Source organism: Gossypium hirsutum, chromosome D12 (genome assembly GCF_007990345.1).
Source record: "Gossypium hirsutum isolate 1008001.06 chromosome D12, Gossypium_hirsutum_v2.1, whole genome shotgun sequence".
In the NCBI taxonomy this organism is placed as follows: domain Eukaryota; kingdom Viridiplantae; phylum Streptophyta; class Magnoliopsida; order Malvales; family Malvaceae; genus Gossypium; species Gossypium hirsutum.
The window spans coordinates 28,056,725-28,200,903 of record NC_053448.1 but is presented as its reverse complement, the minus strand read 5'-3'; the positions used below and the strand labels follow the sequence as shown (position 1 = coordinate 28,200,903).

General features: G+C 32.3%; 4 protein-coding genes and 1 pseudogene across 4 annotated transcripts; 4 read left to right on the top strand and 1 right to left on the bottom strand.

The window, feature by feature from the left end:
* The first annotated feature begins 57,789 nt into the window (after positions 1-57,789).
* LOC107945706 (cyclin-D5-1) lies at positions 57,790-60,383 on the top strand. The gene is made up of 5 exons (XM_016879797.2): positions 57,790-58,188; positions 58,276-58,362; positions 58,453-58,741; positions 58,827-58,963; positions 59,051-60,383. The coding sequence occupies exons 1-5, from the start codon at positions 57,937-57,939 to the stop codon at positions 59,228-59,230; spliced, it is 945 nt and encodes a 314-aa protein (XP_016735286.1). The 5' UTR covers positions 57,790-57,936; the 3' UTR covers positions 59,231-60,383.
* Positions 60,384-62,247: 1,864 nt separating this feature from the next.
* Positions 62,248-86,108, bottom strand: LOC121224525 (calcium-transporting ATPase 2, plasma membrane-type-like; annotated as a pseudogene).
* An 18,104-nt stretch (positions 86,109-104,212) lies between these two features.
* On the top strand, positions 104,213-106,717 carry LOC107945707 (mitochondrial outer membrane protein porin 2). Its single transcript, XM_016879798.1, has 6 exons — positions 104,213-104,599; positions 104,707-104,774; positions 105,464-105,574; positions 105,669-105,755; positions 105,843-106,051; positions 106,158-106,717. Exons 1-6 carry the CDS (start codon positions 104,551-104,553, stop codon positions 106,462-106,464), a joined length of 831 nt encoding a protein of 276 aa, XP_016735287.1. The 5' UTR covers positions 104,213-104,550; the 3' UTR covers positions 106,465-106,717.
* Positions 106,718-109,852: 3,135 nt separating this feature from the next.
* Positions 109,853-113,355, top strand: LOC107945708 (BTB/POZ domain-containing protein At3g49900). The gene is made up of 4 exons (XM_016879800.2): positions 109,853-110,141; positions 110,239-110,308; positions 110,645-111,160; positions 112,468-113,355. The coding sequence occupies exons 1-4, from the start codon at positions 109,993-109,995 to the stop codon at positions 113,143-113,145; spliced, it is 1,413 nt and encodes a 470-aa protein (XP_016735289.1). The 5' UTR covers positions 109,853-109,992; the 3' UTR covers positions 113,146-113,355.
* A 27,259-nt stretch (positions 113,356-140,614) lies between these two features.
* On the top strand, positions 140,615-144,046 carry LOC121203619 (peptidyl-prolyl cis-trans isomerase FKBP13, chloroplastic). The gene is made up of 5 exons (XM_041107904.1): positions 140,615-141,144; positions 142,223-142,315; positions 142,496-142,556; positions 142,665-142,733; positions 143,755-144,046. The coding sequence occupies exons 1-5, from the start codon at positions 140,773-140,775 to the stop codon at positions 143,817-143,819; spliced, it is 660 nt and encodes a 219-aa protein (XP_040963838.1). The 5' UTR covers positions 140,615-140,772; the 3' UTR covers positions 143,820-144,046.
* Positions 144,047-144,179: the final 133 nt, after the last annotated feature.

Genomic DNA, 144,179 nt, shown 5'->3' with positions numbered 1-144,179 from the left:
GCCATTTTTTCAAAGTATTGGTTGCAAAATACCCAAAAGATGATGATAGTGAGGATGATGTTCTGACTCCGTCCACTTCCCGAGTTGATTAATATCACTATAAAACAAAGGAAAAACAAAGAGGAGTAAGCTTACAGCTTAGTAAGTATGTATGTAATCAATAAATAAATTTCTAAGGTAATATCGTATATTATATAATCTCTATCACACATAAATCTATCACCTAGTCAACTTCCAGCAAACTGTTTTTCTGCGTCACAGTCGGTAAATTATTTTTATCTGGAGATACAGAACTCCAAATTAAGATCCGTAAATTTTCCCTGAAACTAGACTCATATATTCTTACCATAAAATTTTCATAATTTTTGGTTAAGCCAATTAGTACAGTTTATTCTCTAAAGGTTCCCCTGTTTCACTGCTTGACATTCTGACCTCTCTTCACTAAAAATGAATTATCTCACTGTACAGAATTTGGATGATAATTTTATTTATTTCATTTGAAAATAGACTCTTCAAGGATTCTAAGAATATAAATTATAACTCATAATTATTCTTTTAAAGTTTTTAGTGATTTTCCAAAGTCAGAACAGGGGATTCCAAAATCATTCCAACTCTGTCTCACTAAAGTTCAAATATCTCAAAATATACAACTCTTTTGCTTGCTCTGTTTCTTTTATATGAAAGTAGACTCAATAATATTTAATTTCATATCTCATTCAACCACTAACTCAATTTCTACAATTTTTTTTTCAAACTAACGTCACCATTATTGTCCAAATCCATTCTATTCCAACATCTCTTGTTCACATAGCACTATAACCATTTATTTTATAACACAACACAAATTTCATCACTTTAATCACTTTTCACAACTTATTACATTTCGATCACTTCCTCGTATTTCATCATCATGACGGTATATATAAAATAATATTCAGAGCTTTTTACATAGTACTACTCATATTATTTTTTTATCATTCGATACACGTAGTAGCCTTCACATAGTACTACACACGTGATCAGTTTTACAATTCACGTAGTAGCCTTCACTTAGTACTACACACGTGAACAAGTTTTACGACTCACGTAGTAGCCTTCACTCAATACTACACACGTGCTCAAGCTTCTTAGTTCACATAGTAGCCTTCACTTAGTACTACACATATAACCGTAGTTTACCGAGACACGTGGTAGCATTCACACAGTACTACACACGTGCTCAAAGCTTCTTGGTGCACATAGTAGCCTTCACTTAGTACCACACATGTGACCATTACTTATCGATACACGTAGTAGCCTTCACACAGTACTACACACGTGTTCATCGATACTTACCCAAATCTTTAGCATTACAACATTTTCACAAAGATTCTTACTTTCCAAAGATATTTGTAATTCGTTCAAAACACATTATAATATCAACCTTTTTACGTATATTGTCACAAAGTATAACGAAAATAATTATAATAATATATTAATTACATACAACTTACCTCGATGCAAAATGTAAAGATTTTGCAATTTAATCCTCAATCTTCTCTTTTCCCCGATTAAGGTTGATTTCTCGTCTTTCTTGATCTATAACAGCAAATTGAGGTTATTTAATATTCACATTTATTAAAACAAGCTTCGTCTCAACTTTTATAAAATTACGATTTTGCCCCTAAACTTTTACATAATTACATTTTTGTCCCAAGCTCGAAAATTAAATTTCACACTTTATTCTTATGTTTTACAACATGATGAACATTTTTCCCTTCTATGGAAACATCAAATTCTCACTCTAACATACACTTATGAACAATAAATATTTTTACCGATTATGTCGATTTACTCGTTTTTGCTTAAAATCACTTAGCAGAAGTTGTTTAACATAATTTCTAGCTTTATATTCCACCATAAAACAGAGAAATAAACACATTTCACCAATGGGTATTTTTCCAAATATGAACCCTAACATGAATTATTGATAGAATAAGCTAAACTGAGCTACAAGGATTCTAAAAATGCGAAGAACATTAAAAACGGGGCTAGGATGCACTTACTATGAGCTTGAGAAAGTGAAGAAACCCTAGCTATGGTGACTCTTCAAATTTGACAGCAACTTATGGAGAAGATGATGATTTTTGTTATCTTTTTCCCATTTTATTCTTTTTATTACCAAATGACTAAAATGCCCCCATAAAAAATCTATTTCACCCATTTCTTATGTCTATTTTTGTCCATCAATTAACTAATGGTTTAATTACCATATAAGGACCCCCAATTTATAATTTCATAACAATTAGACACTTCTAACATGTAGAACTCAACTTTTATACTTTTTACAATTTAGTCCTTTTGACTAAATTGAGTGCCCAAACGTCGAAATTTTCGAACGAAATTTTTAAGAAATTTTTCCGTGAAATTGTAGATCATAAAAATATAATAATAATCATATTTTCCCTCATCAGATTTGTGGTCCCGAAACCATTGTTCCGACTAGGCCCAGAATCGGGCTGTTACACACCAACTCAATCAAGGGTTTAAATAATGGTAGGTATATAGATATACAATGGAGGTAATAAAATGTGCATGATAAATTTAAAAGGTAAAAAACATTTTAGGTCAATTTTTTTTCTATTAGACCATGTACTTTGTGTAATCTGTGAATTTAGTACATCTACTTTAATTTGATTAATTTTAGCCCGTATACTTTTTGAATTTTGAAATTTTAGTCCTTACCAAATGGTAACAGTTAAATATGTTTGGTTAAATTATGCTATTAGTCCTGTATTATGCATAAAATTATAGATTTAGTCTATTTTCTCCAACTGGATCATTATTAGCTACTATATTTTTTTAATTTCAAAATTTTAGTCTTAATACAAACGACAATCATTAAATCAATTGACTAATTTTTTTGTGAGCAATATATGGAAATAACAAGCTGACATGGCATTTAACATGCAATAATCATTATTTGTCAGTATTGTTCTTTCTACCATTCCGTATTGCTAGGCAATGATGGCTTCTAATCATTATACCGGTGACCCTTTGGCATGCCAATTATACCCGACTCTGCTCGAGGTAGTTAATAGGGTAATCAATTAACCAATAAACATCATAATCACATAAGAAAGTTCATGTTATGCTCGTTTTTAGCTATATTCAATTCAATTCTCGCCTTTGATATTATCATGTATAAAATGAGTCATGCGATAGTAATACGCTTACCTCAATAGGTAGTTCTGCAACAATCATATATGTATGTATGCATTTTTACATGTGTTAATGTATTGAACTTGAATAATAAATGTACAAATTTAATTTTTGTCACTCATCTACGACTCTCGTCTTTCCCTTCTTTCAAGACAACCCTTTAACTACGTTCAATAATTTAATTATGAAAAAAATATTAGTTCATATCACATCAAAAACAATATCAACATATTTTGCATTTTGTTCATTTTAGTCCCTATATCCAAGATACTTATATTTTTCAATAACTAACATAGAATTAAAATTTGATTTCATATAGTTTAATTAAGGACCTTATACTTTCTATCTATTACATAATTTTATCACATATTTCAATTTACTCAATTCAATCTCTAATGTCACAAAGTTATCTAACAAGTTTAACTTAATTTTTAATTCAGTCCTTATCAAAATATAAGCTTACTAACTACCAATTTCTTCAAATCAAGATCAAAAACATCATTTTCATTTTAATGATAACTTGTTAAATACTTAACAATCGAAGAAATTGATGTATGAGCTAGCTAAATCAAGCTCCCATGATCAAGAATCTATAAAAAATTACAAGAAAAGGATTATTTACCTTGATAAAATTAGTGGTTGAATGAACTAAGAATGCTTAAGTTGTTTCTTTTCTTTTATTTTCTTTAGCATGGACCGTGGAGGAAGAAGATGAATAAGTTAATTCATCTTTCCACTCATAATTATATATATTAGTTTAATGTGCAATTAAACTTAGTTAATCATGATTAGTTTAGTTAAACTTATTTATTTTCATCATCTATAACTATACCAATTAAATGACTATTAACATCATTTCCCACTATCTCATTGCCATTGGTGAAATTCTAATGAATGCATAGCGTGGAAAAGGTTGTATGGGAGCCAAAAGAGACAATAAGATCTCAATATCCTCACCTCTTTTCAAGTAAATTTCGAGGATATAACATTGGAATCAAATAATAGAATAGCCACACTTGTATAATCCAAACTCATATTTATTGATATTTCGATTAGACTACAATAAACAAATAAATGTGATATCCCATATCAACTTATTTGAGCATGTCCATGCATTTCTAGTCTCACTCCATCAAGTGGCCTAAGATATTGCTCCTATTATGTAGGAGGGACAAATACTTTCTTGATAAATCATATCTCAGTATATAGATTGTGGCATACCCAATATCAATCTTTATAGTACAACCTGTTACGGTAGACATTTGACTATCAAAATATACGACTCACGATGTTGGGACAATGATGATCTCAAGTCTGATGATCGTATACATAGTTATCAGTATGTGTAATGTTGTGACTATTACATAATAATCCAAGAAACATACTTATAGCAGGTCAGTCCAATATGTTGTTCTTTAAAACATACTCATGTATTGATTTTAGCATCCCTATGTCAATGACAACACTTTGTCATCAATCAACTACACATTAGTCTCAATGCATTATTATTTTCCAAGCCCACAATAATACTTGACTAAGGACATTTTAAGAATAATCATATTATTCTCAAAACTTTATTATTAATCAGTTTATTTATATTCACAGAAAAAGAAATTGAAATAACAATGTCAATGTCTTATATTAACAAATAAGATAAAATGAGTATGTGATTACAATCATCTCATGATTGGTCTTTGGACATACTCTAACAAAAGCTTCATATGGAACCATTTGAATGCTTGATTGGAAATTGTTATTATAAATAAATTTTACTAAAGGTAAATAACGCTCCTAACTAACTTCAAACTCGATGATATAGGCTGGAAGCTTATCTCCTAATACTTGAATAACACGCTTTGATTGCTCATCTGATTAGGGATGGAAAGTGGTGTTGAAATTCAGCCATGTGCCCAAAGATTCATGCAATTGCTTCCAGAATCTCAAACTGAAATAAGGATCTTGATCTAAGATAATAGACATAGGTACACCATAAAGTCTTATTATCCCGTGAATATACACCTCAACAAGCTTCTGAAGTGACCAATCCATTATCATTTCTAGAAAATAAACAGATTTCATCAGTCGATCAACTATTAGCCAGATAGCATTTCTTTTATTCGATGAGGTTGGTAAACCAACAAAAAATACATTGCAATTCGTTCCCATTTCCACCCCGAAATTGAAATAGGTTGAAGCAACCCAAAGGGAACTTGATGTTCAGCTTTTACTCATTAGCAAGTCAAGCATTTTGCAACATATCTCATGATTTCCTTTTACATACCTAGACACCAATATGATTGTTGCAATCATGATACATTTTTGCACCACTAAGACGCATAGCAAGAGGACCATCATGAGCTTCACGTAGAATCAATTGCTTCAATTTAGCATTGTCATGTACACAAATTCAATTATGAAATTGAAGACAATTATTCTTATCAGTGTTGAAATTCTCTTTATCACCTTGTTGAGCAAGCTTTCTTTTCTCCACTAGCTTAGTATTTGTGGATTAAATCTCTTTTATCCGATCAGTCAACACAGGATTTACTTTCAATTAAGCTAACAAGCTACCATCATCACATATACTCAGTTGAGTGAACATTCATCTCAGCTCAACCATTAACTTCTGACTCGAAGCATCAACCACTACATTCACTTTTCCAATGTGGTACTCAATTATAAAATCATAGTCTTTCAATAATTCAATCTAACGATGCTGTCTCAAATTTAATGCCTTTTAGGTGAGGAGATATTTGAGACTTTTATAATCCATGTAGATATACCACTTTTCACAATATAGATCGTGCCTCCACATCTTAAGAGAAAACATCATAGTGGCTAACTCTAAATCATGCTTTGGATAATTGCGTTCATACGAATTCAATTGTCGAGACGCATTAAATTGAATTATTGGTGGAATAAGTGAGGAAATGGAGAGAAATTTCACCAAGATCTAGTGGAGAAAGTTATCTATCTTTCTCTTCTCTTTCACGTTGCCACTATTGTTTGGGAGAAGAGAGTTTTCTTTTCTCTTCAATTTCATCCTCCATCATAATTACGACCATTCCAAGCTAAAAATTATCAAATTCCCATTGAAAACCTTATCTAAATCAAGTTACCCATATTTTTGAATAAAAGTGAAGTGCTTATACTTGAGGAAAGAGAAAATCTAGATAATGTGATGGACTAATGTTTTAAGCTAATATCTTCATGTTGTAGTGATAGTTTCATGTTTACTTTGATTATGAACTAATGTGATGAAGAATATTGATTTTTCATATTTTATGATATTTATGTGAAATGAAGAGAAAGAGAAGGAAAAAGATATAAGCTGTGTAAATAAGAGGAATGAAGTAGACAAAGCTTGTTGGAAGTTTAATTTAGCAACATTTGTCAGTACTTTAGAATTATTTCTTATTCAATTAGATTCTTTTAAAGTACTCAAATTAATGAACATGTTATATTGATGCAAATTAGTACTTGTAGCATAATAAATATGTGAGTCATTCAAGAAGTAGTAATTGAATGTGAATAATGTTGATGGGATTCAAATGTGAAGAAAAAGGACGAAATTGAAAAATACAAAAAAGTTATGTATTATCATGAATATCATGAATTTATTGTATTTGTGATGAAATTAACACTCTAGTTCCCCTGAATTAAGCACTCTGGTGCTTCTAAAATTAGCACTTCGGTGCTCCCGAACTTAGCACTTTGCTTCTCTTGATTTATCACTTATGTACTCTTGTATGTATGATTTCATTGCATTTATCTTTCTTATTCATTCGAATATAAGCTAAGCTAAATTGAGAATACATAAATGATATGTGATTGATGAAAGTATGGTTATTAGAAATGTGGAGATTAACCTTGTTATTATTATGTACTTTAGCTAAGGCTAATAATTGTGATCATGATATATATATTTTAATAATTTACTTGTTTAAATAGTTATTTAAACTCATTGATAAAGTTGAATTCTTTAGTACTTACTAAGCCTTTATAAGCTTAATGTGCTTAATGTGTGTTTTAAACGCTTATGTAAAGATCGGGTGAAGTCTCCTTTTGAAGTGGTCAACCTCATCCACATCACATCATCTAAGAAGCTTTTGAAGAGTATGAATTATAGATTTTAGTTATATAGTGGCATGTACATAGGATTGGAATCATATAAATTTTTTTTGTAAATTGTCATGTGGTTCCAAAACTATGCCATGGATGTTAATTATCATTTTGTGCTTTCAAATTTAACTTATTTAGATGGATATATTCATGTGCTAGGTGAAGTTTTTGAATGATAATCTAATATATTATGTGTTTCTAAAGTGTTTAGATGTGTTATAGGAAGGTTGATAGTTTAAAATTGTTTTTAGGTGATTCCAACATGTTCTAGGTAATCTATTTTCGATATTGTGACATCCAAAGCCTAGTGTCGTGGTATCTGACAATGTTGCAACACCCAACCTTCAGTCTAGTGACATTTGAGTCATTAGAGTAGTCTATTTCTAGCGGCGTGATATCCAAAGCCCAATGTCGCAACATCAGCTCAGCGTCATGACACCCACTTTCCTGTGTCGTGACATTGACCTTGTTTTGCCCCGGTTAAGCCCCGAACGACCCTAGATTGTAATCAAACATTAAAGTAAGCTTAGAACTAACTTAAATAACTTCAAATGAGTTTAATTATGTTAAAGTGAAGTCTTGAAATTGATGTTTGAATTAAATTGATATTAGTGTCCAAAAATGACATCTCTTGCTTGGAACTTATCCAATCGTTCAGGGTAAGGGGTGTTACATAGGAAGCTTCAGATTTCTAAGACATTTTTCCAGCGATATCCATTGTAAGATGGCTTTAATCTTTTTGGGAGCCTCACAAATTCCATCAGTTGATATAACATGTATTAGAAATACAACTTTTGGAAACCATAATTCATATTTACTGAGCTTCTCATATGGTTGTTTTTACCCGGAACACTTTCAACACAATTCCTAGATGCTTATCATGCTCCTCCTCTAATTTCGGATATATCAAGATATCATCAATGAATAATACCACAAACTGATCCAAATACGGTTGAAAAATACAGTTCATGAGATCTATGAACGCTGTAAGAGCATTCATCAGGCCGAATGACATCCCTAAAAATTTATAGTGACCATATTGTGTACAAACGTTGCTTTTGGCACGTCACTGTGTTTCACTTTTAGCTGATAATATCCCAATCACAATCAATTTTAAAAATTACTGATGCAACTTTCAATTGATCAAATGAATTGTCGATACACGGTAATGGATATATGTTCTTGACTTTCAACTTATTTAATTGCCAGCAATCAATACAGAGTCGCATCAACCCATACAAATATCCCTAGAGCTCACCAAGGCGATATACTGGGACGTATAAAGCCTCTACCTAGAGGATCTTATAATTGAATTTTTAGCTCTTTTAGCTCTATTGGAGCCATAAGGTACGACGCAATAGACACTAGAGTTGTAGTCAAGTAAACTTTAATTGTAATTTCAACATTACGATCAAGAGCTAATCCAAGCAATTCTTCTAGAAGTACATCCAAGAACTCGAATACTGTCTGGATATTATAAAATTTACTTTCATCCATATTCAACTTAATAACATAGGTTAAATATACCTCACAACCTTGTTAAAGAAGCTTATTAGCTCGAACCGATGAAATGATACGAGTAGAATCACTCGATCCCATGGCTTTGACTTCAATGGTCTCTCATTCATAACTCTAAATAGAGAACTTCTTTTTATGATAGTCTAACATCACATTTGTAACACCCTTACCCATCTCCGGCACCAAATTAGGGTTACGAGAGGTTAGATCAATTAACAGAAAAACATAGATTATTTTAATTCAAAAATTTACTTTTAAATCATTCATCAATAATATCATTTAATAAACATGTCATTCAAACTACAATGAGACTTAAATCGAGCCTACAAAGCATTAAAAGTGATTGAGAAATAACTTAGGATAAATATAAAAATAGGGTAAAAACTAAAAACAATGGTTCACATGTCCATGTGACTGAGCCCAACCCGTGTGCCCAAACCGTGTGATAACTTATGCCCGTGTAACTCAGGGTCACACGGCCGTGTCGCCAAGCCGTGTAACTCTCTAAGACCCTGTGGACTTAAAATCACCAAGATTAAACATAGCATATGACCATGTGACAGACCATGTCACAGGCCATGTGTACCCAAAAACACCTTCAAACACAAGACATTTCACACACCCTTTCTTAGGTTCCAAGCCATGCATTAACCAATATCCAAACCTAATCAAAATGTGCCAAAACATGTCAAAATATACCAATTCACAATCAACCTAAGTGCCTAACCATTATGCCATCATTGAAACCTCAATTCAAACATTAACATCAAACATTCAAACCAAAGATATAATTAACATATTAGTCTCATTCAATCATCAACTATGACTCGAATAATATATGCCAAAATCTGTCATTTATACCAACTTTCCAAAGGCAAACATAGTGAACCTAAAAACCATATGATCCCAAAACCAAAGTGACCATTTCCACATTTATTCACAAAATAAAACACCAAAACTAACTACTATTTCAATATATTAAAACAATAACAACTCATGCTTACCATTAAAATGGCACCTATCATCAACACACCACATAGGGTCAAGATAACATTTCAACTAGCTACTCCACATTCATCACAAGTTTAATATAAAACATAAACTTAACATTTTATAAAAACTTTAACCAAGCTTGCAAGTTCAACAACTTCAAAACCCTATATACATGCCACAAAACTGAAATAATGAACTAACATACTACTGAAGCAAAAGCTGAAAAATGTGAGCCTTGAAGTTGATTCGTCCAACCAGTTCTGCAAAACGTTAACTATAGAAAACAAAAATAAATAGAGTAAGCTTAAGAAGATTAGTAAGTCCATACATGAAATTCAAATTACTTACCTCAATTAACCAATTTGAAAGCTAAATAACTTAGATGAATTAAACCTGACCATCATTTACAAAAACACATAGATTAGTACAGAAAACGATTCATCATATGCTTCATGTGCCATAATGATTCAATCCAAGCCAATTCATATATGTGTATATATATCTACTTTTCATCACATAAATACCATAATGAAACATATTTACATGACCATTCTTAATACAAATGATTAAACAGTTATGCATCATAATTTTAACATTAGATATATATTTTCATAGCCCGATGAACTATAGTAACATGACTCAGATACTCGGGTTCCCCAAAAAACACCAGAGAGCATCGAATGCTAGCAGAGGCACCGAAGTGCAAACCAGTACAAGCGCATGTTCTAACCCTATTGGCATGGCAATCGTATCCTAATTGTTTACTTCATTCAAACGGGCATTTTTGTAACACCCCTAACCCATATCCATCGCCAAAATAGGGTTATGAAGCATTACAAATTTTCAGATCAAATAAACAAAAATTTCATATCATATAACATTCATGTCAGAAACCAATAATAGTCAAACATATTTTCCCTTATGCGAGCCCTTGAGGCCCAAAATACGCATTAAAAACAACTCGGGACTAAATCGGGTACTCAAAGAATATTTCAAAAAACATTAAATTTTTTCAAAGGTGCAGGGGTCACATGACCATGTGTCCAGATCGTGTGATTCACACGGCCAAGAGACACGCCCGTGTCATAAGCTGTGTGGGTATTCGAAATAGGGACACACGACCATGTTCCAGCCCGTGTCCGCCCGTGTAACTCTTTGATTTGGGTCACACGGCCAAGTCACACGCTCGTGTGCTAGGACGTGTGAGCATATTAACTTGCATTCTTAAGAAGGTACAGGGGACACACAGCCATGTCACCTAGCCATGTGTCACACACGGTTGAGACACATGTCTGTGTCTCTACATGTGTGGACGAAAATAGGTCATTTTCCAAGCCACATTTCTCACCCAATTTGGTACCAACCAAACTCAACATTTTTTCACATCAACAAGCCATAACAAGACATTCAAATCAATCTAAAATCAAGTCTTAAACATGTATTATCACAACATACAACCAATATGCCTTTAGGCACCTCAAATGATAACTTTAAAACATGTCAACCAAGTATCCAACTTACCTAAATGGCCAAATACATGTATGCATATTCAAACCACATTTTACTTTATTTCACTCTACCATATCAATCACAAATCAAACATGATAAGACCACTTATATACACATCAAAATATACCAAACACAAGCCATGTAAATGGTTAATCTCAACAAAACACTTATATGCCAAATTGGCCAAATTAACCTATACATGCCATTATAACTGGGATTAATTAACTAAAAGTACCAAAAGGGCCGATGGATAGTGTGAAATAGCTCCGACTAGCTTCCAATCTGAACGAGCTTCTGAATTACTATAAAACATGGAAAATAACACACAGTAAGCATTTAAGCTTAGTAAGTTCGTATAACACGGAATTTAACTTACCATATATCTATAAAATAGGTAAGTTGACATAGCATATCCCAACTAATTTGGCCAAAAGCCTAAACACATGATCACCAACATATTAGCCATGAAAATCACATATAAGATCCAACAAACATGGTTGAATTCATCAACTAATCATATTTCATGTATTTCATGTAAATACTTGGAACTCCTATAATCTCGTAACATAATTGTGTCCGTTGAACCATTTAAAATATCGTTGGATACACGGGTAGTACACACGAGGTGTACTGAACTGTAATCCGTCAATTCATATTCATGTATGCTCATACGAGCTATGAATCAGTATGCTCTCACGAGCTATGAATTGGGAAGCTTATACGAGTTGTAAATCAGGAATCTTATACGAGTTGTGGTGTGTCCGTAACACTTGTAGAAACCAAACCAAATCGGTAACCCTAATGACATGTCATTCGTATCGTACGAATTTCTAAGGTTCAAATGGGACTCGGTAATTGTCGGATATGTGATCGGTATTTATACATAGCAATTACACAAATCACATATGTATGATTCAATTAAAACATATAAATACTCAATTTAATTACGCAAACTTACCTCGACAAGTGTACTTAAACATGAAGGCGACTAATTCAATATTTTCTCTTTACCTCGATCTAACTCTGTACGAGGTCTGATAGGATCTATACGATTAAATTTAACTCATTTCAATATAATTCTCATCAAATTTAATCCAACATGGAATTTTGGAAAAATTACCATTTGCCCTACACTTTTAATTTCTTTGTAATTTAGTCCCTAGGCTCAAAAAATGAAATTCATACAATTTAATCCTTATTCAAGCCTAGCCAATTTTATACATATTAATAGCAGCCCATATATTTAACAAAATCCACAAATTTTACCATATATTCATCTAACAATAACCATTCATTTTCTATTATCAAACTTCTAAAATTCAAGCATATTCATCAATGGAAAAACCCTAATACTTTAATAGTTTTGCAAATTAATCCCCAAGCTAGCTAGATTAAGCTACTACGATCTCGGAAACGTATAAAGTATAAAAAAGGGACAAAAATACATACCTAATTGAGCAAAATAAGCTTGCCTAAATTTCAAGCTTCCATGGCTAGGTTTTTTTTTTTTGGTAGAAGATGATGAGAATGGATGTTAATATTTCTTTCAATTTCCAATGATGACTATTCATACTTATCCACTAACCACTTTAATGGCTTATTTACTATATAAGAACCTCCAATTTAAAATTCTATAGCTATTTAATACCTTTAGCTATTAGAACTCAACTTTTTAACTTTACGCAATTTAGTCCCTTTTATCAAATTAAGTACATAAACGGTAAAATTTCTTAATGAAATTTTTATACGGTATTTCTATCATACTGTAGATCATAAAATAATAGTAAAATACAAAATTTTCAGACTTCGAATTTGTGGTTCCAAAACTACTATTTTGATTTCACTGAAAACGGGCTGTTACAATTTTAACATAATTATCACATTTAAAATTTAGACGCACTTCTCGAAATATTCTTGTACACATGCTAATAATCAGCTAAATTCATTCCAATATCATATAACCACATTTCCCAAATATTCAATAACAACCAAATGTCACTTTCTTACACATACTTAATTATAAACATTTTGTAATTTCAATTTAATATCAAAATTCAACCTGAATACAATTTAACCGAATCATAATCTCACAAGGTGTAAATATATATACATATATACATATATTCATCTATACAATGAACTTACCTAGGATATGTTATCGCTTGACTTGTAGGGACTAATCCACGATTTTCCTTTTCCCCCGATTATCCTCCATATGATTCAATTCTTGAACTATATAATGATTAAATTCAAATAAACTATCAAACTCATTTCTATGCATGTGAGCTTTAAATTTAATTTTTACAATTTTTCCTAAACTTTTACACCTTATTCAATTTAGTCATTAAAATAAAAAATATTTAAATTTATATATTTAAACCCTAATACTCTCAACCGAATTTAATAATATCTCAAATCAGCCTATTACACAAGAAAATTTCACAAAACACATGCTGAATTTTTACATAATTACAAATTATTCCCCAGGTTCAAAACTATGAAAAATTCCTTTACAAAATAGTCCTAAACAACAATCAAGATTACAAATATTTCAACAACTTTAAGAACATCTAAAATTCATTAATGGAAAATCCAAAAATCTTTAATAGTTTTATAGAATAGTCCTTGGGTTAGCTAGTTTAAGCTACAACGATCTCAAAAATATAAAATTTACAAGAAACGAAATAAATATACACTCGCATGCATAAATCTAATGTTGGCCGAGCCTTAAGCTATCAAAAATGGCTTCTCAAGCCCTTGTTTCTCTTATTTCGATGGTAAAATGCTAAGTGGAAGATGATGATTTTCATTTTTATGTTTTTAATTACTTTATTTAAGTTAATTTATATTTTACTAATTTAATTTCAACTAAAAATCTCTACCAACTGTCCAACATACTTAATTATGGTCAAATTACATCATAAACCCTTGCACTTTTATTGATTGAGCCACATAAGTAATAGTGATTAAGTTTTATGTCTTTTACGTTTTAATCCTTTTTACTTAATTAACTAATCAAACAATAAAATTTCTGAACTGAACCTTCACAAACCAAAATAATAACTCTGTAAATATTTACAATCTCAGTTTACAGAAACGAGGTCCCAATACCTCATTTTCTAAAACCACTTGACTCTCAGGACAAACCACTTATGCTTAACTATTTGTTCAACTATAAAAAAATTTATCAAATCAAAATTCAATATAAACTATATTTGACTCGTATAAAATAACTAACAATAAATACGAAATCATTTTCAGAATTGTGGTCCTGAAACCATGATTTTCGACTCCACTGAAAATGAGTTGTTACAACATTATGCTCGGTCAACCAATCCATTCTAAGAATTACATCAAAATTGCCAAATGACATGATCAACAAATCAACTGGGAATGATTTATTCTGGATCTCTAATGGACAACACTTGCACACTTCGTTAATGAGAACAAATTGTCCTAAAAGACTTGGAACAACTATTACCACACTTGAAATTTCATATTTCAATTTTTCATATTTTAAGATGCCAGAATTAACATATGAGTACGTAAAGCCAAGGTAAATTAAAGTATCAGGTACAAAACATAAAAGAAATTATACCTGCTACAACATTGGTAACATCACTCGTAGCTAAGCCGAACTGGCTAATTCCACAACCTTTAGCTGCAGGAGCAGATCTTTGAGTCGCAACAGGAACATCATTGACATTTTTCGGGCAATCACGAGCTAAGTGCTCAAAGGATCAGCATCAGAGACATGCTCTTGACTATTTCCAGTATTCATTTCTATGTCTCTTCCCTCAATGCTCACAATTTACAATGCTTTCATCCCTCATTGGATCCTAGTACTGCCAACAGATTTTGATGGTTGTTTAGCCCAGTCTTTTTTACCCGATATTTAGTGGGTTTGTGCTAGAGTATGCCCAAAGATCAATCATGAGATGGTTGTAATAACATACTTGATTTATCATGTTTATTAATGTAAGGCGTTACCATTATTATTTCAGTTTCTTTTCTGTGTGTATAAATAAACTGTTTTATAATAATGTCCTGAGAGTAATATGATTATTATTAAAAGGTCCTTAGTCAAGTATTATTGTTGGATAGGACAACAATAATGCATTAAGACTAACATGTAGTTGATTGATGAAAAAGAGTTGTCATTGATATGGAATGTCAAAATCGATGCATGAATATGTGTGTTAGAGAACAATATATTGGATTGACCCGTTTTGAGTATGTTTCTTGGATTATTATGTAATTGTCACAACATTACTCATAGTGATTAATATGTATATGATCCTCAGACTTGAGATCATCATAATCCCAACATCGTGAGTTGTATATTTTGAACAGTCAAACGTACACCGTAACTGGTTGTTCTATAAAGGTTGATGTTGGATATACCATGATCTATGTAGAGGGATATGGTTGATCGATATAGGATAAGTCCCTCCTACATAATAGGAGTAATATATTAGACCACTTGATTGAGTGAGACTAGAAATGCATGGCCATGCTCAAATAAGCTGATATAAGATGTCATACTTATTTGTATATCATAGTCTACTTAATATATCAAGGAACATGGAATGGACTATGCAAGTGTGACTATTCCATGACTTGTGTCCAATCCAGAGATAAAGGACTTAAGGATTATTGCATGAAAGATTAATCATAAAAAAGTTATGTCGAATCATGATTTCTTGTGACTTAGGTAGCAATGATGAATTGCTAGGTGCTACTCATTGTTTGTAACATTAGAGTCGTTCTAGTATTACTGCTAACGTTACAAGAACCTACAGGGTCACACCCTATAGTTAAAATGAACGGAATAAAACATAGTTGGTATTGTGTTTGGTTGTCGCTTGAATTAAATTAATTATAGAATTAATTTAATTGGATAATCAAATATCGAACACATTATGTACAAGGTTGTTGTACGCATAATGAGAACATGAATTTGGTTAGTATATAAATTCAAATAAATATATAGTTTACCGAAATCATTATTATAATTAATGTAATTATAATTTTTAGTTTAAAACATAATTATATTTATTTAATTTCTAGAAACCCTAAAAATAGATATAAAAATCCCATTTTTCTTTGCTTGGGGTCTAGCAGCCGTCAAAGTAAAGTTTATTCAAAACAGTTTTGGGGATTCCTTCCGTTCATTGTCAACTGGGTGGATTACGTAGAGGCCGAAGTCACGATAGATTGCGGCTTGGTTCGATAGTAGATCAGATTACTCGTTGCTGAGGCATTGCTATCTACTTAGAATAAAGATTCGGTAATTTTGAAACCTTTATTTCACCCCGATTCGTTCCTCACACATGGATCCATGGTTAGGATCGCCGAATGTTTTAATTTTCCGCTGCGCCGTAGGGGTGCCGGTGTTTTAACAGTTTGATCTCCAAGAACCTCGAGACTCTCTAACTCACTTTGATAAAGGTTGCGAACTAGTAGTCTTGACTCTCTTTCTGAATGCTTGGGAATTCTCAACTTTCTTATCCAAGCCCATGGCTTACTCAACCATCTTTGCTTGTTCAGCTAGACCAGTGAATACTTTAAGCTTGTATGAAATTAGCTGAACTCAAAGCTCATCTCTCATCCCTTGGAGGAACCGACTACAACTTTTCTCATCAGTTGGCACTAACTCGAGTGCATAATTGTTGTTTAGCAAGAACTCAAATTCATAATCAACTACCATCATATCACATTGCTTCAACATCATAAATTCTTTTTTTCGATCTTACAAATATAGCTCCCCAACATATTTCTTTTAAAACTCAGACTGGAAGAATATCAAAGTAGCTTGATCCATAGGCACATGATAAGTAACAGTTAGCCACCATTGTATTCCTATTCTTTTAGAAGAGATACCGCACAAGTAACACACTTGGGCAACAAACATTCTAATTGTGCAAGACCGCTCGGTTGAATCTAGCCAATTTTCTATTGGAAAATACTCAGTTTGAAAATGATTTTATTACATAGCGAAAAATTAAAATTTTGAAAACCGATCCAATTTGTGATATTTATAGCAAAAAACCTTAACTATATTCGTACATTTTTTTTCGATAAGCAGATTCTATATTTTTTTAAATTTCAACCAAACTATTTTCTTCACTATCCTCATACCACAAATTGCTTGAAGTATGGGTTCGAACCAATTGAATCAGAAAACAAAACTACAAAAAAAATTCCTTTTGAGTGAAAACGAAAATTCTCTCTTCTTTAATAAAAACCGGTAAAATTGTTATTCTAAAAAATATGTTTGTAAGCTGAGAATAAATTCTCTCTATTTTTCGGAAGAATAATAATATATCAATTCTCTCAATTTTTCGGTAGAATAATAATATCTCAAAAGTCGTCGAAATAGATCTATCGGTGCCATCTATTTATATGAAGAGAAGGTATAAACCTTGTAGAGTTGTAAAAGTTTATTTTAAATAGACTTAGAGTAGAAGAGGGGTGTTTGACTCACCCTTATATTTCTACTGGGGTTGCTGCCCCCTTCATGTTATATGAGGGTTTTGGCCATCTCTCACATCGATTCTAATTACAAGTACTTCGTGGGCCTCTTTGACCCAGTACTTTGTAATGTAATCCAACGTGAATCAGTTTTTCTATTTCCCTCGAAAAACTAATATTTACATATTAATTAAATAATTTTCTCATCCTGATTTTACCCCCAATAAAATTTTGACGATTTTACCTCCGGTAAAATTTCGAGAAAATTCAGTCAATATGTCACAACTCAACATATTCTCTATGACCAGATTGTTTATTTTCATTTTTCGGCTTCAAAACAGTATAAAAACATAAACTCATTCTTCCATCATTTTTAAGTAATCCTATAGAGGACTGCAAGTTTCCATTTTCAATTTCATTTCCAAATGATTCCATTTCTCTATTTCGAATAAGACCATAATCATTCTTGAATGTTTCCCATTTCTCTTTTTATATTCAATCCATTCATTTCTATTCAAACATGCAATTTATTTTTTTGTTTCAACGAGCTAGTAGAGGGATCGATTAGACATAGGTAGTTGAGGCTCAAATAATTTATATATAAGTTCCAGCTTTTCTTCTATTAATTATAAACTCATTTACTCACGAAGGTATTCCACTATATTATCATGATTGAGATCTCCTCGACAACATACCAGTACGAAAGCAACTACTTAGTGCTTGTCCAATGACCTTGTAATAAGTTTGTTACCCTCATAAGATACCCTTGATCTTTCTGGGATAATATATGTTCTCCCAATATTATTCTATTTTATCTCATGGTAACCATTGCATCTTCCTTTATGAATGCCAATGAGAGGATATAATTTACCCATGTTTTGGGTTATGAATTCCTCTATTGTGAATGATGCTACATGCTACAGAAGTCGTACACCCAGCGCACCAGCTTTTGATTCCTTATCTATTTGAACTCAGGCTTTTACTTACATCAAAGTGTACAAGTCACGCATATATAGTTTGTCATCCACCCAGGATTTAGGAATACCACACTATGAACGTCACAAGTGAATAAATCCATAAAAATATTTAGGATCTATTCTACTTGGGTCCTGTTCGATGTATTTTCAGTCTATTCAGTCACATCTATATCTTTATCTTCAGGGAGTCATCTGCTCCAATGCCCAAGACAAGGCATCTCACCAATTGGACTTGATAGACGACATATTAGTTTTTTAATCGGTTTGCTCATTTCCAATTAGACTATGGACATGTTTAAGTTCGTCTACTAATATAAGTTGTCTTTTCGTACTACAATCTGACCACGTAATACTACTGAGTATTACTTAAACATTTAGACAACTAATAAGAAACATTTTCTTCCATTTTGCTTTGCATGCAAAAACCATGCGAGGAAAATTATACAAAGTATATTAATATAATTAACGAAATTGTTTTCTTAACCAATCTTTTCAAAAAAATTACAAGTGTATATTGACAAAAAATACTACACTTAGGGCACCAGATCCAATAGACTCCCACTTGTCTTAGTGAAGTAGATGAGTCATGTTTCGCATTCTTGTGCCCCTCCATATGTTTCCCAAAGAGATCTTTAGCTATAATAGTCTTGGCTAAACAAATCCCCGGGGTTTGTCCTCATATGTGATCTTTGACTATGTCTACCATTCCATCAAACATTATTTTCTCCCTTATGTGTTTTTGTCCTTATGTGATTAATTTGGGCTTAGCTATATCCACACTATTATCATGTCATAGCTTTTCCATACCTCATATTCGGCCCTCCATAGAATAGTTAGCAGTGTAACTTTTCTTGACACTTGTTCACACTATGGACCCATCATCTAGGAAAAGAACATAGCCTGATGTCAATTTCCTCGAATCTCGACACGTTCGAAAGTCAGAATTAGTATATTCGATAGGAGTGAGATCTCCTCCAAAATAAACAAGCATATAATTCCATATTATTTGTAAATACTTGAGTATATGCTTAATTGCTTGCCAGTGCCTTGGTCCTAGATTCGCTTGATATCGACTTATCAACCCCACTACAAAATAGATATCTTGGTATATGCATAACATAACATACATGAGACTTCCTACTGCTGAAGTATAAGGAGCCTTTCTCATGTTCTCTTTTTCTTTCGTTGTCTTAGAACAGTCCTCTAAAGAGTGAGGAAATCCTAATACAGAGGGTTGATTTCCCCTCTTCGAATCAGTCATTGTATAACGCTCAAATATCTTGTCTATGTATGTAGGCTGAGACAGTGCTATCATTTTGTTCTTTCGACCCCATAGGATTTGAATACTTAGAACAAAATTAGTTTCTCCTAAGTCCTTCATTCTAAACTGTTGGGTTAACCACAGTTTAATCGATGATAATGTCCCTACATAATTTCCAATGAGTAGAATGCAATCGACATATAGAATGAGAAAGACCACTTTTCCATCCCCTAAATGTTTGTAAACATAAGGTTCATTTACGTTTTACTCAAATCCAAAAGTTTTGATCACTTGATCAAATCTTTGATTCCATGAGCGGGATGTGTGCTTAGGTCCATATGTGGATCTAAGTAGTTTTCAAGCTTTATACTCGTTCTCTATGAGGTTACCCTAAGAAGTTATTAGATACATATTCCCCACCTCGATTAGACTAAAGTGTCTTTATGGGTAAACTTAGTTATTTCTCTATTTATGCATGCAACTCTTTGAATTTATCAAAGGTTTCAATCTTGCGGTGCATTAGGTATACATACCTATATTTGGAATAGTCATCAATAAATGTTACATAATACTCGTAACCAACTCTTGCACTAATGGTCATGGGACCACATACGTTAGTGTGCCCAAATTCTAGGGGTTTTTCGACCCTTATTCCATTTGCATTAAAAGATCACTTAGTCATCTTACCTTCCAAGAATGATTCACATTATGAAAGATCAAGTTCTTTAAGTGAACTTTAGATTTCGTCTTTCACAAGTCTAGCTATTCTTTCTCGATTAATATGACCAAGTCTCAAATGCCAAAGGTACACCTCAGTAAAGTGAGAAGTTTTAAGTCTTTGATTCAATATTTCAGTCTCAAGTAATGTGTAAATCTTTGGATTGATAAAATAAATATTATTTGACATCCATCTATTATAGATAATATTGTGATTTCTAAATATTGTAATTTTATTATTAAAAGTCTCGGTCAAGCCTTCTTTATATAAACATGCAACAAAAATTAAGTTTCTTTTGAAACTTGGTACATAGAAAACATCTTTTAAAATAATCTTCCTAAAATTATCAAAATAAAGATGAACATCTCCCACTGCTTTAGCTACCACACTTGTCATGTTCTCAATCCGCAATGATAAGATCTTATCTTTAAGATCTTTCGTCTTCTCAAACCCTTGTAGAGAAACATAAACATGATTAGTAGTTCTCGAATCGATGACCAATTGGTTTATTGAATCCTCCACTAAACAAGCTTCTATCAACAACAGCTACATACCTTTTCCTTTATTAGCTACCTATTCATTTCACTCTTTACTGTTTACCTTGAAGTGCCCTTTCTTGTTGCAGTAAAAGCATTTAAACTTAGAAAAGTCTTTAGGCTATTTGGTTTTCTTCCTTTCCACTTTTGGTGGCCCAAATACCTTAGCCTTGCCTTTCTTAGCACTATTTCCCTTCACTTTTAAGGAAAAACAATGGATATATTCACTTCTTCTCTTCGGACCGGCTGGCCGCCATTCAACATCAACTCATAGGATTGTAACTCATTCATGAGTTGTGCAAGCATCATGTTTTTCTTGCCAAGGTTATATGCGGCACGAAAACCAGTAAAATCTATTGATAAGATTTTGAACACCATATCAATTTTAGTGTTTTGGTCCAGATTGGCGTCATAGTCCGCAGCCTCAGCAAAGTAGCCAATAAGTGTAATCATATGGTCTTTGACCAGAGTGTCAGACTTTTGCTGGGCATTCGTCAAGATGGTTATGGCAAACTATCGAGCCAAGGTAGCTTAGTCTCCAAACATGTCTTCTAGCTTATCTAAAATTGTTTGAGCAATCTTACAGCTTTTCAGTTGCTTATACAAAGTACTGGTCACACTTGCCAGCATGTAGCAATGAGCTATCTCATTAGACTCTTCCCGGTGTTTTGTAGCCTTAGCTTGAGTGGCCAGTGGGAACTTATTATCAAGAATTTTTTTAAGTTTCTCATAGCTCAGGACAATTATCAAGTTCCTTTTCTATTCATTATAGTCATTTTCATTCAATTTGCTTGCAGTGAGTATGCTCAATAAGAGAGTTGGTGCCATTTTCGAATTGAAAATAAAATATTCATATATTAATATCTTTGTACGAAGCAAATGTTTAAATATGTTTTGCAACATTATGATATGCATTAAGATGATGCATGCGTCTTACATTAAACCTTGAAAACATTTGTAAGTTGTTGCAACTATAATTCCCACACCCATTGAATCAAGCCACCGTAGGGTGATCATGATCAACTAGCAAGAACATAGATTTTCATCCAATTAGTACATAAACCTAATTCTTTAGGCATTCATATGTAATAATATTCGTGTAACATTTGGTCATCATTCTAACTTAACTAGATCTCTGTAGGGAATTACTTAACTAGAAGATTTTGATTGTATAACCATCTACTCAACAGCTATTGCATCATACACCACAAATGAGTCATTGTGGGACAATATCACCAAGTAGCACGCTTTGACTGGTTGTCCTTTTTTGAAGATAGAATCTCTTAATGTATTGCATGATAATACCTACCACAAGGGTCGGTCCAACTATCATATGGTTATAAGAAAATTCTGCTTACTTTTAGGAAACCCACTAAGTGAAATCCACAAGAAATATCTACCTTGGGGTAGGTCCATTTCATGCCATGACAATAGACCAATGATGGAGTCGGTAGGCCTTGTTTAGGGACCTTCTCCCACTCAATATTTTAAAAACATGCAAGGTTTTTAATTTTCGGTTTCAATCATGTACGATCAATATATGCATGACAAGTACATGTGGCATTTTTCCTAAACTATATGGCATGCTTATCTTTTAAGAGACATGTAATGACAATTTTATAATATTCATATTCAATCATTCACAAGAGTCCATCAAAAAATTTTGATTCTCCACAGTTTTTCTTTTAAGAGAAAAACTGAATAAATGAATGTGAGCGGTGCACCAGGTAGGTTCTCAGGAAAGGGAGGTGAGTCGTATTTGACCACTTAAAAACCAAGTCTTTCCTTACCATATCCAATCCTAGACATCGACCTTCTCATTACCACATTTCTCACAGTAATCGAATAACATAAAGAAGTGAATAGAATAATACAACACATGTATTTTCCCATTACCACACTTCTTATCTTTGATATATCAACTATGATCATCTCATACATATATAACACAATTATATCATAAATAATTATTAAACATATATATAAAAAGATGGGTAATAAAATAAAATTATCAACCAAGATTTTCATTTTTCTATTCCTAGAAAATAAATGAAAAAAAAACTTACATATTTTTTCATCACAAGGCATTCCTTGTGTCTTCGACCGCCATCACTCCATCTTATCCCCGTCATGGACTCGTTTTGGAAAAATTACATTTATATTCTATGTCCAATTCTGAATCATAAGGATTCTATAAATAAAAAATAATCCTACGTGGAGGTGATAGTCCACGGTCTATTTTCTAAGAAGCACAACCTTGACAAAAAAATAATAAGTATATAACAAATATATATCATATTGCATTCATTCACATACATTCTCCTAAATATGTAAACAATTACAAGAATGTCACATCGTATCAAATACTAATCAAACAATATGAAGAGAGAGATTCGGTCTCGATTTACATAATAAACATAGCACAACTTGGCTCTTGACACCAATTGTTGGTAAAAAAACCTCGGTTTTAATCGGTTTTCCTGCACAGCGAAAAATTAAAATTTTAAAAATTGACCCGATTTGTGATATTTATAGTAATAAAATTTATGGAATTTTTACCTGTGCTTTTGGTTAAACAGATCCTTGATGTTTTACGGCTTTCAACCAAACGATCTTCTCCGCTATTCTTGTACCACAAATTGCTTCAAGTGTAGGCTCGAACCAATTGAATCAAAACACAAAACTAGATAAATTCCTCTTAGGGTGAAAACGAAAAATTCTCTCTTCTTTAATAAAAATCGATAAAATTTTTATTCTGAAAAATATGTTTATAATTTGAGAATAAATTCTCTCTATTTTTCAGCAGAATAACAATATCTCAAAAGTTTTCTAAATAACTCTATCGGTGTCATCTACTTATAGGAAGAGAAAGTAGAACCCTTATAGAGTTGTAGAGTTTTATTTTAAATAAAAAAAAACATCCTACTTAGAGTGGGAGATGGGTGAATGACTCACCCTTGTATTTCTACTAGGATTGTCACCCATTTCATGTTATATAAGGGGTTTTGGGCCTCTCTCACATCTGGTCCAATTGCGAGTATTTCTTGAGCCTTTTTGACCAAATACTCTATAATGTGATCCAACCCGATTCAGTTTTTCTATTTTCCAAAATAAAATTTAATATTTACATATTAAATAATTTTATCATCCCAATTTTACTCTAGTAAAATTTTGACGATTTTAAGCCCTCGGTAAAATTTTGACGATTTTAACTCTTGTAAAATTTTGAAAAAATTCGCTCAATATGTCACAACTCAACATGTTCACTATGACCAAATGGTTTATTTTCATTTTTTGGCTTCAAAATAGTCCAAAATCATAAACTTATTCTTCCATCATTTTTAAGTAATCTTATATAGGATTGCAAGTTTCCATTTTCATTTTCATTTCCATTTCCGTTTTAGTTTTCATTTCAATTTACATTTTTGGAAACTTACATTCATTTCCAAATGATTTCATTTCTCCATTTTGAAGAAAACCATAATCATTCCTGAATGTTTCTCATTTCTCTTTTTCTATTCATTAAGTTCATTTCTATTCAAACACATAATTCATTTTTTGTTTCAACTAGCTAGCGGAGGGACCGATTGGACATATGTAGTTGAGGCTCAGATGATTTATAATTCAGTTTCGTCTTTTCACTTATTAATTATAAACTCATTTAGTCATGAAGTCATTCCATTAAGTATCATGACTGAGCTTTCCCCAATGACATACCATTACAAAAACAACTACTCAATGCTCGTCTAGTGACCTTGTTATAAGTGTGTTACCCTCATAAGATATCCTTGATCTCTTTGGGATAATATCTATTATCCCAATATTATTCTATTTTATCTCATGGTAACCATTGCATCTTCCTTCATGAAAAGTCAATCACTATCAAATAGTGATCAAGTCATCCATCACAAAGACGGATGACCCGTGGTCACGTTTACTTTTCATCAACCATGAAATGCCAATGAGAAGATATCATTTACCTATGTTTTGGGCTACGAATTCCATTGTCATGAATGACACTACATACTACAGAAGTTGTACAACCAATGCACCAGCTTTCAGTTCCTTATCTATTTGAACTTAGGCTTTTACTTACATCAAAGTGTACGAGTCACACATACATAGTCCACCACCCAATTAGGATTTAGGTATGCCACACTATAAATGTCACAAGTGAATAAATCTATAAACAATTTTAGGATCTATTATGCTTGGGTCATGTTCAATGTATTATCAATCCCGTCAGCCACATCTCTATCTCTATCTTCTGGGAGTCATCCTCTACGATGCCCAAGACAAGGTATCTCCCCAATTGGACTTGATAAACAACATATTAGTCTTTTTATAGACAACATATTAGTTTTCTCATTTTCGATTAGACTAAGGACATGTTTAGGTTCATCTACTAATACAAGTTATCTTTCCGTATACTACACTTAGGGCACAAGATCCAACATTTTAAACTGAAAAAGGATCAACACCTTCCAATCCTTTGAATTTAGTTGCTCTATTTTTTCGTAACTCTTTTATCGGGGCTCATTCTAAACTCGAAATTATATAAGGTTTTTCTATATATTTTTACCACCTTTCTACTTAATAAACATGTTCATCTTGAGTAATTGTTATTAAAATAAGTGAATTTTACTTAATTAGTAATATTGGGCATGAATTTATAAAGTATGTGAAATTGAACTTAATTACGTAATTTATGTACATATTTTATATTATTTTGTGTTAATTTATTAATATATGATTTTTCACTATGTAAGAGGACATTGGGGATGTGATTAATGTGAATGAAACATGGACATGCATAAATCAATTTATGTGGACAGTAAGACCATGCAACTTGGGTCATGAGGTTGATAATTTGACCCAGTAAAAGATGTGCTAAAAAATGGAAATGTTGCTAAATTATTGGACTGAGAAACTGTCCAACAAGGTGTAATTAAAGCCCAGTTTCGGCACAAGTAGATGGGTGCCCAAAAGAAAGCTTTAGGGTATTTAATTGAAGGTCTTTACAGTTGGAAAATAATTAGAAATCAGCCCAACAACTTTCTGTTGAAATTGTCCACCCTATGGCTATTAATAGCATTGGTTTGAATTCAAAATAAGGAGACTAAGTCATCCCCTTCTCCTTGAAATGTGGTCGGCCATGTGTGATAGAAAAAGAAGGAATTCAAATTCTATTTTTAGCAAACTCTATCCCTTACCTTCACCTATAATTACCATGCACGTCTCACTTTTCAGATCATTCCTCATCCCTCGTAACTCATTTCACTTCTCTCATTAGCATTTTTTTTTACATTCCATTTCCCTTGTCCTTCCCCTTGCATAGCCGCCCATCTCTCTTTCCATTATTTAGCCAACAAAAACTTTTTCAAGGAAATTCTTTAGCCACCCACCTTAGGAACTCCTTAGCAAAAGAAGCATCGAGCAGAACAGAAGAGCGCATCAGTCAGAATAGATCTGAAAGGCTACTAAATTGAATAGAGTTTACTCTTTCCTCTTGTTATTTATTTTAATTATGTTTTCTTTCAGAGGAGCGCATCAGTCAGACTAGATCCAAAAGGCTGTTCAACTGAATAGATTTTACTCTTTCCTCTTGTTATTTATTTTAGTTATGTTTGCTTTGAGTTTATTATTTTTGACATCAACGATGATATTTTAAATCCTATTTGCTAGGATGCTTATGTTAATTCAATAAGATTTATTTTATTCATGTTTAATATGTTTTGTCCTCAGTCAATCATGTTTTCAATAAATATCATGATGCATTTCATTTATATGTGATTGGGTGCATTCATATTAGCTGAGTGATCCTAACCAGACGACAGCTAGTAGACACATAATTGAAAAGTGCAATGCTCAATTTAGATCCTTAAACCCGACTTCATTAAGGTTCATAATATCTTTAGTTAGCTCTATTATCATGCATAGTTTTTAGGTTTATGTGATTAAACTGTTGCAAACGTAAATGTCCATGTGACCTCGCATAAATACTAAGAAACCCTTAGTTAATATGATCAGTAAAATGCATATTTAACTAAGTAAAAGACTCCGAAAGGACTTAATTTGGTTTCCAAAGTCATGAAAGATCGATTTACCATGGAAGTATTTCCAAACATTGTTAAGCATGATAAAGTGAATTAAATTGATTAATATAGTTATCCTAGCCCATTTAATGTTGATTGTTTTTGTTGCTAAAGTCATTCAGCCATACATTTAGATTAAAATTGCATTAGGGATCACTCTTTGCATTTAGTTAATTTAATCATCACTATCCAAAATTATTGAGTTTTTATATCAAATTATTAATTACACTCGTCGGGTTGCAGCTATTGGTGAAGCTTGTGGAGTAGCACTTGCTTCTCTCTAGAGTACATTCTCAATTGTGCGAATTAAATCCTCATCACCTCGATCCTCTCAACGAGGTCTATCAGCTTTGTTTCTACATTGAGCACTGGCTTGATCAAAATCATGTGCATCTCTACTCAATTTTCACCCTTAATGGGGTGGTCGTTGCTATTAACTTCTTCTTCAACAACATATCTCGATTTTTCAAACATTTTCAACTATAAAAAAACAAAACAAAACATAATCAACATCCAAATCTCGACTCAGACTTGACTTAACCTTGGCACATACCTCTGGACTAAATTCTAAGCTCGATTTAGTCCGAGAATTAGCTAAACTTGTAGCTTTGATACCACTAAATGTAATATCTCATACCTAACTCGATCGTCGGGTCTGAGATACGAGATGTCACACTCACTGTCGGAGCAACTACAACTTTGTTTGCATAATATATAAATAAATTATACGAGTATTATAATCAATTCTTAATCTTAATATGATATTTAACCAAAAATTGGTTCTAAACGAGCTTATATAAGCTTTTATAATGCATTGTGGTTATTGAAGGAATAAAATGTAACATTTCTAAATTTATCGGATTGGCTTCACAACGTCAAGGGTATCACATTGCGACATTGGAGGTCTGTTGTTGCGATGCCATTCTCTGTTGATTTCATCGTTGCGACCTGACATATTATTTATGCAATATCCTTTAAAATTCAATTCACATCAACATAACACAATTGACCAATTACATATCTAATCCATTTAAGCATCCTACATATTTTCAACAATTCACGTGCCATCATTCAAACTAGCATTTACTAACCAAAATATCAATTTGACAATTAAGAACCTAAAACCAACTCAAAACATATGATAATTTGCATAACTCAAACATTTAAACCTTGTACTGTAATTCCCCTCACCCGACCCGATTGTCAAGTCTAAACTACAGGATGCTACATCCGTTGCTGGAGCAACTACTGTCAAATAAGTCGTAAATAAATCAATAAAACATTCAAACATGGCATAACACATTCTCATTATGATGCACAATTAAATATGAGCCTTAATTGAGCTTACGAAAGCTCTTTTGTTGACCCAAGCGCGAAATAGGACCAAATTGTAAAGTTTTGAAAATTCAGAGTCGATATTGTGATGTCGCCAAACAGTTGGTCATGTCATGACCTCAGGCCACTCATTGTCACGATGTGACACATTGTCAGTCGACATTGTGTCGAGGACGGTTGCTCGTCGAGACATAGACTCAGTTTTTGGTAAATTTTCAGCCATTTGGTACCTATTTCAATACAACCAAACCATTTACTTAGTTGGTGCATATTTGCACACTTGTGCTTGCATAAAACCAATCCAAACTCATACCAAACATTGCATTTAAACATTTCCCAATCAATCAATTCAATATGCCTCAACTTGGCACCATTTCATACAAATTCAACTTATTGAATCACAATTCATTCACATATGCATTTAGACATTCCATATCATTATTTTTCCATACCATTTCATGCTCAAATATGAAATTATAAGTACCGTACACACAACACAACATATTTCCGAACTTACATATACTAATTGGCATTAACCTTCGCAAGATCAAGCATTAACCAAAGTTCAAACACTATCATTTTAGGATAATGTGAGCTTCTAGACGATTCGATCGACACATTTCTCAAATTGGCAATCGACAAGAAAAAGGAAAACAACGAGGTAAGCATAACGAATGCTTAGAAAGTTCACAAGTGTTTAAACGAGAAACTTACCTCGATTTAAAATTAAACACATTAAACTATTTAACTTGACAGAGTTTGCCTAACATGTCAAATCACAACAACAAGGTGAGCTTTAGTATATAATCAATCATGTAATGTACCAAATTTATAACATACCAATTCATATCATATAAGTAATCATACAAGTATATCAAAGCTTTATATTCAAATCATTCATTAATACCATATTTGAACATCAAATACATTTTGTGTCATCTAGTTTTCTCATTTCATATTAACAATATTACTTGATGAAACTTAGTAAATGAACTTGAAGACACTGGTATTAAACACATCTATTGCTCATCTGAGGTGAACATATATTCATATCAAGTTACCCGTACGGGCTAGAACTTTACATCGACACATCAAATAGCTTAACCAATGCTGTAAATATACATATCAGGTTACCTATCTGGGCTAAACCTTTAAAATGACATCAGATTACTCATCCGAGCTAAACCTGTGTCACATGTATCTCTGACTCTGGAACAAATGTTGGATCTAGATAATCATCAGTAATCAATCCGTATCCATGTGTACAAGACCTTTACTAATTTTATCAGGGTAATTCCAACGTATAAGCTCATATTCATTTCTTTACAATTTAGTCCAAATCTCACCTTTTGTACCAAAGCATAAACAATCCAAATTTCAATTAAACATATATATATTCATAAATTTAAATACAAAACAATTTCAACACAACACACTATACAAACTTACCTGATTAAATTAGCAAAAAAGTTGAATTACAAGGACTAATCGATAATATTGCCATTTTCTCGGTTATCCTTGGTTTGGTTAAAATCTTGATTTATATAATAATTCAATCCAATTTATCAATTCCACATATCTTATATCATCCTATTTTATGCACGTATCAATTCAATTTCATCTTTTGAATGCCCCCTAACGTTTTGCATTTTATTCAATTTAGTTCCTAAAATCGAAATTACCATAACTTTCAATTTTGAGCTTCAATTTCGAAACCGATCTGAATTATATCCTTCTATAACCCTCTATTATAAAAAAATTACGGAAATATTACACCAATTTTGAAATTTATGAACTTTATTTCCTATGTTCAAAAACTAGTAATTAAACTTTACAAACTAGTCTCTTTTTTTTTCACTTCTAAGCTTAAAATCTTACAATTTAGTACAAATTTCTTCAAGAATTATACAATGGAAACTTTTGAAAACTTTAATAATTTTGAAAATTAGTAAATGGGCTAGCTAAATCAAGCTCTCGGGACCTCAAAAAATATAAATTACAAGAAAATGACTAAATTGAACATACCTATTTAGAACTAAAAGATTAAAACTCAACCCTAGCATTTTTCTTTTCTTTGCTTTGTGAGAAGAAGATGAAAAGGAAATGTCTTTCATTTCTTTTTAATTTTGCTTATATACTTTAATCAGTTTCTTAATTATAATTAACTTAATTAACCTATGTTTAATTAAACTTAAGTGTAATTAACAAATTTGGTGGGTTACAACTAGTTCCCACCACCGTTTGTCTATATAATTATGGTCTAATTGCACAATTTGTCCTTCGGTTAATTAAAAACCCATAGTGATTAAATTTTACGACATTTACAATTTAGTCATTGTACCTTAATTAACAATCCATTTGATTTTGGTAAAATTAACAAACTAAACTTTAATTAACCTTTATACAAACCTCGTAAATATTAAAAAATAATATTTATAATGAACTAAGAATGCTTAAGATTTTCTTTTATTTTCTTTAGTATGGATGGTAGAAAAAGATGAATAGGTCAATTCATCTTTGCTCTCAAAACTATATATATAGTTTAATGAGTAACTAAACTTAGTTAATCATGATTAGTCATTAATTAAACTTATTTATTTTCATATTTATAATTATACTAATTAAATGACTATGAACATCATTTCCCACTATCTCATAAAATAAAAATGCTTTAGTAACCTTTTTTCCCAATTGGATAATTGTTATCTAGGTTCTCAAGCATTTTCTAAAATAAAAATCAATAACGAATAAAATTTTATAATTTAGCCCCTAAGCTTTAATTAACGCTTTTTTCAGTTAAATTACATAATCAATATTTAATATATTTTCATACTAATTCCATATATCGTTCTATTTCATCCTTCTAGGCTTGGTTTATCAAAATGGGGCTTCAAAATTATATTTTCCAACACAATTTAGTAGACCATTTGTAACAGCCTAATTTTCAGTGGTGACAGAATAGTAGTTTCGAGACCACACATTTCCATCATATTAGCTCGTCAATATTATTTTTAGAATATTTATAGAGTCAATATAGTCGTATTAAAATTTGGTTTAGAAATATTAATGTTTATATAGTTAATTAAAGAAAAGGACTAAATTGAAAAAGTTGCAAAACTTGTTAATTAATGCATTTAGGTGATTAAATGGGTTAATTAATAATTAAGGGAGGACTTAAGTGATACTTAAACCCTAGTTATATTTTGGAAGGCAATTAGAAAGAAAATTGATAGAAAGATGGCATGGTTAATGGCAAAATGGTAAATAAGTTAAAATTAATTAAAATAAATTGAAACATTAAGTTATTTCTCTTCATTCTTCTTCAAATCTTGGGAAAAACCACCATTTTTGACCTAGGAAGTTTCGGTTGCTTCTTTGCTTTGCATGGTATGTAAATTTACTCGTTTTCTTGTAATTTTTATGTTTTTGAGATCGTTGCAACTAGGTCTAGCTAGCCCGTACCTTCATTTTTTATTCTGTTAAAAATTTTGGAAGTTTCCATTGATGAATATTGAATTTTTTTATGAATACCATGTATTTGGAATTTTGATTATGTTATTTGATGATTTTGTAAAGTGATTTTTGTTAAATTTTGATTTTAGGATTAAATTGTGAAAATGTCAAAATATTAGGGTTTGGTAGAAAATTTGAAATTTATTAGGGGATTTTGAGGGCCTAGTATATTTGGATAAATATTTTTTTAAGAAAAAAATGGTTAATTTGATGAATTTAGTGTTAAAGGACTAAATTACAAAAATTGTAAAAGTTTAGGGTAATTATGTAATTTTAGAAAATAAAAGGGTATTAATTGTAAAATGTATTCGAAATGAAATATATTTTGATAAATAAAAAATTTTACATTTTAGATCAAGATCCCGTAGATACTCGGAGAAAAGGAAAATTACGAAATAGTCCCTGCACTTCTGCAACTTCTATAATTTGGTCAGGTAAGTTCGTATGGTTTAGAATTAAATATAAAAATAAATTAATGAGTAGTCTAACATGTTACGATTTATATAATTAGTCTTAATTTCTGATGATGAATGGTAATTTGACGTTTAATATTGAACTTGATCCTCGACTTATTTAAACGTGGGATAGAGTACAGTTGGGATTCGGTGCGTTATGGTGGTTCAGAGTGGAGATGGTATTGGAGGGATATATTTTTATATTGCTCGAGTAAACCGAGGTTCAGCATTTTTTGGGAAATCTCATGTTATACTCTCTAGTTGGTGTGCTGGTTGGATTAGCTCTTATGAGCATTGTTGTGATGGTTGGTTTAGCTCTTATTAGCATTGGTGTGATGGTTGGATTAGCTATTATGAGCACCAGTGTGATGGATGGATTGGCTTGATTGAGCATCTGGTGTGTTTGGTTGGACTAATGATGTACTTCTATCCGTAAGTCGTTCTTTGAGTTGAAAATCTCGGTAAGTTAACTTGTTGGGTAACTCTGATGAATTTTCCATATATACTTGGGATTTGAATTGATTAATTATGAATTACCATTTGAGATTGTGGATGCCAGGAAACTTTCAGGGTTTTTATATTACTTTTTGAATTGTTGTATTTATTTTGATAAGATTTATCGATTTAATATGTCGAACTTACTGAGCTTCATTAAGCTTACTTGTGTTAAAATTTGTTCTTGTAGATACTCAGAAGGTTGGATGATTGGATCAACACTCAAGTCACACTATCCAGCTTAAATCGGTAGCTTTTGAACGTTTATTTCAGATTATATGGCATGTAATAGGTTGAATGATGATGCAAATGTTTGGATTTGTAATTAACTAAGTATGAATTTGGTTGTACAAGTTGCTTTGGTTGATCTTCTTTTGGTACTTTTGGTATTTTATTAATATGTGTTAGTATGTCCATTTGATACTTATTGGAGTGGATAAAAGTGTATGTAATGAATTGGTTGTTATGTAGCTAAGATATGGTATGTTTGAGTTGGTGATTATAGGTGATATCTTGAATGAATTAATAGGTTGAATTGATGTTATGTTTTGAAATAAATATATATATACTTGTGGTACCCAAGTTAGGCACTAAATTAGGTTGATTTTGGTATATTTTTGGCATGATTAAAGTCAATTTGGGTAGATATTTTGATTGGTAAATGGTTTGATTAGGTTCAAAGTAAGTTTGAAATGGTAAACTTGTTGATTAAGGCACATTTTAGGTTCACATGGCCTGAGACACGAGCGTGTGTCTCAGCTGTGTGTGACACATGGCCATACGACACGGTCGTGTGTCACTATAGGTTCAAGGCATGCAAGTTAGGCTGTTACACGGCCTAGCAAACGGCCTGGCACATGGATGTGTGGGGTCATTTCGAGGGGTACACGGCCAGGCACACGGGCGTCTGGCTTGGCCAAGTAACCCAAGTCAGTGTGTTACACAGGCATGGACATGGGCTGGGACACGACCGTGTGTCCCTATTTTGAATGTCCACACAACCTGGCCAAACTGCCGTGTGACCTCGGCAATTCAAAATTTTCAACTTTTTTCTTAAAATTTCCAAATGTTTTTGATTTAGTCTTGGATTCTTTTCAAAGTGTTTTTAGGGCCTCGAAGGCTCGATTAAGGGACATTATGAATGTATTGGAATGTAATTAGATTATGTTTGCATTGATGTATGAATTGAATGGTTTACTATTCTGTTAGTCCATTAATGCTCTGTAACCCTGTTCCGGCGATGGATACAGGTTAGGGGTGTTACAACATTAGCAAAAGTTAGGTCGTTACAATTCAGTAGACCATTGGGTCATTGATTTTGGAGCTACTAATAATGTTTTTGTTTTTATAAGGGTTGAAGGAAATGAAAGATCTTAAAGACAAGAATCTTTTATTGCGGATTAGGGACGGGACAACTGTGACAGCTAAAGTACTAGGAGAAGTACATATTTACTTTCATAGTTTTAGGATTATTATTTTAAGAGACGTTTTCTTTATCCCTAATTCTAAAAGAAATTTAATTTCAATTGCATGTTTATTTAAAGGCGGTTTTACCGTGACTTTGGATAATAGTATTGCAATTTATAATAATTGTTCTCTTATTTATAAATGATGGATGCAAAACTATCTATATTTTTATCAAACCAAAGATGTACTCACTACTAGAAACTAAACTCATGAATAAGTAGCTCAAAACTTTTCATTCAAAAGAGGCATACATATGAAATTTGAGGCTTGGTCATATCAACCATTAAAAAATCACTAGACTTATGAAAGATGGCACCTTAAGTACTCTTAATGAAGTGGGTCTTCCACAATATGAATCTTTCTTAGAAGGTAAGATCACCAAACGATCTTTTAATGCAAAAGGTACAAAGGTTATTTAACTATTTGAACTTGTGCACACTAATGTATATGGTCTCATGAATGTTAGTGTGCAATTACATATTATTATGTAACTTTTATAGATTATTATTCCCATTATGAAACCTAATGCATCACAAAAGTGAAACCTTTGACAAATTTCAAGAGTATCGTGTGGGAGTGGAGAAACAATAAGGTTTACCTATGTTGACCAAAGCGGTCCACAGCAGACGGACACACACCTTAAAAGTAAGGTATTGTTGTTAGGGCAGTTCACAAGGAAGTGACCTAAAAAATATTGGAACTCGGATATAGGGTGAAATGAGATCTAGTCTGCCAGAGTGACATGGATCCTCATTATCTAATCCCACTAATGGAGTGTTAGTAAGTCCTATAGGATTGAAGCAAGAACATAGAGTCCACTAAGGACAAATTGGGATTACTATGATCACCAAGGAAGGCAAATGAAAGGGTTATTAAGGTGGTAGGCAGGACGACTACCTTACAAGTCCAAGGTGGAAAAGGGAATATATACTGGCAACTGACCATCCTATTACGCGACTAAAGATTTAAAAGTATGGGTAAAAGGATATCTGAAAGAGAGATTAATGAAGGAAAGAATGTATATAAGGAAGGGCAGAGTCCGCGGTTATGGCGAGATACTTGAGAACTACCAAAACTTTTTGAATGGTTACATGATCAACCAGGGAATGATTAGGTTAGCTACCTAACCACTAATAGATAAGTTCAGAAAAAATTAGAGACTGCCATATCAAGTTGAGAGAAATCTCCCCAAGACAATCAATGAGTTAAATGTGTTTAGTTTCTTTTTTTTTACTATTACCTCGACAAGTTTAAGGTTATTTTGTCTAGTACAGTAAAGAAACTCACCAAGTTCTTTCAAACTTACAAAAATTTGGCTCATGCATACAATACTAAAAAAGTGATCGAGGACCTTGAGGAGGGACCAAACGAGACCGAGATAGGTCAATGAGTAATTATTGGTGTGGTGTCATGCACATAGGAGGGGGTACCTTTAGAGGCTTCACCTAAGGGTCAAACATGTTGTAATTAAATGGTTCATTTAGAGTTTGAGATTGGAGATAGTAAATATTTGTTTTAAAATTAATGTTTCTGATATAAGAGACATTGATTATTCAATGAAGCAGGCCTTGAATTTGTTAAGTTTAAAATTTTGGTAATTAGTCCAATCTAGTCAAATTGTGGCACACTACACCCAGATTCAACGATCGGGTCGGGTGAGGGTGTTACAAGAACGGCCTAAAGAAGGTTGTTAACAGTAAAAAGTCTGAAATTATGGAAAAATCAGAATGGGAAGAGCTTGATGGAAAAGTTATGTCTACAATTCAGCTGTTTCTCACAAATAATGTATTATAAGAAGTACTTATAGAGAAAACAACGGTTGCTTTATGGAAGAAATTAGAAACCCTTTATATGAAAAAATCTTTGGTCAATCGATTGGTATTGAAGCAACACTTGTACACATTTTGTATAGATCAAAGAATGTTCATTAGGGTTCACATTAGTAAGTTTATTACACTTATGAATGACCTGAAAAACGTCAAGGTTAACATAGATGAAGAAGATTGGGCTATGTTATTGTTGTGCTCTTCACCCCATTTGTATAAACTTTCAAGGAGACCCTGATTTATGGCAGAGATAAACTCTCATTTGAAGACATAAACGAAAATTTTTTAAGCCAAGAAAAACTTGACAATGAATTAGGCTCAAGCAGCATATCTGATTAAAGGAGCAACGGTTTTGGTTGCCAAAGGCAAGAAACAGTCTAGGTAAAGGTCGAAACCAAGGAACCGTGACAGAAGATGCAACTACTGCAAAAATTTTGGTCATATAAAGGCAAAATGTTATAGCTTGAAAAATAAAAATAGGAGGCTTGCTGAGAGTGACGAGGATGAAGAGTAAAAGGTTGAGGTAGCTAATGCTAGTGTGGCCGAAAAGAAGGATGATTGGTTGTTGGTATCTATGACAGAAAGTTCAGAGCTTTCGTCCGACTGGATTCTGGATTCAGGGTGTTCCTTTCACATGTGTCCAAACAAGGATGTGTATACAATTCAATTGAAGGTGGAGTTGTGCTTATAATGAATTCTTCACCCTGTAAGATAATCAAAATGGGCACTATTCAAATCAAAATGCACAATGGAATTATTAAATCTTTATCAGATGTCATGCATGTTCCTGATTTAGAAAAAAGCCTAATCTCTTTGGGAAATTTGGACTCGAAGGGTTGTAGAATTAACATCGAGTCAAATGACATTAAGGTGTCTCATGGCGCTCTAGTTGTGATGAGAGGTCGAAAGACTGGTAGTCTTTATGTTCTACAAGGATCAACGATAAAGAAAAAATTGCAAGTTCCTCATTTATTAAAGAGTCAAATTCGACTTAGTTGAGGCATAGGCCACTTGGTCATCCAAGCGAAAAATGTATGACCGTTTTGGACAAAAGAAGTCTTCTTCGTGTGCAAGAGTTGGAAAAAAATGCACTACATTCATTGAAAGAAAACTTGAGTCAGTTTCGATTTGGCAATGCACAAAACGAAGACTAGAAGTCTTTCGGTTTCAAAGTCTCGGTTAGAATCCTGCAAAGTTCGAGATATGCCCATAGCGGGCTTTGGCAAAGGAAGCATGATAACTATGAGTCAAGGTGGAGATTTGCGGGGTGTGTCTCACATTTATCAGATACATTGCAGGCACTGAACATGAGAATCAATGAGAAACCGACAGGGAGTAAAAAGTTGCAAGACATCGAGAAGAGGAGGTTCCGAACGTCGGGACGATGAGACATCTTTGGCAACCAAGCAAGGCTGTGACATCACGACGAGATGATGATTTCTACAAAAATACAACCAAATTTTTTACTTTCAACAAGACTTGTTCTCCCAGTTGAACTCTAATTCCTTCAGGGTTATTTTAGTCATATTAGAGCCACGTCCCTAGCTACCCTGTTTAGATTACATTAGATTTAGAGCATCAGATTTGCATTATATATCTTTTCTGTGAGATTTGTTAAAGAGTTTTTAGGAGATTTTTTGAGAGAGCTTTTATATTTGGGATATTTGTGTTCCTTTTAGGATTTGCTCTTTGTATTCGGGTTAGATACTCTCCACCGTTGTACTTTTTGTTTGTTTGTTTAATGAAAAGTTGAAGCCTCCTTTGCATGTGGTTTTTTATCCATCAGTGAGAGTTTTCAACGTAAAATATTTTTGTTTACTCTTCTCCACTTTTACTATCTCGTTGTTTATACGGGTCAATCCTCAACACATACATACATCCATATGATAATTGTAATAGGCCTATTTTGACCAGGCCCAAAGCATACCCAATTTTATAAATAAAAATAAAAACAAAAATAATTAAAAGTCTATCAGTCCATATTACAAGCCTAAAATCATACAGACCAAATACACCCCAGCCCAATCGCCTTACAAGCCCAAACCAACTAAATACCCTTGGCCCAAAACTGGAACATACAGAAACCCTAGGGTTTCTGAGACTTTCAGCGCTGCAGCCAGCAGGTTCATCCTCCGAGCCACTCCACGTCAGCCTCTGCCACGCACGTCTCCATGCCACGCACATCCGTACATTGTACCTGCAAAGGAAACGAAGACAACGCAGCACATAAAAGAACAAAAAGGAACAAAAGAAAATAGAAAAAAATAACAAAAAAGAGGACGATGTATTTTTTCTCTTTGATTTTTTATTTTGTATTTTCGGCTTTATAAAGCCATAAAACAAAATTTGTAGGGGGACACGCATACGTTCAGAGATATTGTATACAAAAAAAGAAGAAAAAGAAATCAAATTTGAAGGTGATTTCAAGTTTTATTTTCGGTTTTCTCTCGATCTTTTTTTTCTTTTCGATTCTTTGCTTTCTTTTTCTTTTATTCATGGTTGAGGAAAAAGAAAGAGAGGAAGAGTGAGAGTTTACCTTTCATCTGAGCGACGTTTACTCCGCTGCAATCGGAGCCAGACGATCGTTCGGAGAGCCCTTGGATGGCCAGTCTTCGAAGCGGCGCATGTGGAGTTTTTTTTCTTTCATTTACTTTAGGTTTTAACAAAATATAAGTTGGTTGTTAGATTTTAGGCTTTGTTTTAGCTTATAACTGTCGTAGGAAACATCGCCGTTTGATGCCAAGATGATGGTTTCAAAACGGCGTCGTTTGAAGGAAGATCCGCGCGGTGACCTGACTCGAGGGAAGGATCTGCGCGATTCATATCATTGGTTTATTTACGCGATGAGTCCCTATGTGTTCTATATAGCTTCAATTTGATTTTCTTCAATTTCTTTAATTTGTGCCGCATTTTTTATTCTGATTTCATTTTGGTCCAAGATCAAACGGTGGCGTTTTTGTTCTCTGGATTTGAATTCTAGAAGTTGTGCGCTTAATTGTTACTTTAGTCCTTAGTTTTGAATTGATTGTAAATTTAGTCTTTTGAATGTTGTAATTTTAATGCGATTACTTTTTATTATTCTTATTTTTTAGTATTTCATTTAATTTTGTAAATGTTTATTGTTTTTACGACAACTAAACTTATTATTATTATTATTATTATTATTGTACTTTAAATTAAGTTTCAATTCATATTTAGTTTTTAAAAGCATAATTAAATTGGATTGGTATCTATTTTAAATTTATTTATAGTATATTTTAACATCCGTTTGACATTGTTTTTTAAGTTTATTAATATAATTTTAAGATATATTATTATTTTTAATTATTATTTTTAATTTATCATACATTTTTAAAAAAATCTATTATATACTATTATTTTAAATTTATTTTCTATTATGCCTTGTTATATATTCAGTATCACTTAGATTAATCATTTTTTATGTAAATTCGTTATATCATATACATTCTTTAATATTTTTATTCTATAATATTTTTATTTAATTTCACTCATTATATATTTTTTATTTGTATAAAAGTTTTTTTTAAACGTAATATTATTATATATATGTACATAATTATTTTTAAATATATATATCTTCCTCCATATTTTGTATATTTCAACTTTTACATATTATTATATAGATCACTATTTACATTCAGTTTTCACCTTATGCGTACTACTTGTTAAATTAATAAATATATGTTACTTGTTTCAAATTTATTTTAAATATTATTATTCAATGTTATTATTTTAAGTTCACGTATAAATATCTTTTAAAAAAGAACTTTTGTACATAAGACTCATTAAGTATAATTCTTCCTTCTAGTATCCTGGTATATTTTTGGAAAATTGTTCATTGATTCATTTGATGTTTAATTATTAATATTGATGTATGTATAATATGATTAAAACCATTGCTTGTATTTGCCTACTAATTGCTTGATTCCTTCTAGTTTAAGTTCAGATTGTTAGTTATCTTTTACACTATATGTATTGTTATTCAATCATGTTCCAATCGTAAGAGTTGTATTTTATTAAAACACTACAATCATTTTATATCATAATTTCCAAAAAAAGCTTGGTGTTCATAGCTCTCGAGAGAATTGTGCCCTAACTCACTGGGCTTCAATTTCTCTCGACGAATTTAGGTATCCAAGTGTTTATTTTATTTAAACCATACAATTTTAAAATAAAGCATTTAAGATTTCAAGGTGTTGGATCCTAACTTACTGGATATGACATTTTGTTATCTCGATTTTAAAATAAAGGTAATATTTGGTGTTTAGGAATTTTAAGAAAATTGAACCCTAACTTACTGGCTTTTGATTTCTCGATTGACCCAAACAACCAAATATCCTTCTCAAAATGTATGAATTTTTAAAATTTAAAAGGACGAATCTAACTTCGAAGATTGGATCGTTGCACTCTAACTCACTGAGTGTAACGGTTTATTTCTTTAAAGTGGGTAGGTTTTATTTTCCAATTCGATTATTAAAATTTTCTTTTCAAAGGATCGTATTTTAAAATCTCTTCAAATTCTCGACACTAAGACATTAAACAATTGATTCGATACCAATTTTGGGCGTCACGAGGGTGCTAACCCTTCCTCGTGCATAACCGACTCCCGAACCTATTTTCTCAAAATTTGTAGACCTAAAATCATTTTCAAGGTAATCCGATCATACATTATTAAAAGATCGGTGGCGACTCCCATTTTATTTTCAAAGTCGATCCCTGTTTTTTAATAAAAATGGTTTCGACAGCTTGGCGACTCCGCTGGGGACTTTAGAGAGTCAGACCGTAAAATTGATTATCTTCTGTCTTATTATCGAGATTTGATTTGAAAAATTACGATCTTTTCTTTGCACTTGCTTGCATGATTATTGTAAATTGAGTCGTATATTTTGGCATCATATTGCATAAGACTTTCTAGTCTTGTCCTTTTAAGTGGGAGTGAGAAGCTACTCCTTCGTGAGGTTTTCACCTCTGTGTAGGATAGTGAATCACTTTCGGGATACATCCGTACCTATGTCTTCGTGAGATTTTTATCTCCGTGCAGCTATAGGGAAATGTATTCCCCTGAACCGAACTCGGTCTATATGAGCCTATAATGGGTGAAGATCGAGGAATCTGCTGGTTCGGGTACCTTGACTTAGAACCAAACCTCATATAGTGGACTTAGTAACTTAACCTAGGTAGAGCCACTCCAAATCCCTAGTGGTTACCTGATTAGGTACTTTCTATTTTCCTTGTTTACTTCTGTTTTGTACTAACCCCTTTTGTTGTGTTTTAATTGTGATTGCATTGCATTTTCATCTTAGGAAAGAAATATTGATTCAAGTCCAATTACTAAATTAGAAAGCTTGTCATGGAATACGGATTCTTTGATAAAGTGGAAAACAAAACGGCTACCTTAATATATTCTGAAAAACATATGGAAGAGTTCGCGATCTTGCTTCGTGGCCTGAGGATTCAAGGCGATCGTCTAAGAGCCTTCAACGTTCCAACCCCTTAAAGAAGCGGACGAGCCTTATGAAGATGGGTAGATGATGAATCGCGACCAAGATCGAGAAAAGGAGCTAACAATGGCATCTATTGGAGAGATTACCTCAAACGTGCGGATGAAGAAAAATATTGATATTGTCTCTTGGAATATAAGGGCGAAGCCGTACATGCCTCCGCTTTATGTAAGGGAATTTGCTTTCTATAAAAGTTTTCTAAATGTAATTGAATCAGATTCAACGTCTCTTTAGGCATTCATTTCATGCATTTGAATTACATGCATTAAAATCCATTGAAGGAGTCTAAACGAGTAAATTTGTTTCAGCTAATCTGGAAAACCAACCAACCAAACATCCTTACAGTACTCGTCGCAAAACTAAGGAAATGGATCAAAGATTAGAGAAATTGGAGCAAATGCAAAAGGATATGCAAGATCAGCTACAAAAACAAATGAATGAGCAATTGGAAAAATTCAACAGGACATGACAGAAAGGACGCGGGAGTCTCAAAAGGACATCATGACTGAGCTGACGCAATTACTAAAAGGAATTAATAAGAGGAAATGCCCTATGATAAATGATGAAGAAGAAGACAAGGATAGACCTATCTATCCTCTAGGCTTTACGCCTCTACATGCGCAGACTCGGACCGAGGTACCTCCGCGCAGATCCTCTATTTTCATTGGGCCTTAGAGCTTTCAAACCAATGTTTCATTACCGATGAACTTTCTAGCTGGATTAGGTCCTAACCCTGGTGATAATCTGGTTAATCTTACTGTCCCGGATTTTGACGAAGCAGCTGAGGAAGGAAAGGCGAACGCGGAATTGCCAAAACAGTGGGAAGATAGGTGTAAATGGTTGGAGGAAAAATTCAAAGCCTTGGAAAATGATGAAAGTCACCATGGAATCGATGCAAAAGATCTGAGCTTGGTTCCAGACTTAGTACTCCCTCACAAGTTCAAGATGCCTAAATTTGAGAAATATAGTGGGACCAGTTGCGCAGAAGCCCATATCACCATGTTCTGTAGGAGAATGACTGGGTATATTAACAATGATCAGCTATTAATACATTGCTTTTAGGATAGCCTCATTGGAGCAGCGTCAAAATGGTACAATTAGTTGAGCCGTACCGAGATTGGTTCATGGAGGGACCTAGCACAGGCATTCATGAAACAATACGATCATGTAACGAATATGGTTCCCGATAGAATCACCTAGCAAAATTTGGAAAAGAAATCGAGAGAAAGTTTTAGGCAGTATGCACAGAGGTGGAGGGAGGTTGCAGTCCAGGTTCAACCACCCCTCTTGGAGAAATAGACGACAACGCTCTTCATCAATACACTGAAGGCCTCGTTCATCACGCATATGTTAGGAACTGCAACAAAAATCATTTCTGACATAGTGATGAATGGTGAAATGATTGAAAATGCTATAAGGACCTGAAAAATTAAGGCGGAAGAGAGTAATAAAAGATCAGTCTCAAGGAGAAAAGAGGATGGGTGAATAACATAAGTTACTCAAGGTCAGTAAGTCATCCAGGTAAAGGGGTCGCTAGTCAACAAGGTTCATTGAGACAAGAATCTGGAGTGAAACCAAGCACTGAGAAGCTCCAGCTCACACCAATTCTGATGACGTATAAAGAACTGTATCAACGCTTATTTGATGCGCGCATTGTTGCCCCTTTTTACTCAAAGCCCCTGCAACCTCCATACCCCAAGTGGTATGATGCGAATACACAGTGTGATTATCATGCGGGAATTGGGGGACATTCGATAGAAAATTGCACCGTCTTTAAAAAGTTTGTTGAAAGGCTTATTAACATGGGTGTTGTCAAGTTTGATGACTCCAGTGTAGAAAATCCATTACTCAATCATAATTGATAATGGAGTGAATGCAATGCATGAAGAAGAGTGGGAAGTGTTCACATCGGTGAAAAGCAACTGAAGGAGGGACCTTGTTGGATATCCGCCCTTATAAATTTGGGAGTGCTCTAAGCAATTAGACTGCAGAAGAAATCCCTGTAGTTTTTTAAGCTTATTTAGAGTAATATTCAGAGCGTACTCATTGCTTTTAGCCTAGGAGCAATGAGAACTTTTTTGTGAAATAGGCTCATGTCTGAACGTTATTATTCTAATGAAATACATCTATGCAATCATTTTTGAGTCAATGTTCTTTCATTCTTTTTGAATAATTATCATTGATTACTTTATTCTTTTGGATTTTCTTCTTATTATTCATTCATTCATAATCATATAGTACAAATAATTATTCATGAATTTATACATTCTTTTGTATATTCTTCGGTACTTATTATGAGTCCCCAGATATCAATTATGTGAATGACTCTGCTATGGACCCAGATTTTCCTTTTGAGCGGGGCATGTGCTTAGAGGGATCTCATGACTTTGAAAATGACCAAGATTGCAGCTTATCTCCGGACTTGTTGAGGATGGTTGAACAAGAGAATGGACAGATCCTATCTCACAAGGAATCATTAGAAATTGTGAGCTTGGTGAAGATTAGAATGGACCAGACCGCAAAGATGAAGCAAGACCTTGTTGAGTTATCTCTAGAGTTCAAGATGTCTTTGTATGATCATACTAGGATATGCTCGGGTTAACCGCTGAATATGAAATCTGCACAACAGCGCGATGTCAAAATTTACAGTATGAACGATGCAATTCTTTGCCGGGGCAATGCCTTTCTCGTTGAGTCAGCATAACTTTTCCCATTTGAAGTCGAGCTTCCATCCCTTCAAGATGTTGTTGGATTTTATCCTGATTAGAGAGGAAGATCCAAAGTTTTCTGTCGTAGTTGTACCCCAAAAGGCTCTATGAAAGAAATCTGATACCAAAGAAGGTTTTTCGCATACAAGATGAAAGTGGAAGATCTTAGGTGGAGGACCTTATCTATAAAAACATTGATTCTGGTCAAAAGAGGATAACAAGGACTTGTCTAATCCTATGAGCTCGGATTCAAAAAAAAAATCAAAATCAAAATAAAAAACAAAAAGAAAAATCAAAGTCAAAAGTAAAAAGAAAAATCAATCAAAGTCAAGATAAAAGTATGAAAAAGAAAAAGAAACGAAAAGGAGAGGCCAAGGCGAAAACCCGCAAAGGGCGCTTTGTGACCAAAGGTGGTTTTGAGTTGAAAACCTGAAAAGGGCGACTCAAATTTTAGGCAAATGGGGCATGGACATCACCATTATCAAAGACTTCTAATGGGCATTACCTCATTTTTGAGATCATTCGAGGCTATTTCATAAGCCAACGTCATCATATGCTTATTCCAGAGAAGATGGTATTGGAAAATGCATTGAACTTGAATGACAGCACGATAGCTGAGGGCTGAAATCAATTCAAAATCAGACACCATGGTTGTCACTGTATTGCAAAATAATGAAATGCAAAAATGACTGAGACTTACAAGGGTTGGCATGTGAAGTTACCATCTGCCTTCTTTGTTTTTTAGAGCGTTTATCGGAGCTTTGGCTGGGGCAACACTGTTTTCTCTGGTTTACAAGATGGAAGTAGTTCTACCAATTGAAGTAGAAATCCCTTTTCTCTGGGTTTTAGTTGAGCAGAATGAATCCAATCTGATAAAAAAAAAAGGCTAAAAGCTATTCAGTACAGTCAGATGTACCAAAGGCAAATAATGTGAGCCTACAATCAAAAGGTTTGCCTCAGAGAATTCCATAAGGGGAACCTAATTTGGAAAAAGATTCTTCCTACACAAAAGGATTTTAGAGGAAAATGGATGCCAAAGGCCTTTTCCGGAGAAGCTCTAATCTTGAGTAGGATAGATGGTAAAACTCGCCAAATCCTGTAAACTCAGATTCAATCAAGAATTACCTCACCTGAAGAAGGAGAAATGACCAAGGTGAAAACCTGCAAAGGGTGCCTTGATTCCAAAAAAAAAGGTGAAAAATGAAAAATGAAAAATGAAAACGAAAAATGAAAATGAAAAAGTAAAAATGGAGAGGCTAAGTGGAAAACCCATAAATGGCACCTTAGGCAAAAGGGGATTTGAGTTGAAAACCCGAAAATGGCGGCTCAAATATTGATCAGAATGGGGCATGAAGCAATCAGAGCAACTCGTATCTTTATCAGATTGGGGCATGTGGTAATCTTGTTATACTTGAATCAACAGGAAAAAGTAGGCAACATCTTGGGGCATCGACAAAGCACTGCAGATCTCCTAAACACGAGTCAAACTCAGAATGGTCTTTAGAAAGTTTGTACAGAGAAGTTCAAGCTGCGATATCTGGGGCACCCAATTCTCATATTATCTATATTAAATTTGTTGTTCTTGGAATACCTTTTTCTTTTCCAAGATGTACATTCCCAATCAATTATTTTATTATCCTCTTTACTGTTTTTGATAATTTATTCATTTTGAGCTATGCTTAAAGCCAACTTTATTCTTATCCATTGTCATGACCCTTTTTGCAAGCATGTTGCATTGGAATAATGATTAATGGACTAATAAAATTTTCACAAAGAAAGTTTTGTATATTACTCTAGAAAGTTTCTAAATAACACAGGAACCTGAAACAGGACGATTATTTAGAACACACCAAATTTAAAGGTTGGAAATTTGAGAAGGAAGAGTCTAAATTTAGATTTTCTCTTTGGATTTTGTTGTCAAATGCATTGATTGACAAGATTCCATAAACGAGCAAGTAATGATCATCAGGCAATAGGAAGAGGTTACCTCGGAGAAGAGAAACTTCATTTGTGCATGAGTCTTTGGTACGACACCCTGAGAATGGTGTAAGAAACCAGAACGATTCAGATCCTATATCCTTGAATTGTGATAAGAGAGGATTGAGGGAAAGCCACCTATTTCTACCCTTGGATTGCAGTGGGAGAATGATGGCACAAATTGTGCGCCCTAATGGATTAAACTTTAAGGTTTACAGTGAGGGGCAACCTGGCTAAATGTTTTTCAGAAAAGCCAATCCAGCAAGAAGGCGTTGTAGCACGTCAGTCACAAAGCCTTAATAAATTTCGATTAATGACAACCTAAGCGGGATCATTCTCGAAAAAAATAAAACTCTGCATTCATGCAAACACTATTCACATGTCTAGTTAGGAGCATTTGATTCATTTTGATCATGCCATCCTAATAATTAGGCATAATTAGGTTCATTATACAGGTCATGTTCCCCAGAGAACAGATCTGGGAAATTACAGATCTTGTCTCCCTAAGCAATAGCGGAGCAGATCGAAGACGACAAATCTTATCTTCAAGTGTAAGAAAGCAGATTTAAGCCACAGGTCTTATCTCCCTGAGATTACAGTGGATTAGACCGAAGAATTCCTAATCGGAAATGGTGAATCTTATCTCCCTGATGTTACAGTAGAGAAAATTAAAGCTAGAAATCTTATCTCCCTGAGATTACAGCAGAGCAGATTGAAGCAAGTAATCTTATCTCCCTGAGATTACAGTGGAGCGGATTAAAATAAAGGATCTTATCTCTCTGAAGTTACAATAGAGTGGATCGCATCAGGTCTTATCTCCCTGAGATTACGGTGGAATAGACCGAAGAATTACAGATCTTACCTCCCAAGCGGTGCAGTGGAGCAGATTAAAGCCACATCAGTGAATCTTGCTTCCCCGACATTGCAGTTAAAAAGATTAAAGCCACAACGACGAATCTTACTTCTCTGGCGATGCAGTGGAGCAGATTAAGGCCACATCGGCGAATCTCGCTTCCCCGAGATTGCAGTTAAAAAAAATTAAAGCTAAAACAGTGAATCTTACCTCCCTGGCGATGCAATGGAGCAGATTAAAGCCACATCAGTGAATCTTGCTTCCCCAACATTGCAATTAAAAAGGTTAAAGCCACAGCGGCGAATCTTACTTCTCTGGCGATGCAGTAGAGCAGATTAAAGCCACATTGGTGAATCTCGCTTCCCCGACATTGCAGTTAAAAAGATTAATGCTACAACAGTGAATCTTACTCCCCAGGCGATGCAGCGGAACAGATTAAAGCCACAACGGTGAATCTTGCTTCCCCAACATTGCAGTTAAAAAGATTAAAGCTACAACAGCGAATCTTACTCCCCAGGCGATGCAGCAGAACAAATTAAAGCCACGACGGTGTATCTTGCTTCCTCGACATTGCAGTTAAAAAGATTGAAGCTACAAGCTACGAATCCTATCTCTTTGTCGTCACAATGGAGTGGATCAAAAGCATCAATTCCTATACCTCTGAAGATGCAGTAGGATGGAATGAGGCTACTTGAAGAAAACGAGCACCAAGAGGTCAATGTTTGATAGAGCCAAGCAAAATAGGTCATTTTTAAAGTCTTTGCTCCATTCTCGTTACACGACAACGAGCAAAGAGGGGCAGCTGTAATAGGCCTATTTTGACCAGGCCCAAAGCATACCCAATTTTATAAATAAAAATAAAAACAAAATTAATTAAAAGTCCATCAGTCCATATTACAAGCCTAAAATCATACAGACCAAATACACCCCAGCCTAATCGCCTTACAAGCCCAAACCAACTAAATACTCTTGGCCCAAAACTGGAACAAACAGAAACCCTAGGGTTACTGAGACTTTCAGCGCCGTAGCCAACAGGTTCAGCCTCCGAGCCGCTCCACGTTAGCCTCTTCCATGCACGCCTCCACGCCATGCGCCTCCGTACACTGTACCTGCAAAGGAAACTAAACAACGCAGCACACAAAAGAACAAAAAGGAAGAAAAGAAAACAGAAAAAAGAGAAAAAAGAAAGAAAGAAAAAAGAACAGAAAAGAGGACGATGTATTTTTTCTCTTTGATTTTTTATTTTGTATTTTCGGCTTTATAAAGCCATAAAACAGAATTTTTAGGGGGGCACGCACACGTTCAGAGATATTGTATACAAAAAAAGAAGAAAAAGAAATCGAATTTGAAGGTGATTTCGAGTTTTATTTTCGGTTTTCTCTCGATCTTTATTTTCTTTTCGATTCTTTGCTTTCTTTTTCTTTTATTCACGGTTGAGGAAAAAGAAAGAGAGGAAGAGTGAGAGTTTACCTTTCATCTGAGCGACGTTTACTCCGCTGCAATCGGAGCTAGACGATCGTTCGGAGAGCCCTTGGATGGCCAATCTTCGAAGCAGCGCATGTGGAGTTTTTTTTCTTTCATTTACTTTAGGTTTTAACAAATATAAGTTGGCTGTTAGATTTTAGGTTTTGTTTTAGCTTATAACTGTCGTAGGAAACGTCGCCGTTTGATGCCAAGACGATGGTTTCAAAACGGCGTCGTTTGAAGGCAGATCCGCGCGGTGACCCGACCAGAGGGAAGGATCCGCGCGTTTCATATCATTGGTTTATTTGCGCGATGAGTCCCTATGTGTTCTATATAGTTTCAATTTGATTTTCTTCAATTTCTTTAATTTGTGCCGCATTTTTTTATTCTGATTTCATTTTGGTCCAAGATCAAACGGTGGCGTTTTTGTTCTCTGAATTTGTATGCTTGAATTTGTGCGCTTAATTGTTACTTCAGTCCTTAGTTTTGAATTGATTGTAAATTTAGTCCTTTGAATGTTGTAATTTTAATGCGATTACTTTTTATTATTCTTATTTTTTAGTATTTCATTTAATTTTGTAAATGTTTATTGTTTTTACGACAACTAAACTTATTATTATTATTATTGTACTTTAAATTAAGTTTCAATTCAAATTTAGTTTTTAAAAGCATAATTAAATTGGATTGGTATCTATTTTAAATTTATTTATAGTATATTTTAACATCCGTTTGACATTGCTTTTTAAGTTTATTAATATAATTTTAAGATATATTATTATTTTTAATTTATCATACATTTTTAAAAAATCTATTATATACTATTATTTTAAATTTATTTTGTATTATGCCTTGTTATATATTCAGTATCACTTAGATTAATCATTTTTTATGTAAATTCGTTATATCATATACATTCTTTAATATTTTTATTCTATAATATTTTTATTTAATTTCACTCATTATATATTTTTTATTTGTATAAAAGTTTTTTTAAACGTAATATTATTATATATATGTACATAATTATTTTTAAAAATATATATATCTTCCTCCATATTTTGTATATTTCAACTTTTACATATTATTATATAGATCACTATTTACATTCAGTTTTCACCTTATGCGTACTACTTGTTAAATTAATAAATGTATGTTACTTGTTTCAAATTTATTTTAAATATTATTATTCAATGTTATTATTTTAAGTTCATGTATAAATATCTTTTAAAAAAGAACTTTTGTACATAAGACTCATTAAGTATAATTCTTCCTTCTAGTATCCTGGTATATTTTTGGAAAATTGTTCATTGATTCATTTGATGTTTAATTATTAATATTGATGTATGTATAATATGATTAAAACCATTGCTTGTATTTGCCTACTAATTGCTTGATTGCTTCTAGTTTAAGTTTAGATTGTTATTTATCTTTTACACTATATGTATTGTTATTCAATCATGTTCCAATCGTAAGAGTTGTATTTTATTAAAACACTACAATCATTTTATATCATAATTTCCAAAAAAGCTTGGTGTTCATAGCTCTCGAGAGAATTGTGCCCTAACTCACTGGGCTTCAATTTCTCTAGACGAATTTAGGTATCCAAGTGTTTATTTTATTTAAACCATACAATTTTAAAATAAAGCATTTAAGATTTCAAGGTGTTGGATCCTAACTTACTGGATATGACATTTTGTTATCTCGATTTTAAAATAAAGGTAATATTTGGTGTTTAGGAATTTTAAGAAAATTGAACCCTAACTTATTGGGTTTTGATTTCTCGATTGACCCAAACAACCAAATATCCTTCTCAAAATGTATGAATTTTTAAAATTTAAAAGGACGAATCTAACTTCGAAGATTGGATCGTTGCACTCTAACTCACTGAGTGTGACGGTTTATTTCTTTAAAGTGGGTGTAGGTCTTATTTTCTAATTCGATTATTAAAATTTTCTTTTCAAAGGATCGTATTTTAAAATCTCTTCAAGTTCTCGACACTAAGACATTAAACAATTGATTCGGTACCAATTTTGGGCGTCACGAGGGTGCTAACCCTTCCTCGTGCTTAACCGGCTCCCGAACCTATTTTCTTAAAGTTTGTAGACCTAAAATCATTTTCAAGGTAATCCGATCATACCTTATTAAAAGATCGGTGGCGACTCCCATTTTATTTTCAAAGTCGATCCCCGTTTTTTTAATAAAAATGGTTTCGACAATAACAAACAAAAAAAAGTATGATGTTTTTATAAATAATCTTTTAAAGTTATAAACAAAATTTTCCTTGAAATTATATGTACCATAGAGACCCTTATACTAGGAGTTATGATTCATTTTTCCCCCATTTACTCAAAAAAATGGATAAATTAGCCTTTGTACATTAAAAAAAAAAGGTGCAAATTGGTTATTCTGTCAAAAATTCATTGTTAAACGATAACATAGAACGTAATATCCAAGGTGGAGTTACATTTTAATTTGAACAAAAAAGTAAAAGTACCATGAAGGTCCTTGTACTAGGAGTTAGGTTGCATTTTGCCCCCTCTACTAAAAAATGGGTAAATTAGTCCATGTATGTTGGATTAAAGAACAAATTGGCCATTCTATTCAAAATTCCTTCCATTTTTAGGTAAAAGTACCGAGGAGGCTCATGTACTAGGAGACAAATTGGAATTTGGCCCTTTTACTCAAAATAGGAAAATTAGCCCCTGTGCGTTAGATTACAGAGCAAACTAGTCCTTTCTGTTAAAAATTTCATCCATTTCTATTGTTAAAAATAGGTTTAGCTGACAGACTAACCAAAAAAAAAATAGATGTGATGTGTCACATGTACAATGCACATCATGCTGACATACAGGGACCAATTTTTAACAATAAAAATGGATGAAATGTTTAACATAAGGATCAATCTGGTTTTTGATCTAATGTATACGGACTAATTTGTTCTTCTTTAAAATCGCGGGGGCAAAATGCAATTAGTTCCTAGTATAAGGGCCTCCATGGTACTTTTATTTCCATGTCTACTATTAAGTGTTGAAATGGTTGATGAAGCAACCAAGTATTAACACATGACGTGCCACATGTGCCTTATGTTGATGTGGTAATATTTAAAAAAAAATAAAAAATAAAACCCAAACAAATTCTGTAATTATTGAAAAACCACATCTAGGACGAACTTGAACAACATGGACAACCATGTATATATGTTGATCTTGGACAAGGTTTTTCAAATAATTAAAATTTTAAAAATTTTAAAAATTCTTTAAAAATTATTAAGAATTATAAATAATTATAAATAATCATTAAAAATTTTAAAAAATATTAAAACCATACATACACACATAACATATTTAAAGAATTCAAATACACATATACACAAATATCTTTTTTAATCAAGTTGATATTTTTAGTTAAACAAGTTGATGAGTACTATTTTATTAATTTCTTATAAGTAAAATGTATATATATAAATATATGCAATAGTAACCTTTCGTAATAACTTTTTATTATTAATTTTTAAAAATTTAGTAATTATTTATAATTTCTTATGTGTTTAATCATTTTAAATAAATTTCTATAATTTTGTATGATTTTTATAATTATTTAATATATCACTCCAAAATGAACCTAGACTAATTGTTGTCAAAAGTCATTTGAATCTAAACATCCATTTGTCCATATCCATTTTGAACGTTGTTTTTAATCATTTTTATACTTTTTTAATTATTTAAAAAACCATATCCAGGATGAACTGGGACAACCATTTGATCAAGTTCATCCTGGATATGGTTTTTAAATAATTATTAGAAATTTTATTTTTTTATTTATGGATTTTAATTTTTAAATACTTGTTGATATGAAAAGCATGAGGTACACGTGGTGTAACACCCCTTACCCGTATTCGATGCCGGAATAGGGTATGAGGCATTACTAAAACATATACACTTATATACGTATTAAACCGAGTTACAAAATTTCATCCGGATTAAAACTTTTTATATTATTAACGTGCTTTTATAATTCTTTACAACCTATCCTCGAAATATTGTATTCATAATAAATAGAGCCTATAAGACTCGATACAAACTTATTCATATACTTAATTTATCCATTAAATTATTTCAACCTTGAATAATCCACATTATCCCAAAATCAACACTAATAACAATCATAAATCTCTTCACATTAATTTGACATATTACTACATTACATATCTCGAGCATATGCCAAAATTTCGTATACGCAACCATCAACAAACTCATTTCTCCTTTAGCCAACTAGTAAATTAGCCTTAAAATTCATATCAACCATTAAATCTCACAATTTTATAACATCTCATAACCAAATTATTCTAATAACAAGATACTTTATAATCATCCTAATGACTACAAATATTTCACAAAGCATGATTATCATCCAGCATTATCTATGTACCAAAATGACTAATTCACAAGCAATAACAATTCAATGTTTTATTTCAATTCCATTCAATTCATAACTCTTCGTGTTCACAATTCAAATTAATTTCTCAATCCAATTTGCATTTCAATACCACAATAATTCTTTTAATTCAAATCATATCAATAATAATTCTCATTCAACTCACAAACAATTCAATATTGATATTTACTTTATTTTTTATTACTAACATATTATTCAAAATTTCAACAATTGCTATTAATAAATTCAATACCTATACGAATTTACTATTCAATTCGGCGTCTATCGATTATAAACGAGCATATAGCCAATTATACACGAATCATTCATATATTTTATTTTTTTTCCTCCTCCTCTCCATTCCACATCCTTAGTGTACATAACACTCTTAAAAATAACATTCTTTATAGTTTCACTATTCATTCAACTTCAAATAAGCTGTCTAGTTGGGTTACAGTCACTAAATTATTTTTATCCAGAGCTACGGAGTTCAAAATTAAGTTCTGTTAATTTTCCCATGAACTAGACTCACTTATCTTATTACCATAAAATTTTCAGAATTTTTTGCTTGGCCAATTAGTACAGTTTATTCATTAAATTCACCCCTATTTCACTGCTCAACATCTCTGACCTCTCTTCATTAAAAATGAATTATCTCATTGTACAGAATTCGAATGATATTTTCGTTTGTTTCCTTTGAAAATAGACTAATTAAGGATTACAATCATATAAATTATAACTCATAATTATGTTTATAAAATTTTAAATTATTTTACAAATTCAGAATAGGGGATTCCAAAATCAATCCGACCTTGCCTCACAAAAATTCAAATATCTAAAAATGTATAACTCTTTTGCTTGCTCTGTTTCTTTTATGTAAAAATAGACTCATTAATCTTTCATTTCATATCTTATTCACTCTCTAATTCAATTTCCACCATTTTTTTTTATTTTTCAAAGTTACACAACTGCTGCTGTCTAAACTGTTTTGTTGTAAAATGTATTCTTTCATAATTTCACTTTTTCACTATCTCAATTCCATTGAATTAATCACATCTCATTCCAATAGTTCATTTCAATTCATATATAATCCATTCAATTTATCACTATATTCAAAGCAATCCAATTTCTCATTTCCAATTTCAAGTCAATCTTCAATTCAAATCCACATATATATATTCATCATTCAATTACACTTAGTCAATTTTCCCGATGAACTTATCGGAATAAAAACAAATTTCTCGGTGGCCTACACACAGTCCGTACCACATTTGTGTAATAACAGACTCTCGGTGGCCTGCACATAGTCCGTGCCACCCTTATATCTTAACAGAATATTGGTGGCCTGCACACAATCCGTGCCACCCTTGTATCTTAAAAGAATATTGGTGGCCTACACACAGCCCGTGCCACATATGCGACCTATCAGTCTGGTACACGTAGTGGCCTGCACTTAGTCCATATCACACGTGACCCAATTACGATCATTCATATCTTTTCTATTCCGAGGTTCAATCGGGAAAGTTTTACTTTTCAATATTTTACCAGTTCTTCTCTAACCAATCTTAATTCATAATTTGCATCACATATTTGTTCTACGTATAGTACATTTCTTAAATAAAATAATAAAACACTTAAGCATTAATAAAAATATATATTATCTACTTACAAACTTACTATCATATTTTCAAGGTCAATTTCTCGCCATTCGCTGCTTTTAACAACACATTTAACCTATTTAGCACTCATATTAATCAATTTGATCCAAAAATCATACTTAAGAAAATTACATTTTTGCCCCTAAACTTTTTGCAAAATTATGATTTTGCCCCTAGGCTCGGAAATTAAACTTATTCCTTTTTCTTATGTTTTATAAAATACTGAACATTTTTCCCTTCTATAGTAACATCAAATTCTTGCTCTAACATGCACTTATGAACAATAATATTTTTTACCGATTATGTCGTTTCACTTGTTTTCACTGAAAATCGCTTAACAAAAATTGTTTAACACAATTTCAAGCTTCATATTCTACCATAAAATATAAAAATAAGCACATTTCACCTATGGGTATTTTTCCAAATATAAACCCTAGGTTAAATTATTACTAGAATAAGCTAAATTAAGCTATCGGGACTTCGAAAATGTAAATAACATTAAAAACGGGACTTGGAATCACTTACTATGGAGCTTGGAAGCTTGAAAACCCTAACCATGGTTTCCCCCTTGCTATTTTCGTTCATCATGGAGAAGATGGACAAATTTTTGGCTATTTTGGCCTTTTTAATTCTTTTAATTACTAAATGACCAAAATGCCCCCAACTTAAAAATTTCCTATTTCACTTATCTCTTGTCCATTTTTGTCCAAAAAGTTAACCAATGGTCTAATTACCATTTAAGGACCTCCAATTTAAAATTTCATAACAATTGGACACTTCTAACATGTAGAACTCAACTTTTGCACTTTTTTACAATTTAGTCCTTTTGGCTAAGGGTGGGTTTGGATGGGCGATTGGGTGCGGTGCGGTGCGTTTAGCTTACTTTTTGTCTCACGCTACAGTATCGCTACAGTATCTAATCTCACCGCCACCGCTGTTTTTACACTAACCGCAGGTAAACGCACCGCCCATCCAAACTCACACTAAATTGAGTGCCCAAACGTCGAAATTTTTGAACAAATTTTTTACGAAATCATTCCGTGAAATTTTAGACCATAAAAATATAATAAAAATAAAATTTTCCTCTTCGAATTTGTGGTCCCGAAACCATTGCTCCAACTTGGCCCAAAATCGGGCTGTTACACGTGGCACACCATGTATTAATGTATGGTTGCTCCGTTAGTCATGTCATCACTTAACAGTAGAAATGGATGAACTTTTTAACAAAAGAACCAATTTGCTCCTTAATCTAACATACATGGACTAATTTGCTCATTTTTTGAGTAGAGGGGGTAAAATGTAATCTATCTCCTACTATAAGGGCCTCCATGGTACTTTACATAATCCTACTCATCCTCTAATTCCATATCACTTACATTAAAAAAATTTGAAAAAGCCAAATAATTACTTAATAACACAACTGAATGGAATTTTTAACAGAATGATCAATTTGTACTTTTCTTCCTAACGTATAGGGGCTAATGTATCTATTTTTCTTTTTTGCAGAGGGGCAGAATGCAATTAGACTTTTAGTATAGGAGCTTCCATTGCACTTTTACCGGAATTATATGTTAAAATAATATTATTATACATTTTGGGTAAATATTCTATTCACCTATAATGGAGTAAAAATACTACACTCTAAGGGTGTTTGATAAACCATTGAAAATTTTTATTTTATTTTTGAATATTTTTATTTCATTGAAAATGAATTTTTTTAGCATTTATTGTTTCAAATGTGTTAAATAATCAATTTTAATCTTTTACATAATATAAAATTTTCAATAAAAAAAAGGTTGAATAAGATAAGTAGGTTGTACTTATCACTTAAGCTAGAAAAATATTAAATCGATTTTATTTTATTAAAAATTAAAATGAATTATCTCTTTAAAAATGAGATATTTAAATTACTATATTTATCTTTCATCTAAAACTATTTAAAATAATATAAATATTATATAAATAAAATTAATAATTAATAATTAACAATATTTTAAAAATTAATATTCATATTTATCAAACATCACAATTATATTCAATAGTTATATTTACTAATTTACCAAACAATTTTCTAATATAAATTCATCATTTATAAAATTTAAGATTTAAGAGTAAAACTTGAATACTTAAAATTTTAATTATGGCATCATTTAAACCTAGTAGGAGTTTCATTATTCCACTAACAATGGCCGTGTATAGGATACTTGGTAATAATTATACAATACCTTTGACCCGTATGCCACCATAATAAGCAGAATCTCCCAAAAGATGCAGAGAATTGAGGGAGAGAAGCGCGTAAGAGTGAGGTGCATGATTAGTTTCCTACGGTGCACACTCACCGTAACTGCCAAATAACGCCTATTTCTCTCTTATATCTCGTCCGCTGATTTTGGCGGCACTCTTATCATCACCTTCCCTTTTCCCGCTTATTCACTCCTCACAACTCAAATCTCTTTTGAGGTCATTTTGGTTTAGTTGGATTCTTTAGATTTTTTAAATTATTTATTATACTCAACTTGATTTTTAATATTTTATAGTATTTTTAGTTTTAAATTTCTATAATTATTCGACAAAATGAACGTCTTTTGAATATTATTTAAATATAAAATATTTATTTTTACGCCATAAAAATTAAAATGATTTATAAAGTAAATAAAAAAATATTAAATTGGGGACTCCCAATTCTCTAGGATTTTCCTTAATCTCCTCAGACGTGTATTCAACACTCTACATATATACTACTAGTTGTAGCCTTGTAGGAAATAAACGACCAAACCCATGTTTTGTTTTTCTTCTTTTGGTTGAGATTTGAGGTCCACAGACAAATGGGGGAGTTTGAGAGTTACTTTTCTTGCTCTAATCTCTTGTGTCAAGAAACTGAAGAAGAAGTTTCTTTTTTTGAAACAGAAGCTGAAGACGATGAAAATCTTTACTTGAATGATAAGGATGATGATGATGATGAATATATTGAGAAGTTGATTCAAAGAGAAACTTCTTGTATCTCTGATTATCCCATTACCATTCGAAACAAATGGCCGCAATGTGCTCGCTTGAATGCTATTGAATGGATGTTTAAAGTTTGTATTTTTTCTGATTTTTCTTTATTTATTCTTTTCCTTTTTAATAGGGATGGTTCGATGAAACTTTTTTTTCCTTTGATCTAGACAAGAATACTCTTTGGGTTTCAAATCCGTACAGCATATATGTCTGTAATGTACTTGGATCGATTTCTCTCAAAGAAATCCATTGATGTAAGCTTTTTCTTTTCTTTTATTGTTCAAGCAATGGTCAAATGAAAGGTTTCTCGTTTGTGTTTGTAACAATGTATTTTTGGATGTTAGGATGGGAAGTTGTGGGTTATCCGATTGTTGTCGGTGGCGTGTTTATCATTAGCAGCAAAAATGGAAGAGCGCAGAGTACCTGTTTTATCAGAATATCCTACACAAGATCACTTTGAAAACAAAGTGGTTCAAAGAATGGAGTTATTGGTAGTCAGTACTTTGGAATGGAAGATGAGTACAATCACGCCCTTTGCTTATTTATCTTACTTCATCCATAAATTTTATGGTGAATCTAAACCTGAAGGATTAGTCTCAAAAGCTCTGCATCTTATTGTGCTTATGATAAAAGGTAATTCTAAAAACCCAGCTTTGAATGTAGTTATGAACTTAGCTTTGTATGCTTATGTTTATGAATCGATCTTTTTGATGTGCAGAAATCAATTTGGTGGATCATCGATCATCGGTTATTGCTGCAGCTGCGGTGTTAGCCGCTTCTTCTGATAAAAGATTAACAAGAAAAGCAATGGAGCTCAAGATGAATTTCATTTCATTCTGGGGATCTCTAGAAATTGTGAGCGATTCTGTATTATATTTCCCTCTTATTTATATGACTTCAACACTATACTAATGTCAATCTTGCAATTGAATTTGATAACAGGAAAATGTATTTTGCTGCTATAATATGATGCATGAAATAGAGATGAGGATCTCTAAGACACCAAAATGTGTAGTTTCCTCAAATTATTCTTCAGTATATCATGCTCCTGAGAACTCTTGTGCTGTCAGTAATGGGGTTGGCACTAAGAGAAAACTTACATTCAACGACTCTGATCAATGAAAATCTGTTGGCCATCTTTTTGCAGATAAGATTTGGGTTTATTGATTGGATTATTTTGATTTTTAAAAAATACAAAAAAAAAATCGATTCTTGGAATTAGATTTTACTTATAGGTTTCATCAGCGTTTTTTCATTACGATTTTTGTTGATGATGATTGAGGGTTCCATTTTCCAATAAGATGAATGGTGATTGGATTTGCCTGGAATGTTGTGGTTTCCTTTTTGATGAGTGGGAAGTTTCTTTGTCACTGTTAGGTAGAAGCAGCACTAGGATTAGAGGGCCATTAAAAAACCCAAAAGTATTTCTTTTAAGGAATCAAAGGGGATCTTCTACCCTGATTATGAAGTAAACAGATTATTAAGATAGAGGATGCAAAAAGGCCAGTAAGATTTGTGAGTAAACACTTTATGCCACAATCCACACCAACCACATTATAAAATTGTTCATGTGAATCCTGTTGTTTGCTCCTTTTGGGTGATGGTGTAGGACCCAAAGTTGGAATAACTTTGTTTTGAGGTGGACTGGGGGAAAAACCGGGTTGAAAGGGGTGAATGCAGTTGGGAAATTGGGTGTCAGAGGCTCAGCCCTTCCACATGCTTTCATGGGGTTCTTAGGAGATCCAGTCTGGCATCGTACGGCATTGAATTTTAGTCTCCAGTGATTACTATATGTCTTGTGAATATACACATGGTTTCTCTCCCGACACATATTTATTCAGTGGTTCAATGTTCCATCAAAGTCGCACAATGTGGTTTTCATTGTTCTTTCAAATGACTCTGTAGACAGTAAAGACTGCAACGTTTGAAGAACTCTGTCAAATCATACATACAGATTTTCAATTTCATCTCCTGCATTTTTAGCCTTCCTAGAACTCCGATATGATTATTAGACATGAATATGACAAAATTTTTAAGTGTACTAAGCGTCAAATTAGTCAAATTATATTATGTTTATTTTACTCTTAAAATAAATAATTTAATGGATTCTAAATCCTTATATAAAGATTTGTATTCTACTTTTACTATCTAAAGTCTTTGAAAAGATTGTCTAAATAAGCGCCAAAGACGGGCGTTTTTGTTAGGGGAAGCAAATGTACCTACAAAATGTCTTTGATAATAATTTTAAATTTGTCCAAGTTGTTTTTATGGTAATTTAAGGATTGACATAACCATATCTTTATTTTTCAGCTGACACTCTTATCAGCAATCCGTAGCGAAAACCAGGCTTATGTTGATTGCAAACATGTGCTAATAGAGGAAATAATAACCCGCGAGATAAACGGACAGCTTACACATTTTGGGAATATATATTTGCAATGGAAAAATGAGAGGCTAAAAGATGATAAAAAGTAGTAAGACATTTGGATTGAGATATTCCTTCCCTCAAACAAGTGGAATTATCCAAGTTCAAACAGTGTTTTGCATACTTAGATGTATAAATTAGGGTATGAATTGATGATATTAATGTAGGCTTATTCATATGGTTTAAGGAAACAATCTAAGTTGATTAATTAATACTAGAAATTTTATGACATGTGTATGCGTGTAGGAATCACAAATATAAAATATAAATATATGTTTAAAAATAGCATAAAATAATTAATAAAATATGGGGTTTCAAACTAAATAATAATAACACAAAAGATATGTACGATATTAAATTTAATAAAATAAAATTAAATAGTTTATGAGTTGGTGTCACAAGTTAACTCAACACCAACTCAATCAAATTTCATCATAATGTGTGCTTAAGTAAATTTAAGGTTTTATTAACGCAATTGGTTCAGGTTCAAATCCCGTCATATGCATATTTTTATTGGTTTTTTTAAACAATAAGATTAAAATACCCTCAAATAATATAATTCATTTTAATTATAAAAGGGTATTTCCGTGATTTCTCTGATCAAGTTGGTGACTTGATTGAGGATAACACCAACTCATTTAGGAACTTAAATAATAATATAATAATTGAGTTGATGATTTTATAGTCAAGTTTTATTCTTCTTTGCATCTTTTTTTTTCTCAAAAATTAAAATTATTTCAAATTGATTAAAGATTATCGAGAATTCTTTCTTTAAAAGATAAAATCATTAATATTTTACTTTATAAAGCAAACAATACTCATAACTAGATTTGTCGATCTCCACCCGATTCTAAAATAAATTTTTTATGTGTAAGCTTGAATTTAACCATTTTTGACTCAATGATTCTTTTTAATTATTTATATAAAAGTTATCTAAATCAGATTAGATTGGTAGGATCAATAAATGATTAGGGCACTAATTTAAAGAAGGGATTTAAATTGATTGAATCACGAATTAATACAAACCAATTGAATTAGATTAAAACTAATGATTTAACTATTTTTAATATATATATTTATTTTTATTTTTTATAAAATTTTTAATGATTTATTTAACATCAAAATGCTTGTGAAATGCATACCTCTATGTTCATATTTTGGACATTCTGCATCTCATTCTCAGCAACAAAGGGACCATCCATGTTGGTTACGATGTAACTCATTAGCAGAACTAAAATTTTCATTATTTTTATTTGGATATTAAAAAGCAGGAGAAAAGCAATTTCGACATTAAAAAGCATTAACGTGGATTACTCCCATTTTCTTCAATATTTTTTGGATTCCCTAAACTTTATCCATTTTCATTTTTAAATTTCTAAATTATTTTTGTTTTTATACTTTTCAGGCTAAAAATTATGAAACATCAGTTTTATATAAATAAATAAATAAATTTCCACTTTAAATGTACTAATTTGTTTCCCTTTTGGTACATATTATATGGCACATCTTTTTTATTGAATTACTTCAATTTTGAGTAGAAACTAACGAAGATAATGGTGAAGGATGCATCGAAATTTTTGACCTTTGAAACTAAGAGAAATAGACTACCATTCTATCTATAAACTACACAATTATTGATTAGTATATATGTGTGTGTGATATTAGAACTTCAGAGACCAAGTAACAAAAATCTTGACGATTTTTTCATTTCCCTCTATGGTGGTTTCATACTGGGATCCATCGGCATGCCTAAGAATCCGATGAATACACATACCAACCACTGGTAGCATGTAAGCGGTGTTGTGCTCGTAAATGTACCTAAAAATTCGACGATAATGATATGGAAGACTGCAGTGCAACTAAGAACAGCCACGAAAACTGAGTTATCTAATATGCCCCTAAGAGCATCTATTTCTTCCATGTCCCGTCAACTGATCTCATTGAAGACCTGTTGAAAATACCAAGCATTCGGAGTTTTTCTTCATGCCTTGGTGGTGATAAACCATGTTACTAAAGCTAAACAATACATGATACTTTTGTCCTATGTTACTTAGACTAGGTATGTTAATTTTTCCTGTTTTATCAAATTTCCAATTGGCATCATATGAATCCTTGGAGGATCTATCTTTATACCCTTGTTTGAATCTGTCAAACATTAGTATTGGATATAGGTACTTTAAAAAATGAAGAGTCCGAATGACAGTTTTTTAGCTCACAATTATTTTCTAGCATGCCAAAAGTTAGCATTCCAGCAATTGCATATATAACAACTTGCACTAAGGAGTATCAAGGAATTCTTGATAAAAGGTACTTAACAGAAGACAAATGAATTGAAAATAATTATGTTCAGTATCATATCAGAATCAGGGCCATCGAGATTAAAACATTACTTTTCCTCTCTCCTGGGGATACCATAGTACAATAAATTGATATAGAGATTGCCCCTGGATATTGTTCCAGATGACATTACTGATAAAATTTCCTTTCCTTCCAACTGGTACTTGCTTCATTAGTTCATCAGTGTTAAGATACATATTATTTGTTAAGTCTGTTGTAAGTCAGTTGCTAGCAGTTAATGGGTTAGTGTTGTTATTATTGTTAGCAACAAAAGTATTCTTTGTTGTATAAATACCCTTACTCAAGTCTTCAGGTATGAAAAAGTTGAAGCGAAATGAAACTTTAAGCATTATGTTTCTGTCTTTGTTACTTTGTTTAACATGGTATCATACGTCTCTCTCATGGATTTTTTAGGACCTGTGGAGCATTCATGGTTCATGCCACTACACCAGCAATGGTTTCTAATTCAGTCTTTGACAGCCTCTTCTTCTTCACCAAGAAGATTAATATTCTTTTTAATGACTTCAATTATTTGTTATGGCGTCAACAGGTACTTTTTGCAATCAAAACTTACAAGCTGCAACATTTTCTTTATCCTCAAACTATTGTTCCTCCATCAATGATCCCTGATGGAAATGGTATGCTTTAAGAAAATCTTGTTTTTGTGCTGTACAAGCAATAGGACAATGTTCTTGCATCTTGGCTTCTTTCTTCTATTATCCAAAGTATGTTACCTCAACCTATTGGCATGGATTCCAGTGCATAGATAAGGAATACACTTGCTACTATATATGGTAGTAAGACCACCACATCTAGGTTAATGTTCTATAGACGTGCTTTCCATTCTCAACGCAAGGGAGATTTGTCAATGAAGGATTTCTTGATGAATGTTAAAGGCTACTGTGATAGTCTTGCTTGGTGAGGTTATTAGTGAGCATGAGCATGTTACTGCAATTCTCAATAGTCTCTCTCCTGAGTATGAATCAGTTATAACTGTCATAACAGCAAGTAAACTACCTTCTAGTGTTCAAAATATTACTACTTTGCTTCTTGATGCTGAAGCTTGAATGCAATCTACTGTAGTTGAGATTCCTAGTTCAGCAAACATGGTTACTCATCAACAGACTACTTCAGTGGTAGACAGTAATTCAACTCCTACTTATCGTCCTGCTTCGAGTTCCTCACGTGGCTGGGGACGTGGTCGCATGTCTAACTCTCGTATTCAGTGCCAACTTTGTGAAAAAACAAGGCATCTTGTTGATCGTTGCTATCATAGGTTTGATGCCACTTACAAGAGTACTAGTTATCGGCCTCCACAAGAAAATGTGTGTATGTTTGGTAAAGGATCATCAATGTCATCATGGGTGCCTTCATTTGGTTTACCAATGTCTTCTCCTACAATGGCTCCATATGGAAATTGGGTTTTCTTACCTTCTCAAACTCCTACAAATGCATGGTTCAACCTGTTTTGTGCAACTCCGCAGCCTGGAAGTGCTTTGATAGCACTAGAAAGAACATAGGTTTTCTTCCTTGCTTATTGGTTAAATTGTTCCCATTTAGTTATCCTTAGCATATATTTTAGCATTTTCAGTCTAGTAAATTGCATTTTATAACTCAGTGAATCCTAGCCTATTTTATCCTTAATTTTGCTATCTTTTTGCATTAATGTCGCTGCATCAGTTAATTCCAAATTGCATCCAAAATTGTCGCCACACCTGACAGTTGTCCGGATAAGAACTAAAAATGCGTGAGCTGTCCAGTTTGGTATAATCAACCGTACATACAAGGACAAAATAATTATAAGGAAATGACACATGTACTATTGGAGGAGGACATAAAAGGTTGATGTGAGAAGAAAAATAGGGGGGAGAGAGCTTTTTCTTGACCATCATCTTCTTCATCCTACATTGAAGCTTGCGGTTATGGCAGCTTAAGCCTCTCACGGGTGATCCAACGTGAAAATTGATACAGATTAGCTTTTGACGAGGAGACCTAAGTGCGAGACAAGAGGGAATAGAGAGATTCAGTTAAGTTGTCTAAGAATAGTATTCTTCACTCGATTCTTTCTTATTTCTTTCTAAATGATGGCGATTACTCTCTATTTTCTGTTTGTGTGGAAGTACACATGAATTATTGGTTAAATGTTATCTTATTCAATCTTGCTTTCATTGTTTAATCTTGGGGTTTGAATGTTTCTTAACACGGAAGTGTTATTGCAGTTACTGACACTGGAAAGTGCAGTGACAGTTCAAGCCAAAAAGCATTACAACGGAAGTTGAGTGATGATTAGAGGAATTTAGTCCACTTGTTCTTAATAGTGCCATATTTCCATCATCGGAAGGTGGGGTTAATGTGCATGTTTAAGTCTCAAATTAAATAGAGGAGTGACACTTGGTAAGATATACATTGAAATTTATTGCCTCGACAATCACTTATCCTTTTATAGCTTATGAGCACTTAGTATTCTGCTGAAGATTCATGTTAGGGATCCTAGTTTATTATTATCATATTTTATTTTATTGTTTTCAAGTTTTTGCTCCGACAACTATCCTCAAAATTTATCTTGTTTCTATTTAGTCATTGCACCGACATTAATAGACAAAAGAAAACAATCCCTGTGGGATCGATACCCGACAGACTCACATTTGTCTACTATACTTGCATCGACAGTGTACGCTTGCACATTATTGTTGTGACCTTAAATAGTTGATCAAGTTTTTGATGCCGTTTTCGAGGATGGTGTTTGTTTGATGTTTATTTTTGTTTTTGTGTGTTTTTGCACTTTATTTTCCTTATATAATATTTAGTATTCACTAACTAGTTTTTCTTGCTATTTATTCAACTTCATTTTATGTGTTTTATGACCCAAAGAAAATAGAATTTTCTTGCCGATTTTGATCCAAAAATTTAAAGGACTGTTCGGAGTAGAATTCGAGAATAAAGAAATACGACTCTACTAGGGGACAATGCAGCCATACCTCCGATGCAACAGAAAATGTAATAACCCATTGTTGTCGCAAGATGGTCACATACAAAATAGGACTATACGAGATTTTGTAGTACCTGTCTTGGATGATTTACAACCGGGAGTTGCTAGGCTAGCAATCTAAGCTGGGAATTTTGAACTCAAACCAGTAATGTTTCAAATGCTTAATTCTAATGGACAATATGCTGGACTGCCACATGAAGATGCGAGAGAACATCTCAAATCCTTTTTATTGATCTGTGCTTCCTTTAGTCAACAAGGGATTCCTGATGATGCCTTGAAGATGCAATTATTTTCTTATTCCTTACACGGAAGAGCCCGTACTTGGTTTTTTAGGCTACCTGCCAGATCAATTACTTCTTAAGATGCACTAGCAACACAGTTTGTTTTGCGATTTAACTTGCCAACAATGAATGCTCATCTTCAAAATGATATTACTGCTTATCATCAGCTGGATGATGAAAATCCTCACACCACATGGGAATGTTATAAATCTTTACTTCGACGTTGTCCCATGCACGACATTGAACCAGAAACACAAATTGAGATTTTTATAATGGGCTAAAATTACATACAAGGAATCTTGTCGACGCATCAGCCAATGTACCTCTACTGGATTGTACTTATAATGATGCTGTGAGAATTCTTGAGAGGATTGCTCAGAATGATTATCAATACCCTATCTCCAGAGCTGCACAAGCAGAAACTATTCCAGGAGTTATTGAATTGGATGCAATAACCGCACTAAGTGCTCAAGTTTCTTCTTTCACAAACATGATTAAAAATATGCAAGGGACTAGTGGCGTTGCACCTATACAAGCCGCTCAACTAGGTAGTGTTCCTACTTTTTGTTGTGAGATTTATAGTGACAACCATAGCTATGAAGATTGTCCACAACATGTAGAGAATGTCTGTTATATTAATTGTATCCGCAAAAATTCTTATGGTAACTCTTACAATAACTCTGCACGCAACCAACTGTTTTGGGGAACTCAAAATACTAGACAAAATGCTGCGACATTTAGATATAGGAATACATCTACTCAGGGAAATTATAATCCAAGACAAGGGAATTATAATCAACAACAGTAGAACTACAACCAACATACTCAGATGAATCCAAAACAAGGCCAGACACATCTACACCAAAATTTGATACAGCCATAACACTCTTCAATATCGAATCAGCATGTTCAAGGACATCGACAGCAACCGTACACTCAAGCTTCTACTTCTGACCCGTTAGCAACTCTTCAGCCGTTAATGCGGGAGTATATTACTCGCACGGAAGCTATCGTACAAGGGAATTCAAATTCCATTCAAGCATTGGAGGCACAATTAGGACAACTTGCTTTGAATTTGAATACTCAACCACTAGGCTCATTACCTAGTGACACGAAAAATCCCAGTCTGAGAGGGAAAGAACATTGTAAGGCTATCACTCTTAATAGTGGTATTCAAATTGGCGAACCATTTATAGACTCTACTGTAGCACCTCTAGATACGAATGGAGTGATCACTGGTGAAAATGTTGAATCTGAAGAGTTTGTCGATGCATCAGACAAAGAAGTTCCACAAATTATCACTCATATGCCTAATGTCCGACCTTCGAAACTTTTGGCACAATCAAAGGTGTCGGCACAAGCAGATGTATCTCTACCTTTACCTTTTTCACAAATATTCAGGAAGAACGAGCATGACAAGCAGTATCAGCAGTTCCGTGACACACTGAAGCAACTGTAGATCAACATTCCTTTAGTAGACGCTCTGGTACACATTCCGAGTTATGGGAAATTTATGAAAGACCTCTTGTCCAAGAAGAAAAAGCTCACTCATATTAAAACTATTTCACTCACAGAAGGCTGTAGTGTTGTTTTGACAAACAAGTTGCCCTCTAAATTGAAAGATCCTAGGAGCTTTACCATCCCATGTTCAATTGGCAATCATTATTTGGGCAAGACTTTATGCGACTTGGTAGCTAGTATTAACCTAATGCCACTATCTACTTTTAGAAAGTTGGGAATTGGTCACATGAAATCTACCGCAGTGACATTACAACTAGCCGATCGATCCTTGACTCAACCTGAAGGGCGAATCAAATATGTCTTAGTTCATATGAATAAATTCATTTTTACGACTGATTTTATCATACTTGACTACGAGGTAGACAATGAGGTTCTTATAATCTTAGGACGACCATTTTTAGCCACCGATCAAACTCTTATTAATGTTTACAAATGTGAACTAACCATACGACTTAATTACGAGCAAGCCACCTTTAGTGTTTTTAAATCTATTCAATGCAAAGACAAAGAAAAATTCCATACTGTTGATGTGCTAGATCATATAATTGAGGAAGAATTCAATGACCAAAGCATAGTACTTTCTGAAGAGTTTGCAGTGACATTTGATGCCGAGTCCTTAGAAGATTATGACAATATGGTTGAAGCTAATAATCTTGAACTCAAGCATGGATGGCAGATTGAATCCTTAGACCTAGCCAACATAACAACCCTAATTTTCAAACCATCTATTGAAGAAGCTCCTACTCTGGAATTGAAACCACTACCTCATCATCTTAAATATGTCTTTCTGGTTAATCATAATACTCTCCCAATTATTTTCTCTACAATGTTGGATGTAACTCAAGAAGAGAAATTGGTTCATATTTTCAAGCAACATAAATGAGATATTGCTTGGAGTATTGCCGATATTCAAGGTATTAGTCCTTTTTTGCATGTCGAAGATCAAATTAGAAGATGAAGGCAAGCAATCGATTGAACAGCAAAGAAGATTAAACAAGAAGATGAAGGAAGTTGTCAAGAATGAAATCATAAAATGGCTTGATGCTGTTAATATTTACCCGATTTCTGATAGCAATCGGGTAAGTCCAGTACAATGCGTACCTAAAAAGACTGGCATCATTGTGGTTCACAACAATAAGAATGAATTAATTCCTACATGCATTCTCACGGGATCGCGAGTTTGTATGGATTATCGCAAATTGAATGCGGCCACAAAGAAGGATCACTTCCCAGTTCCTTTCATTGACCAAATGCTGGATCGACTTGCTGGAAAGGTTATTATTGCTTTTTAGATGACTATTCTAGGTACAATCAAATTGCTATTGCACCAGTGGATCAAGAGAAAACAACCTTCATCTGCCACTTTGGTACTTTCATTTTTCGCCGTATGTCTTTTGGTCTTTGCAACGCACCAGCCACATTTCAAAGGTGCATGATGGCAATATTCTCATATGTGATTGAAGACTATTTAAAGGTTTTTATAGATGCTTTCTCAGTCTATGGGAATGATTTTGACCATTGCGCTGACAATTTGGATAAAGTATTAAAACGATGTGAGGACACATATCTTGTCTTGAATTGGGAAAAATGTCATTTCATGGCAACTGAAGGCATTGTGTTAGGCCATCGCATCTCTAGTCAAGGCATTCAAGTAGACAAAGAAAAGGTGGAAATCATTGAGAAATTTCCACCAAAAAACGTGAAAGGTATTCACAGTTTTCTTGGACATGCAGGGTTTTACCGAAGGTTTATTAGAGATTTTTAAAAAATTCTTCTTTGATGATGCATGTCTAGTTGCCTTTATTCAATTAAAAAAGCAGCTAGGGAATGCACCCATTGCTGTTGCACCAGATTGGTCTCAACTTTTTGAAGTTATATGCAATGCAAGAGACTTTGTTGTAGGTGCGGTTCTAGGACAACGAAAGGGAAAAATATTCCACGCCATCTATTATGCTAGAAAAACTCTTACAGAGGTTCAATTCAATTATACCACCACAAAGAAAGAATTGTTGTTTGTAGTCTTTGCTTTCGACGAATTTCATTCCTATTTTGTCGGTGCAAAGGTTACTGAATTCACTGATCACTCGACGTTGAGATATCTCTTTGCTACAAATAATACCAAACCAAGACTGATATGCTGGATATTACTGTTGTAAGGGTTCAGAGGATCAAGTTAGAAACCATCTATCTCGATTGGAAGTTGGAAATAAAGATGGAAACATACTTCAAATTGTCGATGCATTCCGAGATGAGAAGTTATTTGCTATAGATGCAACTCATTGGTATGCGAATTTTATTAATTATCTAGTGTGTGGAAAACTCCCATTTGGTGTCACAAGCCATAAAAAAAGATTTTTTTTGTGACTTAGTGAACTATATTGGAACGAGTCGTATTTATTCAAGGTATGCAATAAATTTGACGTTGTGTTCTGAAAAAGGAGATGCTTTCAATCTTGAAGCATTGTCCTGTTGCTCCTTATTAAGGTCATTTCGGTGGTATGAGAACTGCTGCTAAAGTTCTCCAATCAGGATTCTACTGGCCGTCATTATTCAAAGACGCCCACAATTTTGTGAATCAATATGATAGATGTCAGCACATCGGTTCTATATCTCGATGCAATGAAATGTTGTAACAGCCAATTATGGAGGTTGAATTATTCAATGTTTGGGGTATGGATTTTATAGGACTATTTTTAGTTTATTTGGAAATCTTTATATACTAGTAGCTATTGACTACGTCTTGAAATGGGTTGAAACTGTTGCAGTCCCAAAGGATGATGCAAAGACAGTGCTAAAATTTTTCACAAGCATATACTCACCCGCTTCGGCACACGAAAAGCATTGATTAGTGATCAGTGTACACACTTTCATTGCAACCAAGTGGCAACTGCACTGAAGAGATATGGAGTTAATCATAGAATGACTACTACTTATCATTCGCAAACCAATAAACAAGCCAAAGTATCGAACCAACAAATTAAGAACATTCTTGAGGAGGTTGTAAACCCTTTGAGGAAATATTGGTCTTTCCAATCGGATGACGCTTTATGGGCATTACGGACAACATACAAAACTCCATTAAGGATGTCGCTGTATCAATTAGTTTTTAGAAAAGCATGTCACTTGCCAGTTTAACTGGAACACAAAGCAATATGGGCAATTAAGCAAGTGAACATGGACTATGAAGTGGCTTGAAAGAAAAGGCTGTTGGATATCACTAAACTAGAGGAGACTAGGAGAAATGCCTATAAAAATGCTGTGATTTATAAGGAAAAGACCAAACAATAGCATGACAAGATTATTTTACAACGACAATTTATCGCGAGCCAACAGGTTTTATTATTCAATTCTCGACTTAAATTGCACTCAGGTAAATTGCGTTCACGTTTGTCTAAACCTTTTGAAGTTGTCGACATATTTTCTCATGGTGCAGTCACAATTTGAGATTTACGTGATGGACACTAGTTCAAAGTAAATGGACAGAGGCTGAAACACTATTTTGGCAAGAGTGATCAAAAGCAGGCAGAGACCATTAAATTGGTCGAAAAGTTTTAATTTTTAATTATTACTTCGTAATTTTAGTTTATTTAATTTATGTTTTATTAAAGTTTGTTTTCCTTCTTTTTTGAAAAATAATTAAGTACCATTGTCGACGTACTAAAATTTTTTTGTCAACACATTTCGTAATTCTGTACTACCATTTATAACTCACCAAAATTTAAGGAAATTCATATTCCACCATTGGATAAAAAACCACTCAGTCATTTGATAGAATGTGTCTGATACATTCCATCATCAAGGGTAGAAAGATCGATGTCAGCTAATACTCTACTAGGAAATTGCTGATTGCGCCGCAAGGCAAATTAGAATCTTGGTTTTCCTATCATTGGTGATGTTATTGTGCCAACAAAGAGGAATCGTTTCCCGTAATGGTGAGAAAGTCCTGGAAAATAAGGGCCAGATCAGTGAAGCCTATATAGAAAGAATGACTCGCGGAAAAGATACGCCGATACTGAAGGAGGCAAAAACAAGCAAGACAAGGAATGGAAAAACGAAAAACCTAAATGTAGAGACATCATTATGGAGCAAAATGAAAGATGTCGAAAAAATGGTTAATTCCATCAACAATAGGCAGATCAGGATTGTCACTACAATAAAATATCTGGAGAAATCCCAGAATTTGTTATGCTTATACCAAAGCTCGAAATAGTTCAATTATAGCCATATTAAGCCAATTGAGCCCATCCCCAGTACCAGAATTCCCAGTGTTTCCAGTAATCATTTGAAATTATGAACTCTCATTTGCAGAAGACGAATTGGAAGACCGAGATAGATCGGTGGCATCCCCTCCCATTGTGCAAGTCTCTGATAATGACAAAGAAGAGGAATCCAGGGACATTGAAGAATGCCTATGAAAGATTGATAGCTTGTTCGAGGATGGTATTTTTGCTGATCAAGAGGACACTGTTATTGAGAAGGAAGTTGTTTCTAAAGAAGAAGTTGTTGAAGATGAAATGAAAAAGAAGAGAGATTCTATTGTGAACATTTTCACTGCATCCGAGTCTGTGGGTGTAAATATTGATAATTTAGAGCGAGATAGAATAAGACCGTTGGAAGCTACTAAGGTGACTAGTGAGAAGCAATACAATTCATTGGCAATAGTGGTCTACAGTAGACCACTCTAGGTGGCCTCTCCTACATAGGAAGCAACCGATGATGCCGGGACAGAGCCAAAAACTGAGGAGTAATCTGAGGACTGTGCAAAGCCTAAATAAAAGAAGAGAAACCGCTCTAAGGATAAAAAATGAAAGGAGGAGGAGAAGAAAATAAGGAGGAAGAAACATCGTGCAGCCACATCGATGGCTGAGGATAACTGAATTTGTTTATTTTAAGCTTTTGCTATAGTATCCATGCATTGCTTGTAGCTGTAAGTTTTATTTTGATAACTAGACATTGTCATTGCATTTTTATTGTCATTAAATTTTCATGTTAGTGCATTGGGGACAATACAAACATTAAGTTCAGTAATGAAGCATGGAAGGTTTAATTATAGTTAATGAAAATTGTTCAAAAATTTTTGTTACATTTGATGCTTAATTCTTGAATCATGTGAATTATCAATGAATGAGTTGGATAAATTTGATAGAAAGTTGTAGCTTCAATTCTTTGATGAATGGATTAGGTTGCATTAGTAATGGATGACTGCCATCATTCCTTAAATCTTGAATGAATCTAATTTTTACAGTGGCTTATATATATAGTTATAAATTAGAGACACTCCAAAGTGGGTGTAGTATAGAATGTTAAAAATGGAACACTTCAATACAAGCGTTAGAAAAATCAATCTGGCCAAAGGTTGTCGCTGGATGAGTGTGTGTCGGTGCAATTACGTACTCCTTGGGGGTTTGTTGCACTCCAGCGTTACTTTTCAGGAACAAGGGTATAGTAATGCAATGATGTCTCTTATTTCGAATATATATAATATAAATACTTAGTATTGTACAATAAATATTGTATTGGTAGATAGAACTTGGGGTTTGAAGCATGATGCTAGCAGTGATGAAGTTGTAACATTATTCATTCATGCTTAGGTATTGTTGATGCAATATCCTTTCATCTGAATATGATTCATTCATTGGGAATTTAGAGGGTTCAAGTTGCTAGAATGATCATTTTCCTTAGTAAAATTATTGTAGCCTTGCTAGTTTATGTTTTACTTGAGGACAAGTAAAACCTCAAGTTTGGGGGTGTGATAACACTAGAAAGAACATAGGTTTTCCTCCTTACTTATTGGTTAAATTGTTCCCATTTAGTTAACCTTATCATATATTTTAGCATTTTCAGTTTAGTAAATTACATTTTATAAGTCAGTGTTTTATCCTTAATTTTCTATCTTTTTACATTAATGTCGTTGCATAAGTTAATTCCAGATTACGTCCAGAATCGTCACCGCACCTGACAATTGTCTGGATAAGAACTAAAAATACATGAGTTGTCCAGTTTGGTATAACCAACCTGTACATACAAGGACAGAATAATTCTGAGGAAAAGACACTTGTACTATTGGAAGATGACATTAAAGGTTGACGTGAGAAGAAAAATAGGGGGAGAGAGCTTTTTCTTGACCATCATCTTTTTCATCCTACCTTGAAGCTTGCAACTATGGCAGCTTAAGCCTCTCACGGGTGAATCAACGTGAAAATTAATGCATATTAGCTTTTGACGAGGAGACCTAAGTGCGAGACAAGAGGGAAAAGAAAGATTCAGTCGAGTTGTCTAGGAATAGTATTCTCCACTCGATTCTTTCTTATTTCTTTTTAAATGCTGGTGATTACTCTTTATTTTATGTTTGTGTGGAAGTACACATGAATTCTTGGTTAAATGTTATCTTATTCAATCTTGCTTTTATTGTTTAATCTTGAGGTTTGAATGTTTCTTAACACGGAAGTGTTATTGCAGGCACTGACACTGGAAAGTGCAGTGGTAGTTCGAGCCAACAAGTATTGCAATGAAAGTTGAGTGAGGATTAGAGGAATTTAGTCCACTTGTCCCTAATAGTTCCATATTACCATTATCGGAAGGTGGGTTTAATGTACATGTTTAAGTTTCAGATTAAATAGAGGAGTGATGTTTGGTAAGATATACATTAAATTTATTACCTTGACAATCACCTATCCTTTTATACCTTGTGAACACTTAGTGTTCTGCTGAAGATTCATGTTGGGATCCCAGTTTATCATTATCATATTTTATTTTATTTTTTTCAAGTTGTTGCTCCGACAACTATCCTCACAATATATTTCGTTTCTATCTAGTTATTGCACCGGCATTAATAGACAAAAGACAGCCATCTCTATGAGATTGATATCTAACAAACTCACATCTGTCTACTATTCTTACATCGATAGTGTGCACTTGTACATTATTGATGTGACGTTAAATATTCGATCATGCTTCAACAACTACTCCTATCTTGAGTTCTAATCTTCAAACTTATGTTGCTACGCCTGACACTGTTGGAGATAATGCTTGGTATCTAGACTCTGGTGACACATCATCTCACTCACTCTGCTTCAACAAAGGAAAATCACTCTATACAATGGCCCAAAGAAAGTGTATTTGGGTAATGGATCTGCCTTACTTGTTCTTCATACTGGTCAGACATCTTTACTTACTCATTCTCGTTTATTGTAAATGAGGTCCCTCTTGTTTGTGCCTGGTATTGCTAAAAATCTAATGTTTGTGTCTGAATTTGCAAAGGACAACTAGGTGGTGTTTGAGGTTTTTTCCTACTAGATGTCAAGTGTGTGATTTGCAGAGTCGAGATGTTTTTCTTCAAGGATCAGTTCATGATGGTCTCTACAAATTGCATCTAAGCACTAGTATCAAATCTACTATATCTACTACTTCAACACATTGTCTTGCTATTGTCAAATCCATTCCTTTAGTTGTATGGCATAGTAAACTAGGGCATCCCTATTTAGCTACACTTAAGAAAGCTTTGACTTATTGTAATGTACTTGTGTATGATAATAAAATTTTGGTTGACTGTGTTACTTGTCATCTAGGCAAAAAAAATAAATTGCCTTTTTCTGCTTCTACATCCAAATATACTACTCCTCTTTAGATGGTAATTGCAGATGTTTAGGGGTCAGCTCCAGTATGTTCAAATGGTTTCTCTTATTATGTGGCGTTTACAGATGCTTATACCAAATACACATGGCTCTATTTTTTAAAGAAAAAGTCAAATGTTGCTACAGTCTTTCCTCAATTTCACTAACAAGCTAAAATAATAATTGGGGTAAAATTAAAAGTGCTTCAAACAGATAGAGGGGGTGAGTTTCAAGTGTTGAAATGGTATCTATCACAAAGAGGTATCTCTCACAGGCTCACATGTCCTTACACATCTGAGCAAATGGTATTGTTGGCTCATTTGGAATCCAGTCTCTCCATGTTGGCTCATGTGTGCATGCCCTTCACTTATTGGTGTGAAGCTTTCAATAGTGTAATTTATCTGATAAACAGGTTACCCTCTCTATGCTAGGCAATATCTCTCCTTATGAAAAACTATTTTGTGTTAAACCTGATTATCTGTCGCTTATAGTACTTGGTTACTTATGTTTCCCTAACCTTAGACCTTATAATACTAACAAACTTCAATTTCAATCAGCTCCATGTATATTCTTAAGCTATTCTCCTCAACACAAAGGTTAAAGGTGTCGAAATTCTTTAGGTAAGGTGTTTCTATCTCGTCATGTCACGTTTCATGAAAGTGTTTTTCCATTTAAAAATATTATACATACATCCAAATTGTCCAGTAGTCCGTCAACTGTACCATCTAGTTCAAAATTAGTTATATTTCTATCCGCCTAAGTTACAAATCATGGGTCACCTCGCGAGTCCAAAATATTATCTCTATCATCTAATACACTAATGAATCCAGCTTTTGTATCAGCTTCTCTTAGTGTGTCAATATCTTCACCTTCAAATAATGTGGTAGTCATTTCCCATCCACCAACTCAGTGTCCAACTCTAAGTTAGTCATCTTAGGCCACTAATTCTCATCCTATGGTTACTAGCAACAAAGTAGGAACCTTTAAACCAAAAACATATGTCACCAGGGTAACTAGTTCATTTGATACTGTGCTTACTGATAGTTTCTCTGCTATTATACCTATTGATATTCGTGAAGCAATGAGTTAATCTTACTACAAGAAGTGGTGAACAGTGAGTTACAAGCTCTTCTAAAAAATAATACTTGAAGCCTTTGTCCTCTCCCACCTTCTAAGAGATCAATTGGTTGTAAGTGGTTGTTCAGATTGAAGAAGAAGCCTGATGGATTTGTGGACAAGTATAAAAGAAGGAGTAGTAGCTAATGGGTTCTCTCAACATGCTGGTTCTGATTTTTATGATACTTTTAGCCTATTGTTCGAGCTGTAACAATATGGACAATTCTAGCAATTGTTGTTATTAATGGATGGGTGTTAAGGCAAGTTGAAGTGAATAATGTTTTCCTTAATGGCACCTTGACTGAGGAAATTTATATGGATCAGCCACTAGGTTTTGAGATGCACGGAGCAAATGAAGGACAGCTTGTGCGTAAACTAAATAAGGTACTACATGGTTTAAAACAGGCCCTTCGAGCTTGGTTTCATACATTGAGGCAACATTTGGTAGAGCAACTTGGTTTTCAAGCTTCTAAAGTTGATCAATCATTGTTTTCTCGAACAACTGATGCCTCAACAATTTTTCTAATGGTATAAGTAGATGATATATGTAACACCCCTAACTCGTATCCGACGCTGGAACAGGGTTACAGAGTATTACCGGACTTATAGGTCAAACAATCATACATCTCAAATTCATTTCTCATTCAAATTAACAACCATTCAAATTCATTCATATAGTCCCTAATACGAGCCCTTGAGGCCCCAAATAGACATTAAAAGTGGTTTGGGGCTAAACCGAGTACTCAATGAATTTTTAGAAAAAAATTGAAAATTTTCAAAGTGTAGGGGACAGGCACCCGTGTCTCAGGCCATGTGGGCATTCAAAATGGAGGCACATGACCGTTTCCCAACTCGTGCCCAACCCCGTGTAATTCACTGACTTGGGTCACACGGCCAACCCACATGCCCGTGTGTCAAGCCGTGTACCTTTCGAAATGGCCTCATACGCCCGTGTGCTAGGCCGTGTGTTAGGCCATATGAAAACTAGAGGGTATACTGACTTGAGCCAAACAGCCAAGCCCCACGCTCATGTGCTAGGCCATGTGAAACTACTAACTTGATTTCTAAAGAAGTATCAGAGGACACACGACCGTGTCACCTGGCCGTGTGTCACACACGGTTGAGATAGACGCTCATGTCGATAAAAATAGGCTATTTCCAAGTCAAATTTCTCACCCAATGTGGTACCAACCTAATCTCAACAATGCACATACAACCATGGCATAAATAGGCATTCAAAACCAACCAATATCAAGTTCCTAACATGTTATAATATCACACAAAATCATGATTCTCATAGGTACCTCAAAAGACTATTTATAACATGCCAAAATATACTTCCAAAATATACCTAAATGGTCAAACACATATATGAGACATTGTGCCTAAAACTTAGCATGCATACCGCATCTTAATTTCAACCATTTGGTACCCTAAATACCAATTCACAAATAAGGCATTCACATAGCAACTATACACCACATACCATAAGGTCATTTATACATATTTATATAACCAAACATATACCATTTTCAAGCCAAAATAAATGGCCAAAACACAATAAGACATATAGGCTACATTAGCCAAAACACCTATATATGCCATTTACCCAAAATATAAAGTTCAAAGTACTAAAATAAGTATTTGATAGTGTGATGCAATCTCTGACAACTTCCAAACCGAGCGAGCTTCCGAAGCACTATAAAACACGGAAAAATAAACAGAGTAAGCAATTAAGCTTAGTAAGTTCATATAACTAGAAATACAACTTACCATTCATCCACAATTTATATAACCAAAATTAGGACATAGATTAACTCCATTTGGCCCAAATCCTAACACATAATCCATAATCATGTTAGCCATGTATGAATATATCAAAATGAATTACTTCTCATATTTCACATAAATACCTCTACTAGTTCGTAACGAACTCGAATAATTTCGTATTAACACTGTGCCCGTTGAACCATTTGGAATACTATTGGATACTCGGGTATCTCACACACTAAGTGCCCATACGTGGTCAAAATCATCACTATCTCATATCTCATATCAATGCTCACTCTCGAGCCATAACTGGGTCTGCTCACACAAGCTGTTAGTCAAGACGTAGCTACACGGTGCTGCTCACACAAGTTGTAAAGTAATCGCAACACATGCCAAAAACTCAGCAACTGGTAGGACGTATGAGACCAGCACCAAAACATGGTAACCCTTAATGACATGTCATTTGTATCCTATCTATTCTTAAGGTTCAACCAGGATCCTTACGTTGTCGAAACTTCGTCAAATATTTCTGTGGAGTCGTATCATCACGGTTATAATAACACAGCATTTGAAACACATATAATTTAATGCTTATTAACATACAAACTTACCTCGAATTAGTTCAGAGAAAATTGATCGATTAGTCTACTCTTTTGTCCTTTTCCCGATTCAATTTCGAGCGTGGCTTTTCTTGATCTATATAATCAAATTTAACTAATTTAATCTTCATTCTATTCAATTCAATCCAATTTCATATTATGGCAAAGTTACCATTTTTCCCTTAAACATTTGACTTCTTTACAATTTAGTCCCTAGGCTCGTAAAATGAAATCCATGAAGTTTAATCCACATATAAGCCTAGAAAAATTTACTATAGGCTCATAGCAGCCTATACATTCCACAATTTCACACATTTAACACACAATTTTCATATTTCTCAATTTAACCCCTAATTGACATTTTCATTAAAAATCACTTAACAAAAGTTGTTTAACTCACAAAAAAGATTTATTTTCTTCCATTAAACTTTAAAACCCTAACATATTCATCAATTTCAAATCTCAAACTATTCAATATTTTTGCAAATTAGTCCCCTAGTTAGCTAGGTTAAGCTACAACGATCCCGAAAACATAAAAACTATCAAAAACGGGATTGATTTTCACTTACATGCAAGGACTTTTCTTAAGAAAAATTTTCAAGCTTCCATGGCTCCTCTATGTTGTAATTTTTAGTTGGAATATGAAACAAAGAAATGGCCACTTTGTTTTATTTTATTTTATTTACCTTTAATTGCCTTTTTATCATATTACCCTTACCTAACTTTAAAATCTTCATAATTACCAAGCCATGCACATCCACTAACTCAATTAATGGTCTAATTACTATATAAGGACCTCTATTTTAATTTTCTATAGCTATTTAATACTTTTAGCTATTAGAACACAACTTTCACACTTTACGCGATTTAGTCCTTTTTCACAAATTGGCCATACAAATGGTAAAGTTTCTTAACAAAATTTTTATACTATCATATTATCATGATATAGACCACAAAATAATATTAAAATAAATTTTATGGTCTCAGATTTGTGGTCCTGAAACTACTATTCTGATTTCACTAAAAACGGGCTGTTACAATATAGTTGTGATAGGTAGTTCATCTGAAGAAATCAGCCAGGTCATCAAGCAGCTTCACAACAAGTTCTCTCTCAAAGGCATGGGTGAGCTTCAATTTTTTTCTGGGTATAGAGGTTCAGCACACCTCCTATGGTGATTTGTTTCTTTCTTAGAAGAAGAATGTTCTAAATTTGCTTCATAGCACAAGCATGACTGCAACCACTGCTACTCCTACTTTTATGGCAGGCACTCCCAAGTTGACTATTACAGATAGTAGTCCACTTGTTGATATTCATTAATACCTGAGTGTCATTTGCAAACTACAATATGTGTGCATTACATGACCAGAGATTGCATTCTATGTCAACAAGCTTAGTCAATACATGAATGCACCTTGTGACATTCACTAAAAGGTTGTAAAGAGAGTGTTAAGGTATTTGAATGGCACTATGAATTATGGTTTGTATTTCACAGAATGACAGTTTGCCTAATTAGCTACTCTGATGCTGATTGGGCCTCTATTGTTGAAGATAGAAGATCAACTACAGGCTATTGCATTTATCTCGGTTCCAATCCAATTGCATGGTGCTCCAAGAAGCAAGTTCTTGTGTCCAGATCCTCATCAGAAGTAGAGTATCGAAATCTAGCAAATTGTGTGTCTGAGTTGTTATGGATAAAGCAACTTCTAACTGAGGTTGGTGTAACTATTAAACAACCACTAGTTGTATGGTGTGATAACATATCAATAATGACAATGGCTGTAAACTCTACTCATCGTGCTAAGGTGAAGCATGTGGAAATTGATTATCATTTTGTGTATGAAATAGTTCTTGATGGCATACTACAGGTGAATTTAGTTCCATCAGAAAGACAGGTGGTTGATGTGCTTACAAAACCAATTACAGCAAAATAGTTTTCTACTTTTAGAGAAGCATTGCAAGTGTTGTTGAGTGAATATTAGTTCAACAAAACTTAGAAAACCAGGGGAATGTTAAGATAAATATTATTTGTTAAGTCTGTTATAAGTCAATTACTAGCAGTTAATGGGTTAATGTTGTTATTAATGTTGGCAATAAAAGTATTCTTTGTTGTATGAATACCCTTACTCAAGTATCTTCAAGTACAAAAAAGTTAAAAGGAAATGAAACTTCAAGCATTTTGTTTCTATCTTTATTAATTTGTTTAACAATCAATTAGAGGCTCAGTTTTAAGTGCAAGCACTTCCAAAGTATCCATAATCATATTGACCCACAATAGCTGAACAACTATAAAAGAAGTGCTCTATGCAACATGATTTGGTGCGAAAAAATGAATAAAATAATTTCCATTTGCAAAGAAAGTTAAAAAAATAAGTTCAAAATAATAGTAGAGAAAGATATCCCTATCATACCTATCACACATGTTGAGGAGAAATTAATAATCAAGGCAACAATGTTGACTGCCAGTTGAAATTGTACATATTTTTTAATATTGATGTATATTGAGTTTCCCCATTTGGCCACTATCACAATTTTTGAGAAATTGTCTTCCAGGATTATGAAATCAACACTCTCCTTGGCCACCTGAAATTGAGAATAAGATTATGACATCAGTGCTTCAATAGATCATGATATAGAAGTCTTTTTGGATTTGAAATCTTCTTCAATTTGATAGGTCCAAGATGAATGCGCTGTATGAAAATATTAAAGCATTTTTTACCACAGTTCCAACAATGCCCATTGCTAGTCTGATATCTACTTCGTGCAGGCTAGAGCATCATTTGTTCCATCATCCATCACAGCAACAACTTTATCAAATGTACTTCGTGTTGGAAATATAATCTATTGTAAAAAAAATTGTTAGCACTGACTGAAAAAATGATTAAATATGAAATCAGAAATGACTTTGCCGTGGTAAATCCACTGCCTTAGAAACAAATTCACCCTGATCGGTGTAATCATGTAGTGGACGTCGTCCCCCAAGGTTAACATATTCCTTTGATATTCATCATACACTCCAATATGGAGGATGGAACTCGATTGGTACTACTCTTATTGGGAAATTACAGTAGAAAAAATTTCTAAAAAAGTTTGGAGGGGTCACAGTCGGTCCCGCTTAAAACTCAAACTCCTAGACAGAATTTTCTCTAAAGTGATTAGGGAATAAAAACGACTAGTTTATAAAGAAAACACACAGAAAGTGGAGGAGAGGAATTTTTTCACAAAGAGTTGTTCATTTCTCTATTCAGTGTATAAAAATAGAGAAACTAGTCCTCTATTTATACTAGTAACAAAAGGGTGATACGATAAAAAGACATAAGCAATTTTGTAAAAAACTCAGAACCACATCTCTATAAAATTTTCAACAACTCCCACTAAATCCTTCACGCTTACGTAGGTGATTTAATCAGGTATATCACTATAGACCACTTATATCAGGACTAAGAAATCATTAAGAGCTTTCATTAAGCTCATCCTCTCAAATTTAAGTTCAATGAATTCATCAAGTCCATCTCAATAAGACCACCCGAAATCTGAGATATGAACTCATTAACCGTAATAAACTCAACCTCTCAAGTTGGTGAATTCATCAAGTCCATCTCAAAAGGACCACCCAAAATCTGGGCTATGAATTCATTAAGAGTAAAAACTCATCCTTATGCATGTACATCATTTGCCATAGGGATAGGTAAAATGTACACCATGAGTCTTTCCATAATTTCGCTTGACCACATTAAATTTAGAGACTAAGTTGGGCATCCACCATGAATTCCTCAACCATTGGGCTTTAGACCCATCCCGCTCGACGGATTAAGAACCATTTTCCTACTTAACCCTTTGATTAGCAGATTAGCTAGGTTCCTTTCAGACCTCACGTACTCCAAGATAAGTACTCCGTTTTTGATTAAATGTCTCACATATTCATGTCTTATCCAAATATGCCTCTTCTTACCATTGTAAGCTTGACTCTTAGCAACACAAATTGTGGCTTGCGAGTCAGATAAAAAAGATGCGGGAGGTACTGATTTTTCCCATAAAGGAATCTTTGCAAGTAGATTCCTAAGCCACTCAGCCTCTTGCCTAGCTAAGTCAAGTGCTATAAACTCTGACCCCATCATGGAGCAAGCAATACAAGTCTGTTTAGCAGACTTCCATGAAATGGTTGCTCCACCCAAAGTAAAGACATACCCACTTGTAGAGCTTACCTCATCGTTATCAGTTACCCAATTAGCATCACAATAGCCTTCAAGGACTATAGGGTAACCGAAAAATTCTAATTCCTAAGGTAAAGTACCTTTAAGGTATTTAAGCAAAAGCTTTAGAGCATTCCAATGCCCATTGCTCGGATTATGGGTATACCTACTTTGTCTACTAACCGTATAAGCAATGTCCAATCGAGTGTAGTTCATCAAGAACATAAGACTCGCACTAATCTTTCCATACTCTAATTGAGAAATATTGTTTTCTCTATTTTTTAGCAGTTGTATGCTAGAATCATAAGGAATTTTCATAGGGATTACATCAAAACTATTAAACATTTTTAACACTATCTTTATGTAGTGAGATTGGTTTAGTGAAAAACCCTTTTTTGATTTTGTAACTTTAACTCCTAAGATTATATCTACCTCTCCCAAATCATTCATTTCAAATATGGTAGATAAGAAAATCTTGGTTTTATTAATGGCTTCTATATTAGAAATGAAAATTAACATGTCATCTACTTATAAACTTTTGATGACACAATCAGATCCAAACATACATATACATCTAAACCATTAAATATAAAATCAAAACTAAGAATAGTTTTATGAAATTTCTCATACCATTGTTTTGGAGCTTGTTTGAGACCATACAAAGATTTTTTAAGTCTGCAAAATTTATCTTCCATACCAAGTGTCACAAATCTTGGAGGTTGCTCTATATAAATCTCCTCATCCAAATCACCATTCAAGAAAGTTGTCTTTAGATCCATCTGATGTACTAGTAGATTATGAATGGAACCTAAAGAAAACAAAACACAAATGGTAGATATTTTAATCACAAGAGAGTATGTATAAAAATAATCTACTCTAAATTTCTGAGTAAATCCTTTAACCACTAGTCTTGATTTATACTTTTATATTGACTCATTAGGTCTAAGTTTCTTTTGAAAGACCCATTTATTACTACTAAGTTTAAAACCTTTAGGCAAATCTACTAATTGTGTCAATAGGATCTCTCCAAAAACTAGCATATAGTGAATTTCTAGCTTTATCGTAAGTTTTTAGATCCTCGTTTATCAAAAGCCATGAGCAATAGAATCATTTATTAAGTCTAATTCATTAACTTCAGTTATGAAAGAAGTAAGATAATCAAGTACGAAACTAGTGGCATTCCTTTGTCTTTTACTTCTTTTAGGTTCTACATCATATTAAGAATATCTCTATTATGTGTACTAGAAGAAGAATCATGCTCATCTAATTGTGTCTCAGGATTTGCAACAAACTTCTTTAGAGAAAAATATTTTCAAAGAAAATAGTATCTCTGGATTCACATATGGAAGAATCATGCATAGACATAAATCTATACGTAGCACTGTTCAGAGCATAACCAACAAAACAACATCAACAGTTTTAGACCTAATAGTGTTCTATTTAAAAATAGGTATGCCTACTTTTTTCAACACCCCCGCACTTTCAAGTATTTTAGATTAGGGGCATAATCTTTCCATAATTCATATGGGGTACAATCTAATTTTTTATGAGGCACTTTATTAATAATGTGATTCGTAGAAAGTACGACCTCCCCCCACATCTCATTAAGTAAGCCAAAACTAAGTAGTAAAGCATTCAAAGACTAGTTTAATGCCTGCTTTATTCAATAGACCACCAGTAATCAAATTTCTACAAAGGGCGGGTACATACAGAACATTATTCAATGCCAAAGTTTTACCAGAAGTGAGTTTGAGTAAAATTTTTCCTTTACCGAGTACTTCCGAAGTGCTTGAATTTCCCATGTAGACTTGCTCACCTTTATTTACCTTTTCAAATTCAGTGAACATTTCTCTGTTAGCGTAGAAATGTTTAAAGGCATTTGTGCCTACAATCCACTCGGTGTTATTTTCAACCAGGTTTACTTCAGAAACTATAGCAGTTATAACGTCATCTGGATTTTCGATGTGGTTTGTTGATTGAGGTAGACATGTTTAAGCAATAATTCATTTCTAAATTTTTGGAAATATAATCTACTGTAAAACAAATCTGTTAACACTGACTGAAAAAAAATAATTAAATATGAAATTAGATATTATTGTGCTGTGGTAAATCCACTACCCTAGAAATGAATTCGCCCTGGTCAATATAATCGTATAGTGGACATCGTCCCTCAATATTAACATAGTCCTTCGATATTCGTACACCTAAATATGGAAGATGGAACTCGATTAGTACTGCTCTTATCGGGAAATCATAGTAGGAACAATTTCCAGGAAAGTTTGGAGGGGTCACAATCGGTCCTGCTAAAAACCCAAACTCCTAGATAGAATTTTATCTAAAGTGATTAGGGAACAAAAATAGCTAGTTTATAAAGAAAACACAAAGAAACTGGAGGAGAGGAATGCTTTCAGGGAGAGTTGGTCTTTTCAATGAGGAAACTAGTCCTCTATTTATATTAGTAACAGAAGGGTAATAATGTGGCATAGGCAATTTTGTAAAAAACCCGTAACCACATGTCCACAAAATCTTCAACAACCCCCACTAAATCCTTAACAACTTTACATTACCAACACTTTGTAATTACTTTACCAGTGTATGTTTGATCATAGGAAAATATCGAGCCATCACCTACAAAAAGAAGGAGAATCGAGGTTTTATTAGATAATTTGTCCTTGTTACGAGTACCTAAAACAGATAATAGTTTTCAAGCAAAGGAAAAAATGTTGGAGAGTACCTGAATCTTAGGAATTAAAGCAAGTACTTTTGCCTGATTCTTCTCTTTGAAATCTAGACCTTCAACGACTACGCCATCATATGTAAGGATTCCACATTTCCTGGCTATAGCCTTTGTAGAGTTTGTATTATCTATTGTAACCATTCTTACAGTAACAGGTAGAACGACAAGCAATGACAGATTCTTTGACACTAGGGCGAATAGGATCTTTAATACCCATAATTCCAAAAAAAGTATATCCAAAAAGTGGAATGCATTTGTAGAAGAGAAATCATTTTCCAAATCCATATAGGCAAGACAAATGTAGCCTTTCTTTAGGAAGTTCTAGCACTACTCCCATTCATTTCTGAGTAAAGATGAATAGCTCAACCTTTACAAGTTTTTGTGCTTGACATTCTGTTTTGGAATCTCCACCCAGAGATTGTTAAAAGCCAAACTAACTTCTCAAAGTCAAAAAAGCTCAAATCTAATAGTGGCTTTATAAATTGGTTTAAAACGTGACATTAAATGGGTTTACAAAGGTGGCAAAATAGCAATATGGAAGCTTGTTTTAAGTTTCCTTAAGGATAAACAAAGAATTGGTGGTGAAGCTTATTGGATAAGCATGGATTTGCTGGAATATATATGGTGAAGAAAAATTAAAAGTTTGTGTGATAGAAAACTAGTACCAGGTAGTATAGAGAGAAAAAAATTGTCTTTGTATTGCGTAATAAAATTATTTTTTTATTATTAATTCTGTATATGATTCCAAAAAGTGATATCAAAGCTAGATTTGTGTAGTCGTCATAATGACAAACATGATTAAATCGCAAATTCCAAAATTAAAAAAAAAAACAAATTATGGAAATTGGAGCATTAAAAGAATGGCTTTGCTTGACTCTCAAGATTGTTGAGATATTGTCGGAGAAGGATACGTTGAACCCAAAAATGCAGCTGTCAAAGTGACTTTGACAGAGAAAGAGAAAAGAGCATTGAAAGAAGTTCGAAAAAAAAAAGGATAAGAATGCATTTTTCTTTATTTTTCAAGGAGTTGATGAATCAACCTTTGAAAAATTTTAGATGTGAAGACATCAAAAGAAGCATTGAAAAATCCCTTCAATGAGCTGAAAAGGCTAACAAGGTATGTTTACAAATGCTCAAAACCAAACTTGAGACGTTGAAAATGAAGGTTTCAGAAAGCATTGATGATTATGTCACCAGAGTGAAAGTGGTGGTAAATGGATATCATTTACCCATATCTTGGGCTATGAATTCCACTATTCTGAATGACACTGCATACTACAAAAGTCGTATACCTAACACACTAGCTTTCGGTTCTTTATCTATTTGAATTCAAGCTTTTAGTTACATCAAAGTATACGAGTCACACATACATAGTCCATCATCCACTCAAGATTAAGGCATGTCACACTATGAATGTCAGAAGTGAATAAATCCATAAACGAATTTAGATATCTATGTCTCTATCTTATGTTAGTTATCTGCTCAAATGCCTAAGACAAGACATCTCTCCAATCGGACTTAATAGATGACATATTAGTCTTTCAATTGGTTTGTTCATTTTTTATTAGACTAAGGATGTAACAGCCCAAAATTTACCCTAGTCGGGAAGTGGTTTCGGGACCACAAAACCGAGTCATAAAAATAATTAATTTCCATATTCTATGCTTATTATGTGTGTACATGAGTATGTGGAAGTTTCATTCTCCAATTTTGCCAATTGTATGAGAAATTATTAAATAGGGATCGATATGAGACATGGTGAAAATATGATAGGCTAATTTAAAATGGTCTATTAATGCATGTTGTGAAAATGATGGGTTTGCATGTCAAATTACCCAAAATTTGAGCTAGTGGTTGGCCATGCTATGGGTGGAAACATGTTGGGAACATGTTGGCCTAGTGAGGTATGTAGGAAAAAAATAAAATAAGGAGTATGGGTAATAAAGAAAGGAAAAACAAAAAAATGAGTGGTTGTTTCCCCCCCCATTGCCGTGAGCTAAAGAAAGGAAAAGAAAAACTTGTTCATCCTTTTTCATCCTCTTTTGACCGAAAATTCTAAGGGAGGAGGAAGGAGTTCTTGCTTCATGTTTGGTTTGGAAGAGAATTAGGAGGAAGTTTGGCCATGCATGTAACTAGATTGAGGTATGTTTGATATTATTCTTTGAGATTCATGTATATTTTAAGTTGTAAGTTTGAAATCTACCTAGCCATGGTTCAAACTTTGTTAAATGATGGAGATGATATTCGGCCATGCATGTTACATTCTTGGTTGGTATTTTGATGTTTGATGTTGTGGTGATGAGGCATGAAGATGAGTTAAGATTCGGCCTAGGTGGAGTTTGTGTTAATGCCATTGCATGCTAAATATGAAGCTTGTTAATGATGCATGTGATGGTGGATTGATGATTCTTGAATCTCTTTTTTTTTAGCATTTTTGAGTGAGCACATATGTGCATTGGTTGCTAGATGGGGAAGAATCGGCTAGCAAGTTGTGTGCTAAGGCCGAATATAATTTTTGTAGGTTAATGAGTAATGCATGTGCTAAATTGATGGAAAGGGAGAGGATGCTTTACTAGTGTATAAATGATATAAAGATTTTAGAAATTATTTTTGGTTAGGTGTATGTATGATTAGGTATATTCGGCCATATGAGTAAATATATAGATGATGTTAAATTTGATTATGTATAATGGGCCATATAGGGTACACATTGTGATATTAACTTTGATTCTCCATAATTGATCAAGTGGGTGATTAGTAAGGGTGATTGCCGAATATACTAACATACATATGCATGTGTCATTGGATTGTAAATATTTAGCAAGGCGGTTAAACTAGTTGATTTATTGATTAAGCTCAAGGAGTTAAAGGAGGAGAATCGAGCAAAGGCAAAGAAAAGATCATCGAGTAGCCGAGTTGGAACCATCTTACCCAACACAAGTAAGTCATTAAGCATATCTTTGGTATTGATTTAAAGGATCGTAATACCTATACCATTGTGTTTAATGAGATGAAATGTATACAAATGTATATGTAAGTAGAGATGAAATTTGTCGAATGTAAAAAGGAAGTGTTCACGGTCATGAGATTGGCACTAAGTGTGCGGGTTTAAATTGTACAGCACTAAGTGTGCGAGTTTAAAGTACATGGCACTAAGTGTGCGTGGTTGATTATTAAGCACTATGTGTGCGAACCCAATATATATATTTTCTATAAATTATTTACATTAAGGGTGCGACCTTACCGAGTCGATTTTGGACAGCGGAAAAGGTAAGTGTGCGAACTTGAAATGCATGGCACTAAGTGTGTGAGTTTAAAGTGCATGGCACTAAGTGTGCGCGGTTGATTATTAAGCACTATGTGTGCGAACCCAATATATATTTTCTATAAATTATTTACATGAAGGGTGCGACTTTACCGAGTCAATTTTGGACAGCGGAAAAGGTAAGTACCTTGAGTTCATGGCTAATAGGCGCTATGTTTATATTTGGAGTTGAGCTTGGTAAGTTTTGAACCTATGTGACGATTATAGTTGAAGTGACGTACATAAGGTTCATTGTGGAATAGGTGAAAGTTCGTTTAATTGTATGATTATAACGAAAATAAAATGATGTATGAAAGGCCAATGTAGGACTTGGTATGAGATTGAACCATAGGGTTTAAGGAACTATGGTATAGTTTGGTATGGATGGAGTACTTAACCTCATTTCATTGTTTCCTGTTGTGATAATTTTATTAATGGATGGTTGTGGAATGCTTATGGCTTACTGAGTTATATACTCATTCGGTGTTTGCTTGTCACCTATTCTAGGTTTCTTGGACTCGTCTCTTTTTGCGTGATCGTGCCGTCGTCGAAGTCATCACACCGGCTAGCAAGTTTTGGTACTTTCTTCTTAGTCGGCTTAGGAGAACATTTCGGCATGTATAGGCTATTATGTTGTGTTTGAACTTTGGTATGTAAACTTTTAGCCATGCGAAAATGGCATAAATGTTCGGTTGGGTTTGGTTTCATAACGTTAGGTCGTAAATCTTGATAATTCGACCTTTTTATGCCATATGTCATGGTTGATTATTTTGGTGTTAAAATTCATGATATGGCAATAGTGTAGTAGGGGGATGTTTGACAATGATTAGCCTTTGGCATGGCTAGTCATGATCATAATTTGTGATATGTATGACGAATTACTAGTTAGATCAAGGAGAAATCACGAAATGGGCATAGTTGCTTTCGTAACAGATGCTGGCAGCAGCAGTGACTTGAGATTGATAAATCACTAAAAATAGTAGGAGTGGAATAAATTGATGAATAAACTATGTATTCGAAGCTCGATGAGTCTATTTTCATATAGAAGCAACGAAAAGATCATATAAACAGTATGTTAAGAGATATTCAGGTTCTCGTGAGACAGGGCCAGAACGGTTTCTGGATTCCCTGTTCCGAATTTGGAAATTCATTATAAATTAACCAGAGACAATTAGGAGTCATACCATATATGGATAGATTCCTCTCTGAGTCTAGTTTCTATAGAAACAAACGGCATCAGTATTGAAGCTCTGTGCAGGGAGATATCCAGGTCGTAATGCGCAAAGGTCAGTGTAGTCGATCCCTGTAACATGGGAGACTTTGACTAATAAACTGTACTAATTGGCCCGACCAAAAATTCTAGAAAAAAATATGTAGATGGGCATATGAGTCTAGTTTCAGGGAAAAATCACAAAACCGATTTTCGAGTTGTGAAACTCAAGATATGATTTTTAAAGCGACTAGTACACAGATTGGCAGTGTCTGAGAAATATTTTTATAAAGGGTTTAAAGTCTGTTAACATCTCGTGTTCGACTCCGGTGTCGGTCTCGGGTTCGGGGTGTTACAAAGGACATATTTAGGTTTGTCAACTAATATAAATTGTCTTTTTGTATTACAATCCTATAACAACCTATTTTCAATGGTATCAAAAATGGTAGTTTTGAAACCCCATTCTCCAATGATCGAGTCCGTTAATATTATTATTTAATATTAACGAGTCTATATTAGGGTTGAATTGAGTTTCTGTATGGTAATTTTAGTGATTGAATAGTTAATTAGGGTATAGGGACTTAATCATAAAAATCGTAAAAGTCTATCACGATTGATTTTTAATTGTTATAAGGGTTAATTAGATTTACATCAGGGTTCAAAATGGAAATTTAACCATGTTAATAGTTGGTGGACAACCGATGTATTTTATTAAGTAATTCTTATATTAAAATTATGTTTAAAATAATAAACAAATATGTAAAAGCAAAACAAGGTTTTATTATTTTCATTTCTATCTTCTTCTCCACGATCCCTAACCAAAGAAAACCTAAAAACCATTCTTTTCAACTTCAAGCTATTCAGCTATAATTAGGTAAGCGTTTCTAAATCAATTTATTGTAATTTTTATGTTTTTGAGATACCGAAAGTTTGATCTAGCTAGCCCAAGGACTATTTTATGAAAATGTTAGGGTTTTGAAAAGTTACCATTGAAGGATTCTTGAAGTTTTTAGTGTTAATTTCTTGCATGTTAAGCTTAAATAGTAGTAGGACTAAATTGTAAAATGAAATTTTGATAGTTTTGCTATTAAGGACTAAAATGTAAAATTTGTAAACAGTAGGGAAAAATTATGTTCCATGCTACTATTAAGTTAGCTAAGGATTAATTTGAGATCGGTTTTGAAATCAAAGCTCAAATTTGAAATTTATGATATTTTCGATTTTAGGGACTAAATTGAAATAAATGAAAATTTTGAGAAATTATTATATAGATAAATTGAACTGCTATATAACTTCAATATGTTGCTAAATGATATTTGGAATAGATGATTGAGTTAAAATATGGTTTAGATCAATATTTTCAACAACCAGAAGAGTTACGCGGAAAAATGAAAATTGTTGAATAGTTATTGACATCTAAATTGTTACTGTTTTTCCAGGTAAGTTCATACAATATCATCAAGTTTAAATTGTTGTTGTATTATGTTTAAATGTGTATTTATGTTTTAATAAAAGTTTAATTGGTTATGAGTTAGTACATAAATTGAATATTTAAACTTAATTGAAATGGAATGTTGAGATTATTCTCAATTAACATAGTAAAAGTCTTGTACATGAGGTTATGGGTTGATTCCCAATGATTCTGAGCTCCAACATTTGTTGCAGACTCGAGGATACATGTGACATAGGTTTAGCTTGGACGAGTAACCTGATGTCATTTTATAGGTTTAGCTTGGATGGGTAACCTTACATGTATATTAAGCCTTGGCTAGGCTATTTAGCGTGTGGTTAAAAGTTTAGCCCGAACGGGCAACCTAACACTAATGTATATGATTAGCTTGGTTGAGCATTTGATATTATTTTACCTGTGTACTGAGTTCTTTTATAAGTTTTCATCGAGTAAAACAAAAGATGAAGAGTGTGGAACTATAAAGTTGATGTTGGCATATGTTAGCTCAAAGGATCAACTCGAAATTTCTGATAGGGAAGTTGAATTGGCATTTGAGAAATTGTGATGGAAGCAATGAAAAATATGCAACAAAGAACACAAGGATTTATAGTGGTTCGACTTCAACTGCCTACTCCACTACCTTAGCTCTCCACAACTAAGAATTTTCTCCAAATTCACTAATTTGGTAGCCTTTAAGGATAAGGTTTAACCTTACAACTCCCTTAAGATTTATGCCCAAAAATCTTAAGATTGCATTCCCTTAAGGTTTTTACCAAACCTTAAGAATTAACCCTCTCTCAAGGAGAACAAAAAAGCAAACTAAGAAGTAATCCTTACAATATTAGAATGTTTTCCAATTAAGCATTAATACAAAGAAAACCACTTGAGATAAATGATTACAATGAAAGCTCACAAGTGTATACAAGAAAATGTATGAAAGAATTAAGCTCTTAGGTTGTTTTTATTGATCTTTAAGATTTGCACATGTCTCTTGTTGTTGCTAAACCTTTGGAAGTTGGTATTTATACCGTCTAACTGATTTCCAACCATTTTGGTTGTTGTGAGAGTGAATAGAGCCGTTGGGATGAAAATACCAAATCATTAAATTCACCTACAACAAAAGGTATCGGTACTTTTTCTACGAGTATCGATACTATTAGCATTTAATGTCTGATTCAGTGACCATTAAATTTTGTTTACAACGATACCAAAGGCAATTTATCGACACTTGGTAAAATGTATCAATACTTTTTGTCAACGTATCGATACTTTTTGCGAAAATTGAAAACAAAATATCAATTTGGTATCGATTTTAGAACGGGTATCGATATCTTGAAAACTATTGATACTTGGACAAAAAATATCGATACTTTTTGTTCTGAAGCATGTTAACTTGTTTAAAAATAGTTAAAACATAATTGAAATGTTTGATTTAATTTAAACCATTTCAACTTGGTTTTATCAATTTGTTCAACTTAACTTTTATTCAAAAACACGTTAATTTGTTATATCAAAACATATTACCAAATAAGACTTCTTTTAACATTTTGAATAAAACCACATTCACCGTAGATAAGAAAATTTAAAACCTGTTTTTAAAATTCTTTAAAATCTCATTTAACCGATTTTATGAAATATGATATTTAATATATGAGAAAATATTTAGTACACTGATAGTGGAGTTTTTAGATTTCACAAATAAGATTAGTGGGTTGAAAAATATCTTAGATGAGTATAGTAAAATATTTTAAAAAAAAGGCGACACATGATAATTTTTTTAAGGTTACTTGTAGAATAAAAAAAAGTACACTATCAGTATACCAAATATTAACCCTATATATATGCGTCAATTGCACATATATATTTTGACTAAATATTAACTCTTTCAAATTAAATTAATTATGTGAACATTTTTATATAATTAATTTAACTTTGCGATAGGTTAAATATGTTGGAAAAATCAAAAATAGTGTTTTTGACACAACGAAAGTTTAATTTTTTCTTAAAACCGAGCATTGTAGTATTTATAGAAACAAACCCTAGACCGAATTCTTACCTATTCTTTGAGCAAGGTAGTCTAGGTTGTTTCTTGTTTTTCTACCAAATAATCTTCTCAACTATCTTCGAACCTCGGCTTGTTTTGAGTGTGGGCTCAAACTATATGAACCAAATGACACAGAATAAAAAAATGTGATAAACTTTTAGTGGAAAAGTTAATTTCTCACTATAAGAACCAAAAAACTTTTGAGCTTAGTAGAAAATAAATTTTATTATGTAAATAAATTGTTACTATTTTCTGGCAGGGTAACAATGCTAAAATTGTGTGCCAATTACGTCATCCCACAGTTCCTATTTATAGGAAAAAGTTTACTAGAGTTTTACTTGAACAAGGGGTAATTAATAATAAAATTTTAATAGAAAATATATAGTATTACCTTATATGGAATACTGAGGGGCAGAAGCACACCCTAATAAGCGTTAGGGTTTGTCGCCCTCTCACTCAGGATGGACTTGTTAAACCCATCTCGTGTACTTTGTAGAATTATATGTGTCATCCAAAAACTATTTTCTAGTTTCTAAAATATTATTAATTAATTAAATATTTTTTTGAATTAAATTATTTTCTAAACCTAATTCTAATTCTGTTAAAGTCATTGCAACTTTACCATACTAGAATCTAAGAGAAAATATATTTAATTGTCTTATTCAACAAAACTATGATGACTAATTAAATTTATTTCCACTCCAAATTTTAATTATTTAATTCCAATCAATTAAATAATAATTCAAAGAAATTAATTTAATTTCTAAGTCATCTTATGTACTTGGTGAGAAAACACATTTACTGCAGAGAGTGATATTTGCAGTCTTTTTCTCTTAATTGTCGTTTTCATTCATTCTATATTATCAATTTTACATGCAATTTGTTTTGGGTTACGTCAAGCTAGCAGAGAGACCAATTGGATATATAATTAGGGCTCAAATAATTTGTAAGTAAGTTCTAACTCTTTGTCTATTTATTACAATATTATTTAATCATGGAGTCATTCCATTAAAGTACCATGATTGAACTCTCCCTTATTATATTTCATTACCAAAGCAACTTAATCAGTGTTTGTCCAATGACTTTGTCATAAGTGTGTTACCCTCATAGGATATCCTTAATCCCTATGGGTTAAATCTATTCACCCAATATGATCCTATTTTATCTCATGGTAATCATTACATCTTCTTTCATGAAAAAGTCAATTATTAACAAATAGTAATTAAATCATTTGTCTTAGACAAATGACTCGAGGCCAAGTTACTTTTTCATCTATCATGTAATGCTAATAAGAGGATACCACTAACCCTTTTATTCGGTTGTGAATTCCACCATTGTAAATGAAGCATGTTATACAAAAATTGTATACCCAGCGTATCAGCTTTTGGCGCTTTAGTTATTTGAACTTAGGATTTTAATACATCAAAGTATATGAGTCATGTACACATAATTAGTCACTTACTCAAGATTGAGGTAAGTCACAATATGAACGTTACATGTGAATTAATTCATAAATATATTTAAGGTTAATTCAACTTGGATCCTATCCAATATATTGTCAATCCAAACAATCACATCTATGTATATATCTTCTAGGATTTAATCGCTTCGATACCCAAGACAAGATATCTCCCTAATCGAACTTGATAGGTGACACAGTAGTCTTTTAACTTATTTGCTCAATTTTGATTCATCATACTATAAAACTTTTAGATGCCTACTAATACAAATTATCTTCTCGCATTATGATCTGACCACATAATGCAACTTAGTATTAACATTATGTAATCTATGAGCCAATATTACTTATATTTTTCTTTGCATGCAAAAAATGTTAAGGACAAATACAAACGATATTAATGTGAATAATGAAATTTTATTTACGTCAATCTATTTGAAAAAATAAAATTACAAATGAATAAATTATTGGTCTGGTGCCCTAAGTGTAGTATATTGGTTTGTAAACTTGTAATTTTTTCAAATAGATTGGTTAACAAAATAAACTCATAGATTAGATTAATATACATTGTATAATTGTCTTCATGTGGTTTTTGCACGCAAAGCAAAATAGAAGCAAATATTAGTTCACTAGGTGTCTAATGTTTAAGCTAATACTAAACGGTATTACATGGTTGTATCTGTAATACCCCTCACCTGTCTCCGTCACCAGAATCAAGTTACAGGATGCTACAACGATAAACGAAACAATTACAATAAATTTTAAATCAAGAATTCACTTGGACAATCAATAAATCTCATACATTCACACAAATCATGCATTGCAACTGAAATCGGGATTAAATTGAACTTATGAAAGCTCAAAAATTGATCTAGAATCAATTAGGGACCTTTTTGAAACTTTGATAGAAAATAGGGTAATCATGCAAAACAAGGGGCACATGACCACATGTGGCCAGGCCGTGTGACAAGCTGAACTCGTGTGGTAATAGAGTTACATGGTCGTGTGCTTAAATCATGTAACTCACTGGTGCTATATGGATCTAAATATAATAAATGAACAAAATGTTACACAACCCTGTATCTAACTGAGGCCATGTACAAAAATAAATAACTCAATTGTAAAACACACACGAGCTTGTCAACAACCCGTGTGACCAACTTGACTATGTGGACAATAATTTTCCAATTATACAAAGAGCACACGATCGTGTCACATGCCCGTGTGTGACACACGACCGTGTCACATGCCCGTGTGTGACACACGACCATGTGTCAGCCTGTGTATAACAAAATATGTCATCTTATGTTTGGTACAATCCAATTTCCTATAAGTGACCTAAAATGCACCTTTCAACCAATGTAAACCTATCCAAAACTTGTTCAATCCATTATAAAACATATCATAAGCACTTTCCCAAACATACAACCAATATGCCACAATTGGCACAAACATAAGTCATTACAAGTCATACCTTAACCCTTAACCATTTCATACCACATACTAGATCATACACATATCATCATCTAAGCTTTGTCATTCACATTAACATTCTAAATACCAAACTTTGCAACAAACCATACATCAATTAACAAATTACCATATATACTTATATATAAAAAAAAACCATGCCAAAACACATTCATTAACTTGCAAAAGTTTAACCATCTTATGTACATGCCACAAATAATCAAGCTTGAAACATTCAAAAGACTATTGAATCGGGAGATGGTAGGTGTGTGCTTCTCGCTGGTCCAATCGACACGTTACAAATGTCCAAAATCTATAGAGAAAGAAGTAACCACGAATAAGTATTACAAATACTTAGTAAGCTTATACAATATAAATGATTTGCTTACCTTAGACATTTATCACATACAATACAATATGTAAAATAATTTTACCTATCAAGGCATAAAACAACAACATCAAATAGGTAAGCTTTTTGGCTTATGAGCATATGTATAATCTCAAATAACTATATATTAATCTCAAGCCAATTTACATCACATATCCATATCATGTTCATTTTATGATGTTAGCTCGGAAGGATTAACTCAAAATTGTCGATAAGGAAGTTGAATTGACCTTTGAGAAATTGTGGTGGAAGTAATGAAAAATATGCAACAAAGAACACAAGGATTTATAGTGGTTTGACCCCAATTGCCTACTCCACTACCTTAGCTCTCCGCAACTAAGGATTTTCTCCAAATTCACTAATTTGGTAACCTTTAAGGATAAGCTTTAACCTTACAACTCCCTTAAGATTTATGCCCCAAAATCTTAAGACTGCATTCCCTTAAGGTTTCTTCCCAAACCTTAATAATTAACCCTCTCTCAAAGAGAACAAATAAGCAAACTAAGAAGTAGTCCTTACAAGATCAGAATGTTTGTCAATTAAGCACTAATATAAAGAAGAACACTTGAGTTAAATGAATAAAATGAAAGCTCACAAGTGTTTACAAGAAAAGGTATGAAAGAATTAAGCTATTAGGCCAACCATCCAAGATCTCCCAAAAATCCTTTAGATCAAAAGGTTCTCCAATTTTGTTACTGCACCACAAAAGAGAATAACCCTCATATTTTAAAATCAATGCATTGTTAAGTGGACTCAGTCATCCAAAATCAAATCTTGAAGACTCTTGAACCAAACTTTCTCCAAATATATTTGTTGTTAACACAAAAGTTATTATACTCGTTCTTCAAAGTGAACTTTTTAAAAATCCAATTTTTTTAAAATAATTACTGGATTAGGCTAATTTTTTTGTAAAATTACAGGATTGGGTTGAAATAACGAAAACACTTTCAACTAGAAGCGTTTTTCTTTTTATTCATATTTTAGGGTTAGGGTTTTTTTGTAAAAGTAATGTTAGATTTTTGTAGATTTTAGGGTTTAAGATTGTGTAAGATTTTGAGTTATTTTTAAATTTTTTAGTTTTTAATATTATTTAGTCTTTTTATAATTTTTTGAGATGTAAAGTTAATAAATATTTAATTTGATATTTAGAAGCATCATATTTACATCAATCATATATTTGAATTACTTGAATTGTAAAATTAATTCAATTCATAATTGAAACTCGAACTACTCGATTTGATTAAATCTTAGTTTGTAATTTTTTTTATTTTCTTGAATGCAATTGAGTTTTGATCATTTTTTTTTCACAGGAGGTTGAAATGACAACACAAACAAATTTTGATGAAAAACTATATTTATTTAAAAACATTTCATATTCAATATCGATACAATCTTATCAACTATAACTTAGAAAAATAATTAAAATTTATATGAGAAGTACAAAAAAATCATTCATATCCTCGATCAGAATGTGTGCCACATTGGGGTGGTCGATGGTTGCGAGCTAGATTTCTTCTTGGTTCAAGCTATATATTGGCCTCCTCGCCTTGATCATTATATCTTCGTCCGTATTTGATTGCGATATGTTTTCATCGTGTATCTTCCATTCTAGGAATAGATGGTTGCAAAGATGTTCCACCTTGGTAGAACAATGATCTTGGAAGTGTTTGCGACACCATTGGTGTGGGGGTATAACTATATTGTGTCCCATACACCGATGGCAGAACGATCAAACTTTCCGTCGATGCCCCAAACATAAGTGGATTATACATCATCGTCGGATGCATCATTGTCTGAAACGTCGATGGCATCAGCGTGCAATATGTCGGAGATGGAGATCCACAAATAAAACCTGACATCAATGTAGAAACAAAAAAATGTGGTGCAATATTTGGTGTTTATGTAAAAATGACTGGGCTAGTATAAGCACCAGAATAAGTCGAGCCATACTGATCGGGGGTGGTGCAGCCATCAGTGTCGATTCTAGCATAGGTGTAAACAATGGACTCGCCTTGATAGCTGCTCTTGACCTTAGATGCCTAGGTGCCCATCATGGCCTCCTCATATGGGATTGTCTACCCCTTGCTTCTTCCGCTAGCAGATATGACTTGCCATGGATCCTAAACCATGGCATGTACTCCAGATCACAGGCTAACTTTGGAGCGATAATGGTCTTGCAAGTAAGTAAAAACTCATACCTATTGTTCTAAATGTTAAAATATTGTATGTGGAATATAAGTCAATTCTCATCCGTTCTCCCCCGCAAGTCGATATGATGCAGATCTTCAATGTCTTAGGGTGCCGACGAAATATATTGCCTAAACCTGAACTGTCATAATACTCTATCCGACTCGTGCATCTCCACCATAGCAAACACTACCAATGACACCTTCACGTGCCAGATGTTAGGATTCACCAAGAATTCGAATGGGATGTATTCTTGAATTGTCGGATTTGAGCATGACGCCTATTCAAACTATATTAAAATAATAAAAATTTTAGTTTTATATATACTATTAATTTTTAAATCAATTACGTTAATATTATATAATTTAAATTTAAAAAATACATACCTCCGCTTCTTATCATTAGTTTAACAGAAGTTGTATATCTCGAAGCTCATCCAATAGTTCCATGTAATTTGACCCATGGTTCCTCCTATTGAAATAATATGTTAACACGATATTTAAATTTTAAATAATTTTATTATGGTAAATATATAATCTAATGAATTTTACCTTGTTACGAGTGGGACTGCATAAGGATAGTCCGCTCGAGGACATAAAAAGGGCAGTTGGTATCACACCCATGATTGCAGTAGTAGAGTGCAGCCATCGATTTTAATTTTTTGTGGTTCTATCACTCAACACATTTTCTAGTACAACGTCACCAACACGACTGACCACCCACTAAGTTCGTTCACTTCTCTAAAGTCGACGAGTTTTAGCAGCCACCTTAAATGGACAAGATTTTGTGACTCGTCGGGCATTAGGAGAGCCCTAATGATCATAAGAATGTATGCTCGAGTGTGTTGTTCCTTTGGGCTTCGCTCGAATCTGTATAGAGCCCAACAAAATTTCTTCTTAACCAATTCACATATATCCAGGATCCAATAATTGTTTCCGAGATCCTCTCAAAAAGTTGATCGCATATGTCTCTCCAATCGATTGCAACAACTGACCCAATCACTGCTAGCCCTGTCACATCCCAAAAACCAGGTTAGTAAGAATTGGGTTAGTGAAACCAGGAGTGGTCACGTCTTGTTTTTGAATTAAGGTTGTGGAATTTTTATCAAGTGAATTAATTTGGTTCAGTGGTTAAGTGTTGTGTTTATGTGTGTGAGGTTCTGTGTTCAAATCTCTTCCCTTGAATTTTTGTTAATTTTTCCCAACCCTTATCTTTGAACTTATAGCTTATATATTATTTTTGCTCAATTGATGACAAAATAAGCCTTTTGGTTCAGTGGTAAGGTGTCAGCTTTCCCTTTGGTCCTGTGTTTGAATCTTGTTGTGTCTAATGAAAGAATTCTTTTTGTTTTACTCTGTTGTACCATCCATGACTCAGGAAGTGGGTCAATTTCAAACACTTTGGAAATCTAACTGGATAACAAATATTATCCCCAAAAACTTCCCCACTATTGCTGTTCACTTTCCCACTTCCCTCTCTTTTCCTTTTTTTCTCAACTTTTGATTTTTGCACTTTTTTCTCTTTGTCATTCTTTTTTTATAATTTTTTTCTTTCTTTTTCGAATGTTCTTCCCCTTTCTTACCATCAGTAGTTTTCGTTTTCTTTATTTTGGTTATGGTAAATTTTTTTCAGACAACTTTATCTACTTTTTCCCTTTACATTCTTTTCTTTCGTGATTTCAATTCATTTTTGGGATGTTGTTTTTCCTTGTACCGTTGTTAACACTCTGTTGTGGTGTTTGGCCGTGTGTGCTACAGAGACTTGGTAAGGTTTCATAATTTTTCGTATGTATGTTCGTTGTTTTGTTGATTAGAAAGTGGTTTTTAAATTTTTTTGGAATATTTTATTTTGCAGGTTGTTGTCAGCGAAATTGTGCGAGACTAATTGATTTGGTTCTAGTTAGGAGAGGATATTGTGCCAAATAACCCTGTGGCATTTTGAGGTGCTCCAAGTACTAAACAAGCAAGGGTAAGTAATTGAATGACTGATTTTGGAGTTGTTTTGGTTTATTACAGTCGATTACTCTACTATTTTGGAACATAATTTTTTAAAGCGAGGGTCATTTTCTTTTTAATTGGTTCTCATTTCTGTCACTAATCCGTATGTTGGATGTCATATAGGTATTGGATTTGCTACTATAGCGTTGACATCGAAAAATGACCAGATGTATGATTCAATCTCGTAAAAATAGAAAATGGAAAAAAGCCAAAAAAAACCCATTGTCGATGTCACACGACCATGTATGACACACTGTTTGGGTTAATTGGGCCGTGTGTGCCACACAGGTTGGGCCACTTGGGTCGTGTGGGCCCATTTTATGGAAATTTCACCTAGGGCCATATTTATCTATGATGTGTATTTAGCCAATTTGTAGAGTCCATATTGTGTCAATAGGACTTGAAAACATGATATCTGATGATATGATACTATAAGTAATGTGGAAAAGGTATGTGAAATATATATGTATGATCTATATACTAATAGTTCTGATGGCATGTTTCTGTTTTACTATGTTGTATATGAGCATATAATGTCTAATTATGTTAACTTGTATATGTTTGAATCTGTTATATGACCATGCATGTGACGTTATGGCAAAACTGGTTTGTTTTTGTTGAAATTGTGACACATTTGTTCTACAAACCGTGGAATTCCATGCCTTCTAATTTTTGCTATTGTACAACTGCATGTCTTATATGCTTTTCATTCAGATTCTATATTTGCATGCCATGTCACAATGCATGGGGTTGGGATAATATGGTAAGGAGGAAGTTTTGGCAGTTTAATGATCTGCACTATTTGGTGGTTTAACCACATTTCTGTTCTGCCAACTTGGCTGCATTTATAGTGGTTCGACCACACATATCTGTTTTGGCAGCTTGGTTGCAATATAGTGGCATTACCATATATATTTGATTTGGCAGTTTTAACTACAATCTTTGGTGGCATTGTCTACAATTATCTGTTAGTGTGTTTTGGATGGAAGAGTTTTGAGGAGCTCTAATTTGGTATGCAGCAGAGATGGATAGGAAGTTTTCTGAAAATTTGCATTTCATTTTTCGAAATATTGCATTGGCATGACCATGCATGCACAGTTTTGTCGTTCGAGTTTGATAACTTCTCTGTGACATTTTGATTTGTTTATTGTGTTTCTGTTTGAGTTTAGTTACACATTGAGCTTGTTAGCTCACCAAATTTTTCTGACTTTTCTGGTAATCGACAAAATTAGGGTTGGGCGGCGTTTGGGAACTCGGATTGGTCTCTCACATAAAATGGTTTGATTTGTTAATATTCAAATTTTTTGGACTTTTGGTTTTTTTTATTCAATTAAAGATTTTTGCATTATTTTTAGTTATTTAAAAATAAATGTTTGGTTTTCAAAAATTAAACAAGCTAAGGATTTTCTACTGCAAATTTGAAATGAGTTTTACGAAGATTAATAACTAAAGTTTCAGAATGTGCTCAAATAAATGTTTGGTTTTCACTTATCGAGATCACGGTTTTCAAATCATCAACTCTAAAATTTCTGCTACAAAATTTTATTTAGAATTACGAGTTTTCTGAAGCAAGTGACTTAAGCACTATGATTTCATAAAATTGGGTTTTTAATTTAGTGGTTGGTAAATTCATATAAATGTTTTAAGAATGACAAATTTTCCTATTAAGAAATTGTGGCGAGTTTTATAAAACTTTGATTTTCGTTTTCGTAACGAGTCACGTTCTGGAAAGTAAAGATTTCAACTTATTTTTTTAACCTTCCAGATTTGGCCATAATGTATAGGTCAGATTTGGGGTGTTACAGGCCCATCCACTGGTAACCCGAGCTGTAACTGCACGTCCTTGAGAGTGATAGTACACTTACTGTATGGAAGATGGAATGTGTGCGTCTTGGGTCTCCACCTTTCCACCAGCGTGCTTACAAGTGTGGGGTCCAATATACACCCCTTACCTATAATGGCACGTGTAAAAATCTCGCATTTCTCAAGTAGGGTTCGATTAAAGGTGATTGAGGACCGGGTAGATTACGAATATACGTCTCCAAAACTCATTCTTTTGGTTATATATAAAAAAATACATAATATTAAATTCTAATATAATAAGAAAATATTTAAATTAAATTGGATTAAATATAATAAAAAATTCTTGTCATTTGTAATTGATCGACCGAAATGTGCTTGCCATCCAAACGGATTAGAGATTTTTCCATTGCTAATTTTGAAAAACACGAAATAACTTGTAATAGAAAAAAAAAAATTTACAAAAATTTTAATATAATTTTAATAAAAAAAAGAGAGTTGAGAGAGAAATAAAATTTGAGTAAGAAATTAAAAGGAATTGAGAGAGGTTTGAAAATGTGTGTGAGAGAGATAGTTGAGATTGAATTGACAAAAATGAAATGAGGGAGGGGGGTTATATAGAAAAAGAAATATAGTCGTTTTGGAGGTAGTCGTTGGTTTCAATAGCTAATTAAATAGTTGTTGGAGAAAATAGCCATTGAGAGTGACCGTTGGGGGAAAACAGGAAGTGTTTTCAGCTAATGTGGCAGAAAGCACTTCCAGCTAAAAGATTTTTTCTGCCAATATGCTGAAAACGCTTTTAGATGAAAACGTTTTCATTATTTCAGCCTGATCCTGTAATTTTACAAAAAAAATCAACCTAATCCAATAATTATTTTAAAAAATGAATTTTTTAAGTAATTCACACCATTGTTCAAGATCAAATCTTAATAATCTTAGAAGCGAATTTCATTGGCCCAATTAAATCTCAAAACTCTTTAATTTAAGAGTTTAAGTTGGCATTCCTCTGAACCTATTTTTAAGATTAAATCTCGATAATTCTTGAAGTAAACTATATGATCAAAGGTTTTTTTGTCATGACCATATCATCAAGTTTAAACAACTGTAAGATCTAAACTTTATTTAAAAAACAAAAGATTTATTCAAATATTATAACTAAAAAAAAAGTTAATAAACAATATTTTTATTTATCTGAAATCATCACTTTCCTGGCAAAAAAATGTGTAGTAGTTACTTTTTGAAACTCATCCATTAGTGTAGGATTTGGCTGTAATAATATTCCTCCCAGATCCAGCCAGCATTGTGATTATTTAAATAATACATATACTTGATGAAGGTTGAATTTGATCATAGTTTCGACAAAATCAAACGGTTACGAACACTAGGAGTTCCAAAAAGGGGCACACCCGATATTCACCTCCTTCAAAAGTTTTGGCATTTTCATTTTCGTCTCCACTAAAAAAAGCCCTGCGTCCTTCGAATCGATTCCATTCGATTTCACCATCTTTTAAATCCTATCAATTTCTCAGATCTTTCCCAGTCTTTTCTGCAACCATGAGTAAGGGACCAGGACTCTTCGTCGATATCGGCAAGAAAGCCAAAGGTAATCAATTCCTCTATCTCCTTCCTTCTCCACCGTACGATCTTTCGATATATATTTATATTCCTTTCAATTACCTGTTTTCATTTCTCCCTTTTTTGAATGCTTAGATCTGTTGACTAAAGATTATACCTCGGATCAGAAGTTCACTGTTTCTACTTACACTGGCGCTGGAGTTGTATGCCAAAATAATCTCTTTTACACCTTGAATTTCGATTCATGTTTATATCGTAGCTGGGGTGCGATAGTTTATTCTATAATGACACTCCGATTTGCTCGCTAGGACTTGATATATAGAGAGGGTCCATATTTGTGTAAAACTAGTGCTTTCATAATTTCAGGCTCTATTTATGTAATTGTGAACCTTGAGTTTTGGAGTAATTAGGTCTAATTTGCAACCAAAAAAAAAAGGGCTAGAAAGGTCTAACTTATAATTGAATGTAGATCGGGCATTTGAAAAATCAAGGTTCTTGTTATTTATTCTTTTCCACTGAAAAGAAATCTGTTTTAGGGTGATTTCCCTGGATTTCTCATGAATCTTTGGACTCAAACATTTTGTTGCCAATCTATTGTCGGTGAACCTGTGTTTCCAGATGGCACTGTTTTCGTCTGAATTGATATTACCACTTTTTTTAGTTCAAAAGGTGTAATTCGAATGAATGCAAGAGATACACCGCTCTGAACCGAGCCAAAAGTTTTAAATTTTACTTGTCTCAAAGTTTTCCTTGGCGGTTTGAATTTTGATTTGTCTGCTGAGGTTAATGAACTTTCATGTGGTTTTCTTTAGCTAGATCCTATAATTTAAAACTTACAACAGGTGAAGTTGTTCTATTTTATTCCTCATATGCCCCCTTATATATATATCAGGCCCTTACATCAACTGCTCTAAAGAAAGGAGGACTTTCTACTGGGGATGTTGCTGCATTATACAAGTACAAGAATACTCAATTCGATGTCAAAGTTGATACCAACTCTAACGTGGGTTCTTATGGTTTTCACTTTCTTTTGAAACTATTAAATAACAGTAGCCTAATCCAGCTGAGCGTCTTACATTCTTACATTGTTTTTCCAGATCTCCACAACACTTACATTCACTGAGATTCTTCCATCCACGAAGACTATTGCATCGTTCAAAGTGCCTGATTATAACTCAGGCAAGGTAGGAAGCTACCTCTCCTAAGCAGAAATGTTTTCCATGTTGATGATTTTGATGTTTAATAGTCCATATCTGCTATCTATTTTGCAGTTGGAGGTTCAGTATTTCCATGACCATGCAACCGTTACAACAACGGTTGGTTTGAACCAGACACCAGGCGTTGATGTCACGGCGACCATTGGGACACCCACTATTGCTTTTGGTGCAGAGGCAGGTTATGATACCACCTCTGGAAATTTCACAAAGTATACTGCTGGTATTAGCATGACAAAACCGGATTCCTGTGCTTCGATAATTCTGTAAGCTTTTGTACATTACTGTATTTACTCCACATGATTTTAAAAGTGAACCGAATTGAGAATTTTCTAATCTTTGACCCTGATTTCTTTCTCTTATTATTTGCAGGGGAGACAAGGGAGACAGTATAAAAGCATCATATGTGCATTACATGGACCAGCTGAAGAAGAGTGCTGCCGTGGCTGAGATCAGCCGAAGGTTTTCCACAAATGAGAACACGTTTACTGTTGGAGGGGTGTATGCTGTTGATCATCTCACTCTGATTAAAGCTAAGCTCAACAGTCATGGGAGGCTTGGAGCAGTGCTGCAACACGAAGTCGTACCGAAGTCGTTGTTGACAATCTCCAGTGAGCTTGACACAAAGGCCTTGGAAAAAAGTCCCCAGTTCGGATTGGCGCTTGCTCTGAAGCCCTAATTAGGTTTTTTTCATTTTTGGCTATTCAATGATGCTTTTGGAATTTGATACCTTAAAATTTTTTTTCTTGGTGATTGATGAAGGGTGGCAATAAATAGTTCCACAGATGATAAATATTCATTTCTAGGTTCTCAAAGGCTGTGGATGGATGTTTGATGATACTTTAGGCTTTTCCATGATTCAATATTGTAAGTTTTGAGTCATTTTGATAATGGTGCATTTAAGCCTTGTTTTGTCGAGGTCTTCCTTTTAATTGGTCGAAAGCTTTTTGATTTTTTGCACCAAAGTTTTATTCATTCCAGTCGCCTTCTTTTAAGTTACTCCATCACGACCTTACAAATCCTGACTTATTCACATACTTACGTGTAACTGAAATTATTTACTACGCCTTGCAGAATCGAAATAAATTTTTACATCAACATACAACTTCTGGAATTACTAACAAATATAAATTGAATTATAAAATCAAGTAAGACCCCGAAATAAAATAACATAACACAAAACTAAAGATAACATTAATTATTAGTGAGTAAAAAATATGTCAATTTATATTACATTAAAAAACTTGAATGCATCAAACACGTAATTATACTTGTGTTTATATTATTTTTTGTGTATTAAAATTTTATATATATATATTTTTTCTGGTATATAACTTTTACATGTTAATAACAAATGTCTTTTTCTATTCTAAAAAAATGCCTTTTTTCTCTAAAGCATTAGAAGCTATAAAGGTGAAATCTATTTAATATAGAAAAAAGAAAGGGTCAATGTGCAAATTTCGCACTCTATTTTAATTGTATTTAGGATTTTAGCAGTTGATTGAATTTTGATTTTTTTTATTAAATTTTACTATAAATAACTTGAAGACAAATCTAATAAAAATATTTTAATAATTACCAACAATAAATTACTTAATATAATGTTACCTTTATACTATTAATAAAACTCCTGACTTAGAATCTCGCGTGTTGGCCTGATGATTAGGGTGTTGACCATCCTAGGTATGGCTTGGGTTTAAGTCATGCTAGGTGTGTTATTGTTAGGGCTTTGCCGTAAAAAAATCTCTTGATTGAGTTAGTGTCACGGGTTAATTGGGTACCAACTTGATTAGGAAATGAGTAATATACCATTTAATTAAATGATTACTATTAGTTTTTTTGGTCTTTTTTGTTTTTCTATATTTTTCTATAGTTTTTAAATAAAAGAACTAAAATTAACACATCTAAAAATTAAACTTGTGTTTAATGGATTTATAATCAAATTCTTTACCACTTCATCAATAATAATACTTGAGTAAACTTTTAAAAAATAACTTTTAAATTAATGTATATAGATTGTATGTTATTTTTAAACACACATCCGTGTTTTAGATCAGTGGTTTCCACAGGCATATGCATGTGGCAAGATTTTTAGTATTAATAACAACTCTTATTTATAAAACCTTTTTTATATTTTAATTTTTTAAAGGTTTTTACATTTACTGAAAATTTGAAGTTAATTTATTAATTTTTAGTTTTTCTTTATAAATTAATTTATTATTAACTATTAAAATAAAATATTTGAATAATATTTCTTTATATATATTGTTTTCAAACGAACAAAATCAACATCAAATGTAAATTTTAATTTAAAAAATCGAAGTCGATAAAATTTAAGGTTTATTGGCAAAGTTAAATAATATAAAAATTGAGTGAAAATTTTATGTATACACTTATAATGGTAAGTTTCTATATTTATTTATAAAAAAGTGGTAGATTTGTCTTATAACTAAAAAGAGAAAAACAAATTTAACTATTTTGTTTGATTTTATTACCAATAAAAGTGGGTGAATAGATGATATAACCCCCGCTAATAAAAAAATACTCATTTCTTCCAACTACTAACCCTACTATATTGAATGAAATTCCCCCTTTGCATTATGAAAATTATTCCAACTTATGTTTAGTCCTCATAGTTTCTTCTTTCTGAACAATAAACCTCATCATTTTAAACAATGGACAAAAATACTCTTTTTACTACTTAGAATATATAATAATTTAAAAAAAAATAAAAGAGAGGAATATATAGGGGCGGATCTAGGGGGCTAGGGGTGTTCAAACTTCGGTTAAAACTGAATTAACCGGCTGAACCGATCTAATTCGGTCGGTTAAATTTTTTTAAAAATTTCAGTTAATGGTTAATTCGGTTTGAAATCGATTAATTAACTGAACTTAATAAATAATATTATATATTATATGCATTAGGCTATTCCTAGTTCGGTTAATTCAGTTCAAAATCGATTAATTAACCGAATTTAATAAATAATAGTATATATTATATGCATTAGGCTATTACTAGTTCGGTTAATTTAGTTAATCCGATTAATCCGGTCAAATGAACATTAAAAATTTATTTTTTTGATATGTTTTATACATGTTTTAACAAAAAAAAACATATAAAGTTGGTTAATTTGGTTTGATTAATATTTTTTGAAAAAATTTTGGTTCGGTTAACGGTTAAAAGATTAAAAAGCTCGGTTAATTCAGTTAATACTAGTTCGGTTTGGTTAACTGTTTGAACACCCCTAAGGGGGTTGGTAGGGGCTAGCCCTCCTAAAATAGAAAATTTTTCATTTAGGCCCTTTATAATTTATAAAATTTTAAATTAGTAATGATAGAATTGCACTTTGACCCCAAAAAAGATAAAAATTAATTTAATCCTCTAAAGTTTATAAAAATATAGGCTATTAAAATGATAAAATTGTATTTTTACAATCATAAAAGTATATAATTTAATTCTGTCCAAAAAAAGTTTCTAACTTTATTCTTACTCTTAAATCGTATTTTTGAATCTGCCACCAACAAGGGAGGTTTGAATATGAATAAAAGATTACAAGGATTTTGACTTCAAATCGTAAAAATAATTCCAGGAATTTGAAATGTTAAATTGTATTGTAAGACATGGTGTTTATATGGCAGACACCCCTTCATGTCTTTCTCCATAACGCTTAATTTATTGGTAATAAATTTTAAGATGCTTTTAAAAATCAATGATTGATTCTTTGCCCTCAATAATAATAAAATCAGCAAATAGCATCCAACATTTCTCAAATTCTTGAGAAACATATTCATCAAATAGATTATGCAAATATGGTTAAACCTAATTGGTCTTTTTTTTTTTATGTAGTTAGGTGCAAAAATCTAATGGATTTTCTTCCTTTTTTTTATTAGCAATTCATGCATCTGCCAATTTTTTTATATTAATCATATAGATATGTTACTTATTATAATCATATTAACATATCTATATTTACTGAAATAAAAAAAAGAGAGTAAAAGTCATATTCCCAGAGAGAAGGGTAAGAAAAGGGTCATTAAAAGCTAGCATTTATGAGTCATCACATGCACCATTAATATCCCAACCAGCAAAGGAATTTCCCCACCCCCCTCCAATCCCAAAAACCCTAGTGCCAATAGCAACACCATTAAAACACTAAACAAAAATCACACCCCAGAAGGAAAACAAACAAACAAACAAACACAAAAAATGAAGCCTTGGGGAAATTTAGGAGTTGTAGAAACCATTTATGAAGATGAAGTTTATGATGATGATGATGATGATGATGATAATTCTTCCAACTCTCCTTCACTTCTCTCTTCTCCTCCTTCACCTCTCCATTCAAGTGCACAAGCTTGGTATTTTATATTTACTCTCTTCTTTCTTTTGAAAAAAATTATTACATTTTCTTGGGGTTTTTGTCTTATTTTATTTCTGGGCATTGTATATTATAAGGTCATCGGCAATGGGGTGTAAAACTGACGTGTTGATACATGTACAGGGAACTGCTTTTCACCTTCATAAGGTATGTGTGTGTGTTTCTTTTTCTCTTCTTGGGTTTAATGATTACTAGAAACTTATCCAATTCTGTATTCGAAGAATATCTCATCACTTCCTACTTCAAAATAATACAATTGAGTTTTAAGCTTAGTAAAATCCATAGAAACTCAAAGCTAAATATTTCAGTTTTAGGCTGAGAGTTTCAAATAATAATTAAGTCAAATCATAGTCATTTTCTAATGAATTCCATTTGGTTCAACGATTTAATGTTAGTATGTTACCAACGCGGAAAAGCTATCTAAACGCTGCGTTTACCAATTATTGTTAATGAATAGTTTTGGGTTCCCTTTTTTTTTCATAGGATCCTCTGATATCCAGGAGCACCTATTTAAGGCGGAAATTAACTGAAAAATCAGAATTGACGTTATCCCCGCCGTTAAACATAACCGCCGAAACATTCTCTCTCGTTGTCGATTTCTGTTACGGGACTCACCTCCTCGTAACGCCGTTCAACGTAGCGTCACTCTTGGTAGCAGCGGACCTCCTCGGAATGACGGAGGCCAAAGGTGAGGACGACAGTAACTTGAAGCAGATGACTGAGAATTACTTCCAAAAATTCATCGCCGTTAACGGAAAGTACGCGGCGATTGTTTTCAAGTCTTGCCTGGCCTTGCTCCCGGAGGCGGAAACGACGTCGTTTCTCGTTAGTAGATGCGTAGAGGTTATGAATTTAACGGAGGATAGTAAGGGATTGGACGGTTATTTTGACGACGTTATTTCTTTGCGCGCCGATGATTTCAAAATCGTTGCTGAGTCTATGCACCAACGATTTGAGTACCAGGATTTGCTTTACAGAATCGTTGATTTTTATCTCGAGGTAAGGACAGGACAGGACACTGCACTACTTTCTTAATTGAAATTTTAGTTTTTTTATTCAATAAAAACCCCATGAATTAATTTGATGACCATTAATTCAATTAAAATATATAATTTTTTTTTAAAAAAATTCAGCGTGAACTTTTGTTATAGGTGCATTTAGAAATTTAGGTGTAAGGAGGTGAGTTTATTTAAGATTGTGTATGTAGGAACCGCTATCTTGTTTGGCGTCTCTTTATTTCTAGTTTTTTTGCTTTAGGTTTTCACTAATTTCAATTTTAAGTCTCTTTTTCTTCTCTAAAGAAAAAGTTCATTATCTAAAGAAAAAGAATATCTAATTCAAAAAATAGACCATATCATTTGATGTGGTATGTTAATGCGATTGACGAAAATAATGAGAAGAAGCTAATTCATGATGTCTCACCTGGATAAGCATTCCATTCTAGTATTTATTATTTTTTACAACTTTTATTAATTTTTATAATTTATATCACTTTTTCAACTATTACTAAAATGAATTTAAATAAATAGATGTCCGCATTTAAATAAATTTAGATGTTCTTTTATTTAAGTTTATTTCAAACCTACAATTTTTTAGGTTTTTTAAATATTTGTTGATGTAGTATATATATCTGACATATTTATGTATATGGCATGTCATATCAACTTATTTATTCGCATGATAGGTCACTCTCAACTTTTCATTATTTCTGTTAATCACGTTAGCAAATCGAAAAGATTTAATTGGCTTGCACATTTGATTAATTGTTTTTTTTTTGCCTAATAAAATCTAAAATTTTTGAAACTTAAAATGTGTGAGTTGATGGTTCTCATATTTTTCTCACTTTAAATTTTGAAAACATATTTTGCATGCTTGGATTTAATAAGAACATGGTATGTTTTACGTGCTGATATTAATATTTTTTTTTATATATTTTAAAAAATATATGCCAATGAAGCTTTGTAGTATTTGCAAAGGTTGAACTATTAGGATCTTCAACACTTGTTTGAATTTTACTATACGTAAAACATGTGAGATTTTATTTACTTTAAGCTTCACCATGCATGGATTCTATCAATATTTTATTTTAATTTAAATTTGAATGTATTTCGGTTATTAGTCCTTCTGTTTATGCATTGTAATAATTAATTTTAATTCTAATTACGCAGATTAATGATTATAATTATAATTCAAATATGTGTTGAATATAAACTTTAATATATAAATCTGGATAGCATTAACGACTGCTGGACTACTCATTAATTAATATTTGATTACGATGAAATTAAAACTTATGGTTTGTGCAGGAGCACAATGCGAAGATAACGGAAGAGCAGAAGACGCAGATATGTAATTCCATAGACTGCAACAAGCTCTCACCTCAACTGCTCTTACATGCAGTGCAAAACCCTCGAATGCCATTGCGGTTCGTGGTCCGAGCCATGTTGGTGGAACAACTCAATACCCGCCGCTCCATTCTATCAGCCGCCAATCACCAATACTACCCTCGCAGGCATCGCCCTACAAACAGCAACAACGAGGACGACGACAACAGCAACGTTACCCTCGGTGAAATCCTCCAACGCGATGCCACCAAGCGTGAAACGGCTCAGCTCAAGGCAGCAATGGACGCCACCAGTTCCCGCATCCAAACCCTGGATAAACAGCTCCTTTGCATGAAAAAGTTATTGCAAGAATCTGATCATGAGAATGTTATTGAAAGAAGTGGTGGTGGATGTAGAGATGTACTGGAATCGGGCCGGTCTGCTAGCTTCCATTACGGTTCAGGGAGAAAGATTGAAAGAGCATATAATGGAGCTCCTGCTTCAGCCAGTTTTCGGTTTAGCGGTGGTCTAGAAGAGAGGGCATTGGGGTGTTCATCATCGGAGAATTCAGGCATCAAGAAAAATATTGGGCAGAGGTTGATTAAAGGGTTAAAATGCGCATTGCAACCAAAAATTGCACTAATCACAAGAAAAGTTTAACATTACCGGAAAATGGTATATCTTTTTTAATACAAAAGAACTAACTAGCTGAATGGTATATTACATACTGGTTCCCATTTTAGTCTTACCCATGCATTCCATTAGAAACGAAGGGATTCTGATTATGCATAATTAGTGTTCAAATCTTGGTTTGCTTTTGTTTTTCCTCTATGCAACTCATATTTCATGTATTAATTATATTTTTTCATATATCATGTATTAGGTTTTTATATGTAAATAATTTTAGTGTGAGATGAAGAATTCAAAAGTTCTTAAAAATGAAACCACTAAAAACATTTATATTGCATCATTAAATTTTGGACATTCAAGCATACAAATTTAAATTCAAAGTTTCAAAATTGTGAGCATAAATTATAGGTTTTCTTGGTCCCCTATATTTAAGAGACCCAATTGGTTCAAATGTTAAAGGTTCTGATTGATTTATGATGAGCAGCGTGGGTCACCTTTGCCTCGTGAAGAATTTAGTACAGAGGAAGGGCCCATTTTTTATACAACTTTTTTTTAAAATTATTTTAATTACATTTTTAATATTATTATAAAATAAATGGATAAAGAGTAAAGAACAAAGAAAATGGGATAGCAAAGAGAGAACATGTTTTGTTGATCAATCGGAATAATCTATGATACTTCTCCAAAGTCTATATTTATAAATATAATAAGTATAAATGAAATAGAATTCTACTTCTAATTACTATTAGAGGTTTAAGTACATCAAAACTTATTGATCTTAATGGATTTCCATTAAATAATAAAATATTCATAACACTTTCTCTTGGATGTCCCTTGGTAGATTATATGTCTTGTTAAAACCTTACTAAGATAAAAATCTCGTGGGAAAAAAAATCCTAGTGAAGGAAAAAAAGTATACATATCTATAATACGTATAACATGCTACCTCATTAAAAACTTTACTAGGAAAACCCAATAGGACAAAATCTTGGTTAAGGAAAAAAAGAGTACAACTCGTATTTATTCCCCCTCATAAAAACATTACATAATATCTCATATTTTACGTGTTCAATCTTGAATACTAGCTTTTCAAATGACTATTTGAATGTATTGCTAAACATTTATATCACCATTCTTTTGAAAGTTATGAGTGAGGAAAAATTTTGGAGAAATATATTTTAAACTCTCCAGGAGTTTCAACAATAATTATAAGAAACTTTAATAATGATTCTTCTATAAAAATATAAATAGGTATTTTGAATCATTTTACAATCCTCCTTCAACTACTATTCACTCAGCCAAATTTACCACATATGTTCAAATTATTTCAATTCATATAAATGAACTATTTCCCAAAAATTTCAATATGCTTCTAGCATTCTAAATCCTTCAAGGGTTTTAATATAAACTTTATTATATAGTGATCCATAAAAGGTTGTAACAACAACAATTAAACGTAAGTTAAATCTTTTATGAACGGTCAGTTTAATAATATATCTAAATATTATTACATCCATCACAAAATAATATTATATCTTTTCATAATCAATGCCAGAATTTAGCGAAATACTTTATATTTTTATTCTATTTTTGCAAAACTACTTCATTTATACCTTCACTGGATTTATACCTTTAGATAATTCGACTAAAAAAAACTCCACGAATTTTAATTGTACTTCAGTTGCATCTTTCTATTTTGACCAATCTATTTAATATCTATATTTCTAAATAAATTTATTGAAGATTCTCCTTTATTTCATTATTTCAACAATAATATTGCATGCAAAACCATTGTCGACCACTTTTATTATCGATTCCATATTTTCTCGAATTGACATAAGTTATCGATATTTCTTTATTTTCACTATTTTAATCTTCAGTTTTAGGTACCTAAATCTCTTCTGGTTTTAGTTATTAGTTACGTCTTGGGTCTCTTCTAGTGCTCACACCACCACTATATGACCATCTAGAAGAATTTTCATCTTTGGAATTGATCAATCTATCATTTATTCTAACTGATTGTCCTACTGAGACTTTGATTCAAATTAAAATATTAGATGGTATATAACACTTGGTTATTCTCATTAAATTTGTAAATACATTTGACAACTTAGAATGAAGTGAGTTATCCTTTTTGAACTTCTGGTTCAAATTACTCTCTATAAGGATCTAAATAATGATAACTCATTACAAGTAGTGATTTCATTCAACTATTATATCTCTCCCCCTAACGTCGGGAAAACTATCAAAATAGTAATCACAAATCATGTCATAATTGGATCTCCAATACATTCAAAACATCTAATAATATAAGGAGACTCGAAATTAATATATATTTCCAACTTTTTTTAAGGACTCATTCATCTTTATGCATTGTGGTGGAGAAATTGGAATATATACATACATACAAAAGTTCAAAGATGAGAAATATTTAGCTCTTAACCAAAAACCAATTGTAATAGGGAGCATTTATAACTTATTGGTTTGATGCGTACAACACGTAAATCAACATAATCTCATGTTGAAATAGGAAGTTTAGTTATCATAAGTAATGATTCAGATATTGATCAAAGGCGTTCAATCAATCATTTCTCTAAACCATTAGACGCATAAATAACAAACTTTTTTAATTGTTTTTCAAACTCATATACAACAATCAATAAAATACTAAGATATAAACTCGTCAGCATTAGCAAGATGAATTGTCTTAATTGTATAATCTAAAATTAATTACTTAAACAAGCAATCTTGCAAACGACAAGTTGCAAGTTGATAATATATGTGATTATTTTGTAGATGCATCTACCAAAATTATATAATATCAAAATTATCCACATGGTGAGTGAATGGACTCATATTCATTTTAGAAATGCAAGACACTAAATCTCAACTTTAACTAATGAGTTTCTAATAATTAATTTTCATTGAGAACAAGCAACAAATGAAAATTTTTTAAATTAAAGAATATTCTGGTTCATTAATGAATGTTTATATGAATTCTCAATTAATTTTCGCATCATATATGATCCAAAATGGGCTAATTGGTCACGCCAAGTAGTAAATGTATTTGCATCAGTAAACTTCTGGTTTACTTTAACATGCATTTCAATTTTACTAATAATGTCAATATAAATTGTGACAAATTGATAATTTTACTGTCATTCCTTTTATTTTGTATCCACATATAAGTATTATTATGACATGTACTACTGGAAATGTCTAAATTAATGTGAAGTCTATAATGCCACTAAATCAATATTCGCTTCAGGGAATATGCCAAAATCTTCAAATGTCCAAAAAAATTATTATATTTATTGCAAACATTCACTTTAAGGAATGTGCAAAAAGTAATTCAGATAATAATGTAAGCATATATCATACTTCTTACTAATAAGATTATATAGATATCATTTGCTTCAATGAGTGATAAATTAGTATAAATAATTGAGCATTCTGTACTAAGAATAAACATTTGGCAACATTTTGAATCATCCATCTTCTTCTTATCTATTTATCAATAATGACAGTAAGTTAAAATTTCATAATTGTTATGTATTACTACATTCACTTCAGGGAATGAAGCAAAACTGGTGGAACGGATAACTCGTTATTTTGTTTAGCCATAAGGAGATATGGTATCAATCTAAATACTTTTAAAGCCATTTTAACAAAAGTTTTGCATAACCAATTAACTACCAAGAGTAACTAGTTAGGTCATGTATAGAAGCAAACCTAAATTAAATATATGAATAAAATTCATATCTCAAACATAAAAATGTAACATAATGAAGAACTAACAATTTTTTTCTTTCATAACCATCATTGTAAACATGCATGAAATTTAATTCAAAATCCAACCATTCATGCTCATATAAATTTTCATTTACAATTGCTCAAGTAATTTCTCTAAATAATTAACACATAGAATAATATAAAACATATGAACTACTACCTTTAACAATTCTTTAAATTAAATCAAATCTGAAAAACCATAAAATTCATTGGTTTATTAACACAAATTTGCATACTAGATATGTTTTAATCAAATATATTATTTAATTATAAAACCTACTATAACGACATAAATAAATAAGTTAATATTTATTTTCATGAACAAATGAGATGCTTAAAATAATATGTAACCCATATAATCAAAACTTAAAAAGAAGACCATATCGAATATTTAAACCATATATCAAGTCAATTTAATATTTAAAGATGTACATTTTCTTTTTGTTCTATGTTGAGTCTTGAAATTAAACTCCAGTAGTAGACTTTGAATCCAATCAAAATTTATTAATAGCAAACTTTTAGAGTGGATCTTATTTTCCAAACGTACAACAGGTACATAACCAATGACTTTTTATACATAAGTTGTCTCTCTTCTTAAAGAGTTATTGGGAATTCTTGTTCTTTTCTTGCTTTCTTCATTTTTCCACTTCTGGTGGTAAGGAAATTTATTATGACCATCCCCTCTGACTATTATAATAGCCCAACTTACTACATCCACGTCCAAGATTATGTCTTTCAAATTTATTACATATTGTTACATTCTCTTCAGGGAATGATTAGGTTTTGTGATTAAAAACTTTTCTTCAATTATAAGTAAACATGATATTAACTCTTGAAATTTTTTTCATGATATTGCTATTGTAGAAGCACATTTGAAGCATGAAAAGTTGAATAATTTCTCTTGTAAGATCTCATCATTAATATTTTTCATGTAATTTTAATTGAGAACTTATTCTGAATACTGTAGAGTTATACTCACAGTTTTAAAAACTTGCAACTACATGTGCATACAACCATAACAAGCTTTAGATAGAATTACCATATTCCATTGCTCATATTTTTCTTTTAAATTATTCCACAATTTAAATAGATATTTCACAGTCAAATATTTTTCTTTCAACCCCTTAATGGGGATGATGACAAAATAAGATTACAAAGATCGTCGCAATCAATTCAATATAATAACAAGAGTAATAAATATAAATCAATAACCTAATCCTCTTTTGATTCATATGAAATATATTTTTTTCCTCATTCACAATCTCAATATGAGATCCATTACAATAAATGTCTTTTAAAACCAATGCATTAATTTTGTACTACCAAATTTTGTTCTTTTTAGATATTAATATTTAACTCTTCTAGAGCTTTCGACTAAATTTGCACTACCAAATATTAGAATAATATTGGTTTAAATTTTTTTATGCTTACGTTCACTTCGGGGAATGCAACAGATTTAGTAGGACGGACTACTAAATGTCCAAGTAGATTCTTTATTTCATAATCACCATCACAAATATGCGTGGACTTCAAATCAGAATCTATCTATTAATGTTGTCATGGTTAGTCCCCAATTATAAATAAATATGATATAATAAATCATAGTAAAATATACCTAAAGATCTTTAACATCAATGTTATCACCCTGGCTATTATCACAAGCAATATTACAAGTAGTAAAACAACTTTTGTTTTTGTAACAACATTTTTAATAAACAATTAAAATTTTCGTGTACGATGCTTGAAAGTTATCCGATACACATTGTACCAAATTTCAATACCACATATATGTTATAAAATCTTATGATGCTCTAATCAAATATTTATAAATTCAATTTAAAAGATATAACACAACCATTCAACATTAGCAAGTTAATAAGACTCAATAGATCCAATCAAATTTCCCTTTAATCAACAATGGTAGATTAATAACACTTTCCACCATAATTTTAATCAAATTACAAGAATATTTAATAACAAGAATTTAATAATCAAATCTTTAAACATCTAAATATTATGCATAATATAACTTAATTAAAAAAACTTCAAAAAGAATGATTTACCGAAAAAATAATAGAGAAAACACATCAAATACAATTATATAAATTTCTAGACATATAAAGTCTAAAGATTTTGGAGTACCTGAGGATTGAAGATTTTAGTAGTTACTAGAGGGTGCAGTACGAATCTTACTTTTGGCAATATGGGTGGCGATTTAGGTCTTTAATAGAAGCAAACAAACACAAGTTTGAATCCTTGTAGAATAGTCTAAATTTTTTTTCTTATTGCATCTAGACCTGATTGCCTTTACAGGTTTCTTCGCACACAAACACAAAAAGCTAAAGAACTTGGAAGCAATGATGGGGATAGGGTGTTGGTTCAATCCTTGATTTTGGTTTTGAAGGGATTTTTTAAAGAACATTGTTTGGTTTATGAGAAATAGTTTAAGTAGAATAATATTTAAAAGAGAATCATGCTGATAATGTGTTATAAAATAAATAGACAAAGAGTAAATAACAAAGAAAATGGGAGAGCAAAGAGAGAGCATATTTTATTGATCAATCGGAATAGTCTACAATGCTTTTCCAAAGTCTATATTTATAGACATAAGAAGTATAAATGAAATAGAACTCTACTTCTAATTACTATTAGAGTTTTAAGTACATCAAAATTTATCTTGATCTTGATGGACATCCACTTAATAATAAAATATTCATAACAAATATTATTTTTTTATGGTCAATAACAAGTTACTGTAACGATAAGGAAATGACTCTGTTATCAATTAACAACTTAAATCTTAAAATCTAACTCTAAGATATCCTTATGGTTCTGCCTTATTAAAAGCAAGTTACGTATTTCCAATTGCGTCATCATCATTCTCAACACTCAATTATATAGACATTCTCATTTTCATTTTTATTTCATTTCGAGTTATTTAGTATTTAATTTTTTTATATAGTTGGTATTTAAATTTATATTTCATTATTTAGATTGATACATTCACAACCGTTACTTTGCACAGACGTGACATTGAAGGTCAATTTGATGGTGACATGTGATTTCCTCCTACTATGACATGTGAAAAATATAAATTAAATATCTTTAAAAATATATAAATTAATAAAAAAACTATAATATTTTCAAATCAATAATGAATCTGGACAAATAGGTGTATTTATCTAGATTCATTCTAGACCTATTTTTTAGTAATTTTATATATATATGTATTATTTTTTATAAAATATTACTTTTTAGGTTATTATTTTAAATATATATAAAATATAATTTTATAAAAATATAGAAATATATAAAGAGCCTATAATATTTTGAAAAAATATAAAAAATTTCAATGTATAGGATAAAATATTTAAAAAAATATAAACTTTTAAGAGCTAGAAACCAAAAAATGAATTCTTGTCAAAAGATAGAATTTATTTGGGAAAATAATCTTTCTATATTTTGACAAATATCGATATATATCAAATATATGTTTCACCTAGCTGTAACACCCCTCACCCAGCCCGGTTGCCGGACCCAAGTTACGAAATGCTACAACAAACACCAAAATATTCACACACAAATCATAACATTGAATTCAATTAAAATCATCAAATTAATCCCAACTCATGCATAGTAGAAGTTATTAGTAAAGCAGGGACTAAATCAAGCATACAAACATAGTTTAATAGATTCGAGCATGATTAAGGACCAATCTGAAAATTTTTAAAACTTTGGAAATAGGTATCGATACTGAAGTAACAAATATCGATACTTGTATGATAGGTATTGATATTATAACCAGTATCGATATGGTTTTAGCATTCTGCCATTTTCAAAACACTGTTCATTTTGTCAAGTATTGATACCTTAGTCCCTAGTATTAATACTTTTACCCAGATGGCCAAAATCATAAGTTTTATGTACCAATCATGCTCAAAACTATAAACCCAAATTCAAGGATGCTTGTAAGCATATCATAAGACCTATAAATAACCAATTTCAACATGATAAATATCACATTCAGTTATTTTCAAACCACAATTCCACCACTTCAAAATTTGCATTCAACTTAACACCTAATCATGTACATTCAAAACATGACTTAACCATTGCATACCATAAACTAAATCATATTAATAGCATCGTTCATACATGTCATTATCATTAACCTTCTAAATACCAAATTTGGTATAAACCATACCACACATATCAAGTTACCAAATGAACTTTTATACAAACTGTAATGGCCTAAATTCAAGGTTATCGGAACAGTGGTTTCTAACCACAAATCCGATTTAAATAGAAATTTATTTTAATATTTTTTCATGAATATTGATATGATAGGAAAATCGTATGAAAATATCGATAGAAAAATTTAACCGATTTAGTAGTTAGTTAGAAAAAGAAATTATTGAAGAAATTGGGTAAAAAAAGGTATCGAGACCTCGATCTCGTAAAACTGAGTCAAAAATATTTTTATAAATATTTATGAAATGTTAGTAATATGGTATTAAAATTTCGTTAGAAAATTTTAATGTTTGGGTAGTCAATTAAGTGAAAAGGACTAAATTGAAAAAGGTGTAAAAGTTACTAGAAGGATTAAGTAGCTCAATTGTTAAATGAGGAGGGACATAAATTGAAAATAAGTCCAAAAGGAGATATTTTGGGTGGCATAAGCTGAGAAAACTCAGGAGAATTGGTGAAATAAGGGTAAAATGAGAAAATAACAAATTTTACTAACATAAAAATGGGACCAAATTGGAATATCTAGAATTCTCTTTATTTTTCTGCATTCTCATCAGCCAAAAGCGTCCTAAGCGTTTATTCAAGCTAATTTTTCATAATTTTTGCACCAAGTGAGTTAATCCTTGCATTTTTCTTGTAATTTTTGTGTTTCTAAGACTTTTACAACTAGGTGCTATTACTAAATTCATTAGTTTTTGATTTTATGAATGAAATTGAAAGTTTCTATGAATATGTGCTGGAATTTTGTGATGAAATAGCATGAAATTGAAGCTTTAATTTGTTTGTGAGATGATTTTATTAGGTAATTTCAATAGAAATTGATTTGTAGGACCTAATTGTGAAAATGTTTGGAATTAAAGTCTAGTGCTAAAATTCTGATTTCCAAATGTTATAAAGTAGTTTAAAGTGATGAGATAAAGTGTCAATTGAGAAAAATCAGCTCAATTGAGAGGTTAATTGAGTAGGGATGAAATTATCATTTATTTAAAGCTTGGGGAAAAATGGTAATTAACATTATGCACTAAAACAGTTTTGGACAGCACCAGTAGTCTAACTTTAAAAAATCACCAAAAATTTTAGAGATCAAATTAGAGAATGAATAAAATATGACTTATTGAGTCTAGTTTCTTATAAAAGAAACGATGTAAGTAATGGAATTGTAAATCATGAGATATAATAGATTTTATGAGACAAGATCAGAATGAATTCGGGTTCCCCTATTCTGAATTTGGAAAATCATCAAAAATTGGAGAAAAATAATTATAGACTTAAATTTATATGTTTAAAATCCTTAATGAGTTTATTTTTAAAATAAACAAGTGAGAACATCATCCAAATTCTGTACAATAAGATAATTAATTTTTAGTGAAGAGGGGTCGGAACTGTTAAACAGTGAAACAGGGGAACTTTAAAGAATAAACTGTACTTATTGGCTAAACCAAAAATTCTGAAAATTTTATGGTAAGAGGATATGTGAGTCTAGTTTTGGGAAAAATTAGCAGATCTTAATTTTAAGTTCCGTAGCTCAAGATATAAATAATTTAGTGACTATGATTCAATGAGACAGCTTTGAATGCACTATAAATAATAATGAAATTATAGAGAATGTTACATATGAACATGAAATGTATTAGATTAATGATTAAATTTATTTGCTTAGATCCAGAAAATTCAAATACGAAGCTAGATCGAGGAAAAGAAAAAGTTCGGGATTAGTAGATTTTTTTGTTTACGAACAAGTATCGAGGTAAGTTCGTGTAACTTGAATTATATTCTTAAATGCCTGAAATGTTTGTTATTGATGTGAATATGATTTGAATGTTCATTGTATGAAAATTGATGAAACATTGATATATTTGATAAAAAGGGGAAGAAATCCCGGTTGAATGGAAGGAAAATTCGATGGATCTCTGAAAAGGAATTGATGATAAAAGGATCTAGCCCGGACGGGTGATCCTATCCTGATATAGCCCTCCCGAAGAATATGTGGAAAATGGATTTAGCCCGGACGGGTTATTCGAATTAGGGTCTGAATTTAGTTTGGACTAGTAATTCAGATCCAAGCTCATTAGAGTAATTGTCGTTGCAGGGGATTTAGCCTGTACTGGTAATCCCGACAATACTCTATGAGTTTATATTACAGGGGATTTAGCCTACACTGGTAATCCCGCTGTAAGGATGAGGTTCGCGGGAGTGTGCTCTCTGAAATGGAAATGTGCGCACATGAATATGAATTGACGGACCCAGATTTGTATACTAAAGTGTACCCTTGAAAATCCATCAAAATTCTAAGAAGTTTAACGGGATAAATATGGAAAAATAACAAGGGAATGAAAATCATGGTATTGATGAGCTCATCAATTGTGATATATATATTATTGATACATGGAATTATTGAACTAACTTAAATGTTGAGTTTGTGCATGTTAAGGGAATAATGTATTGAATGGATGTATGAATGTTTATTGCATTGTATTGAAAATATTAGGTAAGTATAATTCTTGTTACATGAGCTTACTAAGCGCAAAGTGCTTACCCTGTTTCCTTTTCCCCTGTTTTGTAGTGTTAAGAGCTCGGAGGTTGGATTTGGTTGGAGACGCATCACACTATCAACCTCAAGATCTCGGTATATAAAGAAACTTTATTTTGAAAATCAATGGCATGTATAAGCTAGTAAAGTAAATGTTAATGTGAAATGAATGTATGGTTAGCCATTGGTATGGCTAACAAATTTTGGTTTTGGTATGTGATGAGGTTATCTTATGAATACATTAAATCTATCTTGAAAATATGTTGAAATGGATTGGTTGTGTTGGATTGGTTTCAGTTTAAAATTGCAGGGAAGATTAGATACTTATAAAGGGGTTATATTGAGTTCAAAAACAAACTTTGGGATTTTGCGAAAAATTTATTCGGTAAAATCTGGTAATGCCTCATACCCCATTTCGGCGATGAATACGGGTAAGGGGTATTACAAAAACATAACCATTCAAAACTCAAACCACAATCAAGAATCAAAGTACCGACATTCAAGATTAACTGAAAACGAAACGCCTATATACATGCTATAAAACCAAATTTTAAATGATAGAAAGACTACTAAATCAATACTGGGATAGTGTGAGCTTCTTGATGATCCACCAGACACGTTCTGTAAGTTGTCACTACAGGGAAAAAGGAAGCAAAAGAGTAAGCATTACAAACGCTTAGTAAGTTTACAGGTATTAAAACCAAGTAACTTACCTCAAGTTATAATTATACACTACATACTACTTAGCTTGGTAAAGTTTGCCTATCATGGCAAATCAAATATAAAAAAAAAAAATAAGTTCAACATTTATCAACCATATAGTAACTCAATCATATAACATTTCATTTCACTTATTCAACATTTCATTATCATTCACAAAACAAATAATTATTTAAATCAATTCACTATCTTAACTTATCATACAATCTATTTATCTGCAATACATCCCGTTTCAATTTAATGCCAAACATAAATTTTCATTTCATACTTTGAATTCTCAATCCAAATCATATTAAACCATATGAACTTCAATTTCCATATCATATCAATTCATCTTTATACCAAATAGATATTGAATGTCAATTAAATATCAATCACTACTTTATTCCATAGTACTAATTCTGAATCACATTAATCGATTATCACATTTTCATATTGGCCCTCTAGGATTATATAGCCTATTCTCAATATGAATATATATCATCCAATCATCATATCAACTCATTTCACAAATAGACATTTCATTTCACATTTTTCTTCCATTTCTTATCCATTTATCATCTCAATATCAAATACCACATCTCACATTCAATTTTCCAATTTCATGAATTTCAATGCTTATTCATTATCATCATTTCAATTATGAACATTTTTTTAATTTTATCTCCCTATTAACACGACTCGGACTCAAACGGATACACGGATCCAACAAACACACTAGTTTGGCACCTAATGCCTCATCGAATAAATCCAAAGCAAATAGTTGTGCCCAGTGCTTATCAAATAGTTTGACACCTAGTGTCTCATCGGTATAACCAAAGTAATTTGGCACCCAGTGCCTCATCGACTAGTAGTCGAAGTAACCCTGAAGTCTTCCTATCCTATGACATGCCAACTAAATCCGACTCTGCCCAAACAGTTAATATGGTATTCATTACTCAATTTATTATCAATCATCTCAATTCACATATATTTTCATCATTAAATCATTCATCCATACTCATGACAGCATCAATAATCTCTATATGCATTCAATTACACATTTATATATACATACACATTTTTCACATATATTCAATTTAGTCCTTATCACTATCAACCAGCCTAAATCAAATCAAGTCAGCTCATTTCATCAAATCATCACTTCATCACATAACATATCCTATTTCAATCCATTTTAAGGTCAATTCCATAATTATTTTAATTTGCAATTCACCATATTCAATTTAATTCTTTATCTCACCTTTTTGTATTGAATCGTAAACAATTAAAATTTTAATTAAACATCATTACAATTATAATTCCAAATGCATAACAATTTAACACAAACATACCATATGAACTTACCTGGTTAAAACAGCAAACAAACCGTATGAACTTCGCCTCGGGGTCACCCCGTTGTATGCATATTAAGGCTAGGAAAAATATTAGCTTGGACATGATAAATTCTGGTCTGGTCCCTCCACGAACTATTGAATTCACATAATACTTGCAATACAATATGAAACAACCGTAAGTTCAAATAAACTTAGTGAGTTATCCATACCTTGTATTAGCAGAATGATATTAAGCGAGTACTTTATGATTTTGAAATAAAGTATGACTATCTATATTAGGATGGTTCACCAATCTCATTGGTGTGGTATTTATATCACACGATCTAACTCACTCGTACTTGGTATATGATCTTCAAAAACACCATCGATTAATTACTTGCACAACCTTGAGAATAATTCATCCTACTTAACGGCTTTTGATCTATTACAGAAAACTTTGAAACAAAGATTTTGTAATTGATTATATAAGCCTTGCACATAAAGAGCTTTCATTGATGAGGCTTCACAAATGTAATATTAGGATACAGATAAACGTTTGATCGTTTGGCAAATTATCCCTGCGTATTCTATCTTCATTAGTTGTATTTGCGGACCCATATATAACTACTTCCTTGAGAGGAAATCTTTGCAGATTCTTACTTGCTATCTTATTAAAGAAAACCCATAATACGTCTTGCACTAATATATATACAGGTAACCAGATAAGACAATCTCGTTAAAGAGACCCTATTGTAGACTATTATTAGCGGCTTATCCTAACGAACTCAAATTCATATCCCGATCCTCACGGATTCCTATTTCAAACCCAAGTCTACGAATTCATGCTTTACAAAACATACTGGTGAATTCATAATGAAGACCGTCATAACGAAATATTAAAGAATACCAACACATCTTAATCAAACAAAAAAAATTAGCGGACCATCGTCTTTTGCCTCTGTCTTACAATAACAGCTAACCCATTCATAGTGATCTACTTTTAGAAACAGATAACATGTGGGTGGTTACTTAAGAGCGAATTCCTTAATGCAGAATCATACACGTAAGATAGCCCTAACGGACTGTCATATCCTGATGACACTTGTTGAAAAGAATTTGTACTAGTTGTACTTGTAGCAGTAAGAGTTGCTTCAAACTTAGCAGAGGTAAACCAATAAAAACCATTGGACTCACTTCAGCAAAGCAATATCCAATGGGTCTTCAAATACTTAACAAAGCAACAATCAAGATAAAAATCAACAAACACCTTATTATCCTTTGTAAACTTTGACACAGACAAAAGATTTTTATGAATGTCAGACACATACAATAAATCTTTAAGCAATAGTGGACTAGCATCTGTAGAAAAAATAGACAAACCACCAATATGTGTTATAGGAATATGATGCCCATTACTTATGACAACCTTACCTGCTCCATTATACGGATGACAAACCAACAAATTTTTCCAGATCATTTGTCATATGCATAGTAGCTCCACTATCCAAGTACTACACTGACTCAACAACCATGGATGAAGTAGATAGTGTTGCAGAAAATTTAACATTTCCATGATTCATAGAGTCAGCAACATTATCTGAAAAATCTAGGCCACGTAATACATATATGCTGATACGAGCTTATGGCCTATATGAGAAGGTGAATCACCCCAATTTAAGCTCTTACATTCAGACCCCATTCTAGGTTTTCAACCTTGTCATCATTAAAAGTTGAATTGCAATGATAAAAACACCGCCAGATGATATGACCAATCTTTCCACAGATTTAACACTACGACCTAGCACCACCACCATGCCAACCCCGACCTCGCCTACGGTGAGAGAAGCCAGAAGCACGAGCAGAGAGGAACATCTGTAGTGGTGGTTGTCTAGCATATGAAGGAACAACCGACAATGACGACTCAGACTTGCTTTGTTGGGAAATGTGCCCATATTGTAGTAAACATGTAACTGTTTTCTATTTATTTGAACATGAATAAATAAATAAAGTTAATTTCACGTTTCACAATTAAATATTTTGTATTTATATCTTTTATATTTTGCATGCATAACGAAATTGTGACAAGCAAATATAAGCTCATTGATTGTCTAAAGTTCAAATTGAAGATAAGTGGCATTGTAAAGAATGTTTACATTGCGAGAAAGACAACTTACCTCAGTAGATAATCTAAATAAGCCCGTAATCCTGTAAAAGAATCAAAGTGAGCATTTAATTCAAATACCGAAAAGGATTATTATGTCATCTAAAATTATAATTAGGGAGATGGCTAGTCTTGACTATCAGAGCAGTTGACTCCACGAGTAGAGACATAAATGTATTCATTGGTAGAATGATACATTGGAGTGAACCCAAGATGAATTAATTCTGAATCCGTTTGTGAATTAATTCACTTGTGACATTCATGGTGTGATTTATCTAAATCTGAGTTAGTCACTAACCATGTCTATGCAACTCATGTGCTTTGATATAAGTGGAGGCTTATGCTTTGAAGATGATCGAGCCTATAGCTAGTATGTTGGGTACATGACTTATGTATGGCATGACTTTACTAGCAACAGTGAAATTCATAGCTCAATTAAAGAGTTAACGATATCCTCTCATTGACATTGTGTGGATTGATAAATATGGAACATGACCAGAGGTTGCTTGTTCTCGAACGAGCAGTTTATCACAGTCATTTGTTGACAGTGATCATATTAATCATTAAGAAGACACAATAGTGACAATGAGATAAAATAAGATTGTATTGAGTGAACAGATTTAACTCAAAGAAATCAAGGATATCATATGAGGGTAACACACACATTACGAGGTCTTTGGACAAAGCAGTTGGATGAATTGCTTTCGTAAATAATATACAATAATGAGTTTTCAATCATGGTACTTCTTGTGGACTGACTCCATGATTAAGTAAATGCGAATTATCAGAACAATGCTTCTGGACATAATTGCAATCACTAGAGCCTAATTGTATATGTCCGATTGGTCCCTCCGCTAGCTCAAGAAAAGCTCGATCAGACTACATTTGAATCATAAGAAAATTCTACGACTTTGGGAATAATTTAATTGAGTCGATTTATTCGATGTAGAATTAAATTAGGTGGTCATGAGAATTGTTCAACTAGAGAATTTGATTAAAAAATTTTCTTGAAAAAATAATTTGGAAAATCTAAGTGATTTTTTGAAAAATTAATTTTGATCAAGTAAATTTAAATTAATCAAATCAATTAAAATTAATATGATATTTTTGAGAGTTAATTTTCAAGTCAGAAAATTGGCCCAATGGGTAATTGAACTTTAAAATTGGACCTGAGATCGTAAATTGGGCCCAGGAGCCCAAAACCAAGACCAAAACCCAAAAACTGGTTGAATCGGACCAAGCATGTGAAACTGGGCCGACGGTCAAACCATGGGCTAGACAAAGAGTAAATAATAAAGAATATGGGAGACAAAAGAGAGCGTATTTTTATTGATCAATCAGGATATTTACAATGTTTCTCCAAAGTCTCTATTTATAGGCATAAGAAGTATAACTGAAGTAGAAATCTACTTCTAATGATTATTAGAATTTAAAGTATATTAAAACTTATCTAGATCTTGATGGATATTCACTTAATAAAATATTCATAACACTCCCCCTTGGATGTCCATTTGTAGATAATTTGTCTCGTTAAAACCTTACTAAGATAAAACCCCTGTGGGAAAAAAACCTTAGTGAAGGAAAAAGAGTACACATATCTATAATACGCGTAATATATTGCCTCATTAAAAATCTTACCAGGAAAACTCAATAGGACAAAACCTCGGTTAAGGGAAAAGGAGTACAACGCATATTTACTCCCCCTCATGAAAACATCACATAATTTCTCATATTCTATGTATTCAATCTTGAATACTAGCTTTTCAAATGACTATTTGAATGTATTTGCTAAGCATTTATATAACCATTCTTTTGAAAGTCATGAGTGAGAGAAAATTTTGGGGAAATATATTTTGATCTCTTTAGGAGTTTCAACAGTAATCATACCAAACTTTAATCATGATTCTTCTATAAAAACACAAATAAGTATTTTGAATCATTTTATAATTCTCCTTCAACTACTATTCACTGAGTTGAATTTGCCACATATGTTCAAATTATTTCAATTCATATAAATGAATAATTTCCTGAGAATTTCAATATGCATCTAGCATTCTAAATCCTTCAAGGATTTTAATATAAACTTTACTATATAGTGATTCATAAAAGGTTGTAACAACAACCATTAGACTCAAGTTATATATTTTATGAACGATCAATTTAATAATATATCTAAAGGTTATTACATCTACCACAAAATAATATTATATCTTTTCATAATAAATACCAAGACTTAGCAAAAAACTTCATACTTTTATTTCGCTTTTACAAAACTACTTCATTTGCACCCTCACTGGCTTTATACCTTTAGATATTTGGACTACTAGTTCAAAAACTCTATGAATTTAATTGTACTTAAGTTGCGTCTTTCTATTTTGACCAATTTATTCCATATCTATATTTCTCAATAAATTTATTCAAGATCCTCCTTTTATTTCATTATTTCAACAATAATATTGCGCAAAACCATTATCGACCAGTTTTATTATCGGTTAGACATTTCCTCAATTTGACATAACTTATTGAGATTTATTTATTTTTACTGTTTTAATCTTCAGTTTCAGGTATCTGAAACTCTTCTAGAGTTTTAGTTATTATTTATGTCTTGGGTCTCTTATGGAGCACCCGCATTCATTATATGACTATCTAGAAAAATTATTTTCTTTTATGAGAATTTTCATATTTGGAACTTGTAATGAGTTGTCCTTGTTGAACTTCTGGTTCAAATTATTCTCCCTCCTAACTCATTACATGTTATTATTTATCTCACCCTAATGTCAGGAAAACTATCAAATCAAAATAATAATCACAAATCATGTCATAATTGAATCTCTAAAACATTCAAAATATATGATAATATAAGGAGACTCATAATTAATATATATTCCCAATTTTTTTCAGGATTCACTCATCTTTGTGCATTGTGGTGGAGCAATTGGAACATATATGCACATACAAAAATTTAAAGATGAGAAATATTTAACTATTGGCTAAAAACCAATTCTAATGGGGAGTATTTATAACTTATTGGCTTGATGCGTACAACACATAAATCAACATAATCTCATGTTGAAATAGGACGTTTAGTTCTCATAAATGATGATTTAGATATTAATCAGAGGCGTTCAATCAATAATTTATCTAAACCATTATGCGCACAAATAATAAACTTTTACAAAAGTTTTTCAAACTCAATCAATAAAAGACTGAAATATATACTCACCAGTATTAGCAAGATGAATTGTCTTAATTGCATGATCTGAAGTTAATTATTTATACAAGCAATCTTGCAAACGATAGGTTGCAAGTTGGTAACACATGTGATTATTTTGTAGATGCATCTACCAAAATCATATAATATCAAAACCATCCACGTGGTGAATGAATGGACTCATATTCATTTCAAAAATGCAAGACATTAAATCTCAACTTTAGCTAGTGAGTTTCTAACAATCAATTTTCATTGAGAACAAGAAACAAATAAGAATTCTTTAAATTAAAGAATCTTCTGGTTCGTTAATGAATGTCCATATGAATTCTCAATTAATTTTAGAATCATATATGATCCAGGATGGTCTAACTGGTCATGCCAAGTAGTAAATGTATTTGTATCAATAAACTTCTGGTTTACTTTAACATGCATTTCAATTGTACTAATAATGTCAATATAAATTGTGAAAAATTGATAATTTTACTGTCATTCCTTTTACATTATATCCACATATAAGTACTATTGTGACATTTACTACCGGAAATGTCTAAATCAATGTGAAGTTTATAATGCCACTAAGTTAACAAGATAAATATTATTTCCAAACAATTATATGCAATATTTGCTTCAGGGAATACGCCAAAATCTTCAAATATCCAAAAAAAAATATTAATAGCAAACTTTGAGAGTGGATCTTATTTTTTAGGTGTACAACAGGTACATAACCAATGACTTTTCATACATAAATTTTTTCTCTTGCAAGTTCTCATCAGTAATATTTTTCCACATAATTTTAATTGAGAACTTATTCTGAATAATGTAAAGTTATACTCATTTTTTTTAATAAAAAAACTTGCAACTTCAAGTGCATTCAACCGTAACTTGAGATAGAATTACCATATACTATTGCTCATAAGAAAATCTTTCACAGTCAAATATTTTACTTTTAATCCATTAATAGGGATGATGACTAAAGAAGATTACAAAGATAGTAACAGTCAATTCAATTTAATAACAAGAGTAATCAATAACTCAATCATCTTTTGATTCATATTAAAGATAATCTTTTCCTCATTCACAATCTCAATTGAGATCCATTATAAATATCTTTTAAAACCAATGGATTAACCATCACAAGATATTAATATATTAGCTCTTCTGGAACTTTTAACTAATTTTGTACTACCAAATATTGGAATAATATTGGTTTATACTTTCTTTTACGTTCACTTCGGGGAATGCAATAGATTTACTAGGACGAACTTATAACTGTTCCAAAAAATTTCTTTATTTCATAATCACCATCGCAAATATGCGTGGATTTCAAATCAAAATCTATCTATTCATGTTGTCATAATTAGTCTCCAATTATAATAAACATGATATAATAAATAAATGATAGTAAGATATACCAGTAGATCTTTAATATCATCGTCATCACCCACGTAAGGATTATATAAATATCTTTGTATAAAATGGCATAAAAAATTTAGAGATTTATGTATACATGAGTGGTTAAAGGCTTTAATGATTACCCATAGTGTGCAAACTTTAATTAAAATAGCAGCAACTCTAGGAGGCAATCAACAATAGCAAATTTTGAGATATTTTTGTGGCTTATGAAGAAAAACAATTAAAAGAGAACTGTGTTGATAACGTGTTATAAAATAAAATGGGAGAGCAAAAGAGAAAGCGTATTTTTATTGATCAATTGATATATTTACAATGTTTCTCCAAAGTCTCTATTTATAGGCATAATAAGTATAAATGAAGTAGAGATCTACTTCTAATGACTATTAGAATTTAAAGTATATCAAAACTTATCTAAATCTTAATGGATATCCACTTAATAAATTATTCATAACAATATGATATTTTTGGAAATTAATTTTCAAGTTAGACAATTGGCCCAATAGGTAATTGAACTTAATAATTGGACCTGAGATCGTAAATTGTGCCCTGGAGCCCAAAATTGAGACCAAGACCCAAAAACTAGTCGAGTCGAGCCCAATATGTGAAACTGGGCTGACGGTCCAACCGGTTACTAGATCGGACTGGCCAGGTCGTCATTGACCCGGATCGAACCAGCAATAGCCGAACCGGCTTGGGTTTTGTAAGGTTGTCGCACCTGCATTACCGGACGCAACGGTGTTGGTGGCTACGACGGTAGCTTCCCGGTGGTCGGTGGCAGTTGGTCATTGGTGATTGAGCAATGGAAGGGTTACACTCCTACTGGGACTTTACTAGAGAATTTGATTTCAGATTAATTATTTCGAAAATAATATTATTTTCATAGTTTAATATTAAATTAAATTTAATACTTATCTTAATAGTATTTTATTAACTTAATAATAAAGTGATTATCTTAATATTAAATTTAATTTAATTTTAAAGTGATTAAGTTTAATCATAGTTGAACTCTCTAAATTCTCTCTATATAAAGACAGCATTGGGTCATTATTTACACACTTGAATTCAAGAGAAAGTTGTAAAGAGAAAATTTTCTGAAGAAATTATTTCAAAAAATTTCTAGAGATATTTTTTTGATTTATAACTTGACCCAAAAGTTTAGATAAATTGTAAAAATTACCCCACTGGTAATTTTTGTGAAAAATTTTCTGATTCGAAGCGAGCCCACACTCGACAGACGTGAGCTTGAGGATAGTGGAGAAGACTACTCGATCAAAGCGCTCATCCTAGATAAATCGAAAAGGTACAATTTTGATTAAGTGTTTATTACTTTAGATATCACAATCAAGATCTTGTTTTGAAAAAAAAATTAAACCTCTAATTTTTCCCTAAATTTATTTTCCGCTGCATTTTCCAAACCCATTTTTCCAACATGCTTGCCTTGAAAAAAAAATTAAACCTCTAATTTTTCCCTAAATTTATTTTCCGCTGCATTTTCCAAACCCATTTTTCCAACATGCTTGCCACAACAAGACTCGCCGAAAATAAATTCTAAGATAGATGCCCTTGTTGCCGAGCTTCAACGTCCAAAAGAACCGTCGTAATGCCCTGAAGATTAAATGGAATCTTGCTTTTGGTTATAATTGAAACCACGTGATCGAACTCTGGTGGATGGCCATTGAGGATGGCTGATTGTTTCTCCTCCAAGGAAACACTCTGACTGCACCCCGTCAAAGAATCATGGAGATATTTAATCTTAGCAAGATAAACAGACATTGAAAAGTCTTTTTTTTTTTAAGATTATGAAGTAAATACCTATATCACATAGCCGTAATGGTCGAATGACTCCCAAAAAGACGCATGAGGGCCTCCCATAACTCAAAAGAAGAACCAGAACTCCTAACTAATTGATTATGAAGGGAAGCACTTACAGTCGAGAGAAGCCACGCTGCCAACATTGAATCCTGTTGCTTGTATTGAACATACACCGAATTCTCATTGGACACGCCATCACCATCAACCTCTTCTCGAAGTGGTATAACAACAGTTCCATCAACAAACGACTGCAACCAATGAGTCTTAATCACCAATAAAACATGCTGCTTCCATGCCAAGACGTTTCCATTGTCAACAGGAATTGCCACCTTCTAAGATGCAAAGGCAAACAGATTAAGAAAATTTTCAGCTGACTCCATCGTCGACTCAACAATCAATGAAAAACACAAAAATACATTATGATACCATATTAGAATTTCAAGAATTGAGAGGTTCATTAACCGCCCTTTTATTACCCAAGTTATACACATTTATATAAGGCTAGAAACAACAACTAACACTAACTACTTAGTAATTGCATTACACCTGAAACTAAGTAAGTCAGTTAGACTGTTACTCTAATAAAGAATCAAATGAATTTAATTATCAAAATCAAATGTCAAAATGAACAAAAAAAAAATAAAAATAAAAAAGTTGGTCTAATTACCTAATTGAGGCCAAAATCTAGATTAATCTTTCCTAATTCTAATTTAATACACTTTCCTTCTATAAATAAGTTGTTAATCAATTATATTAAATTACTTATAGTTTAGTTTACTTCATAATCTTATAGATTCAACTTCAATAATATAAATAGGTTGACTGCCTTGATGCATTAGAATATTGAGTTTAAACGTTTACCAAATCTTTAATATATATATTTTTTTGTTTTTTCTATTTGCTTTAATTTTGATGTTATTTGTATGACTTCATGAAATACTTGATTTTTTTAGCACTAACAGTTTTTCATTATTAAGTTTGTTATTTAAGACATGTATAAAAAGTGTTGATTGAGTTTTAGTTTAATTGATATTGACATTATTGTTAATATGGGAGGATGTGGATTCGAGTGATCTAAAGCGCATTATCCTCCTATTTAAGGGGTAGGGAAGGGCTATGGGTAGTTCTAGGCATTGTATCAAAAAGATAAGATATGATAAGAACCTATAATGATATTAATGTTTAAAACAAAAAGACATATATAAAAAGTTTATAATTTTTTTATTCAAATATAAAAAATTTCTCATATATTGTCCTAATTTTAATATTAAGATTATGACACACCACAATGTAATATTTAAACATCAAATGGAACTTTTATTAAAATGATAAAATTAAAGATCTGAAACTTTTATTAAAATGATAAAATTAAAGATTTAAAATTTATTGTAACCTAAGGCTCCGTTTGATTGGTGAAAAATATTTTTCGGAAAATATTTTCCGGATTTTCCAGCGTTTGATTGGTGTAAAATGAAATCCTAAGGGAAAATGTTTTACAAACATGGGTAAAAAGGGCCCCAATTTATGGAAAATGTCTTACCGATTTGGAATCAGTAAGACATTTTCCGGAATTTCCAGGTTCTCCCTTCTCTACACTCTCGTTCTCCCTTTCGTTCTCCCTTCTCCTCTCTACACCGATCTGGTTTCGTTCTCCCTTCTCCCTTTCGTTCTCCCTTGATCTGGTTTCGGGCTCCTTTCCCCCCATTGATTTCTTCTTCTTTTTATAAATTGATTTGGGGATTTTCTGTTTGTTTTTGTTTGAGATCTCTTGCTTGGGTTTTCTGCTAGTTTGGCTGTGGTGTTTGGCTTGTCTTGGGCAGACTTTCTTCACAGACTTGCTTTAGAAAGGTATATTTTCTTGTCCATAGTTTTGTGAATCGGTTTCTGGGTTAGTTCCTTTATGTTATTGGTTTCTTGTCCATAGTTTTGTGAATCGGTTTCTTGTCCATAGTTAGAAAGATTTTGGCCCCTATTTATGCTGAATGTCACCTTTGCTGTCACTGATCTGTGCCTACAGTCTTCTCTGGTTACCACTGTATCGTTGGTCGCAGCTTAGATTTTAATCCATGCTTTTGATGTTCTAACAGCATCAAATGTAGTCAAATGTAGTTTAATCCATGGTTTTGTCGCTGGTCGTAGTTTATTACTTATCTAGTTAGAAGTTAAATTTGTTAGTATTTGATGCTAGAGAAAATGGCTTCCTTTGATACTGGCAGTCCTATAGACCATGTGCTGCAATAAGAGGACATAAACTCCAAGGGTTGTTGTTGATAAGAGCCTGCAACTCATTGTAAACAACACTTTGCAAATGAAAATGAGTCATAGCCTCATAAACATCAGTAAGAGTAGAATCTGACAAACAAACTACCTTGGTGAGGTTAACATTGGGTTTAAAGATACCAACTTTACTTTAAGTGATCATGGAATATGTCTTGGGTAAGGGAGGTGAATGAGGTTGAGACGAACTAGGAGTAGAATTGTTAGGTGATGACACAATTGGAACAAACATAGAAACTGTAGGTAAGGAACTAGAAAGTTCAGGTAAAGAAGTTGACACAGGAGATGCACCGGAACTATTAAAAAATGAAGAAATAGTTGTCACAAAAGAAGACGAGTGGAAAAACATATTAATAGTAATTAATTACATTTAACTACTTAATTTTTTCATAAATCTTTTATTTGCTGAAGTCCTATATGAAGTCATTAATTAAAGTCCTATATGATTTATTTGCTGAAGAGTGAGCTTCTGAAATCTGTATATGCTGAAATCTGAAATCTGTATTTGGTAAAGGTTCCTATGGAATTATTAGACTTTGAATTTTTAATAAGGATTTTACTGCATCATAGTTGCATCATAGTTCTATTACCTGCATTCCCCCATTTATGTTTCAATGCGCGAGAGAAATTTTGTCACTTTGTGTTCTATTACCTTGTCCTTGTGTCATCAACTTTTGGATCTTTATGGACTCGATTTAGAACTGGAGTTTTCACGTGAAGAAAAACAATTTTCTGTGCTGAAAGAAATTTTAAAGCTTGGTATATATGTAGTGGTGTCTGATGCATTTTCCTCCATATTTTTTGAAATTCTTGGAACTACATTTTGAGACTTGGAAGCTGTTCTTTCTAGGTTTTTGGTACCTGAACTGCTTGTGGATGAAATACAAGAAACTGCTGCAGAGTGCTGTGAATCTTCCTAACTAGGCACTAACTTGAGGGACTCAAGCTTCTTCCTCAACAGTTTGAGCCTCTTCTCAGCTTTGTTCATTACTTTGGTCTCTTCTTTGAGTTTTTTCATATATATATATATGAAGCTTGTGTTGTTTCTTATGGGATAAATTTTCGTTTAGGGTTAATTTTAGAAGTTTCAAAATCTAGATTCCGGTTTCAATGTTAATGGCATTGATTATTATGTCAAATCTTGAGAAATGAAAATTTTATAAGCAACTCATGTGATACAAAATGCATCAAATATGTATGGAACATTATACTTTTATAGCAAATCATAACAGAATTCAACTCTTATGATTTAACAGTCAATCTTCTTTGATAATAATTGTTATCTCATAAATGTTAATTATTTTTACTCAGAAGTGGATAATAATTTAATTAAGATACTTAACATAATGAAATATAGATTTTTCGTTTTTCTTTTTTTTTCTTTTTGTGAATTTATTCGTTTTTCTTTATTTACAAGTAATCGATATCAAAATCTTTTACGAAAAATCCGATTAGTACATCCTCAAACTATAATCTAGATATTAAATTGGTCTCTCTAATCTAGATTTTAAATTGGTCTCTATAAATTTTGATATTGAAAATTATAACTTATAATGTGATTCCTTTAGTTTTTTTAGAACATTAATATCCGATTATTCTTTTTTCTTCCAATTATAACTTATAATGTGATTCTTTTTTCTTCCAATTATAAATATATTAATATTTGTTGAAGTATTGGTACAAAGAAAGTAGTTTAATTTCTCAAAAAATTATTAATGCAATTATAAATATAAAAATTTATTAATATATATTAATATATGTAAAAATAACTTTTCCGGAAAATATTTTCAGGTAATCTGCCAAACAGCAGAAAATATTTTACACAAATTCAATCAAACACTAGAAAATATTTTTTAGTAAATCATTTTACAGAAAAGTAAAACATTTTCCAGAAATCATTTTACGGAAAATATTTTACAGGCAATCAAACGGACCCTAAGTTTAAATCTCATTTTATGCAAGTTTTTACTGTTTTTATATAGAAAATAAAAAGACAAAAACACTATTATAGTAATATAACTTGTTTTGTATGTATGAAGATATTTTAACCATTTTCAAATTGATCGGTGTTCGGTTGACTTGTAACACCAACTCAACAAAGAGTTTATAAATAGTAAGTATAAATAGATATTTTGTATATATGTGAGCATTTTAATTATTTTTCAACTGATTCGGTGTTTAATTAACTCGTAACATCAAATCAATTAAGAATTTAAATATTTTATAAATATTTATCGGCTTGCCTCTAGTTATTCAACATTTGAAAATCTTTTTCTTACTTTTTTTTCATGCACATTTTATTCTATAATTTTGCATAATTAATTTTTTTTCTTCGAAATAAGATACTAAAATTCTGTTATAAATGTATTGATTTTAACAGTCCAGTAACTTAAATAAAAGTTTTTAAATAGTTGAATAACCAAATTGTAATTTTTTTTAGTTTAGTGACTAAGGGTATAGTTTACCCTAAAAAAATATTATACTCTAAAGGTGTCATGCAATAAAAAAGGGTAAATTACACCAATTTCCCTAAACATTGTTTAAAATTATACTTTGATCACCCAACTTTCAAAAGTTATGTAATAGTCACTAATGTTATTAATTTTTTACATTTTTGTCACTTGATTGTTAACTTCTGTTAAAAAAAGTAAAAATGCACCTTAATTCAAAGGTGTAATAGATAATTTGGTCACTGAACTATAGTTAACAAATCATTTTGATATTTTAAAAAATTGATTAACAATAAGTGTAAAAAAAATTTTAAAATGTCTTTAAAATAAATAAAAAGATTCATATAAAAAATCAAGTGCTGTAAGGAAAACTCAAGAATTTTGTAGTTAAATTTTCTGCATCCAATCTCATCAAAATCATTTTCTTTAATATTTCACAAAAAAAAAATTAAATAGCCATTCACTTTGATATTACTCATTTTTTTCATTTGCTTTATTGCTTTACACCATCTTTATTTGCATTTTTTTATGTAGATTGGCGTTGGCTCTTCCTATATTATTAAAAATATAATATATATATTATTTATAGCTGAAAGTAAAATATTGTCTTGAAATTTGAGAGAAGAAATGGTGAGTTTGGAGAAGGAGCACTTTGTATTATAAGTTTAAAAAATCTAAAATTCCAAAACAGAAAGTTACTTAAAAGCCCAATCAATCTAGTAACTGGAATTATAAAAAATAAATGATGAGTTTAGAAAAGAAGTATGTACATTTTATTATAAATAAAAAGGGAAAAATCTCAAATTTCAAAAGATTAAAACTTATCAAAGATTCCGAACAATATAATAGAACATTTTGCTCGTCTTTTTCCCTCTTTTTTCATAATTCTTTCTCTTTTCTTTTCTTTTTTTCCATAATTATCATGAAAATTTTACAGATAGATAGTTGGTAGAAGTTTTTACTATTCTCAAGAATGAAAGCAATGCTACAAGCTTAGATTTTATTTCTTGAAAATTTGAGCAACAACAATCGGTTGAAATCTGAATCTTGTATTGAAATGCATTTTATTAGGGCTTTTAAAGCTTTGAGAAAAGAAATTGCAAAGCAATTTCTGAATAAATCAACATGAAGTTGTTGATGTGATTAAAGGTGTTCATCAATGGGTGGAAAATTTAGTTAGAAAATTTTAAGATTTTTTATATAATAAAAATTTACAAGAAATATTAATTTAATTTTTTTAGTTTTACTTTTAAGAATTTTTTTAGATTTATACACATTTATATATTTTTATATTTTTTAAAAATTATTATTTTTATAGATTTTCTAATAATTTTTAGTGTAAGATTTTTTTTAATTTTTCTTACAATTATTGTTAGGAAAATTTTAAAAATATCAAAATGATTTTAACTAGAGCTCCAAATTAGCTATTAACCTTTTGACTAGAAGCTAACAACAGACTACAGAGTGACAAAAATATAACACTTTGATAATGTTAGTGACTATTATCTAACTCTTGAAAGTTTAATGACCGAAATGTAATTTTAAACATAATTTAGGGACAGTTGGTGTAGTTTACCAATAAAAAATTATCAAATTATTTATATAAATATATTTATCCTATGGTGAGAGCATGTAGACAAATGGAAATCCCCCATCTTTAATCTCTTTCAACTACGTTGGTGGAAGCTTATCCCCTATTTTCCCGAGAAAAATTGTGGTCAGTGAAAATGAAGTCGCTGCCATTTTCAGCAGGAACTTACATCCCCAAAATCCCCAACCCTAAAATCCTAAACAAGAATGTGGAAAACCCACTGATTAGATGGTCAAAAACGAAGCCAAAAATGGGTTCAATAGGCATTGTTGAGCAACAAAATGAGAAAGGCATAGTGTTATTGAAGAGGAGAGAAGGGGTTGGCCTTGGTTTATATGTTGGGATTGCTGATGTTTTGTTGCAGTTGCTGCCACAACCTTGTCCCAGTGGTGCAGCTGTTGAAGTAGCCCCAGCGGCTTGTGAATTGACTGTTAGTCCTTCAGGCTTGGCCTTCTGTGATAAAGTTGTAGGGAAAGGCCCTGAGGCTGTTAAAGGGCAGCTGATAAAGGTTAGCATAAAAATTCAAGTTTTATGTGTTATATTCCTTCTAATTCAAGTATTATAATACACAAGTACTTGGTGTACTCAATTTTATGTGTATATATATGAAAATGGTTAAGTCTCATTTTTCCTATAATCTTATATTCTTGTCATGCTTCGGCCTTTCACTTATAAGTCGACTTTAAACTAGCTTAACGTGCTCTGGTGTATTTTCCCATCATGGTTTCAAATGAAGCTTAAATTACATACTGGTTTTTATAGTTGCAAATTTTGTCACAAACAAACACAAGAATTACTCTTGGCCTCTTCCTTTGACCTGCCTCATTTGACTCAAAAGCCTTAACACAGTGAGAGATAAATTGCTTAGCCTGCAAAATAGTAGACACATGGTTAGAAATTTGGCCATGAGAAGTATTCTGATTTCTAGCAAGCCAAATTCACCGCCACGTCAGTGCAATGCGCCGCACAATTCTGGTCTCTTCTAAGTGTCTAGAGCTTGTAGTATTAATCCAATTAATCAACCAATCCTGGAAACTATCGGCCACAACGTCACTGGTCTGTAGTCCTGAATCCATCCCGAACTAGACTACCCTAGCAAATTTGCACTGAAGAAAGACAGGGGCCAGAGTTTCCTCGTGCTTGTAACAGAAAGATCAAAATGCCTCAGATGTAGGGGTCCTCTTAATTTCAGCTTTACAAGGAGAGAATTATTAAGAATTTCCGTAGGAACATAATAACTTTCATAGGAAGTTTTAAATTCCATAGAAGATGCAATATGCTCATATAAGCAATCCTTTCAGCACCATTTCTCCTATTTGATGGTACGTAGAAGATGATAATTATAGGGAAATGATTTAACAACATGAAGTGCATAGGTTGGAGCTATATTACTCTGACATTTCATATTTTCTAATAGTGAATGAGTATGAAAGTATGATTGTTCAAATATATTAAAAAGAATTAAAAAGGATGGAATAGAGTCGTATTGAATATATTTTTATCTGATCTACAGTTTTCTTGAGTCTGGAAAACATAAGTTCAAAGTAAAATCTTATCGAATTTAATTTGCAAAAAAAAAAAAACAGGCACATTATGTAGGGAGATTGGAGAATGGGAAAGTGTTTGATAGCAGCTATAATCGTGGAAAGCCTCTTACATTTCGTGTTGGCGTTGGTGAGGTACTTCCATTCTTCTCTTCTTTCACTTGTTTTCCCTAAAAAAAATTGAAAAATTCTCAAATTTTGCAGGTCATCCGACAACAGTAGCCATGTTAAGCTTTTATTTATGGTTCCAATTTTATAGAATCGACAAAAAAGAAAAAACATGAATATTAAGGTATTTCATGGGATTTGCCACAGGTGATCAAAGGCTGGGACCAAGGTATTTTAGGTGGTGATGGAGTTCCTCCTATGCTTGCTGGTATGAGATATAAAGCTTAATCTTATTCTTAATTCACTATAATAAATTAATACTAATAGTAGCAATTATTTAGATGAAATATTTTCATTATTTTTCGACATAATTTAGGTGGGAAACGAACATTAAGGCTTCCACCAGAGCTCGGATATGGTGTGAGAGGTGCAGGCTGTAAAGGAGGTAAGCAACTAAAGCAGTTTTCTACACTTTTTTATTTACATACACAAGAATCTGCATTCTGAGGATAGAAAAAGGGTGATAGACTAGAATTAAATTCTTTGACTTGCCGCATGCCACCTCATAACTCTATTAGTCAACTAAGTTAAAGTCTGCCTTCACATCTATTTTTGCTTGTTGAACTATATAGGTTAAGAAGTAAAAATTTACCTTTGTTTTCTTACAAGTGTACCCTTTTATCATCAACTTTGCTTGGTAGAGTGGAAAGAAAATTAGAACAATGGAAAATTGAAGGGGTAGAAAACTAGAAGGAAGGAAAACATAATTTTCTATCCATTGCTTGGTGAGTTGTAAAATGAAAGGAAAGAGAATAAAACATTTGAAAAATACATAGTTTTGAACTAACATATACATATCTTATTTTCTCTCCTCTCATCTTTGAATTTAGAAGGATTAGTTTTTATGTATTAGGATGAAAAACGATAACCTCTCCTATTTTCTTTCCTCTCATTTTTCTTCCCAACCAAGCATGTTCAAAATTTATTTTCTTTCTACTTTTTCACTCCCTCTTCCCATTCCTCCACTTTCCACTCAACCAAGCACACCCTATGATAGGTGGAAAGTGGATTAGAGGCAAACAGAACTTGGAAGTGGACTACGTACAAATTTAGTAATTGAAATTTCTTGCTTTCTTTAACCTAGACCCCAACAAAAGGTTTTAGAAAAAATGTTTTTTTTTTTCATTTGCACTGATGAACTACGGACTGAACTGATAAGTTGACTCGATTTAGGCCTATTCAGTTTGGTGGTAAAATACATGTTTTTGTTAATTTATTTAACATTAATAAGTTTTTTAATATTTAAAATTATTTTAATTCAAACCAGCTGATTCAACTAATTGATTGAAACCGGAAGTTTATTGGTTTGACCTTGGATTCAACTTGTTCAACCTTGCTTTTTTTGTGGCAAAACCAAAGTTGCAAGGAACAATGGGATAAGGAATTTTGCATTGCACGTGTTGCAGGTTCATGCATTATACCCCCAGATTCAGTTCTCCTGTTTGACGTGGAATTCATTGGCAAAGCATGAAAAAGTTAATTATTATGTGAAGAATGAGAAGTTCACCGGAAACTACACTTCAATCACTTGTTTTATGTTTTTTGTTTCAAACTTTGATATATAAACTTCACTTTAATTTTGATAATTATATACATAAATTTTTTATCTGAAAAAAAAAGAAAATTTAGAATAATACCATTAATAATGGTAGTTGTTGTTTTTAAAATTTAAATCAAGTCAAAATTTCTTTTACTAAATTTCGTATGTGATTTTGGAATTCATTTATTTTTAGTTATGGATGAAATGAAATGATCTCTTAATTTATAAACAAAATTTTGAGGAAAAGATAACTATTATTGGGGTTTCTTATTGGGGCAAATAGTGTTTCTA

Bases quoted from the DNA above. Each gene is read 5' to 3' on its own strand.
- LOC107945708 (XM_016879800.2), top strand. From the start codon at position 109,993: ATGAAGCCTTGGGGAAATTTAGGAGTTGTAGAAACCATTTATGAAGAT. The intron at 110,142-110,238 runs GTATTTTATATT...GTATATTATAAG, and splicing joins CATTCAAGTGCACAAGCTTG to GTCATCGGCAATGGGGTGTA. The intron at 111,161-112,467 runs GTAAGGACAGGA...TGGTTTGTGCAG, and splicing joins TCGTTGATTTTTATCTCGAG to GAGCACAATGCGAAGATAAC.
- LOC107945707 (XM_016879798.1), top strand. From the start codon at position 104,551: ATGAGTAAGGGACCAGGACTCTTCGTCGATATCGGCAAGAAAGCCAAA. The intron at 104,775-105,463 runs GTATGCCAAAAT...TATATATATCAG, and splicing joins CTTACACTGGCGCTGGAGTT to GCCCTTACATCAACTGCTCT. The intron at 105,575-105,668 runs GTGGGTTCTTAT...TTGTTTTTCCAG, and splicing joins AAGTTGATACCAACTCTAAC to ATCTCCACAACACTTACATT.
- LOC107945706 (XM_016879797.2), top strand. From the start codon at position 57,937: ATGGGGGAGTTTGAGAGTTACTTTTCTTGCTCTAATCTCTTGTGTCAA. The intron at 58,189-58,275 runs GTTTGTATTTTT...CCTTTGATCTAG, and splicing joins CTATTGAATGGATGTTTAAA to ACAAGAATACTCTTTGGGTT. The intron at 58,964-59,050 runs GTGAGCGATTCT...ATTTGATAACAG, and splicing joins TCTGGGGATCTCTAGAAATT to GAAAATGTATTTTGCTGCTA.
- LOC121203619 (XM_041107904.1), top strand. From the start codon at position 140,773: ATGAAGTCGCTGCCATTTTCAGCAGGAACTTACATCCCCAAAATCCCC. The intron at 141,145-142,222 runs GTTAGCATAAAA...AAAAAAAAACAG, and splicing joins TTAAAGGGCAGCTGATAAAG to GCACATTATGTAGGGAGATT. The intron at 142,557-142,664 runs GTATGAGATATA...GACATAATTTAG, and splicing joins AGTTCCTCCTATGCTTGCTG to GTGGGAAACGAACATTAAGG.